This window comes from Saccopteryx bilineata, chromosome 1 (genome assembly GCF_036850765.1).
Source record: "Saccopteryx bilineata isolate mSacBil1 chromosome 1, mSacBil1_pri_phased_curated, whole genome shotgun sequence".
NCBI lineage: Eukaryota > Metazoa > Chordata > Mammalia > Chiroptera > Emballonuridae > Saccopteryx > Saccopteryx bilineata.
Window position 1 is genome coordinate 364,297,400 of NC_089490.1, and position 140,230 is coordinate 364,437,629.

General features: G+C 50.2%; 2 protein-coding genes across 5 annotated transcripts; both read right to left on the reverse strand.

The window, feature by feature from the left end:
• Positions 1 to 368: 368 nt before the first annotated feature.
• Positions 369 to 71,981, reverse strand: ABCC8 (ATP binding cassette subfamily C member 8). Of its 3 annotated transcripts, none has more exons than XM_066251058.1 (39): positions 71,775 to 71,981; positions 70,379 to 70,520; positions 67,695 to 67,816; positions 62,542 to 62,708; positions 60,729 to 60,971; positions 59,644 to 59,832; positions 52,215 to 52,379; positions 48,549 to 48,704; positions 44,251 to 44,385; positions 43,755 to 43,917; positions 34,389 to 34,429; positions 33,110 to 33,255; positions 30,391 to 30,496; positions 30,140 to 30,256; positions 29,665 to 29,740; positions 28,839 to 28,944; positions 22,968 to 23,000; positions 20,931 to 20,966; positions 19,786 to 19,884; positions 18,673 to 18,757; positions 17,892 to 17,972; positions 15,713 to 15,850; positions 14,142 to 14,267; positions 13,130 to 13,229; positions 12,663 to 12,904; positions 12,405 to 12,571; positions 11,297 to 11,366; positions 10,684 to 10,841; positions 8,873 to 8,965; positions 5,751 to 5,853; positions 5,080 to 5,193; positions 4,586 to 4,706; positions 4,341 to 4,471; positions 3,360 to 3,438; positions 3,057 to 3,165; positions 2,577 to 2,680; positions 1,681 to 1,814; positions 1,173 to 1,235; positions 369 to 610 (listed from the first exon to the last, which is right to left on the reverse strand). In XM_066251058.1, exons 1-39 carry the CDS (start codon positions 71,920 to 71,922, stop codon positions 473 to 475), a joined length of 4,746 nt encoding a protein of 1,581 aa, XP_066107155.1. In that variant the 5' UTR covers positions 71,923 to 71,981; the 3' UTR covers positions 369 to 472. The 3 variants fall into 3 exon arrangements, with proteins under 3 accessions (XP_066107155.1, XP_066107152.1, XP_066107153.1); XM_066251055.1 differs by having other exon boundaries at positions 22,968 to 23,003; XM_066251056.1 differs by having other exon boundaries at positions 369 to 683; positions 22,968 to 23,003.
• A 16,524-nt stretch (positions 71,982 to 88,505) lies between these two features.
• On the reverse strand, positions 88,506 to 140,019 carry USH1C (USH1 protein network component harmonin). 2 transcript variants are annotated; one of them, XM_066251059.1, is made up of 21 exons: positions 139,896 to 140,019; positions 127,892 to 127,959; positions 126,411 to 126,554; positions 126,138 to 126,276; positions 121,413 to 121,521; positions 121,259 to 121,283; positions 120,996 to 121,053; positions 120,602 to 120,696; positions 118,937 to 119,021; positions 117,184 to 117,243; positions 116,968 to 117,024; positions 116,515 to 116,657; positions 115,369 to 115,434; positions 114,866 to 114,990; positions 111,337 to 111,410; positions 96,578 to 96,619; positions 96,020 to 96,073; positions 95,586 to 95,685; positions 92,735 to 92,841; positions 91,300 to 91,355; positions 88,506 to 88,973 (listed from the first exon to the last, which is right to left on the reverse strand). In XM_066251059.1, the coding sequence occupies exons 1-21, from the start codon at positions 139,929 to 139,931 to the stop codon at positions 88,961 to 88,963; spliced, it is 1,656 nt and encodes a 551-aa protein (XP_066107156.1). In that variant the 5' UTR covers positions 139,932 to 140,019; the 3' UTR covers positions 88,506 to 88,960. The 2 variants fall into 2 exon arrangements, with proteins under 2 accessions (XP_066107156.1, XP_066107157.1); XM_066251060.1 differs by having other exon boundaries at positions 96,002 to 96,073; positions 139,896 to 139,993.
• Between the last annotated feature and the right edge of the window lie 211 nt (positions 140,020 to 140,230).

Here is a 140,230-nt window from a genome sequence, read left to right on the forward strand (position 1 = left end):
AAAAGAAAAGACAGAGACACCACAGATGTGCATACAGAGGAAAGGCCATGAGGACATAGCTAGACAGTAGCTGCCTGCAACCCTGGAGAGAGGCCTCAGGAGAAACCACATCTGCAGCATCTTGATCTTGGCCTTCCAGCCTCCAGAACTGTGAGAAATAACTTCCTGTTGTTTAAGCCATGCAGTCTTTGGTGTTTTGTTATGGCAGTCCTAGGACACTAATACAACCCCCATTTCACAGGTAAGAAAACCTGCTTTTGCTCATGCTCACACAATCTCTTCAGATCTGCCCGATGCCAAGGTCAGGCTGGCCCCACTGAGACCCCCTGTCCATCCCAACCCCTGCCCACCAGAACCAAGGCCTCTGGTAGGAAATAGCCAATTTCTTTATTTACAAGTGATTTACAGTTAGAAAACCCAGGCAGGAGGTGGGGCCAGGAGGAGCATGGGATGGCACTTGAGCTCCAGCAGGTCACTTGTCTGCACGGACGAAGGAGGCAAAGACGCTGTCCTTCCGGCTGAGCAGCTTCTCTGGTGTGTCAAACTCAAGGATGGCACCACGCTTCAGGACAATCACCAGGTCTGCACTCAGGATGGTGTGTACACGGTGCTGAACGGAGCAGGAGGGGGCTGGTCAGGATGGCGGGGGAAAGGGTTGGCAGCTGAGGGCATCCTTCCTGCAGCTTGGAGGAGGAGGCATATGACCAGAATGTCCTATCTCTATGGTGACGGGCCTTTCGTGGGGTGGCTATAATTCCAAGCCTTCTACCCACTAATGACACCCTCTCCACTCATCAAGTCTCAGCTCTGCCCAAACCTTCAGGCTTCAAGTCTCAGAGGCCCCCACCCACCCCTCATTTCCTATGGAGATGTAACCCCGGCCTAGCTCACAGGGCCTTGGGACAGGGAAGGTATGGGAACTCAGAGAATGAGAGGGTGGTCTGATGGACAGGCAAGTGCAAATTTTCCCCACTCCATACCCTGCAATCCAAGGTCCCTGCAAGCCCTCCAGACTCCTTGTCCTTCCCTGCTCCAAGGTCTCCTCTCGATTACCAGGCCCCAGGGAGCCCAAGGGATGCTTTATGGGCCCAGCCCACTTCCGCTGCGCCACTCTGCTGCCTCAAGGGATGCTTTATGAGTGTTCCCCCTGAACCCCAGCAACGGCCCCTTACCGCAATGGTGACCACGGTACGGTCTGCGAAGGCTGTCATCACCACCTTCTGGAGGATGTTTTCCTGCCAGGTTGGAGCAGCAGCTATTGGCTCACATGCCTAGTGGATGTGGTCTGGCCCAGCTTTGGGGATCTGGAGCTCAGGGTTGTGGTCCAACTCCCATTTGACCCTAATCCCAACCCCACCTCCTCCTTCTGTCTGGCCTTAGTCCACATAGGACTGACCAGGTTCTTAGCATTCAAGTAGCTCAGCTCCTGTGCCTGTGTGTGTGTGTGTGTGCTGTGAGCATGCCTTGGGGGTGCGGCGTGGTGGGTGACAGGTGTGAAGTCCGTGGATCCGTGTGCCCGGGGACTAGCTAGAGTCAGGGTCCTCAGCTCTTTGCCTTTTCTGCCACAAATGGCCTTGATGTTCAAGACAACTTGAACTTCAGGACCACTTTGTGTGAATTTCCCCCTAACACCCACACCCTCTCCATGACCCCCATGCCGTGGCTGTGCCCAGCACCGACCGTGGCCATGTCGATGGAAGCTGTGGCCTCGTCCATGATGAAGATGCTGGTCTTCCTCACGAAGGCCCGCGCCAGGCAGAACAGCTGCCTCTGGCCCTGGCTGAAATTCTCCCCGCCTTCTGTGATGATGGCATCTGAAAGCAGCCCCAGGGAGAGGAGCAGGGCTCAGTGACTCCTGTGTTGTGAGTAGAGTAGACAGTGTGGCTTGGGGCGTGTGGGGAAATGTCTGTATGGGAGCAAATGTGTGGGTGTGTGTCATGAGTACAGGTGTGTAGGGTTGTCGTGCCTTACACAACAACACGGATGCCACCTGCATGGCTTATGATGGGAAGAGCACCCCCTGGAGTTGTGTGCTGCTGGGGCCCTGGGCAGCTCTGGGAGGGGTGTGTGCACTTAGTATGTATGTCCTTCCCATGTGGGGGCCTTGGTGGTACGATTCCCGAAGCAAGGCTTGGCCAGCCTCTGCTGTCAAAGGGGCTGCAGCAAACACACTAAGTGGGGTGGGGGCAGAGTCTTCCCAGCAACCTCGATGAGTGCGTTGGGCTTGTGATTTCCTGTCTGTTCTCTTTTCTCCTCTGGCAGAACTGGGCAGGCAGGTAAGCAGGGAAGGACAGGTATATACTGAACATACTGCCATGGTATTGGGGACTTGCAAGCTCCGTCTCACAGTCACCCTACTGTCCCCTCTGGGCCAGACCTTGAGCTGATCAGTTGTGTGACCTGGGGCAAGTCGCCTGACCTCTCTGAGCTCCTGTATGGTGAGAGGTAGGACGAAATGGTCTGTGGGGTCTTGCCAGACCTCCAAACTCTGGACAAACCTAAGAGGTGAGTTTTCCCTCCCCAGCCCGTGCAAATGCCCTTTAGGCCCATCCAGCTGCTCAGCCAGCAGTAGTTACCGAGGCCTCCAGGAAGCGCCTTCACCACCAGCTTCAACTGGGCTATCTCCAGGGCCTCCCACAGAGTGCTGTCAGAGCACTTCTTCTCGGGGTCCAGGTTAAATCTGCAGGGTGGCACACAAAGCCCCCTTAGGGAGGGAATCAGGGTCCTGGCTCCATCCCCAGAGGACTCACAGAGGGTGAGGCTAGTGAAGGGAGCAGTGAGTGAAAACTGATTGACTTGGAGGTCTGGCTGGGAGGTGGGCACTAAGGGTTGGCATACCCTGACTAGCGCCTGCTTAGGCCTAATGGGAAAGAGAAGGGCATGAGAGTAAAATGCCTCTGACCCAGCACCGGCCAGCCCCCTTGTTCCCAGAGCCTGAGTAGGGCTGCTTGCCCAGGGAGCTGGGTGCCCAGCTAAGTACTCCTGGCCTTGTCCGCCTCTTCCTCTTTGTGCTCCAGAGTCGATGGGTGGAGCCTGGGCGGGGTGAGGGGGCTCACCGGATGGTGCCACTGAAGAGAACAGGGTCCTGCAGGATGATGGAGAGGCGCGAGCGCAGGGTGTGCAGCGGCAGTTTGGCGATGTCAATGCCATCGATGATGATGCGCCCTGTGTGGAGACTGTGTCACAGGTGGGGCACCATGGAAGGGAATGGAGGTGCTGGGCACAGGTTCAGCTTGGGACATGTGTCCCAGTGAGGATGCAGTGATTGCTGGGTCTGCTGTGACATCTGACCATCCACCAGGACTGAGGTTCCATCTGGCGGCTGTGGGTACTCGTGGGGTACCCACCATACCACTCACCTTCAAACATGTCTACCATGCGGAAGAAGGCGAGAGAGAAGGAGGACTTCCCACTGCCTGTGCGACCACAAATTCCAATCTGGAAAGAGAGGAGCAGGTACGCTGTGGGGGTTTTGGGGGTACTGGGAGCTTCTGGTGCTAGCTAGGGGGGTACACAGGTCTAGGAGGTCACAGCATATCTTCTTGTCCTGGCCTTCTGATTGGCCAGAGCTGGGCCCTTGGTTTTGGACTTGTTTCCTAACGTGTGGGTCCAGAAGGGGCTCCTATTGGGACCTGTAAGCAAATGCAGGGTGTAGATGTCCCTTTGCCTGGGCCTGAGGGTGGGCCTGGCTGTGCCTGGCACTTAGTTGCAGGGGAGTTGGGGGCACTAGTCTGTCTCTATATGCATGGGCGTGGCGGGAGGGCATAGGGTGGCTGAGTGAGGTCTGCAGGGATGTGCCCGTGTGTCCCACCTTAAACTGGAGCCATCTCTGGCTGCATCGCTTCCTGGACTTGGAAACCAACAGAAATGGCAATAAAGAATGAATATAGAAAGAGATAGTGACAGAGAAAAGGAAGGGGAGGGGCAGTAGCAGAAAGAGCAGAGTGGGAGTGAGAAAGAGGGAGTCAGTGAGAGAGGGGGGTCAGAGTGCCAGACAGGGGCTCCCTCCCCAGGACGAGGGCCTCCCACACCACCCCTAAGGCCCTGCTCCAGAGCTCACAGGGAAGTCCCTGAGAAAGTCTTGACCATTTGCCCTCAGCTTAGGGGTGCTGAAAAGCTCTTTTAACCAGGGAAGTCTGGGGTGTCCTCCTTGGTGGGTGGCTGAGGGCAGCAGGAGGAGAAGGGAAGAGGGCGTGAGGGCAGAGGTGGGCTGAGCCATGGCGGGTGAGGGGCCCAGGGCCAGGAGACTGGGTGCTCAGAAAGGCTGTGGGACCTGGAGAGCCCGGGAGGGCCCCGAGGTGATGCTGTGAAGCCGCCAGCCCTGTGCCCTCCCGCCCAACCTTCTGTCCTGGGGAGATGAGGGCGTTGACATGCTTCAGCACGGGCTTCAGGGAGCTGTCGTAGCGCACGCTCAGGTTCTGGATCTGGATCTTCCCTTGGTCCGGCCAGTTCTTCGGGATCAGCGATGGGGCTGGGGGCCAGGCTGGGGGTCAGCCACCAGGTGTGGGCCACAGCTGGTGCAGGAGTTCCACCTTACTCCCAGGCTCCCTCATGGCCCCCATCAACCCAAACACGGCACCCTCACCCAGCAGCCCCTCGTAGTTCTCCGCCTCGGTTGTCAGAAGCCCATGGATGCGTTTCACGGCGCCCAGCTGGATCTCCATGTCCGCCAGGTTCCTCACCATCCAGTTGAGGTAGTTGGAGACCTGTGGAGAGTGAGCCGGCCACAGTCAGTGACCATGTGGACCTATCTATCCCTGGCTCCCGGACGCTCTCCTTATCGCTGAGGAAGGGCTGGGTCCCCAATATCTTTTGCTGCCCGCTGGCTGGCTGTTCAGGGTGGCCTTTCCTAGAGGCACAGGGAGGGTTACCATAAATGTGGTTTCCTACCCACTGCCCGTGTGGGCCCTGGGTGAAGAGGCTGGGCCCTGTAGTTGGCTTTTCTGCCTGCATGCTCCCTCTGGCATCAGACTCAAGCAGCTGGGGTAAGGCTTGGGGGTGTCTCATTTGGTAAAAGTGCCTGGGATTTTCTGAGGGGGTTTCTGACCCCACCCCTCGACCTAGCCTGCTGCCACTCACCATGAGGGCGTAGGTGAGGCCCAGGCCCACCAGGCCAGCAGAGAGCTCCCTGTGCAGGGAGTTGGAGATGGAGGTCACAGCTGCGATGAGGACCACACATGCACCAATGTATTCCTGTGGAGGGACGGGGGCTGGCTGGGCCCTCGGAGGTTAAAACCACAGTGTCCTCCCCGCCTGCCCTTTAGGGCAGAGAGTAGCTCAGCTGAGGCTCAGCCCCAGCCCCCAAACTCAAGTAAACATCAACAGATGCACAGAAGGCCTGGCCTGTGAAGGCTGGAGCTCCAGGGGACAAGGTGTACACACTGTTTGTGCTCCCCCTGCTCCTGTCACCTGCACACTTGCCTTACCAGCTGACCTACACGTGTACCCAACGTGTCATATGATCCACTTCAGACATACTTGTCACAGTTAAACACACACCCGTTTTCACATACCTCAGACACACAGTCCCCAGGCAATAATATGGAGAAAAGAGGGCTCAGGTCAGACACCGGGACCAGCAGGGCTGGGCAGAGGCCTCGGTGCCCACCCTGCATGCACACGTGGGCTGGTGGTGTTTCACACCTCTTCCCACCCTCTGGTCCATGTTGGTTTGGCCCTTGCTCTGCAGAGCTCCACACCCCTATGGGAACTGTGTCCTGGGGGCTGGGCTGGGGGTGGGTGGCACTTGCCATGCGGACTTCTAGCCATCTGTTGGCCGCCGTGAGGAAAAGAGAGGCAATGTTGTTAGAGTCTGTGTACTCGAGTAGTTTCTGCTGGAACCGGGCTTCGTACCTGGAGGGAGGAGGAAAGTCTGAGGGAATCATCTTGGTCCACATAGCCTCTGGGAACCTTCCCCGACCCTCTGGGGCAGCTGAGATCTTTCTGTACAAGGAACTCTGGAGGCTTCTTTCCTGCCCTGTGCCTTCATCGCGGTCTCTCCTGAGGTTACTGCATATAGGTCGGCCTCTCCCTGACTGGCCTGGGCTCCTGGCATTGCCCTCCTTGGCCACCCCCTCAGACCTGGCTGCTTGGGCCAGGCCCAGAGGAAGGGCAGGGGCACTTGTTTGATGATGAGTTATGGAATGAAAGAAAGCCACCTCAGCACTGGTCTCAGGGGCACAACTGACGGGACTCAGAGGGACTCAAGACAAGGCTTGGTGGGCACTTGCTTCTCACTCCTGGAAGGTGTGGGTTCTGCTTTGATTATTTCTGGGTAGAGGGCCTGTGACTACGCTCTATGTGTGAGGAGAGTAAAGTGAGTCTCTGAGGTGTGAGATAGCGTGTGTGCACAGCCACAGGGTGGATGTGTGTGGGGGGTGAGGTGTCCGAGGTGAGTGTGAAACCACACATCTGAAGGGCTTAAGTATGTGTTGAAGACGTTGAGTGCATACGTGCATGTATGTGACTGATCTGAGGGCGAATGTGATGAGGATATGTGTGAGCTTTTGTGATACGTGTGTGATGGCGGAAAAGAGCCCCATCTTTGGGGACATGTGAGCCCAGGTTGGCATCCAGTCTATTACTGGCTCTGTGACAAGACTGAGACTAAGTTTCCTCATTGGATAGTAGTAAATTCCCATAGGGACAGCAAGAGCTTCTGAGCCCAACACGGAGCCCAGTGCTAGGTACTCTTGAAAGATTTTTTGGGAAAAGCAGGAACTAGAAAAACCAGAAGTTCAGACAGGCCTGGGTCCAAGCCCAGCCCCAGCTCTCACTGGCTGCGTAGCCTTGCATTGGTTCCTCAGCCTCTTTGAATCTTTTATTTATTTATTTAATTTTAAATTTATTAATTTTAGAGAGACAGAGGAAGGAAGAGAGAGAGAGAGAGAGAGAGAGAGAGAGAGAGAGAAACATCAATCTGTTCCTGTATGTGCTCTGCCCAGGGAATGAACCCACAATCTTTGTGTATCAGGATGATGCTCTAACCAATGGAGCTATCTGGCCAGGGCTCATCTCTTCATTTTAGCATGGGCTACAGTAACTGTGATGAAGATTAAACTCCTGTGAGGATGAAACACAACAGTACACGTGCAATGCTTAACTCAGTCAGGGCCTGGTACTTGGCAAGTGTGCAATCAGTAAAAGCTACTCATCTCTCAACAGGGCAGGCTGCTGGGCAAAAGCCAATGAATTAAACACATCAAGGGATGATTATAAAGTTCTCCATGCATTTAAAAACCATCCACAGCATTAGTGTAGTGTGTGGGAGGCCTCACTAAGCAACCGTTCCTCTGGCTGACCACAGGCTTGGTCTGGGGCTGGTGACAGAATGCTGGGAGTCACACGGATCCTCCCGACAGGGTCCAGCCCATGCTAGGAGAGTCACAATCTCTCTGCCCCAAGCCCAGCCTGGAGGCCTCCAGGCCACCAGTTATAAGAGGAACATCAAACAGAGTAGAGGCTAGGTCCAGGGGTGTCAAGGGGCCTGGACATTGAAGCAACTTGGGAAGTTCAGGCTTGAGAAGGGGGCTGGGAGGAGACCCTAGAGTCACATGCTTGGCTCCAGGGAGCTTCTGTGTGAAAGACAGCACAGGCTGGCCGGGGGAGGGGCTGCCCAGTGAGCAGAGCCAAGGCCAGGGTAGAGCTCTGCTTTCCTTTGCTTTACTCAGACAAGACCCCTAAGAGGATTGCACCAGGGGCCTGGATATCTCTACCGGAGCTGCAGCTGGACTTTGGGGATTGTGGGGGAAAAGATGTAATCCTCCCTGGACCCTTTCAGCTGGTCCTTGGACACAGGGCTTGGTGTTGCTTGGTTCCTGTCACACCCTGCACAGCTGTGCCATCCTAAAAATAACCTGGAATCACTCTCTGGTTAAGGCTTAGATACCAGAGCTCAACTATCTGGGTCAGGGGTTTCTGACCTGTCTGGCTGGAGGAGAGACGCCCTGATACATCAGACGAAGACGAGGGAGGGGAGCACCAGCCCCCTCCACTCCCCAGGCAGCCTCAGATGCTCCAGTCCAGCCAACATCATAACTCAGGGTAGAAAAGGGATGGCAGGGGCAAGGAAATATTTGGGGTATTCCTCCATTCTGTTTAACTCTTATCTACCCTTTGAGTCCTAGCTCCATTGCTACCTCCTCTATGAAGCCTTCCATGACAGCCCTTCCCTTGTATGCTCCCACAGCTCGTGTCTCCCTTCCTTTCAGAGTACTTATCACATGGTTTGTCCTAGTCTGCTCAAAGCCTGGACTGAAAATGCCTCCAGGGCAGGTGCTCATCTGACTCATCTCTTTTTAGTGCCTGGCATGGAGCTTAGCACATGGTAAATGCTCAGTCAAGTTGAATGAATGAGCAGGTTCAGTCTGGGCTTTATGGGGCCTTACACAGAGCAGCTCTATTAGCTCTCTGAGCCCCAATTTCCTTATCTGAGAAATGGGAATAATCATTGTCACCACCTCAGATTTTAGGGCAGAAAGAATGGAAATGGCATGGAAAGAACTGAGCATAGTGTTTGGCTTACAGGATGTTCTTAATCAAACATGGCCTCATGCTTGCCCAGATGATCTAAGGGCCTTTTTAGCGTTGATATGTGAGTGCTTGTCCCAGCCTTGTTTCTTTTGAAATTCTGCTTTAGTCCACAAAGGGCCTGGGCTTGGCTGCAGGGCTGAGACTTTCCTCTCTGGAGCACACAGTGGAGCCCACCTGGCCTGACCCCTCTGGTAGACATCATCTTGGCCTTGGGGTTTGAGGAGGGGCTGAGAGATGTATGTCCTGGGCCTTCCTAAGTGGAGCCCTGAGAATCGAATCTCATGACCTGTGACCCTGGCCCCAACCGCAGCCCACGCCCACCCCAGGGTGAATCTGGTACCTGAAGGCTCGGATGGTGATGAGGCCTTCCACAGTTTCAGCAAAGTGTGACAGCAGCGGGAGCTGGGTGCTGTCATCCAGCTGCTGCAGGTCCCTGGGCCAGGGGAGCAGAGGGGACTGGTTAGGGGGGCAGGCTCAGGGCTCAGCCTGGGTCTGAATCCTAGCTCCATCTCTTTGACCATGTGTGCAAATGGCTGTACCTCTCTAGGCCTCACTCTCTCACCCTGTAAAGAGGGAAGTCAGTGGTACTATCCCCATCAAGCAGTTGTGAGGACAGGACAGCTCGTCTAGTAAAGTGCTTAACCAGCACACTGGCACAGTGACTGCTGTCCTGGGCATCACCTACCTCTCGCCTATATTTCTGTCCCTGCACTTCTGCCGCACAGCCTCGCTCTGCAGTAAGGCTGGGCCGGCCATGATGGTTAGTTCCCTTCACAGGCGAACAACCTGAGCCTTGAGTCAGGTAGTCAAAGGAACAGAAAGGCTAACTCAAAGCTTCCAGTCATCTCTCCAATAACCACAATAGCTTTCAGCACATTGTGGGTCAGAATCTAAAGGGCCCCTTGCAAAAAGCCAGAAGTTTCCATGGAAACAGAATTGCTGCTGCTCTCCACAGCTGCACAAGTGCACTGGTGCCCAGGAGGCCAGGCTGGGGTGCAGGAGGCGGCGTTCCTGGACGAGCCGTCTCCACAGCGGGTGCCAGGGCGACAGGCAGTTTCCCTGGCAGGAGAAGCGAACTTTGTAGAACAGTTTTCACAGTGTTTAAAATGCACTGTAATTTTGTGAATGTCAATGTACTATGTTCCTTGTAGGTACCAGGGGATTCTGGATCATTTAGGCAAAAGGCCATTTATATAGATCTTGGTCCTTGTGGTCAAAGTAATTAATTGTACAAGGCCAAGATGTATCTAAATTTAATTGTTATTATTGCTAATTGGCATTTTGACTCTAGTTTTTAACCAACTTTGTGCACTTGGAAAAGGTACTTAGCCTTTCTGACCACAACTTGTAGTAAGAAACACATTTTATATTACAAATAAGTACACACACACACACACACACACACACACCTATACCACCTAAACAAAGCTTCCATGAAGCAAAGCTTACTGTTACTATGTGAATATAGTCTGATATTTTCTGTTCTATTTCATTTAAAAATAAGCTAGTTGTGATCTATGATACTAATTTCGTAACCCACAGCTCAGTTGTAATAGGCAGTTTGAGAAATGGTGGCCTCTTAGAGGTTCTTCAAAATTCTTCGAATCTATGAATTTAACAGAATCACTCCCAGAAACATTTCCTGAAGAATGTTCTTAGAAAATTTTGAGCAGGAAAGAGGCATGTGTGGCTCCCAGCTTGTGAGGGTGAATGTGACAATGAGAATGGTGAGAGACTCCCTCGGGAAAGGCTTCCAGCTGAACCCCTGATCCACGTGGCTGGGAGGTGTGGCTGCCCTCTGACTTCCGGCATCAGCAGTCAGCCTGGTCACTGGACTCATACAACCCTCCTGAGAAGCATTTTGGCATGCATACACCATACACCCTGACCTAGTAGTTGCATTCCTGACCATGGCTCCCAAGGAAATAGTCCAGACATTAAGTGCAGCATGTGTGCTGACACGTGGTTACATTAGTGCAGTGGAATATGAATATTTCATTTCCTTCATGTCTGTTTTCCTCTTCATGGGGAACAAGACTCTACTACTTTTAGGATAAGGACTCTAACAAGAGTACCAAACTGCCCATTGCAAAGCACCTCCCACCCCCAACCCCACGCCCAACCTCAGGGGCTAGCAAATGATACCATCACCTGGATGCCACCCGGAAGTACTTCTGGATAAAGTAGCACACAATGGCCAGGGGCAAAAGGGCCACGAGGAACACGGGTGTGACATAGGAGATGACGGCCAGGGCGGAGACACAGAGCAAGGTGGAGCGGCTCAGGCACTCCAGTGTGGACGGGATGTGCTGAGGAAGGGGAGGGGGCAGAGGAAGGTGAGTTTCAATATTTGATGATTGTCAGTGTTTCCTGCACCAGGCTTTGCTCTCTCACATTATTACAGGCACACGTCTAATCACAGTCACCAGCTACACTGTAGGCTCCCTGAGGGCAGGAGTCCGGACTTGGTTTTCTCACTGTCTAGTACTATGGTAGATGAAAAACATAGGCTAAATCAAAATAAATATTCTCCACAAAATCAGTTGCCTCGGTTCACAATATCTTGGTACCTTACCGGAGTGAGAGCCAAGGGCTGTGGCTCCCCTCAGCTTTATCATAAGGGCCTCACAGGGGGCATTATAATCAGATTGGGGCCCACTGGGTGCCTCCTCCAGGGCCCAGGTCACCAGATCTGGGGAGGCCAGCAACAGACAGGGGCCTGGCCTCTCTCTGAACTGGAGAAATGGTCTGCCGTCCTGTGTACCTGGTCGATGGTGTTACAATCAGATGAAAATCTATTCAGGATGCTTCCAAGGGGCGTGGTCTCAAAAAACCTAAAAAGCAACAGAAGAAGTTCTTCATTTGTTTATTTCCTCCCCGTTTCTGGAGTCATTTCTAGGTCTAACATCCCAGGCGTGGTGGCCTTTGTAGGTCCGTAGACATCTGGTTTGAGTCCCTGAGAATTTCCACAGCAGCCCAGAGAGGTGCTGGCCTCTCACTAGTCTCTCTTACTACCAAGCCCATGTGTGACCACTGCCACCTTTCTCAGCTGCTTGCTAAGCCTGACTCACTCAGCAGCTGTCCTCCTCAGGACATAGCGTCCTCTCCAAGGGACAACCAGTCAGGGGAACAGAGCCCTGGGGACAGCCTGTTGGTTGGCTGACCCTGCAAGGCCACTCTGGCTGTCATCACTCTAGCTGTGACAGAGAGCCAGCCTAACCCCAACGAGAGTATTTCAGAACCACAGATCTGGGACAATTAGAGGGTAAGTAAACTTTGAGACCGTGTCTTTGGGCCACAGAGAGCTGAAAGGTTGACAAGTAAATAATGTAGTCAGACGGTGAGGTCTGGCATTGACAGGGGTGGGGCCGGATAACCTGTTTGCCAGTTGTGTTTTTAAGCTGAATTGGCCAGCCAGTTGGACAATGGCTTCTTTCACACCAAGTGGTCTCTGGGATTTTTATCCATATCATTGTAGAAGATTAGAACAGCTAATGTCCCCAGTGTCAGAACCTACAGGCTGGCTGAGGGAGGAGGGAGAGAGCTGAACTTGTAGGTGGAGACAGACAGATGGTACCTGCCTAGGGAAGGGAAACTAACATTCACATAGAGCCTGCAGATGCTCACTTTGAAAGACTGCTGACAATTAGATGAGTTAACTATGTAAAATGCCTACCACTGTCTGGCTGATTAAACACCAGGTTGCCTCTGCTTTCTGCACCTAAGAGGGCACTTTTACACACACTTGGGGCTCCTTGAATCTCAACAGCTTGTGACAGAGATTGCTTGTCCCCATTTTATACCTGGGATAACTGAAGCCCAGATAACAGTGACGTGCCCATAGCCCCAGCATGGCAGGGACAAAGGGGTACCTCATGGGAGCCAGGATGATCTGGTTCAGCAGGCTGCGGTGCAGCTTCTTGGCCACTTTCAGCCCCGTCCACTCCACTGTGACAGACGTGACCAGGCAGAGCACGATGCCCAGGCTGCAGAGCACCGTGAACACCATGGCGTAGATGGTCTGGTCGAGGGAGCATTCCTGGGCCAGGCAGAGAGTGAGGCGAGCTCCTGGGGGTGTCCATGGCTCAGCCCTCTCCCCCCAGCCCCTGCCCTGGGGCTGCTGGCCCCACCTGGCTGAGGGAGCAGTTCCTGGCCATGGGACTAAGAGTCAGGGCGCTGTCGGTCCACTTGGCCAGCCAGTAGTCAATGGCCACCAAGACCATGTGCTTAAGCAGCTGGGAGAAGACAAGCAGCGACAAGAGCAGGATGCCAGCGGACGACAGATACTTGGCGCAGGCTCGCCATGGTATCTTGGCGCGCTGGTGCAGCACCGACGACAGGTTGTCCTCCTCCTCACTCTCAGCTGCCTCCTCTGCAGGCCGAAGGAACCCACCCTGTGGCTTCCCATTTCATATCCTTCTGAGGTAAACCAGGGGTATGTTATCCCCACTTACAGAGGGGAAGACTGAGGCACACAGAGGGGAAAGGGTATAATCAAAGGCATTCTATCTTACCACCCTCAGAGCCCAAACCTAAGTCTCCCAGTGAATGATTCAACCTCAAGCCATGGTTTCGCTCCCAGGCCCACTGTCTGTACCTTCATCCTCTTCCTCATCCAGTAGGAGGCCATCCCTCGAGGACATGGCCCTGGGAAGGCCCTGGGGTGGCTCTGGGACTTTTCTCTCCATGATGGTCTCCTGAAAGACAAATGAGGCCTGGGTAATGTCCTCAGATACGCAGAGGGGAAAAGGGAGGACAGGGGGCAACCACCCCTGGTAACAAACAGTGTGAATGTCCAGGTTGCCCCTGCATAGGAGAGGGTCAAGAAGGACACATGTTTGTACTACCTTCCCTTTCATCAGCCGACAGCACCCCAATGTCCCTGTGGAAGACCACCTCTCCCCTATTCTTAGTTTCTGTGATTCAAATGGACTGGTCATTCTTCCTGGCTCCAGGGGTGGGCATATGGCACAGGACTGGCCATTACTCACATTCCATATCCCTGGCCACAATGATTTGTTCAGAGGTGGGCACTTGACCAAATTGGACCAATGAGAATCAGCCCTGAGATTTTTGCTAAACAACTCTGAAAGAGGCACTCTCTTTCCGGCAGTTGTTGATCTGAGAGAAAGTAAACCTGAGACGGCCAATGGCCCTCACAGCTACCATGGGAATGAAGCCAGTTTGAGGGGAGCAAAGTCAACGGATGGAGAAAAACAGATCTCTGATGACATTGTTTAACTGCCTGGATCCAGACCTACCTGAAGCTATGACATCCCTGGACTTTCTGTTTCATGAGTCAATAAATCTTTAACTCCTCTCCCCCTTTTTTTCCTTTGTCTAGCGACTTTGAGTGGATTTTATGAAACTTTGCAAACTCAATGGTATCTGATTATCTCAGGATAAGGGGAAGGCATCCCCCTGATTCTGCCTTGGGCAGCAGGAATAGGTCCTAGTTTTCCTCTGATAGGAGCAAGTTCATACTTAGCTCTCACATCTGCCCTTTGGGGGTGTCCTGGGCCAGTGAGGGCAGGATATGCCGTTATGAGGTTAGTTCTACCAGAACCTTCCTCTCAGGGGGTGGCTGTTGGCTCCTAGGATACACCCACCTTTTCCAGCTCTTGATCCTGCCGGTTCATGAGGGTCTTCCAGTGCTCAAAGAGCTGGCACTCAGACCTCTGGAAGTCCTTGAGAGTGCCCTCCCTCTGGATGGTGCCGTCCTTCATAGCGATGATCTGGAAAGGCAGACAAACCCTGCTAAGGGCTGCCTGGGAATGGGAAGTGGAAGTCACACCCCCGCCTGACCAAGGAGTCGGAGGTGGACACACACACATCCTTTCTCCACCACAAGTGGCCTCTGGCTCACCCACTGCAGTGAGCTGGTAGTGATAACCTACCCTCATCAACACACTCCCAGGATTTAGAGTTTGGTACATCTGGGGGTGATTCTCAATGGTTGCCCATGGTTGACAGGAGGATATGCAGAGCAACTTAATGCATCCTGGTCAAACTGTCTGGTTATCTGCAAGGCAGCTGTGGCAGCTGTCTTTACACACTTAATGGGCTGACTGCATACTGTCTTTAGCTCCTCCTGATTCAGGTCTGAGAGTTCCACCAGTTTTGGCAAAGCACCTGTTGGTCTAAGTATGTGTGGCCATGTCTCTTTGAAATCAATAAAACTTATTTTATTTGAAAGACTCAGTGTTTCACACTCTTGTAGACTTGTGATTAATTCAGACACCTTCTCCTGCTTCTCTTGCCCCTCCCACACCCCATGTTTAGGGAGGGGTGCTGGGAGTCTTATCCACTGATAGTTTAGGAAACCAGGCACCTCCATGTTTACTTTCTTTGGATTCAGAATTGTCCTGCACTGTCTTGCCAGGGTCACCATGGAGACTCAGATATGAACCTGCACCTGTTTCAGTTTTTTTTTTTCAATCTATATCACTCCCCACCCACCTTTTTCATAGTGGAGGGAGGGTCTCACTGCATGTAGATGGGAGACTTATTTGGGGGAAATTAGAAGGACACTTAGCACAGGCCTGAGGCTCAGGGAAGACCTAAGTTTTCAGGGGCAAATTTATATAGGGGTCAGGCAAGGCCCAGATTTCAAGCCACATAGTTCTCATCTTAAAAACTAAGTGATTTCTAATGAACTGAGAAGGAACCATGTGTCCATGTTGAGGGGTACGGGGACTTAGTTAATATGGGGTTTCACAACATTGCATTCCACTGATAACACGGAAGTTCCCATTACCACTGCTATTATTTGTTTCCATCTTTCCTATCCTGTCCCAACTTGAATATGGCCCACTGGAAGACAGAAAGCTGGTTTTCCCATCCAATGGTCATTCCCCAAGGACAGGGGGATGAGACATCCAACTGAGCAGGAAACAGAAGGTAGGAACTGAATGTCTGCTTCTTTCTGAGATGTCTCAGTGCCAGCCCTTGTGGTGCCCAGGCCAGGATGGGGACCGTCTGCAGCTGTAGGTGACTCCAAATGCTGGGGCTATGCAGGTCTCTCTGATCTGCCCGGTCAGCACAAAGCCACCTGGTGTTGATCTCTTCTGCTTGGTAGCCCTCAGCCCTTACTCTGAGACATATGCTGAACTCTTCTGACGATGTCAGACCGCCTCTCCCACTTCAGCCCTCTGCAGCGTGGCCTCTTTGGGGCCCTCACCCAGTCTGCGTGCGGCAGGTACTGCAGCTTATGGGTCACTAGGACCACTGTCCTTTTATCGTCTCTGAGGAGCTCGAGGATCCCAGCCTGCATCAGGTGGTCACTCAGATGGACATCCAGAGCTGAGAAGGGGTCATCCTGGATAGAGGGGAGAAGGCAGGGGCAAATGTAAAGGGAGGGGGTGACAGTGAGTACCAAACCCAGCAGAGTAGTATCAGCTCTGGTCTATGAACTGACACTAATTAGTATGGTGACCAATCATCCTCCTTTAGGGAAAACAGTCCTTCTTTTGTAAGTTCTGTCTTCCCTCAAAAAGTGTCCTCCAACATGTCCTCCTTTTTGATATTGGAAGACTATATTAGATCGATGCAGAGTCGATCCATTGTGTGTAATGTGATGTATCTGTATCTAAATGAGTACTTTTTTCTTAAAATTATTATTAAAAATTAACAGGCATGTAAGCCTAATTATAATACAAAATATTACAAATGTTTTTATTATGCATCGATCAGATTCTAGTGTATTATTGTTGCAACGAATAAAATGTTTCTTTTCTTTATGATATTGTTTTCTTCAATTTATTTTTGTCTTTCTTTTCATTGTAAAAAAATTGGCCACCTTATTAGCTGTGTGGCCTTGGACCTAAGCTCTCTGGGCCTCAGCTGCCTCATCTTAAAATGGGGCTGTTATCAGCTATCATTCTCAAACAGATCCAATCACAATCATTTCCCGACTCCGGATCCTCCAGTGGCTCCCCATAGTCTACAAGGCTTGAATTCGTTAGCATGGGAATCCAGGCCCTTTACAAATGGCTCAGTCTTCCTTTCCAGTCTCCCTGCTCATCTGTATTTCCCAAGGTTAGGTTTCCAGGGAACCTGCCATTCTAGACCTTCATCTAAACTGTTGCCTCTGCCTGGAGTGCAGTGTGTCTTCTGTCTGCCTGCTGAACTCCTACTCATCCCTAGTGTTCCACCCAAGCACTGTCTCTTCCTGTGTCCTTTCCTGACCCTCATACCTAGCCTCCCCCCCTCTCTCTTTCAGCAGTAACTTTCACAGAGTCAGATCTGATAGTTATTTACACGAGGCTTCTAAGAACTGAGAACCCCTTTCCCCCCAAAATGAACCGAGAACCCCTTGTGCCTGTGCCTGGTACAGGGTAGGAGCTTAATGAAAGTTTGCTGAGGTAAACTAAAATATTCACTTTACCTCTCTTTAAACAAGGTTGTTTAAAGTTCACATGGGATCATGAATGAGCTAGTACTTTGTAAAGTGCTGTGCATGAGTCAGATAGTTACAGACTATGAATCTTACATAATGAAGTATATTTAGTAGGGAGTATTTATGTGTGTTGTGGGGAAGAGAGGATCAAGCTGGGATCAGAGACCTGAGCTTCCTTCTTCCAATTCTCTCTCTAAATGGCCTCTCTCTTTCATTCTATTTGAGTGACACTTCAAGGCCCTCTTCCAGGAAGCCCTCCTTGATTACTCTAGTGCTCACAGTTGTCTTCTTAGACAAGGCTCCTCATGGTCTGTGCCACTCAATTTGACTTTCAGCTGGGTGTGGCTCTTGAGTTTAGGTGAGCTTTGTCTCCTTAATGACTCTAAACCTTTGAGGCTGAGGCTGGGTCTTAGAAGGGTCTTAGAATTCTTCATTATCAACCAAGACCTGACACAGAACTTGGCATGAAGTAGGACAGGGATAGCTAATAAGTTTTATCTCATGTTTGATTGCTAGTGATTACCTGCTGTGCTGTGTCAAGAATAATTCTGAGGCCAAATTAAGTTTCCATGAGAAAAAATTCTGTGATCAATTAGCAATGCCTGCTGTGGGCATGAGCTGGGAAGGGGCAGCACACATTCCATGCACTGGCTATTCTTATAGTCAGACTAAACACGTAAAATAGGTTGGGGATGTACTACAGAGAGGTGGCCTATAACTACTACTTGCCTTCCCTCAGGGCTACTGCAGAGCTCAGTGTGAAGTCCACAGTGGGTTAATTGCCCTATCCTTGACTCAGTTTCCCCATCAATAAGACGTACAAGTAGTATCTCTGGCAAGAGAAGTTTTCTCCTGAAGAGGGAGGTAGCTGGGAGATGGTGTGTGTGTGTGTGTAGGCAATGAGTCATGGAGACAAGCCAGATAAAGGGACCCCTAGGGAGGTGCTGGCTGGGGCACTCACCAAGAAGACGACATTGGTGTGCTGGTAGAGGGCTCGGGCCACGCTGATTCGCTGACGCTGACCACCAGACAGATTGATTCCCTGTCACCAAACGGGAGGAAAGGTCATGCCCTCATAGCCCTGCAGGAGAGACTGCCCTTGCACCCACTCGACTGTGAGCTCTTCGGGATAGAGGGCTGGCTGTGTCTGTCTCTTTGTCCTCCTTCCCCCTCACCCCCACTTTGCAGAAAGAAGGAACTTGTACATGTTTACTGAACTCACTGGGAAGTAGGAAATATAATCTCCAAGTCTCTGAAGAGTCATCATATAGGTGCTAGGGACCATCTGACCAGTGAAAACCAAGAAGAGGATGTAGGGGTTTCATCATACACAAGGAGGACAGCCATGGGAGAATCCTATTGTTTAAGCTTGTGGAGGAGGGGCCCCGCCTCGAGAGCAAACAGGAAGAGCATCACCCTAAGCTTAGCACAGTGCTGTGGGAGCTCCCAGTATGTATTTGAGGCATGTATGAAGGAGATATCAGTGATGTCCAGCCTGGGAAGGTGCTAAACTCACCTCTGCACCAAGCAGGGCTGAAAACTTGTCAAGAACAGCCTCTAGCCTAGGGCATGAGGAGATCATTTTGACCCACTGCAGGAAGCTCTGTAGGCTTCACCCTTTCATTTCCCAGGCACCTGCTCTCCCTGAGAAGTATCTTGGGGCCTGGTGGTGATGATGGGTGGGAAGCAGGGGAGGTTGAGGTCCCCAGTTTTGAAAAAAAACCCTTGGAAGCTCTACTAACCCGTTCCCCAATCTGGGTCTGGTCTCCATGGGGCAGGATGTCGATGTCTGGCTGCAGGGAGCAGGCTTCGATGACCACCTTGTACCTGGAGTGGGGTGGGGACACAGCTGATCAGCCAGGCCAGAGCAGAGCATGAGCACCTGCAGAGGGTCATTAGCTTCCGGGCAGCTGTACCCAGAGCGAGCAATGGCTTTAATGGGTCTCGTGCTTGGGTGCAAACAAACACCAGGTAAGCTTAAAAAAAGCTGAGAGCAGCACCTTACATGGTCTTGCAGCAAGTTAAATATTTGAAGGATGGAATTAGATGGCAGAAAATATGCCACATAGTGACAAGAGAGGGCCCACGGCCCCTGTGCAGTAGGAAAAGTGACAGTCAGAGCTGATGCTTGGGGCATTGCCAGGGAAAATCACTGCTAGTTGGTTTAGGCAGTAATGATAATGGCTGATCAAATATTTGCCCAGCCTGCTCCTCTCATACTTCCCTGGCCAGGTCTTCGCCTGGCAGGTGCCCACCAGGATGCACAGAGGAGGCATCGGAGTGTCTTGGTAACATGTACTTGGGTATCAGACAACCTTGGATTTGAGATCCATTTCTGTCACTCAGTGGCTGGGTAGCCTTGGACAAGTTACTTAATCTTTCTGAGCCTTGGTTTCCTCATCTGTAAAATGAGAATGATAATAGTACCTGCCTACTGGGACTGTCATAAGCATTAGGAAATCATGCGTACAAAGAACTTGGCACTGCGTCTGGCACCTAGTAAGAGCTCAGTCAGTGTTAGTGGTTATGATTCACTGGAGGGTAAATCATGCACAGGCCTGGGGAGCTGGGTCATTCTTCCCCCAGCCACAAGAGAGGGCAGCAGCAGGGCTCCCTCACCTCCCTCGCCTCCTGCCCTCTCACACAGGAGTTGGGCTGCTCGGAGGCTCAGGCACATCTGGATGGTTTCCAAATGGACCACACGGAACAGGCTGGAATCCAGATAAGCGAGCTGGAGAGAGTATGGCTGGATGTGGGCAACTGATGAGGGGACTGGGGACTGGGGCAGGTAGCTAATGCTGCTCATGGTCAATTTCTCCCCTCCCCCGGCCTGCCTCCTTCTGAGAGGCTTTTACCGTTGTTTGTTGAAGGGACTCTCAAAGGTGATGTTCTCCTCCACAGTGGCGTTTAGCAGCCATGGTTTCTGAGAGGCATAGGCCACAGGGCCTCTCTTCCTAGGAAAAGCAGAGTGGGAATAGGGAGGCATTTTCAGGGGCTCATTCTCAGAGGCAATTGTTAAGGCAGTGGCTTAGACCAGAGCAAGGGGGTGGGGCAGCACTAAATGGGAGGTGCTATTGGCAGAAATCTGCTGTGTGGCCTCTGGTAGCCTGTCTGTCCCTAGGGTCTGAGGCAGGCTTGGGTGTTAGGTCTTAGCTGATTGGGTGGGCCTTGATGCTTCCCTGCCCCATATCCCATGTACCCCAACCCTGCAGTCTTACTCCTTTCTGAGTCTCTACCCAGAGCCCAGGAGGAAACCAAGTAAACTGGTCTCCTCCTTCTTTGAGTAGCTCTCAAACCGTTCAACTCTGATGTTAGAAGAAAGCTCTCCAAACAAAACTTTTTGTTTTGGGGGTGAGAGGAGGGGAAATAGTGAGACAGACTCTTGCATGCCTCCTGATTGGGATTCAACTGGTAACCCTGTCTATGGCCAATGCTCGAGTACCAAGCTATTTTTAGCACCTGAGACTGACACACTCAGACCAACTGAGCTATCCTCAGCACCCAGGGCCATGCTAGGACCAATTGAGCCACTGGCTGTGGGAGGAGAAGAGGGATAGAAGGGAGAGAGGTAGGGGGATAGAAGCAGATGGTCACTTCTCCTGTGTCCCCTGACCAGGAATCAAAACTGGGATGTCCATATACTAGGCCAATGCTCTATCCACTGAGCCAATGACCAGGGCCAAAAGTTTTAAAAGAAGTGGAGCCAAAGAAACCACATTTAGTATGATGCAATCTTGAAGGACCCCCCCCCATTAAAAAAGAAAAGGAAAAGATGACCAGTAGATAAAAATGACCCGATGTGAAGTTGAAGGCCTGACGTACAGAAAGAAGCACAGTGGCTTCCAAACTGCCCCCCTGGAGCACAGAGCCTTCCAAGGCCTCCTTCCTGCAGCTGGGGTGGTGCGCCTGGGGGCTGCTCTCCAGCGCTCTGTGGCTCTCTTGGCCTGACAACCCACTGAGGAAGCCTGCCCTGAGGGCAAGTGCTCCCAGGACACTGTACCTGATGTCTGTGTTGGCTGCGGGCTCCCGGTCTGGGCTGCAGCAGGGGAAGAAAGATGCACATTCAGGGTTCAACGAGTGGACTGAATTCTCCATAGACATTTTGAGCTCCCTCAAAACCCAGCATGAGTGTCTTTGTCATCATCCCTGTGACCAAGTCTGCAGCCACAGATGCTGCATGGAGAGGTGTAGGAGTGGGTAGTGGCCATCCTGGGGTAGCCTTCATTGTGTGAGCCTCAATACTATCAAGAACCCACGTGAGGTGTGTGAGGAGGGCCCTGGGGACCCAGGTCAGGTACGAGGGAGAAGTGGGGAAAGGCACCATTGGTGTAGGCTCATGGCGAGGGACACTTTCTTTGTCAGAGAAGTAAGGGACCAACGTGTGCCTCCTTCAGACCCAGCCTCTGCGTCAGGGCTTAGGTGCACTGGCCGGGGACTCAGGCTGACACAGCTGCACAAACAGCTGAGACAGGGAGTGCTGTCTGGCAGGAGCCAGGCCTGGCTGCGCAGGCACCAGCATTGCCTACAGTTTGTGGGTGGGAAAGTACAGCCGATGGAACTTGGGTGGCACCTAGAGAGCTGAGAGGGGCTCCAGGTGTGATTTGCAGCCCCATGTGGCCCTCTGGACAACCAAGGAACCTGGGGATCTGCTCGGAGAGACACGATCAGCTGCAGTGCCACGCGCCCTCGACTGACCTGACTTGCTCCAGTAGCAACTATTTGGTCCCGTTAGTGTCATGCACACAAGCATACTTGTCACATACCATGGAGCCTGATTTTTGGCTTAAAAACTATGATCACTATGGCAAGAGAGGCTGGGCCTGTCATCACACCCTGGCACTTGGGGACAAGGTGAGAGAAAGGGCAGACAAAGACAGGAAAACGAAACCTCTGTGATACTAGAGAGAAGGCCAGGGCTTAAACTTACAACACTGAGTCAACCTTTCCAGTCCCAACTTCCCATCGCCTGCAGTGTGTTGAATGTTCTTGAGGGAGGTGAGGTCACAGAGGGTTTTGAGGGTCTCAGGACCTCATTAATCTTTTTCACTTTGACTTTTCAACAAGAACATAAAGCAACAAGACCCAATTTTTGTCTGGCCTGGGAGAGAGCCACCCCCTCTTCTTACAGCCCTGTTTTCTCAGTGTTGTTTTCATGATCACCCATTGGGACCTTTTAGACAGATTGTTTTCTAATTGTCCTTCATTTGATACATTTTTTCCAATTCAGTGTTTTGTTTTGTTTTTTAATATTCACAAGGTTGTGTAACCATTACCTCTATCTAATTCCAGAACATTTTCATAACCCCCAAAGTAAACCCATACATATTAGTAATCACTTCCTGCCTGCCTGCCCACCACCTGTGGCAACTGCAAATCTATTTTCTGACTCTATCCACTGTGAATTTTTTTTTTTTTTTTACACAGGGACAGAGAAAGAGTCAGAGAGAGGGATAGACAGGGACAGACAGACAGGAACGGAGAGAGATGAGAAGCATCAATCATCAGTTTTTCATTATGGCACTTTAGTTGTTCATTGATTGCTTTCTCATATGTGCCTTGACCGCAGGCCTTCAGCAGACCGAGTAACCCCTTGCTCGAGCCAGCAACCTTGGGTTCAAGCTGGTGAGCTTTGCTCAAACCAGATGAGCCCATGCTCAAGCTGGTGACCTCGGGGTCTCGAACCTGGGTCCTCTGCATCCCAGTCTGACGCTCTATCCATTGTGCCACCACCGGGTCAGGCCACCATGAAATTTTAATACTGCAGATATACTGTATATCTGTGTATATACTATGGCCTTTTGGAGGGCCACAAATCATTGTAATGCCTTAGTTTTTTTCTCTCCTCAAGGACCAGGTTTTGGCCTCATTGAGAAGGCATGCCTTATTATAAGAAGGCCTCATGCTTCTGAAATTATGTAGGCTGCACACCCTTGAATTCATACTCAGTATCCCCATCACCATAACCCCCCCACCTTGCCCCACACCCAGAACCTTCCCTTTATTGGGACCCACTTCTAACCCAGTTCCAAGGCTGTACCTGGGGTCCTCTCCCGTCTCGCTGTCAGGAAGGCTGCTGGGGCACAGATGAGGGGAAAAAAATAGCACCAGTTACTTCTCACTCCATTGTTTTTCTCTCCATTTTACCGGGTCTATAGGGAGAAGCAATCCTCCAATCCCCACCCCCGCCCACCCCCACTGGCCCCAAGTGGCTTCCTTGGGGCAGAAAATGGGATGGACACCCTCCAAGTAGCAAGGGCCACATCAGTGTTCCTGGCATGACTCAGAGTGGCAGTGAAGCTGGCTGGCACCAGGGCTGTTTTATAATATAGTTGGGAAAACTAAAGCTCATTGAAGGAAAGTGACTTTTCTGAGGTCATGATCATTTCATACAGAGTTTTCAAACTGTGGCATGGGAACCAATCAATGGATCTGAAATAAGTGAATTGCAACTGCATTGAAAAAAAAAAATCAGTATGCACTGCATGTGGTCAAGATGTGTTTTGTTTTTTTTTTCAAAATTGCTTCTCTTATTTATCAAAGAATACATGAATGTAGTGGGCTGTGATGTGAAATGCATTTCATACTGTGGATTATAGTAGAAGTTTTTGGGAAAACGCTGAGTGAGGTGACCTGAATTTTGGTGCTAGTTTTTTGCCAGTGCTCTTTCTTCTGCCTCCAGCCACCTCTCAACCTTTTGGAAGCAGCCTCCTGACAGTGAAATGTGTACTTCTTTTTTTTTTTTTTTCATTTTTCCGATGCTGGAAACGGGGAGGCAGTCAGACAGACTCCTGCATGCGCCCGACCGGGATCCACCCGGCACGCCCACCAGGGGGCGATGTTCCGCCCCTCTGGGGCATCGCTCTGTTGCATCCAGAGCCATTCTAGCGCCTGAAGCAGAGGCTACGGAGCCATCCCTAGCGCCCGGGCCATCTTTGCTCCAATGGAGCCTCGGCTGCGGGAGGGGAAGACAGAGACAGAGAGGAAGGAGAGGGGGAGGGGTGGAGAAGCAGATGGGCGCTTCTCCTGTGTGCCCTGGCCGGGAATCGAACCCGGGACTCCTGCACGCTAGTCCGATGCTCTACCGCTGAGCCAACCGGCCAGGGCCAAAATGTGTACTTCTGACATTAACATTTAGAGAAAGTGATCTGCTCTGTTTTCAAATAGATCTTACAGTAACAGTACTAAAATCAGCTAACATTTATTGAACTTTTATAAACACAGTAATATTATTTATTTTAAAAGTTCAAAATAGTGATAGGAAGTTTATTTTGATTGTCCCCACTTTACAAAGAACGTGAAGCTTAGACAGGCTAAGTAACTTGCCCAAAGTCACATAGACAGCAAGTAGTAGAGAAAATAGATTTCTTTGACTTCAAAGCTTTGTATTCTTAATGACTATGTTACATAACTTCACTGGGATTCTGCATGCCATAACTTAGCTCTGATACTGCCGTCTTGTCAGGAAGACCAGATGGACAAAGGCAGAGATGGAGAGAAGCTTGAGGAAATTCGTCTTCCTCATCAGCTGAGGGGCAGAACTGAATGGAGACCTTGACGGATATATAATCACTAATCTCTAACCTTCATGGTCTCATCTCCTCTCAACCCCACCCAACTTTGCATCCCCTAAACCATCAGATAGCTTTATTTTATGGACACGCTGGTAATGTGAGACAGATTGAAAAACCCAAGCTTACAAATTCCAACTCTGTAGCCACCGCCCAGATAAGCTTATCTGTGGATTCTGCTGCCTTGGCTGCTTCCAGGGCAGCAAAGGCTGCTATTTATCTGGAGAAAAGCGCATCCGTGGCCTCCCTGAGGACTGAGGTGCACAGTGAGCTCTCCCGCCTTAATTCAGTTTGTATCATTGTCTGGGCTGCTCAATTAGCCCTCATAATAGACTGGGTCGCTCTCTAATCAGCTCCTGTGTAAGTCTTTTATCCCCAGTGGGATCTGATGGCAGGAAGAGCATCTTTTTCAGCCCCCACAGTGCTGAGCACATGACAGATCTGTAATAAACGGAGGTTGTTAACTGACATGTTAATCACTAGGGAAGAAGGGAGGGGACTAGCGCATAATAAAGCTGTCTTCATGCCAGGCATTGTGTGAAGTTGTTTGTATTCACCGCTTCATCCTCACAACAGCCCTATAAAGAGATGTTAGTATCCCCGTTTTATAGAGACATTGAGGCTTAAAGTTTGTATGATGTGCCCAGCGGTACAAAGCTGGGAAGAGGTGGGGCACTGGGGGTGAATTCAGGTTCACCTTCTCTTTCTAGTGTAGTCCCAGCTCCCTAGAGTGAGCCTCCCAAGACGTGTGTGTCTGTGCTTTAACCTGAAAAGTAACCTGCAAAGAATGGTACACATGGCACTCACTTTCTCTCACTGATTGCTGGGCTCTTCAATGAGTGTTGGGGACATTTAATTCCCCTCATGCCTGCACTTTGGGGACCAAGCACTGGGCTGAAAGGACAATTTCCCCCAGTTTTCCAATCCCACTTCCTTCCGTGAGCCAGCCATGAGCTGGGCACATGTGAGTCCATCAACCCGAATCAAGGCACAGAACCTGCTCTGCAGGGGCTCACGGTCTGGCAAAGTGAATCAGACAGGAACAGGAAGTTAGAGTGGCCAGAGGAAAAGTAGGAGCAAGAAAGTACTATAGAAAAATTGAGGAGAAAATACTCACAAAAACATGCGAATGCAGAGAGAAAAGACTGGAAACTCCTGGGTGATAGGATGTTAGGCGGGTTTTACCTTCTTTATACTTGTGTATCTTATGTAATGTGCATTCTTTTAAACTCAGGAAAAAAATGTAATTTTTAAAGGTAGTTTGGTGAAGGAAGCAATCTGAGAAAGTGAGGAAGGGCTAGAAGTTACAACTGAGCTGCTCCTTCGTACAGGGGAGCCCTGAGACAGTGGAGGTGGAGGGAGGCACTCAGCAGAGAGCGCGGGCAGCCCTGAGAAGTGGAAAGGACACGGGCTTTAAAGTTCGTATCCAAGGGGCTTCTCTACTCACTAGTTGTGAAATCTTAGGCAAGTCCTTTTACTTAGGGGAGCCTCTGTTTCATTATCTATAAAATGGGGGTAATGGCACAAACCTCACAGTGACACTGAGAGACTATATTATAAATATAGTTTGTAGCCTGACAGGTGGGGGCATGGTGGATAGAGCATTGACCTGGGACACTGATGTCCCCAGGTTCAAAACCCTGAGGTAGCCGGTTTGAGTATGGAATCATCGAAATGATCCCATGGCCACTGGCTTGAACCCAAGGTCACTGGCTTGAGCAAGGGGTCACTGGCTTGGCTGAAGCCCCCTTGGTCAAGGCAGGTATGAGAAGGAATCAATGAATAACTAAAGTGCCACAACTACAAGTTGATGCTTCTTATCGCTCTCCCTTCCTGTCTCTTACTCCCTCACTAATATAATATATATATATATATATATACACACACACACACACACATATATGTATATATATATGTATACATATACGATATAGCTTGTCGCTGGTTGGAAGGAAAGACATGGGGTTGGAGAACTACCTGGGGGTGGGGGAGGGGTGGATTGTCTTTTCAGCTCAGTGTGTGGTCTCAAAGGTGCAGGCGGAGGAACTGAATAATCCCAACACTCATTTAAGACCACAGTAATAAATAAAAAGGGTAGAAGTGGACATTGAGGTTGGAAGGAGAAGTTAAGACTTAAAGGTCTCTACTTCCCTTCATCCTGCCCCAGGAAGGACTGTTGTTGCCCTGGAATGTTACCTTTTTCACCTACAGTGCCCTTTCCAAATGATGTCAATGGGTCCTAATGCCAGTCTCTGAGAGAGGAAAGGGTTTTCTCATCATCCAGATGAGGAAACGAAGCTTCAAGAGGTAAAGTAACTTGCCCAAGGTTACACCTCTAGTGAGTGGCACAGTCAGGTCTACATCCAGAGACCATCTGGTTTCCAAGCTTGGCTCCACATAGGGCCCCTTATCCTGTCTGCCCACCATCTCACCACACCTGTCTCCTCAAGAAAACCTGGGGTGCATCTGAGCTCCTGGGCCCAACTTCCCAAAGGCTGCAGGAACTATATCAGCAAATGGGACTATAGTCCTGAGAGGGGCCTATTCCACATCCCTGGGGACTCAGGGGTCTCAGGAGACAGCCTCCCCACCAACCACCACAAAGCAATGATGCTCTGAGGCAGGCCCCGGGCAAGCAGGGCCCAGGTCTCCGGAGTGGACACAGACGACAGATGTAATGTCTAGTTGACATGTGGAAGCCTCTGCAGGAGGTGGGGGCAGGGCAGCAGGGAGCGGCAGCAGCAAGGCTGACTTGCAGCTCCTCACAGGGAGGTGGGGCCTTCTAACCCACCCCATGCTTTCCTCAGAAGCCCAGCTTCCTGCTGGTTCCCTGGGGACATTTAAACTCATTCTACTGCAGACATTAATGGCCCTATTCTTTATTTTCAGGAAAAAGATTTCACTTGAGTATATCTGCTAATATTGACTTTTTTTTATCAAAATGTTTTCTTTTCAAAGATTAAGGAGAGAGTTTGCAAATTCCCAGGCTGAGAGTACACTGAAGCAGAGAGCCGGGCAGGGGCAGGTGGTCCGCAGCAGATGCCCAATCAGTACCGGTTGCTTCCTTCAATTCACACTTCACTAGGGGTTCCTGTCTTCCTGTCACAGACATACATTGTCGGCCAACAGGCAAGGCTGAGGAGTCATTCCAATATCCTTAGGGGAAGTTTGTTCAAGAGGCTGGCAGAGTGATCTCAAACCCAATGCCTGGACCTTCCTAGTCAGGCTGTGTTAAAAACCATCCAAAGAAGACTCCTCTGTCTGCTCCCAAACACAGAACAAACAGTACACGATGGAATTAAGGCTACAGAGACTGGGGTCACAAGAAACCCAGTGGGCACATTGACAGCCCACAGCCCCACTGTGGAGGGAAGCTTGTCATCTGTTGGATGTGTTCTTCAGGGACATTTTGGAAAGGCAGCAAATGGGGGTGCATGCAGGTGTTCAGACTTTGGCCACAAGGTCTTTCTGCTCAGTTCTACACTCTCACTTATGAAAAACCTGACATACTGAATGATACCATCCCCTAGAAGTGATTGCTGGGGAAAGCTTGCCCTCTGCAAACGGCAACGGTCCCTATTCCCGCCTCCTCCCCTGGGCTGCGGGGGAGCTCTAGCCTGGTTGTGTGTTGACTGCAGAAGTCAACTTCTGCCCAGGTTTCTGAACATCTTTTCCAACCTCTTCACGTATTGGTTCCTTTTTTCTTAGTTTATAAAAAGCTCCTATTTAGATGTATCTTTTACCAACTAGTTTCAAGTGCTTTCGGGAAATAGGTGGGTATAGACAATAGATTCCTGATTGACTTAGCCTTGGGTTCTGGCTCTTTAATTAAGATAGTGATCTTTCCCCAGAAACCCACATTTGTCTGGGTTATTTTTGGCCAGAAACCACTGTTTGTGTTGCACTTTCCCACACTGGGAGGCAGTGCCACTGAGTGAGCATGGGCTATGGAGTCAAACAGAACTGAGTTCGAATTCCAGCTCTGCCTCTTAATTGGGGTGTGGGGGGTGAATTAGGGCAAATAGTTCAACCTTCATCTATAAAATGAGAACTGTTAACTGTACTCACTTTGCTGGTTGTCATAAGGATTCAGTGGAATAATGCATGCAGAGGACTTAGCAAAGTACCTGAGGCCTAGTAAGGGTTTAATAAGCCCTATTGAGGATGATGAGAATAACAATTCACAGCATTTATTGAGTACTTACTGAACACACAGTGGGTATTCCACAAACGCACAATGAATGCCCCCTCAGCTAAGCAGGACGGTTGAAAGGAGGGCTGCCCGCCTGCCCACTGTTAGTCCCTCCCCACTAACTGAGCCTAGAGGATGTGTTTACTACCTGTTCCAGAAGATGGCCCCTGAGACCTTCTGCATCTCCCCCAGGGTGGCGAGGAGGAGTGAGGACTTGCCGCAGCCCACTTGCCCCACAATCATGGTCAGCTGGCCTGCAGGGAGGGAGGGCAACGCAGGGGGTTAGGGATAGGAGCCAGTCTGATCCACCACCACCCAGAGAGACAGACAGCTAGACACAGCCAACCCTGGAGCCTCCATTTGCTTTCCTCCTAGCTAGAATTCCCAGGGAGTCCTTCCCTGCTCTGAACCCTTCCTTCTGGAAACTACATCCTCCTTTTGGCTCCCCAGGTCCTTCTTCACCAGTGATTTCCCGCACCCCTAACAAAGCTCCTGCTTCTCCCTTGCTCCTTGTGGCCCCACTAATACCACCCTGGGTCCCACCTCCATCCCCCTTTCTTGCTTTGCTGCAGCTGCTGCCCCTGCCAGAAAGACCACTCTGCCTCATGGCCGAGGACCTGTTCATTCTGAGAAACCCACCTCCTCCATAACGCCTTTCCTGGCTACTTGGGTCTGACCTTTTTGCGAAGTGCCCATAATGTCTGCCACCAATGGTTCGACATCAGACCCGTCTTGCCTTGTCCTTGCTGCTGCACTCCCACGTGGCACATGAACTCCCCAAGGATGAAGCCCACCCCCTTTCTAGAGTTCATGCCCCAGAGTACCCACCATGAATGTGCATAGAACAGATACTCAATAAATGCTAGATATTCTTTATTTTCTCCGTGTCACTCCATGGGACATGGGGAAGGTCACTTCAGACATGACTCTAAGGGGCAACCCCGACCTTGATGGAGGTGTGAGCAGGGCCATACCTTGGGGGATGCGGATGGAGATGTTGGACAGTGTGGGAACTCCATCGGGCGTCCACGTGAAGAAGCCTCCGATGATCTTCATTGGTCACACCCCACCGCCCACAAGAGAACAGAAAGACAGTCGGGTTCTCACTGTTAAAGTCTCTTGCTTCCCCTCCCCCATGAAAGCCAAGAAAACACTGGTTTTAGTCCCTGGAACACTTCCAGGACAGAGGAATGAGGAAATGATTTTCTCATGCCCAACCTGCCTGAGGCACCCTCCCTAAGAGGGCAGCCACGGGTGCCCTCACCCACTGGGGGAGATAAAAGACTTGCTCCTGGTCTTGGTACTCCTATGGACCCTATAGGCAGGTAAAGTGACCTTGGGGCAGAGGACTCAGCGCAGAAGTCTCTGGCCCTGCAGGTGCTGAGCTCCCTCTTGGCGATGATGCGGGGGGGGGGGGGGCGGGCGTGGGGTGCAGGGTCTCGGCCTCACCTGGACACAGCAGTTGTCAGTATCCCCATCTGCACTAGGGGCCAGCCTCTGCAGCGGGCCCGTGAGGCCCCGACAGTCCTCCCGGGTGGGACGCTTTCGGTTCACGACCTTGAGGGGCTGGGGATAGTTAGGAAAAGGTGAGGGCCCATGGGGCTGGGAGCTGGGCAAGGAAGGGATCCCCCCCTTCCTGGAAGGAAAGGCTGAAGCAGGATGCAGCAAGACCAAGTGGCAAAGCGAGGCCAGGCACTCACCACTGCCTGGTAATTGCTGGCGTGGCCCTGGGGCGCCGGCTCCCGGGGCGCGCACTGCTCTTCTCGAATCTCTGCACTGGACAGGAACTCACTCAACTTTTGCACGCTACAGAGGAAGCACAGAGACACCTGTCACCCCTGCCAGGGGCAGAGAGAGGGGCGAGGGTGAGGCTTGAGAGAGCAGCTCTGAGGAGATCCTGGGTCCTGAGGTGCAGCCCCTACAAGGCCCCCACTGGAGGGGGACAAGGCAGCGGGCATCAGTGGGGGAGCAACAGGGGTCACCAGGATTTGTTAGGGTTGACTGATCCTCTGGAGTAGGTCAGGGTCTGGATTAGGGTGGATTTAGTTAGTTTTAGGAACAGTTCAATGTTAAGGATGGTTAGACTAAAAGATGGTTGGTGTTGGACTATATTAGCTACTATTAGAATTAAGGTTGGTTCGTGTTATGGTTAGTTAGGATTAGAATTGGTTATTAACAGTAGCTAATATTTATTGAGTGCATATTATATGCCAGACACTATATGTTTTATAAATACATTAATAATATAATTTAATTCTTCTAGGGGAGAGGTATTATTTTCAACTCATAAAGAAGTCTCTCCCCCCACCAGGAATTTTCCTATGGACCCAGAGGAGGCTCTAAAAGTTTTGGTTCATTCTCTCTCCTCTCTGGGGGTATGGAAGCTGTCTGGGGAAGCTTGAACATTGTTTGTATATCTCTTTTCCTCCCTTTTGCTAAATGCCCAATAAGCCTGGGCCCAGACAAGCCCTCTAATTCTTAAGGCAAGAACAGTCTGAAGCTCTAAATGAACTGTGGTCCTTGGTTTCTGCTCTGTGCACGACCCCCACTCCCTGACCAGGAGTAGCCTGCCAGCCTCTGCCCGTTCGCCTCTGTCTCGCCTCCACCCAGCACCCTCTCAACCGTCGGTGATGGGAAGAGTGGAGCTGGCCTTGTGTCCTGTTCCCACTTTCAACTTAGAGTCTCATCTCCCTCTTTAAAAAGACCTGAGCGACCCTGATGACAATGAGTTAGGAGTGTCGGCACATGGAAATGCGTTTGAACCAGCACAAGGGATTTTTAACAGGTGCAGCACCCTCCAATCTGTGGTTTCTACATAGGACCTGGGCTGGGGTGGGTGTGGGGGAGGAGGAGTGATTGTTTGAAGTCACAGTGCCACGGCAATAAAACAGCCAGCACAGCCAACCCTGGATATGGGAGCTGGTTTTTTCCAGCCTGCTCCTCCCTGGTTAACTATTTGACCACAGTTCTGCTGGGTTATACCCCTTCCATCCTCGAACCCCTGCCAGAGCTTCCTTATGTAAGTTGTTCCTTCTATCGGCTGTTTCAATCCAATAGCTACTTCTCCCTGCCAGCTGCCTAGGACCTGCGAGGGCCCCGCCCCATGAGATAGGGATGTCATTTTCCTCAAAGCTGGAGGGGCTCAGGAACAGGGGACGTTTGTTACTGTTTGGTCCCATTGAAGATGAAAAAGGACACAGCCAGCTTTCCCCAGAGGCATGTTTTCAAGGGGCTATTTCTGAGGCCCAAGGAGATCTTCACAGTCAAAGCCTCGGCCTCTACCTTCAGGCTCTCATTCCCAAGAGGTGATGCCTTCGGGAGAGTGGCAGAGTCACCAATGGGCTTGAGCCTGGAAGTGGGGCCTCCCAGAGCTGCGGGCCAGCCAGGGACAGGACATGCAGGCTTGTGGGGGACGCTGCTCCATGACCAGGCTGGGAAGGCTCTGGGACCCGCGGGAAGAACAGGGGTGCTCAGACTGGGGAAGACAAAGATTCAGTGGACTTCTGAAACCTGATGGCTATCCTTTGGGGAAGAAATGGTGCTCATTCTGGAGTCTCTAGAGGGTGGAACTAGGACCAGTGGGTAGAATTTATGAAGATATACCAATTCTGGCTCAATGTTGAAAAATAAAATTTTTTTTTTTACAGAGTTATCTTGGAGGTGACATTTTTAAATTCCCCCTCTTTGGAGGTGTGTAAGCAAGTTGGCTAGTCCTGTCTCAGGGATGGTGCAGAGGGGAGCCACACAGGGCCTGTGTCCAGTGGTGGGATTCAAATAATTTAACAACCGGTTCTCTGCCCTAATGACTGTTTCAAGTATAAAAAAGCAATATACTGAAAGGTAGTTTATTATTTCATGCTTAAGAACAATAAAAAAAGTACAGAAAGCTAGATTATAAGAGTTTTAAAGTATTAATGAAAAAATATTAAATAATACCTGACAAAAAACAATAAAACTGTTATTTAAGATATTTCCATATTGCTTCTTGATTGGTATCATCACTTGTCATTTATTTTACCTATGGACAGAACGAATATCACTACGGGCACTTAGAATACTCTGTTGCTCAGATGAACATTAAAAAAGAGGAAGAAATGTAAATTTGTGATTTCCACATTAGGCAGCTGCCCAGGCATCCACCTTAGAGAGAACCCTGATTACAAGTGCCATTTTAACAACTGGTTTGCCGAACTCAACAAAAAATTAGGTATCGGCCCTGCCAAAACAATGCAACTGGCTGAATCCCACCACTGCCTATGTCCCTCTGACCAAGCACAACCAGCTCAGTGAGGCCCGGATCAATGGGTAAATGTGTCCTGGTACCAAATAACTATGGTGGCAATCGTCAGTCACCTCAGCAGTTACTGGGGCTGCCACATGGACTGCCTGTCCAGTGTCCTTGCTGGACCCTTCTCTCACCTGACTAGAGCTTTGACCGTAGAGCGGACCACACTGGACAGCAGAAACAGTGGCGTGACCAGGATGTGGAAGAGGGACAGGGAAGCAAAGGCCACTGAGGGTGAGAAGTCAGCCTTTTTGAAGAAGCTGGCATGGCCCACGAAGGTCTGTGGACAGAGGTAGACATGTGAGACGGGGACTCAGAGCATGGGCCCCTTCCAAAGTGAAGCACTCAGCCCGAGGGAAGGAAACAACAGGGGATCTTTCAGTTAGAGACACCTTCATCGTCCTCATAGTCATCTCACGGCAAGGTCCCCTGAACCCTGCAAGTTCAGGACTTCAGGCCAGAGGGTTGAGGCTGCTCCTTCCCTGTCCTGCCCCCTCCCTGCCAGGTCAGCTCTGCCCCCTCTCAGACAGCAGTTTCCGGTCAAGAAAATGAAATCAGGAGAATTATAACCCCCTGGTCACAGTGCTTGTCCCAGGCTACCTGGCTGGCTCAGCCGCCTCTGTTACCCAGAATTCCCTGAAGAGCCAGGCCGGAACCAACCCAATAAATCATGTTGAAAGTGAATTCCCAAGCATGCCTGACAGGCTGTGAACTCACCACAGCTCAGGGACACTGGCCCCTGGGGAAATAAATGCATCTTTTTAAAGAATTGCAGCCATCAGAAAAGCCAGGGATGGGAGTCCTGGTTGAAGGGGCTGCAGGCTCGTGGGGTCCAGGCCTTTCTGGAGGGGTCACTGCTGGCCTCCACTGTGGGCCTCCACTGCACAGCTCATACATAGCTTTGGTGAAAATGCTTTAGAAAAACCTCCACCAGAGTATTTAATGATATGGAAATTATTCATGCCATATTCTTACATTTCGAAGGGCAGGTTACAAACTGCCTGTGCAGCACAGGCCTATTTTTGTAAAATGGTCATATTCTATATCTTCAGAAAACATTGGAAAGAAGCACATTAAAGGTGCTTATGGGTGATTTAAATTCTCACTGCCCTTTCCATTCTGAATTTCCCAACATTTCTACGACGACCATGTTTGATAGCTATTTTTAAAAGCAAGTTTAATTTCTTTGAAGCCTAAGTGTCAGTTTCTCCAGGCCAGAGGCCCCTGTCTTCCTGGACGGGGAGGGCCCGCCCGTGTAAGGACTTGCAGTCCACTGCCCTGTTCTCAGGGCCGCTGCTGAGTCATCTTCTGAAGTCCCTGCATGGAACGGCCAAACCCTGGGTGTCCACTCATTCCAGACATTCTGCCCCCCACACCCCACCCCACCAGGAGATGGAGGAAGAGGCCACTTACGATGAGGACAGCTGCAATGGGGATGGCCGTGTTCATGAAAACTGTGGAGGAAGCACAAGTTTAGTGGGAGAGATGAGACCGCTAACAGCGAAGTTCCCCAGGCTGGTGGAGGCAGTGCCGCCTGTGGGGCCCTTTCTCCAGCCACGGGCTGCAGCTGGGGCAGGGCAGGGGCAGAAGTCTAGCCCTGTGGCACCTACAGCTCCTTACCTGTTTCCCTTTGGACTCCTGTCCCACGTCTCTGAATCTTAAGCCTTTAAATAAAGGCTTACATGTTCTTATTCCACTCCACATGGACAGTATGAAGGGAGCCCCAGGAAAAAGTGGTGGGAGATGAGACTGAAGGGTTGGCCACCTGGGGTCAACTCTGAGGTCAGCAGCATGGGTTCTGGAGTCAACAAGTTGCTACTCCTTCCTGTGCCCTTGGTCCCTGCATTCCCCCAAGCCAGGCTCTCTGTGAGGCTTAGAGGCTTCCTGATCTCCCATGGCTCTTGGGAAACATTTTAAACTCATGCACACTGAGGTATCGGTGACTAAGGACAGCTAAAAACAGGGTCTCCCTGAGGTCTAAGCCTGAGAGTCCATGCCCAGGTTGGGCAGTTGGTTTGTTTAAAGTGTGGTCTTCAGACCCTTCATAGAGATTCCAGAGAGCAAGGAGAGCTAGACTTCAAGTCAGAGAATGGTGGAGTCCTTGTTACACGCAAGCTGTGTGACCTTGGGCAGGTCATTTCCCTACCCTGTGCCTCAGTTTCTGCACCTGATCTTTGTACACTTGCTCACACATTCTGGCTTTCTCCAGGGTGAGAGGAGATAATGTAGGGACCAAGTTCTGTGAGCTCTAAGTGCTAACTATCACACCGACCAGCCTCTAGCTCAGCCCTGCTCCACAGGTCACAGCTCCTCTGGCCTCCCAATGTGTAAGATGCCCAAAGTCTGGGCATGGAGTCCTGAACTTGCAAAGAGAGCAACCTTCCTAGAGTAAGGATGACTACCTAGCTGCCACCTTCTTATCTCATCTTTCATCCTTCCAGGAGCCTCTTCCAGGCTAGCCCAGAAAGGAGTCTGGTTCCGTAATTAGCCAAATGAAAGCAGAACAAGCCAAGAGCCAGAAGTCAAAGGCCAAGGGCTCAGCCTGTGCCTATAGCTCCTGTCTAGTGAATGGTGAGGTCTCTGACACTCTGAAGAAGTCCAGATGGTCAATACCAATCCAAGAAGCTGGCTGTTTACTTACTCCAAGAGTTCTGCATCGATTAGTACATAAACAAGTGTATATCAGAGGTCTGGACTTCCAAGTGGGAGGGAAAACATGGCCCCTGCCCACAGGGGTTCCTAGTTTGAGGAAGGAGACAGAACTACGCTCCCAGAAAGGCCCCGATATGCCCAGGAGAAAGGAAACATGGCTCTAGGGAGTTGCCAAGCAGATAGGAAAGACATTTGTGCTCATCTTGGGGGGTTTCTAGTCTGCTGAGAGAGACACAGCCCCTGTAGAGATCCCAGTCTCATGAAGGAGATATGGCTTGGGTTCTTGGGACACTCCTAGTCTGTCTGACCACACGGCTTCCTGTCAGTCAACACAATATCCTCCATGACTGCACTTTAACTGTCCTTCCTGAAGAGGACTCCATGTCTCCAGGCGCCCACAGCCCTCCCCCATAGTCTTTGGCAGGGGCAGTATAAGAATTATTGATTTTCTTACAGCTGGAACCTAGCACACAGCACAGCCGACACCGGTTGGGGAGAAGGAGCAGGAGAAGGACTCCCGTGAGGCCTGGGCCCTTGACCATCACCAACCGTATAGCTCTAAACACAAGGTAGCCTTGTCCCTCCCCTCCAGTTCTTCCAGGGAGCTCGCTTAAGACAGGGGCCTCCTTCTATTTCTCTCCTGCCCACCCCAGCAATTACCAAAGAGGAGGGGTTCAAGCTATAAGGCACCTGTGTACCACCCCCTTGGTCCCTTGCTCCAGGCTGAGACCCCTCCCACACATTCTGGGGCTCAACTCTCAGCTCAAGAATAGGTTCAGAGTTAGATTGTAAATCAGCACAACTCTGTTTGGAAAGCAATCTGGTGCTCTGCAGCTAGAGCCACATAGAAGTTTAGACCTTCTAATCCTATAATCCCTCTCCTGGAAATTTATCTTGAATATGTAATCACTGGAGACAACACAAAGCCCTCAGTAAAACGTCGTTAGCTAGATAGAGCACTGTCAAGGGGAAACAAAACCACAACCACAGCAACAAACCACCGGAAATGAAACCAACTGGCAACATCCCAGGCGAGGGGCTGTTTTAGTTCATGTGGTCTGTCAACTCTCAAGGGAATTCAGCAGTCACAAGACATGTCATAATCTTGTTCTACTGCATGTTTTCCCTTGTGATTTTTCTCAATTTATATGGCTTTTTTTCTATTTTGTTGTCTTTATTCTTGTAACTGCTTCAGTTACTTTGAGGAATGAGACAAGCTATACATAAATTTAAAAATGACCTGATTTCTCTTAAAAGAGAATCTATAGGTAATTTCCACCCTGTTCTGGCTGTTGTATGGAGACACTAGAGAATCCAAATATAATTTTCCATTTCCCTCACTCTGTCTTGCGAGGATGGCTTTTGTGCAAGGAATGCTGAGTGCCCTGTGGGGTGGGGAATGGGGGATGGCATTACCAGCTGCTTGCATTAAAAGGCCTCTCTGGCTCTGGCCGGTTGGCTCAGCGGTAGAGCGTTGGCCTAGCGTGCGGAGGACCCGGGTTCGATTCCCGGCCAGGGCACACAGGAGAAGCGCCCATTTGCTTCTCCACCCCTCCGCCACACTTTCCTCTCTGTCTCTCTCTTCCCCTCCCGCAGCCAAGGCTCCATTGGAGCAAAGATGGCCCGGACGCTGGGGATGGCTCTGTGGCCTCTGCCTCAGGCGCTAGAGTGGCTCTGGTCGCAACATGGCGACGCCCAGGATGGGCAGAGCATCGCCCCCTTGTGGGCAGAGCGTCGCCCCATGGTGGGCGTGCCGGGTGAATCCTGGTCAGGCGCATGCGGGAGTCTGTCTGACTGTCTCTCCCTATTTCCAGCTTTAGAAAAATGAAAAAAAAAAAAAAAAGGCCTCTCTGGAGATCAACCCACTGGGCCCTGGGGTGGACAAGGTTGGAAGGAGAAATGTCAGTGCCAAAGGCTGGGAGGCTGGGAGGCTCTGGCATCACTCTGAGCTCAATGGACACCTCTGAACCCTGGTGGCGTTGGGAGGGCGGGGAGCTGGGGATCCCAGCTATCATGGGTTGAAGACCTGTGAACCGCGTAAAGCCCCGTAAGACGTTAAAGATTATGGAAGGGTAAAAACATATGACCAAGAATAGGTTTTTCTCCAATGTTGGCATGGAGTGAGCTGACTCATTTTGATTTGATGTCAGACAGAAAAAAAAAAAAAAAAAAAAAAAAAGGAGAACATGATAGTGCTTAAATCTTGCATGTTAGGGAGCAAGAAATCCTGTTAAGGGACACTAAGTGAGAGCAGATTACAAAGTGATGTGTAAGCGTGAGGCCATGATGCAGAAGTTTAGCTGCACATAGGCGGGCCTGAAAGGCATCCTTTGAAAGCAAAAGCCTTTGTAGAGATGTGCATAGATGTCATTTTAATCCTTTCCCACAGATTTCCTTTAAGAAGTATTTATCAGAGATTAGTTTTGAGGGTGTCCTCTGTCTAGACACAATGCTGGGTTCCGGGGCTCCAGCAATGAACAATGTGTAGGCTTTTCCTAATCTCCCCAAATGAAACAAACCAGCGGGAACCAAAGCCGGGCCCCCCCCGGGCTTGGCCCAGGAGCGCTGCCCAGCCCCGCGCTGCCACCTGCACCACGATGCCGCAGCTTCTCACTTGCAAAGACAAACATTTCAGAAGCCATGTGTCAGGGAGGCAGAGTCCGCCATTTGTGCCTTCGATTAACTCAGCTTGGTCCCGGGGATGGGGCTGAGGGGCGAGGGGGTGGTCACGGGGGAGCTGCAGGCTCACAGCCTGGGCCTAACTGCAGGCTGCACCGCAGGACAGGGTCCTACGGTTTGAAGCACACAGGGCTATTTCCCATTCAGTCCAACGGTCATTCTGAAGTCAGCAGAGGGGGAAGGAAAGCAGGTTAATGGTGTATCTGCTGCTGGCAGTGGTGGGAACAGAGCAGAAGGCCCCACAAGTCACACCAGTTCCTGCCTCCTGACTGCTGGACCTCCCCAGCTCCCCCCCAGCCACCGCCCGGCCAGCAGGCCGGCATATGCATCAGCAACCCACTGTGGCTGCACCAGCCGGTGGCAGGAAGAGCAGATATTGAAAAGAATCTCAGAGAAGCTGGAGAAAGAAGAGGCCCGGGGTCTGGAGGTCCCCTTGTCCCCTGACATTGGCTGTTCTGAGTCAGGGCCTCCACTGAGGACAGAAGGAGCCCAAGTCTTGGGCTGTGGCTGGGGACAGGTGCTGGGTGCCTCATCCTGCCCACCCTACCCCATCCATGGCATAGTTAGGCTTCAGGGTTTGTTTTTTGTTTTTCGGGACATGGTATGAGGTCAGTCATATTTATCCAAGGAGGCCCCACCTGACTGTGGTTCATACCCGACTGGGAAGATGGAAGACCGTGACCCCAGAACACAAGAATAGATGGCAAACACATCTTCCCTGCACTGACATTCCTTTAACAGCTCCCCTGCCTCAGGAGAAAACCCAGAGGCCTGAACACAGGTCCAGCATGATCTGGGTTTGTTTTCCTCTCCTTACCGAATTATGTTTGAGTCTTGAGCACACTATCACCCTTCCCAGCTTTAGCTTTGTGCCTGGAACATTCTTCCCCTCATCTGGTTAACTTACAGTTATTCTTTGGGAATCAGCAATGAGCTTCACCTCCGACAAAGCTTCTTTGACACACCACCCCTAAGACTAGGTTGGGTGCAACTCATGGCCGCCTAGAATACCCCTTTCTATTCCTGTCACTCATGACAGTTTCATGACTGGCTTCCCTACTAGACTGTGCACAGGGACCGGTATTTCTTCTCCCCAGCAGATCCCCCATGCTTAGCACAGGGCCTGGCACATAGCAGATGTCCAGTGAAAACTTGTTAGGTAAGTGAATAAAAATAACAAAGAGGCCAGGGCCCGGTGAGTACCACAAAAGAGAAAGTGGGGCATTTGGAACTGACCCCATGGCTCTGACCACACGAATGGCCACTGTTCACAGCATGGTCACTCACAAGACTGTGAGGATGAGGACCATGCCAGCCTCCCCTTTAACCTACAGGGTCTTAATAGAGTCTGGCACAGAGAGAAAACTCTGGGATGGGTGCTGTACAAAGGACAAACTGGCAGCATGTTGGCTGGCTGACTAGTAGGGCCTAGGACCCCTCTGTCACACTTGCAAAGCTTGTCTTCAAATACACGGCGGGGTTGAACAACTAGAGTAACGCTGCTTCGGCAGGGAAATACAGACTGAACTGACTTCTAAGGGGAGTGGCCACAGCATTTATCCCCAACTTTTCCTCACTTTATCTTCTGCTCATTGAAGCCCTGCCCATCTTGCAAGGTGCTGCCCGAACCTCATTTTGCACGAAGCACTGTGTGCACTCCTGGTCCACATGGGCTTCCTTTTTCTCTGTTCTCTGCCATTTACTGGCTGAGGACCTCAGTGAGTCGTTTCACTTCATCAAGCCCCTGTCTTCTCTGCTGTAAAATGGGATAATAGAGCCACACACCTCTCCAAGTTGATATGAGGGTGAAGAGCAATCGGGCTTGCTAGGCAGCTGGCACAGAGCAGGCCCACATCGTGTAGAGCTTCCTGTTACACTGTTCTAGGTCACTTAGCTCTCACTTCTCAGCAGACGATCAACTCCTTGAGAATGGGGACACATCTTACTCTTTCCTGCATCTCTCCCCACACCTAGCATAGGGCCAACCACGCAGGGTCCGGCTCACTCAGCCTCCCTGAGTAACTCACGTCTGGTTTCCTTTGATTCTGGATTTTGATGGTGGAGAAACTGCACCCATTTCCCTTTTGTCCCCCTGTGCGTCCTGCCCTGCTCTGCACCAAGGTTCCATACACAGGAGCTCTCAGTGATGCCGAAGTGGAGACCATCAGATAGTGTCAGGGGTAACCTTGTTTGCCCAACGGTCTGACGGACTGGTGTAGGATGACAGGCTGAAAGCCCAGTAGGCAGCACCAGATGGGCCCCGTCAGGAAACGTGACCCCATGGTTGGCGCCAGGGGCGAGAGAGAAAGATGCCCCATTACCTCAAGCCTAATGACCTGTATCCTGATCCCTGGTGTCAGAGAGCAGAAGGCAGGAAGTCTGGGAGGAGATAAATGAAAATATACTCAAAGCATACACCTGCAGCCAGGAGGTGCCCCACCCTGCCGTCCCGTCCCTCCCCCTTCCACTGACCAACACAAAACAAACCTGTCCCAGGAAGGGCGGACGCTGAGTAAACAGTGTCTGGCTTTCAGCTCTCCTAGGGCCCTTCCCTTTCTGTCCGTCTCTTACAGAGATAGCCTGGGCTGCAATGTCTATCCTCCTAAGTTGCTGAGTCCTAGACAAGTGAGGGGCCCTGGGAAGACCCCTTCTTGGTTCCAGAGCCCCTTACTGCTTCCAAAGTCATCTCAGCTCTTGACAACATAGAGTCTCCTTTCCCCAGGTCCTCTTGCTCTGGGCCCTTCACAAAGCTCTGGCTTGTCTTCTCAGGGCCCCTTGGGACAAAGAACAACTACTACACAGGCTTCAGGGGGCTAGCCTGGGAATCCAGGCATGTCGTGATGTTGTTTACATAGAAAAATACATCCCAGGTTGCAGTTTGGAATGCAGAAAATGAGCCTACATCTCCTAGAAGCAAAGTGGCTGCCACCTGCCCCCATCGCTATGACCTGAGGCTGCCTCTACTTTGTTGTCAGGAATCTTGGGGACCCAGTGCCCCAATTTCCTTGCTGCATCCCCCCACTGAAGTGACAATGAGCCTACCTTACCCTACCCTGCCATGTTGTTGCTGGGAGAGGCAGTCCCCTGTCTGCTGGAGGGAGCCCTCTCCTACCTCAGCGGCTATTTGCCCTGATGGGAGCCTGGAAGCCAGCTGTGTGTAGCTGTACAGTGTGGTGTTACTGTTAACACAAGGAGACCCAGGGCAAGCAGAGCTGGCAGAGAGAAGGATACAGAAAGCCTGGGTTTGTGGATAGTAATTTCTGAGCTCCCTAGAGAGTCCTTTCCAATTTCTTCTGTCCTATGGAGTGCTCAGCCTGAGGGTCGGAGGCACAAGGTCAGGGGGAGGATAAAGGGGCGAGACTAGTAACCTGTGGTGTCTTGGTGAGGAACCCAGGAAGCAATGGCTGCCTGCCATGTTCGCAGCTCCAGTCTAAGAATATCTTGTTCTAGCAGGACTTTGTGCAGAAAGATGCCATGACTGCTGCATCCATATGGTGGATGGCCTGGCCACTGCTGGCTGGACAAGGGTCCTTGCCTGAGACACAGGGCACCATGGTCTGGCTGGATACAGGGCGGCAGCACACCTGGGTGCTCAGTGTGTGCCCCGCCCTGTGAGAGCCTTCAGGTTGGATGATGGCCATCTGTCCCCACCAGACCTTCTCCAGGCAATGCGAACACCAAGAATACAGAGATGACCTGAGGGACCGTCTTATTCTCCACGAGCTTATTAGGGAGATACATCACGTGCACCTTCCACTACTGCCCCCCAGCCACTGTCACCCACAACCACACACACCAGGTGTGTCTCTTCCTTGCACACCGAAAGACCAGTCTCAGCTGGGGGAGGTGATCAGCTTTGTTCCTCTCCTCTCATTTCCTCCCCTACTTCTCACCTCCATCTGAGTCCACTCTAGGTTCTCTTCTAATAGAGAAAACAGACCGACAATGGTGCCCCACTGTGTTCTAAGTCTTCTTCAGCTCCCAGGTTCCCAGCTCTGTAACTGCTTAAGGCTGGGAGTTAGAGACTCCAGAGGATCTAGTCTGAGTCATGCTATTAACCTGGGGAGTGACCTCAGGAAGACGCCCCTCTGGGCCTCAGTATCCCATCTGTCAACGGTTCTCCCCACTTGCAGAAAATATTTTCACTTACCCCCCTTGCCACACATTTCATGTAATTTCTACAGGTCTACCTTTTAATTCACATATTCTCTCTGTAGCTATGTTTTTTCATTGAACCTGTAACACTGATTTTTGTTTGTTTCCATTTTGTTTTTTCTCTCGGAGGACTTCCTCTTGGCTTTTTCTACCATAATGGCTCTTAAACAGGATAGGTCACAGAACCAGAGTGTGGTCTGCTAGCTGTTAATTATCAACGTCCCATTTATGCACCAGGGCCTGGCTGGATACACCAACCACCACCAGGTGGGTACACGGAGCCACTAGACCAACTGAGATGAACTTGAGCCAGGACTCCGTCAATCAGCTGACCTCCATACACCCTGACTCTGACCTGGGAACTACTGTCTGCCAAATTAATTTCAGTAACTAAAATTTTAATTTCTAAAAGGTCCTTTGGCTTTCTTTTCCCCTGACATTTTCTTGTTTTGTCCTGTAGGTTTTTCACCTTCTGGAGCTCTTTAATTATTATTTTTTACATACTTATTTTATTATGCCTCTTAGTCTATTCTAACATTCCAGGTATCAAGAGAGTAATTCTCCTATATTTTGCATTTGCTGACTCACTGTGGTGGATTTTTATTTCTTTATTATTAGCACCTTGTTCGACAGAATGTTTGCTACAAGAGCTCCCTGTTCTCTGGAAAGTGGTTTTATTATTTATGTCTGCTGGGATCCTAGGAGTTTTACCAGTTTTGGTCTTTTTTTCCTCTATTTCGGGGCTTGGGGTTCCCAAACCAGTTGGTTGGTTAATGTAAATTCGGTTAGTGCAGCTCCACCAGTGGGGACCTCAAACTCAAGCTTCTGTTTGGAGACAATGTTTCCTCCTCAGGGCCCCAGATAAATGAAAACTTTCTCGCAGCTTCCCCAGGGCAGTGGCCGTTTGGTCTGACTTATTGAAAAGAAGCCCTCACACTTCCAAGAACTCAAACTGTTATTTATCCCTTTACTGCTGCCTCTCAGGAAAGGATCAGCTCAGTAGCATATCAAAGACCTCATCTCTCTTTCTCATCGCTGCATCTTGAGGGCCAGCACAGTGCCCCACGCAGGGCAGGCTTTTAACACATGTTTTCTGAATAAATGACTGAAGAGCACTGTGATTTCGGGGCGGGGGGGGGGCGGGCTCTGCTGCATGAGATAGTTTGAGGCTCACCTGGATTGGATGACCCCAAAGCCTGCCGTTTCTGCCAGTGTCCCCTCCCCCGCGCCCTGGTACCTCAGCCTAGCACGCAGGCAGCAGCACGCAGGGCTGGCCGGTTGGGGCGGACTCACTGGAGATGGAGGTGTAGATGGCAAAGGCTCTGAGGCTGGTCATCTCCTTCCTGCGGGTCATCTCCACCCGCGCGCGGAAGATGTTCTCCCAGGCGTACAGCTTGAGCAGCTTGATGCCACGGAGCATCTCGTTGGTCTGCTTCAGCCTCTCGTTAGAGTACTCCTGCCAGGGGTCACCGCGTCAGGGGCCAGTCCACCCCGGAGGAAGGGGCCCGAGCCAGTGTCCTCGCCATTTCACAGACAATGCCCCGCTCCGGCGCCCATGGGGCTGCTCCCTGCCTTCTCCATTAATCCCATTGCATTGGTTAACTGAGGCTTGGACGGGTGGACTGACCTGTTTAAGGTCGATGGTAGTGTGCAGGTAGGTGGGGGAGCTGTTTGGTGGCAACTGGGGGGAGAGTGAGGAGACCCAACGATGACAGGGGAACAGGAGCAGGCAGATACATGGGGGAAAGATGGGGGAAAGGAGTAGGTGCACAAAATGGGGGACACTCACCAGGGTGCTCCGCTGGGCCTGGGAGAGCTTGGTGGCCACGAAGTACTGGACAGGGGCCAGTAGAATGATGACAGCTGCTCCTATTAAGGCACTGACTCCGAGGATGTAGTAAAGGAGAATCACACCCACGATGATCTGAGGGAGGGGCACGGGCATGAGTTCCTTCTGACCTGGTGGCTGCCCTGCCAGGGGGTGTTGGCAAAATTCCCCCTTCCTCAGTCCCCTAAAGTGGGACATGCCTTGGTGTCTGGGTTTCCAAACTGTCTTGGGGGGAGGCAGAGGAAAAGGTGTGACAAAGCAATTTCAGGAGGAGGGATTAACCTGATGGGCTCTCACACCAGCAGAGTTTCTGGGCTGGGAACTAACTGCATTTATCTGCAAGGCTGGCTGAAGCATTCTATCCCCGAGTCTACAGGAGGAGGTCTCAGAGCTGAGGTCGCTCAACCAGTGTGACAGCACCTTTTGTGCAAGGCTGACGTTTTACTCTCATTGGGAAAAGGGAACAGATGAGCAGAGAGGGGCACAACTGCTGCGTCCACACCAGACACAACCGGTCCACGGTCTGAGGATTTCCTTTTCATTTTTATGTTCCTGGCTTCTTTAATTTTTTAGTGAATCTCACAGATATTCTCTGAAAAGAGAATTTATTCTGTTTCTAGCTTTATGCAAATGACTGCCTGCTTCTGAATATTTATGGGAAGTGTAAGTTACTCTTGCCAGCCCCCAAAGCATCAAGATGACAGTTTCTCAGGTTGCCTTCGAAAGCAGGCACCTCTGAATTCAGGGCTATTGCTAGAGGAACAGCTGTGCTGCCTTCCTTAATTGAACATTAAAATCAAGTCTGCTTGGGCTGCCTCTGCACTCCCTGGGCCCACACCAAAGTGGCACTAAGCTCCTGCACCACCTCCAGGACAGAAGAGTGGGTGGGTGGCTCTGTAATTCCCATTAATTACAGAACGCCTCCTGCACTCGCAGGTTCCTACAGGGCTGCTAAGTGGTCCCTCAGCACCTGCCTCCCAGTACTTAGCTGATGTTAAATGCAGCACGGATGGGCAGGGGGCGCATTAGGAGATGAAGAACACTTCTACTCCTGCTGGGCCCGGCTGCTGTCACCCTCCAGGAAAATTATCCTTGGCATCCAGTCCTTTCATGAGCTGTTCTCATATGGAAGCGATCAGGGTGTCTGTCATTCAGCAGCTCAGGTAGAGCCGGACACTAAGGAAGTTCCCAGAGCGCGTCCAGAACCACCCCCAGTGCACTGGCTGGGGGTCGGTGCCTCACCCCCACCCCTCCAGGCGCTGGCAGCTGCTGGGGCAGGAGCTGGGCATGCTGCTGCCAAGCCCAGGCTCCCTACACTCCACTTGTCCCTCCTCGTGCCCCTCACACAGCTCTGTTCACTCCTCTCTTCTGCAGGGTCTGAATGGACCCCATGGGAGAACATACCAGAAGTCAGGGATTCTACGTGTGCAAAGCAAGTATGGGGGGAAAAGGGCTACTTTAGCTCCTATTCACGAGTTAGAAAAACAATCTAGGGGAGTAGTGGGGCAATCACAGTTCCTGGAACCTACATCCCTGAGTTTGAATGCAGTCCCAGCACTGACTGGCTGTGCAATCTTGGGCAACTTACTTAACCTCTCTGACTCTCAGCTTCTTCATTTTTAAAACATTGATTTTAATATCCACTTAGCGGGAGTGTTGTGGAGATATGTGATAAACAGCTAGAATAGTGTCTGGCACATAGTTGGTCATCAATGCACGATGGCTGACCCCCTTCTTAAAAACAAACGAACAAGCAAACAAACAGGCCTTCTGGGAACTTTGTCACTAGGGAACCACAGAAAGGAGATACTTGGGTGTGGTCCTGCTACCTCGCTATGTGGCCCAGAGTGAGACCCTGCTCTCCCTGAGCTCCTGATTTCCAGACATGGGAGAGGAAACACAGAGGTCCACACAATGGCTGAGTTCCTTAACAAGGTATCTGCAGGCTTCAGGGGCCCAGAAAGCCCCTGACATTGTAGGCAAAATGTGTGAACACACATTGTTTCTATGAGAGGTTTCATTAGATTTTTAAAAAATATTTTATTTTTATTCATTTTAGAGAAGATGGTAAAAGAGAGAGAAAAAAGGGGGGAGGAGCAGAAAGCATCAACTCCCATATGTTCCTTGTCCAGGCAAGCCCAGAGTTTCGAACCAGCGACCTCAGCATTCCAGGTTGAAGCTTTATCCACTGCGCCATCACAGGGCAGGCTCATTAGATTATTAAAAGTATGTGTAGATTAGCGGTTGCTTATGGCTGGGGTGGGAATGAGGAGTGGCTGCCAATGGGTATGGGCATCTTTAGGGGTGCAAAAACTGTTCTGATATTGTGATATGCTTGCACAAGCCTGTGACTCATAAAATTGTACACTTTAAATGGATAAATTATATCTCAATAAAGTTGTTATCTAAAAAGGTATATGTGACCAGAAAAAAAAAAGATTACAACCCAGGGAGAGCCTTGGGAATAAAGGAATGGGGTTCCTGAACTAATTTCAATATTATCAAAATCCTCATGTGCCCTGTGGCCAACCAGGCTGCACACAGAATCCTGACCAGGTCAAAGGGATTGCATCAACTCCAGATGGTAAGACTGGGCCTTGAGGGCTGGTCACAGCTATAAGTGGCAAAGGGAAAGTCTATAAGCAATTAAAAATGGAAAGCCAAATAACATTTCATGATAGGTAAGCAAAGGCAAGTAACTGGTGGAAATAAAAATCCCTACCTCCCCAGTTGTTGTGAGGGTTATTTACACAAGTGCGAGAGGCTGGGGCAGGGCTAGGCACTGGGCAGGGGTGATTAGTATTAATTAGTATTATTAGCAATGTCGCATGCACAGTAAACATAAATAACAGTAACAACAACAATGCAGCAGGTTCCTTAGACAAAACCTTTTGAAACAGGTTGCTCAAGGAGGCACGACAGGAAGAACAAAAGGTTGGTGACTGTATCAGCTGAGCTCTCCAGGCCCTCTATAGCTTTCGTTGCCAGTGATCCATCTTGGCAGAGCAGAGGGAGACCCAGGGATCTGTTGTGGGTAAGTGGTAATGGGGGTGGCTTACAGGGATATTCTGGTAAAAAGAACCACCAGATCCTCTGCCCTACTTGTCTTTTGTCTAGCTGCCTCCCATATGAGCCTCTCATCAAATATAAGCTTTACAGGTAAGGAGGACCAATCAAAATCACTTGAGATTGTTTATGGAATGTGCATAAAGTCCTCTTCACTCACACAAAGTGTGCAGATTAGAGGGACTTGATATTTACTTAGTGACTACTCTGAGCAGGGCACTCTGCTTGGTGCTTTCCTTACATCATCTAATTGAATTGTCATAGCAACTCCAGAGGGAGGGAAGCACCCCTATTTCACAGATGAGGACAGTGAGGCTCACAGAGATTATTTCGATCAGCCTGTCTCATCCAAGTACAGACACTTTCCTTTATATACCAGGCAAGCCCCAGGAGCTGGCAGGCCCTCTGAGAATGGGTCTGGGATTTCTACTTCTGGCCTGAGCATCCAAGAGATGATTTATTTCCAGCTACAGGACAGGATCATAGACTCCCTGGTGGAAGGTGGGAGTCAGGGTGGATGAGGCCAAGAGTCAGGTAAACCATGTCCAAGGTTTTTCAGCTATAACTGGGGGAGAATGCACCCCCTTCAGAGCTAGTCTCAAAGATTGTTTGGTTTTAAAAACAATCATGTTTTTTATTTTCAAAAACAATAAGTGCTTCTTGGAGAATTTAGAAATGAGTAAAGAAAATAGAAATCACTTGCAGTCCTACCACGTGACCTTTCAGTTCTTTTTTTCCATGTGAATCTGTGCAAATGCACACACACACACACACACACATATTCCAATTTAGTGGGGAGTGTACTGCATATACTATTTTGTAATTTACTCTTTTTGCTTAAACAAATCAGGATACTTTTCAGCGTAATCAAGCCCTTTGCTACAATATAACTTTTCATGTCTGCAAGTGTTCTACATATGATTATTCCATAGTATTTTTTTAAGGTTTTTAAGGTTTAAGCTGCATTTTAAGTCTTAATGGCACTACCTTCTCTGAACATCAAGAGAGATGGTTAGATGCTGGCAGAGTGTGAGACAGTAGAGGGACCCTGTAGACCCCAGTGGGGTAGAAGGCACAGGCAAGCATGGAAAGGAAGATGGTGAACTCTTAGTGACCAAGCACATACCAGCAGATTCTGGTTTTGTGTCCCCTCTTCTACTTCCCACCTTCCCACCAAAGCCCACATCCGTTACCTGTACTGGCATAGCCCAGAGGTTTGGGCACAAGAAGAAAAACCACATGAGCTGGTTGGTGTCGATGGCAACCAAGTTACAGATCTGCCCGGCAGTCATTTCCCCCATGGATAGGTTGGAGGTGGACAGGTGCATAATTTTATTGTAAATCTTGGTCTGGAAATGAGAGCAGAATGTTTCGCATTTGTCATCATCATCATCCTAATCACCATCCCAGATGCCACATGTCTATAGTGTGCCAGGTCCTTTCCAGGTATCCCCCCCTACGAAGCGTAGAGCAGCTCTGTAAGGGGGTCCTGCATTATTATTCCAATTTCATAAATAATGTGACTAAGGCACAGAGAGGTAAGGGGTTTTGATGACAGATCAAGCAAGCCAGAGAGGCAGCATTCAAACAAAGGATCCAGGCCAGCATGAAAAGCTACTTCCCCAGCAAGCAAGACCTCTCCCTTGGGGACAGAACTTAATTAGCTCTTAAATCTTAAAAGCAGATCATCATGTCCAGTTGTTGTCTTGATTTACCAGAGGCCAGTGCAGAACATACTTCAGAGCCATAAAAATGACAAAGTGGGGCAGCCATCTGGTTTGATGCAGCCATCTCAAACCAGGCAGTGTGGTGTGCTCTGGGGCCAAGTCCCATCTTAACTGAGCCTTGAAACAAAACCAGGGTTCAGCCTGAATAGTCTTCTGTGAGACATAATCTATGAGTGTCGATCAGCCCCTGGCAGCACGGTCCTGGGGTCCAGCCACCCTGGGGACCTCACTCTGCCTCCTCCAGGCAATGGGAACAGCTATGGTAATGGCTCCCCATGAGCTCTGACCCTGAAAGCTCTATAGGCAGTGATGTGTCACCCAGGAAGATAGCAAATTTCATGTTTTGTGCTCTTGAAAAAAGAAAAACACATTCCTGTCTTAAATATCCTGGGGGTGCCTGCTCTTGAGTGAAATTCTACTGTGCATTCTGTTGTCAGGCGGATTCCTGGCCCTTAATTCATCTTTTGTGTAAACCCAGGCTTTTTGGTGGCTCAGGGGTGCTTAAAGTATAAACCTATTCTGTGTCTCTTTTTTTGGTGAATTTATATACCATGGGAAAGGTTTAAAATAATGGCAGTCACATTTTCTACATCTATGCACATCCTAGGTTATTTGAAATTGGTCTTTAAAGATGAATAATAAACCTTGTTTCAGGGAAGTAGAAACATAGGCTAGTCTATCAATGAAAGAATTATTAACATCAGGATACACAGAAATATCCAACCGACTGATAGCTAGCATGTCAAAAAAATTATATATAATACAGAAATTTTGCTTAATAACTTTTCATGTGAGAAATGTGATTACTCTCAAACTCATGAAGACACAGACTCTTGCCTTTAATTTTCTGTAAATCTCTGAAAGAAAGAAGTTTTTTTCTAATTTGTTTCCAGTGTTAATGCTAGCATTTTCTTTTTGTGACATGAATCAATTTCTCTTTATTGCAAAAGATTCAGTTTGATAAAAACAGTTACATGCTAATACATTAAAAAACCATTTTGCCTCTTTTGTATAATTGGAAAATACTGGGCCACAGCGTGAGTTATGACATGCACATAGAAAGTAGATTTAATTACGAAACTGTTTGACTACAAAATTGGCTGTCATTTGTGGTGGTGCAAGTCTGCCTGTCACTGGAGGGGTTTGAGCAGAGACTGGGATTTTCAGAGAGGTTTTCTGAGCTGGGCAATAGCTTGGTTCTTCCTAGCTCTGTGATTGAGTCTTACAGGGTCTTGGATTGTCCTGGGCTCTTTTCACCCTTCTCACATGATGACATTCCTGAGGAAATGGTTCTGTTTCCTCAATGAAAAACCACTGGGGATGGGCAGGGTTGTCATGGACAGGTTGTGCATTACATGATTTCAGAGGGAACAAGGACCACACCAAGATCACCAGTGTCCAAACCCTGACACTGTCCCCAACCCAGGCTATATATACCTTTCTCCTTTTCTACAAAGCCTCTGATCACGGCTCCCAGGGGACCAGTCAATGTTAATTATTCTGAGGCACATTTCTGAAGAATGAGGTGGCTTTGGGGTTTAAGCACAACTTCTTAGTGTTTTACTGACTTCATGGGAATTGCTGGATATGGCAGATTTTGTAGTTGCTCCCCCACATCCATTCTCTCCTTTTTATCCAAAGAATTTCTAGCAGGGCATATAAGGTAGTCAAGATGAAAGACCCCACTTTTTATCTTTCTAGGTACAGCCAGGTGGGCAATCCCTCACTAATGGGATGGAAGAGAATATGTGCAACTTCTGCATTATGATTTTAAAAGGAGGCAGCATTCCCTGCTATTGCCCCATCTCTCTGCTGGTTTCAATGTAGACGTGATAGCGGCAATTTCAATAGTCATCTTAAACCATAAGATAAAAGCAATTGTGAGAAGGCAGGCAGAGCAACATTATAGAAAGAACCAAGGTCATTGATGATTGTGTAGCTAGCATATTGGCTTTGATTTACTGTGAAAAATAAACTTCTATCCTATGTAAACCACTACCATCCTGGGTCTTTCATTCCAACCGCTAGACCAAAATTCTCATCAAAACACTGGGGCTTAGCCCTGGCCGGTTGGCTCAGCGGTAGAGCGTCAGCCTAGCGTGCGGAGGACCCGGGATCGATTCCCAGCCAGGGCACACAGGAGAAGCGCTCATTTGCTTCTCCACCCCTCCGCCGCGCTTTCCTCTCTGTCTCTCCCTTCCCCTCCTGCAGCCAAGGCTCCATTGGAGCAAAAATGGCCCGGGCGCTGGGGATGGCTCTGTGGCCTCTGCCTCAGGCGCTAGAGTGGCTCTGGTCGCAACATGGCGATGCCCAGGATGGGCAGAGCATCGCCCCCTGGTGGGCAGAGCGTCGCCCCATGGTGGGCGTGCCGGGTGGATCCCGGTCGGGCGCATGCGGGAGTCTGTCTGACTGTCTCTCCCTGTTTCCAGCTTCAGAAAAATGAAAAAATGAAAAAAAATAAAAATTAAAAAACAAACAAACACTGGGGCTTAGACAACTCTCATTGCCAGCTTGCCTAAAGGGCCCTGAATCCTTCGTGACATTGATCATCCTTCCAATGGATTCCAAAAAGGACTCCACAGAAGGCAAGCAAGGAGCTAGTCCTAAGGGACCCATCAGGCTGATAAGTCTCTCTTACTATGACCCAAGATTTAAGATTTCCAATGCAGCTCAGAGGCTCTCTAATCTTGGTATGTCAAATATGTTTCCCCTTTTGTCCCCAAAGAAGACTGTCTGGTATTGGAACTCTAGAATAGAATCTAGAGAAGGATTCTGAGGCTGCATTTGCATTCAGCAGAAAACAGTCTGTGGTGGATTAGTGATGCTGGTTCCATTCAAGTCTGGAAAACATGGAGGCCCCGGGGCTGAGCGGGGGGGCCTAGTCCAAGATTTAGAACTACTATCTTTCCTAAGTCCAGCCCAAGGCACTTTTCACTTACCCGACATCATTTTGTCAGTGATCATTGTTTCAAAACATTGTTAAAGACACACACACACACACACACACACACACACATTAAAATAAATTAAAAAATAAATAAGATAAATTCACAGCAGAATTATCCTTGAGTGCCCATGAAGACAAGTAATGTGGTTCTTACTATGAAGTGAAAAACATAATCATCCAAGTACCTGTATTGCTCCTCTCAAGTTAATACCAGTTTCAATGGCGACATAGTAGGATGCTTGCAGAAATGTCCTTTGCAGCAGGAGGGCAAGGAACAGAAGCACGGCTAAGACGTAGGCGTTAGCAAGAAACTCTTGGGATGAGACAAAATAAACGCCGAGAAATTGAGTCTGTTGGAAAGAGAAGTTCAGAGGTGGCTGTCACTGCCAGCAGAGAGACTGCCATGAGTACCTGCTACTGCGTCATACTGATCATTCTAGGACCCTCCGTGCTTGCAGAACCTTGTGCAATTGTTTACAAAAGAAAAATCAGATTGATAAATCCCAGTAAACATTCTAAGTACAGGGAGGGCTGCCTATATCCTCTTCAATATCCTGCTTAGGGGAACAGAATGAGGCCCAGTTCTAACCTCACGCCCCTGAATATGACTTGCTGCATTGTGGCCACCAGGCCTAGGGGAGCTCACTCTGAATGGAACAAGAATAAATGGAGCAAATCACAGAATCGCCAAAACCGGAAGAGCTAGGACAAATCCCATGATCTGTGCTCTCTGCAACAAAAACGGAATCAGAGGAGGCCTTGTCCCATACTCACCACCAGGCTGCTCTGTAGTAATTTCTGGGCAGAAAAGACCAGAGAAAATATAGCATGGCAGTGCTCCCAGGCGAGAGATGGGAATGCATTGCCTATAATAGACTGCAAAGATTTCAGGCCCATGCCCTCCCCCACCCCTGCCTTGTGGGCTCTCAGGACCTCCTCTCAAATTTAAGGTTCTCATGCTGCACCTTCAGCGAGATCTCAGGTGATAAGCAGTGGAGAAAAAAACCGGTCTGATTTTGTTGCTAAAGATACCAGGGTACTGCCGCATGGCTGCTTCCAAATTCAGCATCAAGAGCTCCCAGAGAAACTCGGATCTTGGTTCAGTTCATTGCTCCCCAGCAGAGCCACATCCATCTGTCCATGAAGACAGAAATCTCCCCTTTCCGAGGCTCTGCCCTGAACTCTGCAAGCTATTGGGAATAGCGTGGGAGCTGCTGCAGGGGCAAGAGTGCCGGGAACAAAGCGATGAGAAGGAGCCGCAGGCATGTCCCCGACCGCGGTCAGGCAGATAGGGGCAGGGCAGGGCAGCGCTCAGAGTGCAGTCCTTTCTCTAGTCAGAAATTCCTGGGTCCTGGGTACCGGGCTTCCTGATGGGAGGAAGGAGACTGCTTTAGGTTCAACAGGGCTGTCTAAACAGCTCTCACTGTTTCTTCCTTGTTCTGTGGGACAGGGGTCTCTCCCTTTTGGAGACAGCAGGAAGGAGACATAGGGAGACCACTGAGGGATAGATGCAGGACTCAGAGAAAGGCCAACTGAGGTCTGAAGCCTCCGATTTTCTTTCTCATTTGTCAAAGTACCAAAGGGAGAAGGTAGTGGGTGGGGGTAGGCAGGAAATAGCAAATGGACCTTAAAATTAGGCTGCAGGGTGGGGTGGGCGTGAAACTGACCTTACAGAGAGCAGAATTCCACCCTCATAAAATCCTAGTGAGAAGGGTAGATTTATTAGCCCAGTTTTGTACACGAGGAGATGGAGTTTCAGCACAGTTAAGGGGCTGGCCTCATGTTTCATGTTGTAAAGGAGAACATGTGAACATGAACCTGTGTGATGGCAAAAAACACTTCCCCGACCTAATGCTTAGGTCCTCTAGCCTTTTGACCTTGAGTCTTTTATTGTCAGCTATCGTTTGTGACTTGTAGGGGAGGGAAACATGCCCGTTTAGCTGGTTTTGAGTCAAAAATGAAGAGTTGCAGGGAATTCTTCTGTTCTACTGTTCTCCTCAGAGACCCAGCTCTGGAGAATGAAGTCCATGATTTTAAAGCAACAAAGCACATCATAGGAATTCATCCCAAAGGAAATAATTTAACATAAGAAAATGGCTATGTGTGCAAAAATGGCTATCTCTGGATTAGAGCAGGGGGAGAGTGCAAAAATCCTTGTAAATGTCTAGCCACAGGGAATTGTCAGGGATAGTATGATACTCATGGGACTGCTATGTACTCAAGAACACTGATCGTCAGGAAAGCCCTTGAGCAGTTCATAATGCCACAGTGTGCTGTTGTCATATTGATCAGAAAACACATGGGGCGGAGAATGCAGGCTGGAAAAATAAATGGATCCTAAATGTTGGTTAGACTATGGGCAGTATTTGTTAAATGCACTCATCCATATTTTTCTATGTTTAGCAAGGCAACAGATGATCTTTTTGCAGCTATAAAGGCAAAGCTTTTACCATTCCCCCTGCAACACATACACTCTGGGGTTAGAAACTGTATGTCTTTGAATCAACAGTTTTGTGACCTGTTAAAGTAAAAATCTTCCTGCAGGTGTAATTCATGAGGTCATCATTTCATCTCTCTTCAAAGAGACAGTTTAAAAAGGATGGAGTGCCCTGGCCGGTTGGCTCAGCGGTAGAGCATCGGCCTGGCGTGTAGGGGACCTGGGTTCGATTCCCGGCCAGGGCACATAGGAGAAGCGCCCATTTGCTTATCCACCCCCCCACCCCCTCCTTCCTCTCTGTCTCTCTCTTCCCCTCCTGCAGCCAAGGCTCCATTGGAGCAAAGATGGCCCGGGCGCTGGGGATGGCTCCTTGGCCTCTGCCCCAGGCGCTAGAGTGGCTCTGGTCGTGGCAGAGCGACGCCCCGGAGGGGCAGAGCATCGCCCCCTGGTGGACAGAGCATCGCTCCATGGTGGGCGTGCCGGGTGGATCCCGGTCGGGCGCATGCGGGAGTCTGTCTGACTGTCTCTCCCCGTTTCCAGCTTCAGAAAAATATAAAAAAAATAAAATAAAAAAATAAAAAGGATGGAGTGTAGAACAGCAAAATTTTGATTCAGAAGTGAATTCTAGATCCGCCAAAGAGACCTGGAGTGCTGCCCAAAAAGGTAGGCCCTGCTGAAGTCTAGTGAGGAAAGGGTCCCGGGAGGCTGTGCATGGGTATGAGGGCCTGGCCACTGCCCAGCTCCCTAAAGGCATCATGGCAGGAGAGAAAAGGCCAAGGACCTACAACCTAACTTTTGTTGGAAGGTAAATGCTTTGGAAGATCCAATGCCCTAGTCTGACATTTTTACAAGGGAAGAAATTCTGCTTGTTTCTAGGGATTTCCCTAATAAATATTTAAAAAATTAATCAATGTATATGGTCTTCACTCACTATCAAATTTCTACAGAAGTTATTACACCTTTCCCCAATTTGCAGTTAAGCCAACAAGGGCTGCAGAATATACGTGACTGATGAAGAGCACAAGGAGAGTTCATTGCAGAGGTCGGACTAGAACCCAGGACTCGTGACTCTACAGTTATGGCCCCTCAGTGCCCCTGCCTGGCCAGAGGTATAACTAGAAAGGCCTCCTCCCCTTGTTCTCTGGAGCTCAAAGGAGAGGAGTCACCTGCGCCTTTGCTTCCGATTGTGATAGGACTCAAAAGGTGAAGTGCCCACAGGTCCCAGCCCTGGGAGGCCACGGTTAAAAACAGTAAGAACTATCTTTGACTACTCATGGACTAACATATACACCCATCTGTCCATGACCATTTGACATGATGGTTTAGAGCCTGGACTTTGAGGCAGCCATATCTGAATTACAGTCCTGACTCATTATATACTAGCCATATGTCCTTAGGCTAAGTTTCTCATCGTTTCTGAGCCTCAGTTTCCTCACCTGTAAAATGAGGCCATTAACAGTTTTTACTTCAGAGCATTGTTGTGAGGATTCAATATAGCTATGCAGGTTAAAAATAAGTTAGTATGTGTATGCACTCAATATATGGTAACTTCTGTACTATTTATTGAAGAATCATTTGTCCTGTGCCTCTTGGGTGCCAGGTCTGGAGCTGGGAGCTGAGCACACAGAGGTCAGACAATGTAGTTTCTGTCTTAAGGCACTCAGGGTCAAGTTGAGGAAGGAGTCGGGGTGCTTTGATGGCGTACAAAAGAGGGGCCTTTAATTCAACCAGAGGAAGGCTTCCTGGAAAAAGTGACATCTGAGTTGAGTCTTGGCAGCTGAATGGGGGCTAGTGAGGTGAACGACAAAAGGCACCCCAGGCCAGAGCAGAGGCGTGGGCACTGTCATGAAGAGATCAGCCCACACACTGATTTCACAAAGTCACAGAAATGCCCGTAAGTTCACAGTCACCCACAGTGATGGCCACAAATATGGGCACTCAAATGGGGCCACAGACACACATGGTAAAAAAGACATACCAACAGATACAGGGACAAAACAAAGGACACAGAGATAGAATCATAAACAGTTCCCAGGAGAACTCATTCAGAAACATGCACATATACAGTCAAACCTACACGTTTTCCACTGAGATTCAGAGGCCATTCAAAGCTTTGGCCCTTAGCTCGTACCCAGACTGCTCCTTCCTCCTCTGTTCAGTGACATCCTAGAGCAGTGCTGGCAAGTTTCAGATGCCAGCAGTTCCTTTGAATCCAATTTCCTCACCCTCCAGCCAGATCAGCGGCATTCATGGCAGGTGACAGATTGTGGGTGGGGGTTGGGCAGGAAAGGGGATGGAAAGAGATACATGGTATAATGGGCCCTGCCCAGTGGGTCCCAGCTTTTGCAGAAGTGTCAAAGATTTGGCAAGCTATCGGACACTTTGAGTAATTAAAGAAGAAACAAGAAATGTTTGTCCTTGTAGATGCCAAGGGCAGTATGATCCTTGCCAACAGTGAGAGTCCTGGAAAGGGAAGAGAGGACAGGGCAGCCACTGCTAAGGAAGTAAACAGTGCTGCCCACTGTGCAGGCTGCAGCAGGGTAGATACAGGCTAAGCAGAAAGAAGGGCTTTCTCACTTAGAGGCTTGTTAAACACCACACCGTGTGCTAGAGAGCTTCCCTCTCTGTACATTCAAGAAGACCAGAATAGCACCTGTCTCTCTAGGTTAGAGCTTCTGGGAGGAGGAGGATGAACCAAATGACCTCAATAAGTGGCCCCTTCCCCCATTTTCTGGGCCAGAAGCCCAAATGAGAATTAAGTCATATCCCAGGCAACCACATAATTGAGGAGTGTTTGTTGCTGACATTAGAGACTGTATTTACTGTCAACTCGCCTTTCTCTGTCTGTAATGTGCTGATTGTATTTGGGCCACAGGGAACTAATAATAAATCTGATAAGGCTGGCTACCACTGAGGCAGGGCCATCAGTCTCAGGGATTTACACGCTGTCAGGTAACTGGGACAAGAGCATTCCAATGAGAGGGCAGGTAAGCCCAGGGTTTGTGTAGAAGAGGAAGGAGAAGGCACAGCTAGTGTTCGGATGAACTAATATTGAATATTACCATCTCTTTGGCACATCCTGCCTCAGCGCTCTCTCCTTAGGAGAGCTCCACAAGATTTTGAGGAGACCCAGGAAGAAGGAGAGAGCATGGATGAGCAGATAAAGGCTCTGGCCTGTGTCATTTCCTCCTAATAGTAACAACTGGCTCCGTGTTTGCAGGATTACCAATGTAGAGTATTCTAGGGTCACCTATGGTCAGACTTAAGCTAAAGGGTGACACTCCTGTGGACAAGAGAAGCAGTCTCTTCCCCTCTTTTTACCCGGGCCAAGTCAAGTTCAGAGGCTCAAAACCCAGAAAAGGCCTCAAAAGCCACTGAAGCCTAACTAAGCAAAAGAGTCCTCATATTCTTGGTTGAATAAGAAATCTGCCCATGTCAGCCTGACCAACTCCTATTCATCTGTCAAGGCTCCATTCAAATACCCCTTTCTCTACGAAGCTGTCATGACTACTGGCTAACTTAGTCACTCCATCTTCTCATAGTTCCCTGTATATATCTCTTAAGAGTAGTGTTTAACATATTTTATTATTAAAATATTTTATTTAGATTTTTCTCTCCTCCATTGAATTTTACAATTCTTGGACCCAGAGGTGATGGCTTTATAATAATAATTATAATAGTCAATTTGGCACCATAATTGTAAGTGCCCAGACTATAAAGTGAAAGAGGCTTTGGTTCAAATCCTGACTGTCACTAACTAGTTGAAAGGCCCTCGTGAAAGTTCCTTAACCTCTCTGAGCTTCAAGTGACTCATCTGTAAAATGGAGATAAAAATACCTACCTCATAAATTATATGGTGTGTGAATTATATCTCAATAAAGCTGTTACAAAAGAATACCCTAAAGGGTTGTTTTGAGGATTAAATGGGATAACTCCTGCACACAGATAGGCAGGTAGTAAGCAGTCAGTAAGTGGTTGTTATTGTTACTCGTCCTCATCACAACCATTGCCTCTGTATTCCCACAGCCTGGCACACAGTAGGCCTGGCACATAAACATTTGCGAATAAATCAGACAAATGGACTTGGGGTGTCTCATATTCCTGACCAAAAGTGCTCAGCTGATTAATTATAGCTCAAAAAAAATTAATATAAACCTCCTGAGAGTTAAATGCTATCTGCGATTTTGGTGCCCATGAGATGAATAACATTGCACAAGGGAGTGTCATAAATTATTAAGATCCCTAATTAGTAATTCTCTGCATCATTTTTGGACTGTCTGTGGTTAAAAGATTATAACAATGTTCTTTCTGGGAAGATAAAATTCTGATCTTATTAGAGGTGAAAAGCTTTCCATTTCATGACCATCTACACCTCAGTGGCTGCAAAGAAACATGAAGAAATTAGGTACCGTGTCCTCCACCCCTCATAGTGAATGCTATTGATGCAAGCAGGGAAAATAACCCCCCAGAAAGACTTTCTGTCTCTTTGGTCCATCAAATTTCAGTTTGTAGCATCTTTAGAGCTAGAAAGGCCAGTGGCTATCATCTATCTAGTCCAACAGGTTTCAAATATTTTTAAGATATGGAACACTTTTTTAAAAAGAAAGTTCAATGGGAGAAAGACCAACATATTAATAAAAGTGGGGCAACTTTTGAATGAACTTTGGAAATGAGGGCGAAAAAGCCCTGTGCATGGGGGTTTCCCACTCCCCTCCCCCAACAGCAGCCCCCAAGTTGCTCCTGCAGAACCTTGAGTGCTATGGGTATACAGACCCGAGGAAGGCAGAGCCCCGAAAAGGTAGGTAGAGTTTATTAAGATGACACAAACTAAAGGCCAATGAACCATAAACACTCTTGACAGTGAGTAAACAAATGCACTTCCTTGCAACTTTCTCAATGATTAAATAACCAGGAGAGGTATTATGGTGGTGACCGTGTGGTGAGATGAGCAGGGTGCCAGAAATCCTCCGGGGCACAAGCTTGCCTCCTGGCATTTCTGTTGACCGATGCAGAGCATCTTCTGGATGGGGGCTATTGCCAAGTGAGGAGGAATACTGAGCATGTGTGAGGAGCTGCCTTCCTGCAGACACAGCTCACACACATCGGACTCTGGCACATTCTCACCCACCAGTGAAAACCTTCCAAAAGGTTCCATGCTCTACCCCTGGGTGGCCTACCTTGGGCTGGAAGACACGGTTCTCCTTCCCAAGATGGTCCACAATTCCAAAGATGCACAGGGGCCCGGCGAAGCCCAGGAGGTCAGCCAAGATGCGGAAAGTGCTGCTGAGGACCAGGCGTCTCCCGAAGGCATGGCAGAGTGCCTGCCAGATGGCCCGGGCACCCTGTGGGCTCTGCGTGTTCTTACGCTGCCCAGAGAGACCCATGGCCAGGTCAGAGTGGCTGAGGCCCGTTCACAGCAGGGCCTGGCATCCCAGGAAGCCCCTGGCCCCTGCTGCCTGGAGAAACCCAGTGGCCACGTCTGCTGCAAATAAGTGAACTACAGGAGAAATCACAGAACCACCAAGTGCACAGTTGGGTGGGCCCTACCAATGCCAACATGTCCCAAATGGGAAAACTGAGGCCAGAATATCGATCAAGATCACACCGCTGGTCAGGGACTATGTGATGAGAACTGTAACGAGGAAGTGGCATATACCACACTCATTTGTGGCCACCTGCCACCACATCTGCCTCAGTGTTTCCCCAACATGCTAGGGCAGACGCAGTGAAGGAGCACTGAAATGGGAGTTAGGAGACTGGTTGTTACCTATCGGTTGTGGGCCAGCCCTTGGGAGGCCATGGCCTTCCTCGGGGCCTCAGTTCCCTCCTCGGTGACAGGGGGAGATCCTGAGCTGGCCCAACTCATAGAGTTATTGTAAGGATCAGGCCACTAACGCTCCTGGTCTCAAAATGGGTGAAAATCCCCACCTTCAAACTGAGCTCCAGGAGAAAGCACAAGCCATATGGGAATCCAGTGGGGTCACTTCCCTTCTCAGGGCCTCAGTTTCCCCACCTGGACAATGAAGGTGTTAGACCAGATGACTTAAACTATAGCGCTATCTTAGCTGTGACTACCCTATGAATCTTTGATCCTCAACTTGTTGCTGGCTCACTGTGTGACTTAGGACCAGCCTCTTCCTTTTCCTGGGCCCATTTCCCCACCTGTCCCAACAGGGGTTTGACTTGATGCTTTCTGAGGTTCCCATCTGTGAGTCTAAACTGGAGGGCAGGGAATGGATGGTGTGGCCATGCCCCTACTGACCGCCTGGGCATCGAAGGCTTCACGGAGCCGCTGGTAGTTGGTCAGAGCTCTCATGGCGATGGGCAGCTTCCCGATAACTCGGAGATCAATGGGCTTCTTGTGGGCAGTCTTGATGAAGGCGTTCATCCACCAATAGGTGCCTTTGGACAGCAGGTTCACAAAGGGCTGCAGGAAGCGCACCCCCAGGTCCTGCAGGTCCTCGGGGGGCTTCACCTCCCTTGGTGTCTTGAAGAAGATGTATCTCTGTGGGGCACATAGGCCACTGGGATGGGTAAGTGCAACTTCACACCATTCTACTCTTTGCCCTAGGAGCAAAGATCTGGGGTTATGACATCCCACCCTCAACCTCTAATAGACGAGGCCACTGTTTGCCTATTTCTAGGAAAAGGAACACCCAATCCTCTTGGCCACCATCACCAGGACCTCCTGACCCTCTGCTGAGGCCTACTCTGAATTCCCTGGGCTGGTTTGGGTTCATTTCAAGTTAGACTGGGGAAGAGCAGAGCTCTCCCATATGTTGTCTTCTTCATAAATCTGATGATACCACTGTGTAGGGTTTCCAGGACATGGAGCCATGCAGGCCTGGGTTCAAATCCTGCCTCCTCTACTTACTAGATTTTTGGACAAATCTTATCTAAAATGGTTCCTATTCTAGGAAGGGGGTATTTCTTGCATCATAGGGGCTGCTGGAAGGGTCAGTTGAGCCAGGGGATGCAGAAAACCTTTGTACCCTGCAAATCACCTAAAAGCAGAGGAGTCAGAGAAATGCACATTAAAGTAGCACTTCATATGCATCAGACTGGCCCAAATCAGAGAAGGCTATAACCCCACTGCTGGCCGGAGGAAGGGAAAGTGTTTTCTTATTCACTGCTAGTACATTACAGCTTTTCTGGAAGGTGATCTGCAACATCAATTAAAATTTAAAATACACAGAGCTTTTGAACCAGTAACTCCACTTCTTGGACTCTCTCCCATAGAAATAAAAGCAGCAATACATAAAGATATAGCAAGAATGCTTAATACACCATTATTTACAGAGGCAAAATCTTGGCATCAAAGTGTATGCCCATTAATATGGTAATGGCTGATAAATTATGGCTTATCCACATGCTAGAATATTATGCAGCCATTAAGAAAACTAAATTAGTTAAACCATACTTGGAAGGAGTCCTAAAAGATATCTGTTGAATGAGAAAAGCAAGATGCAGAAAACTGTACAATATGATGCCATTTTTATAAAGTAAATGTTGAGGAAATAAAAGTGTATACATATATGTGGAGAAAAATACCCTGAATAGATAGAAGTTTATGGATTACATTAATAAAAACAAAGAATGGAAAGACATATAAGGTTGTTAATCTGCGCTACCCAGGAAAGGAAAAGTCAGGGAGGGGAGAGGATGAATCTGAGAGAGAAAAGGGGGCAAGCAAAAATTTTAACAAAAATGCATGTATTTGTGTAACTATATGAACATATTAAAATAAAAACAACTATCTCACCCCTTGGCCCCCAAATTGAATAAACTTGGAGAAGCCAGTACCTGAAGCTTTTATTTATTCTCTGTGAGGCTAAACTCAGAATCCTAGAACCTTGCTAACATTCTGTCACGGCTCCCTCTGGGCAGCTAGGCCAGATGGAATGTTGCTTTCAAAACTCCGCCCACTGGCCTCAACTCCCCTTTCTGAGGCAGGTGAAACAAGCTGACTTCTAGGACTGGGGTAAGAAGCAGGATGGGGCAGAACACCGGTCAGAAGCCCCGCCCTAGCCCAGGTGAGTCCTCACGAGGGTGGCAGCCAGGAGAGGCCTGCTTACCCTCACCCTGATGACGTTGACCTCCACGAGCAGCAGCATCCCGTAGAGGATGACCAGCAGCCCCGTGAGGCAGAATCGCAGCTGCGAGAAGCCAATGTTGTGGTCGTAGAACTTGACAAACTTGATGGTCTTGGTGATGAAGGCCAGGGTCCAGTAGATGAGCAGGGCTGTGGAGGAAAGACAGAGAGCGCTGAGGACACATGTGCACAATTCGTGTGTGTACGTAGAAGTGTGTGGGAGAGGATGGAAATGAGAGTGTCAGAGGAGATTGTGTGAACAAGTAGATGTTAAGAGATGTGAGTGTGCATACTTCTGAGTACAAGATGTGCAAGTGTAAATACATGAGTGTGTAATTTTGAATGACGTACATACATTAAAACACTCATGAGAGTCATGTTCAAAAACAATAACCTTGGAAGTCGTGCTGGTCACCCTTCACAATAAATAATAAGAAGAAAAATAGAAAATTTATTTATTAATTTAACTAAGTTGTAGGTGCTGTGTCAAATAAGCACTTTAAAAATACGGTTTTATTTATTCCTTGTAATAACTTTGTGACAGAAGTATTAACAAAGGAATTGAGGCTCAGAATGATTAGGTTACTGATCCAAGATCATGTTGTCGTTAAGTGGCAGGGATGTCCATAGGCTCCACCCTATAATGGCTTTCTTATAGCCAGGGGAGTTCCCAGGCTGAGATCTGAACTGCCCTTTATCCCAGCCCTTTCATTTTACAGATAAGGAAACTGAGGCCCAGAGAGAGGAGGTGACCTGCCCAAGCTCACTGCAAGCTAATAATGGAGAGAGAATGAGTGTGTAGGTCCCTGGCTCTCCAGGGCAGAGCCCACTACAGCATGGTGGCGCTCCTCAGGGGCCCTGGGAAAGTGAGGGAGACAAATCGTGAGTCACAGATCTGGGAGGCAGCGCATACAGAGATTAGAGCTGGGTCCTATAGCCAGATACACCTGGGCTCAGATCCTGTGACTTAATAGCTACGTGAATGTAGGTATGTCATTTAACCCATCTAGGTGTCAGTGTCCTCATCTATAAAATGGGGACAATAATAGTACTACCTCAGAGGCTGTTGTGGGCAATGTATGAAAAGCATTGAGCACAGTGAGCCTGGCATCAGCTGTTAATATTTTTATTATCTTCATATTCCAGACCTGAGGCCATAAACATCAGAAGCTATTAGTGAATTCTATTCCAATTTTCACCACCTCCACCCACCAATAAACCACTATCAGTTGGCAAGAACAACAACAAAAGCCCAGGTATCTACCCCCTCACCCCACCCCATATTCCCTAGAGCCATTTGCAGATAGTCAACCTAAATCTCCTAGAGCTCTTCTGTAGAAGAACCACAGAGAGAGAAGGAACCTTCACCCTGCTCTCCATCCGTTGGTGGGTCTGGACATGAATGTCAGGGCATCTCTTGGGGACAAAAACTGGGGTCTGCCCCAGCTTGACTCTGAGCTGGGTGTTAGGTTGAGACATTGAACTTGCCTGAGGAGGGGCAAATGCCCTTAATCTCAGGTCCCAAGGCGAGAGCATTAGGACAGAAGGCAGAAGCATCCTGGGACTGGGATGATGCCCTCACCTCTCAGTCTGGTCTCCAGGTCACAAGGAATCCCATAGCTGGAGGCCATCTCCCTGCTTCCACATCTACACACCCCAAGACAGACTATCCCAGGCATCAGTACCTCTTTGCCCTTAGTGAAGGTCACCTACTGGGGGTCACCTACTGGGGCCAAGACTTGACAATATGCCTCACACTGGTTTTGCCTCTAACACTTGGCAGACATGGTCTGATTTGATTTTCATAATAACCTTATGACTTAGTCAGGGACTTACTATTCTTGCCCCAATGAGAAAATGAGGCTCCGAGAGACTAAGTGCCTTGATCAAGGTCACAGGAAGTTTGCAGCAGACTCTGAACTAGGCCCAGGTGTTATTTCCACAATCCCACAGTCCTCATCCTACAGTGCTGAGCCCTCAGCCTGTTTCCAGACACGGCAGCACCCAGCAAAAGCTTAGTGCTTGACTGAGAAAAGGGAAAAGAATGGTATAAAACAGAGGCTGCTAGGGAGGTTTAAGCTCAGAATGCTGATTTCTCCTGTTTTCTTTCCTCCCCTTCCTCTCCCTCAGCCCACATTCTACCCATTAGCAAGTTCTGTCGATTTTACACTCCCCCCAAATATCTTAAATCCATTCACTTCTTTCCATCTGGGTGGCTACCTGGGTCCCGGCTGCCCTCATTCTCCCTTGGACTATCTTGAGAGCATTCTCATGGCTTCCTCATTGCCCCTCGTCCAATCTAGCCTCCATAAAGCAATAAATATCAAATATGATCTCAATGCACCATGTTCATTGCAGCATTATTCACAATATACAAGGGTGGGAGCAACCCAAGTGTCCATGGACTGATGAGTGGATATAAACAAAATGCGGTATACACATAAAATGGAAGAACATTGTGACACATGCTACTGCATGGGTGAACTTTGAGGATATTATGCTGTTAAATGACTCAGCCATGAAAGAACAAAATAGTGTATAAGTCTAATTAGATGATGTATCTAGAGTTGTCAGATTTATAGAGACAGAAAGAATAGTGTTTATGAGGGGTTGGGGGGGCAGGAAAATAGGAGTTTTTGTTTAATGGGTAGAGTTTCAGTTTGGGAAGATGACAAATTTTGGAGATGGATGATAATGGTAACACAACAATAGAAATGTACTTAATGCTTTTAACACTGAAAAGTGGTTAAAAAGGTAAATATTATGTCACATACATTACACACACCACACACACTCATACACACACACACACACCAATCGTCAATGGTTTCCCATTGCCTTTGGGATAACAGCCAATACCTGTGGTTTGGCCTTCAAGGCCCTGTTTATTGCATGCCCCAGCTGCCACGCCAGTCTTCAAAATTTAGCTTCCTTCTTCTCTGCACCCCAGTCACTATTCTTCCAAATTTCCTAGTGTATTTTGCTTCTCCTGCCTCAGGGCCTTTGCATGTGCTAGTCCTTCACCCAAAGTACTGCCTTCTCATTTCTTCTAGTTAGTTCCTACCTATCCTTCAGTTTTCAGTCCAACTATGACTTTCTCATAGAATATTTCCTTGACCTCACCTGGGGCCCCAGAATCAAGGTTATTTTGTGGGACAATGTAAACTGCATCGCGGTTCTCTTTTCTGTGGGACTCCAGCCCTGTGAGCAGAGGATAGCCTCTTCAGAGAGCCAGCTATTTCCCCAAGACCTATTGCCCTCTATCATCTCCTGTTTTCCCTGTCCTAGAATTTCTGGCTCTGCGGAGGGTAAAACTCTAACAAAGGGGAATGGATGGAGTTGGTCCTTATTCCTTGGAAAAAGGTCCATCCATGGGGGTAATTTGGGCTTTAAGAAGAGAACATGATGTGCTTCCTGGAGAATGAGAAAATGAACTCGTCAGATGCCCAGACAGGATGTTTCTGGGGGCACCAGTCAGCCAGGCCCTTGTGGTTAATGAGGGATTCTCTATGCATGAGAAGCTGCTTTGGAACCTGGAGGGGGCTCTCCGAAGCCTGTATCTAACATCTCTCCACCTGCTTTCACCTCATCCTCTAGCTACACTCACATGGGGCCCCTGGGGTGGTGGAATTACCTGGATGACCCCAATGGAGCTCACTTCCCACCTTACATGGGAAGGCAGGCCTGTGATTAGCTTGGGAAACACTATCTGCCCCCTCATGACACTGTGCTACCTCTGGCTCAGTACAGAGAGTTCCGGACTCCAGATGTCAATTAGATGCTATAACTCCTAAAAATCACAGTCAGGCTTAAAACACACAGTCTGACCACAGCCTAACAGCCAAGTGAACAGCCTGGTGTTAGACATGCAGACTGAGCCCAAACACAGAGGCAGATCTGTGATTTATCCCTCTGGCCCACGCACAGCCTGAGGACCCTTAGGTACGCATTCTCGAGACAGTTAAGAGCCTGCTGGGGTACCAGCTCCTGGCGCCCTGCTGGGAAAACTAGTGCAAGTAAGTCACAAGTCCTCTGAGCCTCCATTTCTGATCTGTGGAGGGGAAATGAGAGTGTGCTTACCTCACAGTGTTGATACAAGGATTAAGTGAGTTAATACATATAAAATGCTCAGGATAGTGTCTGACACATAGTAAGTGCTGAGTGTCCACTGCTAGTATTTTTAACCTCCGAATTTCAGTGTCCACATCTGTAAAATGGGGATAGTAATAGTAGTAAGAGGGAGATTGTGCGGATTAAGTGAGATAATGCATGTAAGAAGCTTAGCACTGAGCCTGGCATGCAGCACATGCTCAATAAATGTCAACAGTTATAGCTTTTGCTTCTGCCTGGGACCCCAGCCACATGGTGTCAGAAACTCTAAGCTGGCCCTCCTTCCTGAGGCAAACCACAGGCTCTGGCCCTAGGCCTTTCTCTTCTCTCCCCAAGTGACCTCATCGGGGCTCAAGCTGTAGATGCTACCTGTAAGCCTGTAACTGCAGAAGTCTCCATTTACCTCATTCTAACTCATTTATCTAATTGCCTATTTGACACTTGAGTTGGCATGTCTGCAACATTTTAAGCTTAACATGCAGAACAAAGAATGGATCCCTACTCCACCCCAGTTCCTGCTCCTTTGCCATGTCAGTTATTAATACCAGTATTTGCCTAGGTACTGGGCCCCAAAGCCTAGGAGTCTTCCTTGCTTGTTCCCATCCCTGACCTTATCATCTACCGATCCCCTCCCCCTTTTCCTTTGATTCATCTACACTGGCCCTTTGCCAAGTTTTTTTCCATCAGAAGGCCTTTGCATTTGCTGTTCCATCTGCGTGGAACATTCCTCCCCCAGATATCTGCAAGCTCACTCTTCTCTTCTCTATACAGACAGCAATACTGCCATCACTCTCTACCACTTACCCAGCTTTATTTTCTTCATAACATCATCACTACTTGTTTGTTTGTTTATTTACTGTCTTTGCCTGTCTGTAAGCTCCATGAGATGGCAGGATTCTTTTCTTCTCCACTTCTGAACCTCTAGCACCTAAAAGGGTGCCTGGCACATAGGAAGTCCTCAGTAAGCACTGTCTGAAGGAATGAATGGAGGTACCTCTCTCTCCCCAGCCTCTTTACCTCCCTTACCGATCAGCAGCTTAGGGAAGTTGGAGGTCTCAATGTTGTGATAGTAGACCACAGAGGTGACAGCAGCCATGAATGCCATCCCAGCTGGCATGTACAGGTGAAGATGGCGGGATTCAGTCACCCTGAGATGGGGGTAAGAGAGAGACAGAGAGAGAGAGACAGATAGGATGTGGATATGCTGAATACCCCAACAGAGTAGTCCAGGCCTCGGGCTCAGGGCTCAGCACACAGTGGGGCTTCCAGGACACATGGCCAGCTCCACACCATATGTTGGCCGCTCTGCCCAGCCCACACTTCAAACATGCCTGTTAACTAAGGGGCCCAGAGGCCACACAGACATGCTGGAAAGGCTTGGTGTTAAGGCTTTGGAATTCATGGCCTCTTTCCCTGGGTTCATGCTCAGAGAACCTGGCATAGGAAAGCCAGCCTTGGCAGTCGCAGCTGCAAAGCCTCTGTCCTGGAACCACTTTTCTGGGAGTGAGCACAGCTGGGCCCCTGTCCTTGGGGCTCTCTCGGCAGTACAGGGCCCATACACCACAGCTCTCTTAGTGACAGCCCCATTTAACATAAACAGCACAAGTCAGCATTGGTATTCCTCCCAGGTGGTGCAATAGTATTGACCGAGAGTCAATATTTATTGAGCGTTTACCCATGTACCAGGCACTGTTCTAAGCACTTGATGTATGTCAACTCACTTCGTCTTCATAAAATCCCATGTAGTCTGTACTCTCAGTCTCCTCATTTTACAGTTGAGGAAACTGAGGCATAGAAAGGTTAAGTAACAAGCCCAAGGCCACTGTGTTTGTTTCCTCCCTTGGGCTGGGGATGGAGGCAGCTAATACCGGCTCATCCTCTTCCCACTTTAACCCACAGAGGCCTCAGTGGGTGGGCTCTGGTTGGGGAATAAGACCCATAGGGAGCCAGAGCTCTCTCCCAGATCTCAGGCTTCCCCATGACTCAGCTTACCTGGTCTTGATTATGCCCCTCCAAGGCTCCCTTCTATAGACAGCAAAACCCACAGCTAGCACCGCAGGGTCAGAGATGCGGCCTCAAACCATCTTTCGAGCACTGCCCACAGATGGAGCCAGCAGCTGACCTGTCTGCTGGGGAGGAGATGGCAGTGTGCACTGAGCTAGAGAAACTTGGGATCAGGAGCAGCCCACACAGGAGGGGCTGCTGGACAGCCAAAGAAAGAAGTCCTCAACCTGACTCATTCCAGCCTCCCACATTCTGGGGATTTGCTGTCTGCCCAGGGCTCTGCCACTCCTTGCTTGACATCCCATTTGTGCTCTGATTTCCTCCTCCATGGCCTTGTGAAGCAGGCAAGGCAGGACTACGGTGCTCGTTTCACAGGTAGAGAAAGAGAGGCTGGGTGGCTGGTCCAAAGTCCCACAGCTGGTATGAACATAGCAGAAGAGCTAGCAGAAGACCCAGGCCTACCTTCTCCACGGCAGAGTGCCTTCCTCTCTGCCACCTGCTAATTATAACCCAGTGAGTATTTCTGGCCTAAAGGCTCACAAGGCATCCCTCCCCTATCTAGCATTTGTGTGCTTTGAAAGGGATGTTGGGGACTCGTCACATGCTAGTTACAGGGTAGTATGCATTCTGGTCTTCTTGCTGGTCTGGAGACATGGAGAGTCAGAAGCAGCCCCAAGGCAAGCAGTCATCACAAAGATTATCAATGAAGCCAGGATGCAGGGACATTGCAGGTGGGAAGATGAAGGAGTGTGTGTGGAGGTGGGGAATCCCATCCTCCTGCCATCCAGCTGCAGGAGCCAGGACTGGCAGGAGTGTAGTCTGGGCCTAGTCTGAGTTCCCCTCAGAGGGGTTGGACCTGAGATATTTAAGCCAAATGCCCCCACTCTTTACCACCACCCCCACCCAGGCAGTTGCTGAGTCTTCCTGATTCTTCCATTCTTCCTTAGTGACAAGGCTGCTTCACCTCCTCCTCTTCTGCACCCAGGAATGCTGACACACCATTTCCAGCTGCTGTTATTTCTCATCTAGGCTGCTGCAATCATTTCCAAAGTGCTGTTTCTACCTCCAGGCTTTCTCTGACTCTAAACCTGGCCAGGACCCCCCCCCACCCGTTCTCAGCGAAAAGTGCTGCGCTGATTACCCAGCCTCCATTGCACCCCTCACTCACTTGCTGTTTCATGCTTCAGCTCCATGGACTAGTCCTACCCCACCCGCTTCTCTAGGTGGTGCCTTTGTTCCTACAGGCAGGGAGAACGAACTGTGATGACGCTGGATGCCAGGCTGAGGACTTGGGACCTAATACCTTTATATTTCCTTGGAAATCAAGGAAAGATCTTAAGCAGGAGTGATTTGTTGTCCCCCACCTCCACCACCAAGGGTAACTCCAGCAGCTTGTAGAAGAGGCTGGGAATCTTCCACAATAGTCAGGGCACCTTAATAGGCTCTAGGATTGTTTCACCGGGTGTGGCATGCAGATCTGTGTTCCCTCCACAACACTGCTGCCCAGAGAGCAGGCCTGGGTCTCACTTGTGTCCAGTGCCTGGCACAGATAGTCTGGCACACAGGAGATGCTGGGTAAACAGTCACTGGATTTATTATCAAGTGACACTGGCTCATGGAATGCAGGGGCGCTGGGCTCTCCCTGAACCTTTCAGGAAGCACCCTGGAGCAGATCCATTCTCCTGAGTTCTCAGAGAGTCACTCACCCATCAGACAGGATGCCCTCGGCGATCTCACACACCAACACGAAGAGCAGCATGAAGGTCAGGATCCAGCGTAGGTTGTGCCCAGGGAAGTGGAGCCATGTGCTGTGGTGGATGTGGACCTTGGAGCTCTGACTGCCCCAACCTGCAAGGAGAGACAGGCAGAGTCGGGAAGCCGAGTGGACCGGGAGGAGGGTGCCTGAACCCCAAGAAGGTGTTTAAGCCTTGAGTCCACAGTGGGGGTGAGGAGTGTACCCCTTTGTACACCTGTGAGTGAGAATGCCAGCGTCTGGTACACAGGAACTAAATGCCCAAGCCTGAATCCTGGACCTGCCCAGGCCCACCTATGCAGGTACCATTTTGTATGCTAATCTCTCATGTGACAAGTTATCACATAAATAAACTATTTGGTTGAGAACAGAAGTGTAGATGCTGGTATAATTTTTAATACACATATATGCATATGTTGCACAGGCTTCCTTCTTATTTCTGTTCTGTCGACAACTAGCAACTCTACTTCTGCAGCTTCGGGCTTTTTAATTTTGTGACAATATTTTGTTTCTTCCTCAAAGCTATATATAAATTTTAAGATTTGCTCCCCCCCCCCCCCGTTAATTAGAGTGAATTAACACCTTTCCGGGAGACAGGGAGCACACCCTATGAATTGACAGAGCTAGCCAGCTTGAGAAAATCAAGGTCTTGAAGAGATGAAGGGGACCCTGTGAAGAGGTAGGCATGATTGTCAGGGCAGTGGCAATCAACTTTGCAGAGGGCTTTCAAGTAGGGGCGCTGGGGGCCTCTGGCGTCCAAAGTCAGGGGCTGCTCAGCGCGGAGCCTGACAAGTTGCGCTCCAGTGACACGCGCCCAGGCGGGTCTCAGGGAAGGGGAGCCAGTCCTTAGCTCCCGCCTCTCACCAGGCCGAGTAGGACCTTGGGACTATAAGAGACTACGCAGGGGTTTGCAGGGCCTCCGTCCCCGTCTTCGAGGCGCAGGCTGCACTTCTCCTGGGCCCGGCTGCGGTTGACAAGGAGGGTGCGTTGGGGGAGGGGTGATCCGACTCCCTGCTCGGCACCACCGACCTTTCCAGCGCGTACGGAAACCTCTGCTTTCCCCTTTCTCCATCCCAGCTCCACCCTGAGGTTGCAAAACTTGGGGTTCCCCTCGGTCAGAAGCGTCCGCCGTGTTTGATGCCGGCTCGGGGACACCCCGGGGAGTAAGGGGATGTGCAGGTGTGCGAGTGCAGGGACCGCGGGGTAGTACACAGAGCAGGGGCTCCGGCAGCGGGACGAGCCGCGGTCGCGGGGCCGGAAAAGGACGCCGAGCAGTGCAGCGCGCAGCGCCTTCGCGTCCCCCTTCCCCGCCTCTGCCCTCCCCTCCTCCGCTGCCCGCGCGCGCTCACCGATAAAGAGGATGGGAAAGGTGATGAAGAGCAGGAAGACGTGCGGCACCACGTTGAGCGCGTCCACGAAGCAGCCGTTGTTGAGGACACCCTGGTCCACCCGGTAGGCGGCCGAGTGGTTCTCGCTGCCGCAGAAGGCCAGGGGCATGGCGGCGCGGGGCGGGCGCGGGCTCGGCTTCGGCTGCGGCTGCAGCTGGCTCCACGCGCCTCCGCGCCTCTGGCCCCGGCCGCTCAGCTGCCCGGCCCGGCAGTCAGGCCCCCGCCCCCCACCCCGCCGGCCCCGCCCAGCCGGCTCTTCGCTCCCCCCAACCTGGCTTTGCTCCGCTCTCTGCGGGGCCCGGGGGACGGTCGGGGGCCCGACCGGCCGGGCCAAGCTTGGCCCGGGTCCCAGCTGGAGCAGCCTGCGCGCCCAGGTGTGCTCGGGGACGCCTCTGCGCGCGTGCGCTTGGAAAGAGGGAGAAGACAGGCCGGGTGGGTGGGCACGCCCAAGTCTGGGTGGAAGAGTAGGGGGTGCAGAAAAGAGGAGGAAAGTCCTCGTGGGTCTGGAGTGGAAGCGTTCGGGGTCTCGAATGTGAGGTCGGTCATTGTCGGGGGTCTGAGATGTGGGCTCACCTGCGCAGGGAATTAGTAGATGTAGTTAGATCGGAGTGTCCCGGTGGGGGCAGAGTGGTTTAAGTCCTTACCCCATACGGATAAGAAAAGCAGTGAAGAACATTACCTTGAGCGGGGGCGCTTGGAATATTTTCAAAAGTGGTCCCAGTCGTGGGACGCTCAGGAGTGTTTTAAGGTGTATCCAGCGCTTTCACAAATGGAATCTCCCAACACTGTGGCCAAGTATAAGTTGTGATTTCTCCCTTTTTTTTTTTTCTGATGAGAAAACTGAGGCTCAGACAGGTTACATGAGTGACCCAAGGTTTCACCACTACCCAAAAGTAGGGAAGTAGAACTTGAACTCAGCTTTTCAGATCCTCACTCCCTCTCTCCATCTTTCTAATGCATGCATCTAATACATTGAAACCTCCCAGCGACTGGCAAGTGAATGGGTAGAATATTCCTGGCCCACAGCTAAAAGGAGGCTGCTTGTGGAGTCGTCTCTAGCAAAAGCAACTGGAGGCAGTCAGGAAGGATGGAAAGAGAGAATGTCACCCTACGTAATCCGACACAGACAGGTTTGAGAAGGTCAAGGACCTGGTGAAATTGTAGACCAGGGGTCCCCAAACTTTTTACACAGGGGCCAGTTCACTGTCCCTCAGACCGTTGGAGGGCCGGACTATAAAAAAAACTATGAACAAATCCCTATGCACACTGCACATATCTTATTTTAAAGTAAAAAAACAAAACGGGAACAAATACAATATTTAAAATAAAAAACAAGTAAATTTGAATCAAGAAACTGACCAGTATTTCAATGGGAACTATGGGCCTGCTTTTGGCTAATGAGATGGTCAATGTGCTCCTTTCATTGCACCAATGAAAGAGGTGCCCCTTCCGGAAGTGCAGCGGGAGGGGGGGAGGCAGATAAATGGCCTCAGGGGGCCGCATGTGGCCCGGGGGCCGTAGTTTGGGGACCCCTGTTGTAGACAATGTTATGCATTCCCACACTTTTTGAAGAGATTCTCACAGGTCCATGGCCAAAGAAGCTTATGAAGAAAAAAGAGCAAATGGGAATTTAGTTTAGCTTTTAGAAGAATTTCCTGAGTTAGGGCTGTGGTGCAAAAAGTTCTTTTCAGCCTTTTCCCTCTGAGCTTCTCTGAACCTGTTCTGAGGCTGCTTTGAGGCTCAGAGCCTTTTTGAGACATAATCAGGCGAGGCGTCATCTCTGCCTCAGGCCCTGGTAGCCCAGGGAAGGCTGGTGGGGTTGGGGAACAGCCTGGGGAGAGCAGGCGCGCAGGGTCCTAAGGCCTCATAGTCTCTGACGTTTGGCAAAGCTCTCTGAAGTTGAAAGATGTTTCCTGCAGCGTCAGCCAAAATAGTGAAAACTTGGTGGCCATAAATATTTAGTACTAGCTGCAGGAGTTAATTAATGTGGGGCGAATGTAGGCTCTGAAAAGGCAATTGCTATATCCATGTAGCCAAGTGAGAAAAGCTTGTGAGATAACGTCAGGGGAAAAGGAGGAAACAAAATTGTGTGTTGCCTATGATTATAGCCATATTTAAAAATATGGATGTTTGAATGCAAGCCTGCAGGGGAAGGAAGCTCAGAGTTGCAAATGGCTATTGCATTACGGCGGTGTGCAGTTATCTGTTGCCTACCATGCTGTGCTTGTGTTTGTTAGTACCATTTTCTTTCTGTACAAATGAGACAACTCAGGTTCAGATTGATGAGATGGTTGGTCACCTAACAAGATTTTTTGTTTGTTTGTTTGTTCCAAAAAAAACCCACTTCAAACTTTTTGAAATGTTGCCATTTTGTAGTTACAGTTTCACTATTTCACACTTTCAGTAATGCTATTTTTCCTTTTAGTACTAACAACATATGTATTTTTAAATAACACGTCCCCAATATCCATCACTACTAGGTTGTATGATGTTGGACAAGTAACAGTTCTGTACTTCATTTTCTTCCTTTCTAAATGGGGAAGATGGTAATACTGATCCCAGAAAATTAAAATGAGATCACAAGTTTTAAATATGCTTTGTAAATCAGGCTACCTCATCCCCTGGGACCCACTTACCATTGAAGTTTATCTAGTGATTCTTCCTTTCCTTGGTACTCAGCATGCAGTGCCTAGCACAACCTAGACACTTGCCTCTTCCAGGCTATTTGAAATAAACAAAAAGCCTGGTCCAACCCTAGTTGGACTCAAGAATAATGGATTACTAAGGGATCCTCAACTGGGACTAAGAGAGTGTTAGGTCTGGAGGCTAGAGTGGGGCACCGGGTTAGTCCTCTCTAGCACAAGCCCACTGTGTGACTGTGGGCAAATTTCACCCTTTCCTACACCTAGCTTTATAGTAAAAATGCCCATCACACTGCCCACCATGTGGTTGCAGAGTCATTTGAGAAGTGCAGAGTCAGGTGCACGAAGGGGCGTGGAAGGACTTCTGTAGCATGGATTAGAGTCTTGGAAACAACCCTAATGCTCATCAATAGAGGGCTGGTTAAAACAAAACAAACAAAAAAATTATGGTATTATTCATACTGGGGAAATACTATGAAGCAAGTACAGAGAATAAAGTAGAGTTATAGATACAGACATGGAAAGATGTTCAAGGCTTAGATGTGGAGCAGCCTGTGCTGCAGGAAGCTACTATTTCTACAACAGAAGTAAACAGACACAGAGCTACAACTGTCTCTGTGGGGAGGCTCTGGGTCGCACGTTTTCTCACCTCCAGCCTCGCCTTCTAGCTTCTGATGTGGGGTGCTGGAAGAAGGGCAGCTCAAGGAGCTAGCTCAGAGCGGGGGAATTCATTCTCCTTTGAGAATTCTCAGCCTTCTTCCCTGCATGATAGACAACCTGGCATGGATTTTTGGGACCTGGATTCTCCTCACTCACTGGCCCACTGGGTGGGCGTAGCCTAAGACAGGGCCCCTCCTCTTCTTTGTCAGGCAAGGGTGTGGTGCAGAGCTTCATGGAAGTCTCTTCCAGCTCTGATACGCAGGCTTTAGTACCCTGTCTCTATGTGGCTGATCAGGTGTGTCAGTGATTATGGCAGAGAAGGTCATCAGGATGATAATGATGACAGATTAGAGTGAAGTGATATTTCAAGAAAGTAACTCTTTCAATAACCCCAATCAATAGTGGGCTGGTTAAAAACAGAGATCATGGTATTAGCCATACCATGACACTGCGCAACAAATACAGAGAATAAAGTAGGGCCATCTGTACTGACGTAGAAAGATGTCTCCTACCCCACCTCCATCCCCCTTTCAGGCAGATGATTAAAGAAAGCTGTGACCAGGTGGAAAGCAGGCAATTGTTTCAAAGCCTGTGACCATGGGGGGACTTAGAAGACTATAAAATCACTAAAAGGGAAGATTGAGTTATAGACAAAATATCATGGCTGGAATTGGGAGGGAAAAGCCATTCTCCCTTCATCTCCATCCCACCCGACATCAGTAGGAAGAAAGAGGAGAGAAAAAAGGTCTTTTGAGCAGGAACCCTTGCCCAGCCTCCCCGCCTGCCTGCTGTGTGTGTGTGTGTGTGTGTGTGTGTGTGTGTGTGGTGGGACTCGGTCACCCAGCAAGCAAAAGACCATACACTGTGCTAGAAAATCCACAAACAATCTATTTTGAGAAAGGTTTCCTTACCCCAAGGCAGGGCCACCCAACTGACAGAGGCAAGGGACCCTCAGCCATACTTGCATGGTGGATGATGCAGGAGCAAGATGCACCCTTTGCAGTGTCTTGGCCCCATATAACTGGGGAGATGGGAAAGAACCCCAAGGAAGCCCAATATTAGCATTTTCTGCCAGCTGGGTGGAATGGAGGCTTGAAATAGAAATTAAATAAAGTTCTTCTTCTTGCCCATTTAAGTTTTGGTCCAAGATCATCCTTACTACAAGAACATAACTCAGAAGGGCGATTCCATGCATGACCTGAGTGCTCTATGTACTTGAGGCCTCTTGAGGTCACACTCAGCCTCCCATTGTATCCCTAAAAGTTTCTGATTCCCAGTCCATCAATTAAAAATGAAGGCCTTGCTAAACTCTTCAAGGGGAGGTGGAAAGTTGTACTTTTCACACCTCTCAGCAGAAACTTAGTAAGATTCTCCTATTTCTCTGTCTTCTTCATGTGTTATCTTGTATCTCCTCTTCCTTTCCTCCATACAGCCTCTTTTAAAAAACATGCCTCTTACTCCCCAGAGCAATTCAGCACTTGCATCTAGTTTGCATACTCACTCTGAGTTTCTCACACGTGCCTGTTTCCTTTCCCAAGCTGCTGACCATCCTCAAACCTGTTCTCTTCCTGGATGGCTAAATGGGGGGGGGGGGGGCAAGAGAATAAGGATTTCCCCTTTTGTTTCATCAATATTCGTTGAATACATAGTGTGTAGTTTCCTTGCCTTAAACCTCAGAGTACCTCCTTTTAGTAGTTATATTGTCAGAGAAAGCTGAGGCTCAGAGGAGTTAAGCCTTTCCCCAAGGTCACACAGCTGGGAATTGGTAAAGAAAGCATTCAATGCCGGTTAGACCTGGTTCCCAAGCCTGTGCGGTTAACTACTTTTCCCAAGGGGATGCTGGACCTGCTAAGGATTTTCCCGCCTCTGAGATTGTCTCGTAAGGAAGAAGTGCAGGCTTGAGAGAAGAAGCCTTTGGGGAAACCTGCATATCTGTGCATTTTGCCTTTTCTCTGTGTTAGAGACTCAAGGGAAGTCCCTGGCACAGCATCTGTTGCTGGCAGCAGTCAGGACGCCTGACAGGAGGACTTGAGCAAGGGCCGGGGCCTCACCCTGTAAGTAAAGCAACCACACAAATGACCCCCATGGTGATTTGTTTTGGAGACAAACTCCCATTAGTGACAGAGGGAAATGACTGCATGTGAACTGTACAGGGATAGCTCATGATCTGACCTAGCTAGCATGCGGGTCGGATCTCATTAAGTGTGCTGACCCGCCCCTCTCTCTACCTGGGGGCCAAATGATTTATGGCTGAATAATATTCCGTTCCATAGCACGTTTTCCTTATCCATCCATGCATCAAGGAACACTTAGATTGTTTCCATGTCTTGACTACTATAAATAATGTGGCAACACTTACTGATTTTTAATAATTAATTGAGCTCCTACCTAAAACGTAAGTGGACAAGGACAAAGTACCAGGACATTTATTGCATTATCTGGCTTGATCGTCATCTTCCTTTAAGGCAGGCGGCAAAAGGCAGAGAGGAAAACTTACTTACCCAAGGTCCCCCCAACAAAGCAAGTAGGAGAGCCTGGGCTCCTCCTGCTGAGAAACGGGTTGGCTTGGTAGGGGTGGGGTACACGAGGAGAGTGGGAGCTATCCATCGTAGGGAGCGTAAGGTGGGTGGACTTGTCTGGAAGTGGAGTCTGCAGAGCAAGCCCACATCCTTATTTAGACTTGCTGCTTGAGTATGTGCCTCTCCATAATGTATATACTGTAGCTGACTTCCTTATGCCCTGGTGGAAACTCGGTGCATAAATGGAAATAAGTTGCGGGCAGCCTGCGACTGTGATCTGTGGGGGAGGAGGGCGGGACCCTTGGTGCCTGGGCAAAGAAAGACCTCTTCACTCAGGCAAGCTGAGATCTGGAAGGGAGGGAGGGAGGCCTGGAGGTGAGAGAGACAGAGACATTAAGACAGACTCACAGCCATTACCTAACGTTTACCTATTTGAAGGAAACATTGCTCAAGTACTCTCCTAATGCCCCATGTAGATTCAAAATCAATTTTTAGCTACAATGAGTATAAAGCTCAAATTGTTGTGATTATGTTCAATTTCAAGCTCATGAGAAGATAATCACTTTAATGATGTTGGTGCTTGGGGGCTTGAGCAAAGGACACAGCTTGGAGAAGTTTTGTTAAGAGTGAGCCTGGTGGTTTAGAGAAAAATATCACCTTTGCCATTGGGGTTTGAGAAACCAAATCAAATTCCTCTGCGGGTCCAGCCCCTTGGTGGGAGAAGGGGGGGGGAGGGTGTTGAGGTGTTGCTTGCTCCCCTAATTGGGAAAAATAACCGGCCTCAGCCAATGAGTGCCCAGATCTATAATCGAGGCAATTAGCCAAACAGTGAGCAGGCATTTACTGGGTATCTACCATGTGCCAGTTGGGTTCCCCTGTAACCCTGCAACATGAGTATTATTGTGTCCGTAGAAAACTGAAGCCCAGAGAGGCTAAGGGACTTATCCTAGCTCACACAGCCAGTGAGGTGCATCGTTTAGACTGAAACCCAGATTAAGCTGGGATTAAGACCCCTGTACTTCCCACACCACTGGTTCTCAACGTGTGGATTTGGGACAAGCAGCATAACCTGAGAAGTTGTACAAATGCAAATTCTCTGGCCCACCCCGGATTTTCTAAATTTGAAGTGCTGGAGGTAAAGGTTCCTAACCTGTATTACCAAGTCTTCCAGGTGATTCTGATGCACGCAAAATTTGCGAACCACTGCTCTCTGCCACATTCTCTCTCTCTCTCTCTCTCTCTCTCTCTCTCTCTCTCTCTCTCTGACAGAGACAGAGAGAGGGACAGACAGACAGGAAGGGAGAGAGATAAGATGCATCAATTCTTCATTGTGGCTCCTTAGTTGTTCATTGATTGTTTTCTCATATATGCCTTGACCGGGGGGCTACAGCAGAGTGAGTGACCCCTTGCTCAAACCAGCAACCTTGGGCTCAAGACAGCGACCTTGGGCTTTAATCCAGCAACCAGGGGGTCATGTCTATGAGCCTATGCTCAAGCCAGCGACACTGAGCTCAAGCCAGAGATCGTGCTCAAGCCGGATGAGCCCTCGCTCAAGCCTGCGACCTCGGGGTTTGGAACTTGGGTCCTCTGCATCCCAGTCCGATGCTCTATCCATTGCACCACTGCCTGGTCTGGCCACATTGTCTCTTGTTAAGAAAGAATAACAAATTGTCCCTGCCCTCTGGAGCTTACAGTCTGGTTGGAAAAACAAGATTAAACACATTTATTTAAAAAAAAAAAAAAAGATGATCGGGCTTGGAGAGGTAGCCCGTTGGATGTTTAGGGGAAAAGGTGGCCTGGAGGGATGGCCTGGCCCGTGCAGGTGGAGAAGCGGGAAGACCTTACGGCTAGGGAGGAATAGAGTGTATGTAAAGATGGGGAAGCCGGAAGAAGGCTTTTCAGATGCAGTGAGGGAACCATAGGTCTTGCTGGGCTGGGGCACATTGAGCAGAAAAAGTAATGGGGGGGCTGGATTGCTCATGCTCTGGGGTTTCCAGCTAAGGAACTGGCCCAACAGATGGTCGCTGCTCACCCGACAATCCACATTTAGGAAGCACCTGTTGTGTGTGCTCAGCACTGGGTGATGGAAGCTAAAAACAGGTTCTCTCACCCACTGGCTACCTGCTTCTCAGCTTTCAGCACTGGCTTCAAATGTCCCTTCCTCTGTGAAGCCTTCCCTGACCTCCCACAAGGCAGTCCCTGGCTTGGGTCTCCCAGTCTTGGGTATAGTCCCTGCCACTACCCTTACCACCCAGTATCAGGATGATTCATTTGTGGGTATGTCTGTCCCACCGGACTGGGAGCTGCGTGAGGGCTGAGACTGTCTTGTGCATTTTTGGTTCTGAGCACAGAGTAGGTGCTCAGTTTCAATAAGTATTTGTGAAATGAATGATTAATGGGCAAAAGAACAAACGAATCGATCAATGATACTGTTTACCAATGGGCGTAACAGCTGTGTGCTTCCTCAGCTAAGTGAAAAATTGATGTTTATAAACTGAATTCAACTTTCTCACTGACTTGCATTATCTCATTGAGTTGCATTTCTTTTTGTCTGGTTTTGACAGATTCTTCTTCCTTTATCTGTGGGCATATCTTTGCTAAAAGCTAAAGTGGTGAATACAAGGCCTACACTGAAGGAGCTCACTGTTTAATTTTTGGGGAGTTCCCAGTACCTCACTATCAACGTTTTTGTTTTAATTGTCATCCTTTTATGAGAGTGGATTTAACCCCCCTTTTTTGTTAAAGATACTTTTGAACATCAGATAAAAGCTTTGGATCATTTTTCTTAAAGAAGACTCAAACACTGGGGTTTGTAACCCACCCCTGAATCCACCTGTGGATCCTGCATTAGGAACCGTTGGTCTGAGGTCACTGCCAGGTGTCTTTTGAATTGTGCTGAGGGTTTGGAGCCCCGTCAGATGGAATTTTGCTTTATGGTACCTGTCAAGTGAGTGATGGGGCCTGAACTGCAGAGTCTGAGCTGACTTATAGGTTTCAGGATTGCCTTTGACTATTGAAAAGTCTGTGGCCAGAGTGGCTGGTTGTGCAGCAGACAGGCAGAGAGGGAGAAGCTATTCTTCCTCTGAGCTGGTTGTCTTCATTGCTTGCCTGCAGTGCTTGCTGGGAACCTCCGTTGCCTGCCCATCTGTAAGCAGCACATGGACTGTGGGGAAATAAAACATCTTTGGATTTATCGGTGTTCCTGTAAAAAGCCCTAGCCTCCTGAGACTTGGAAAATATATGATATAAGATAAGGCATTTTTGCTTTCACTGTCCTTGGAAGTGTTTTGCCCTTCATATACTATGAGAATTGGATCTATGTCTATTTGTCTAGATAATGGCTCTGACCCAAATGGTTAATAAAACATATCTAGCAACCCTACTTGTGGGCACATGCCCCAAATAATTGAAAGCAGAATTTTAAAGAGATATCTGTACACCCATGTTCATAACAGCTTTTCTCACAATAGCCAAAAGTGGAAGCCATCCAAGTGTCCACTGACAGATGAATGGATAAACAAAATGCGGTGTATACATACAATGGACTATCATTCAGCCTTAAAAAGGAAGGAAATTCTAACACTTGCCACACCATGGATAAACCTTGAGGACATTACACTAAGTGAAATAAGCCAGTCACAAAAAGAGAAATACTATGTGATTCCACTTATACGAGGCACCTAGAGTAGTCATAACCATAGGGACAGAAAGTAGAATGGTGGTTACCGGGGTGGGGGCAGGGGAGTGGCAGATTAGTGGGCAGAGTTTCAGCTCTGCACGATAAAGAATTCTGGAGACGGATGGCAGTGATGGTTGCACAACAATGTGAACGTACTGAACGTCGCTGAACTGTGCACTTAAAATGATTAAGATGGTACATTTTATGTTATGTGTATTTTACCACAATTTTAAAAAAGATAATGAAACTTCTTTTATCTCTCCAAGAAAGCCAAAGTGTCATAGCCAGGACCAGGTTTCTAGGGGAAGCCTCAGATTCCATGGAGACTGGAATACTCACTCTCTCCCTAGGTGTGTAAATCCCCAGAGTCTAGGGTAAGAATCCACAATCCTTTCCATCCCTTCTGAAAGAAGCAAAGGTGTTTCGTTTTCCTTCCCTTTCTGTCTCTCTCCTGTATACAAATAAAGAAAATCTACTGTTTTTCATTCTTTGCCTATGGAGTATCTCACCACTCATGTAGGAGATTTTTCCATTTGGCTTTCACTGCATCACCCCAGGGGTAAGGTCTGGGGCATTTGAGAAGGGGGAGGGGGCTGACATGCTTATCATTTATTGTAATTGATAAGAACTCTGTCTTTCTAGAAGACCTTGTGTACATTTCAGGATATAATTAATAAAGATGACTACTAAAACTCCACCTGTATGCACATGTGCGTATGCTCTCAGCTGATGACCTGTCGGGGGAGCAAGTGCTCCCTACACAGGGAAGGTGCATGGAGGATTTTCTGCACTTAGCACGTGGAGAAGGGTGACAGCTTCCCCAGTTGCTGGAGGTTTAAGTCTGGGTGGCACAGAGGCAGGGTAGGGAACAGCTTCTTGCCCTAGAGCCTATTTTTGGGGAAGCTCCATTCGGAGGGTTGGGGTTCCAAGCTACTCTTTCAATGGCACCTATTCCAGATTAAAAAAAAAAAGTTAACATTCACTTGAGATCCAAGAACTATTTCTAAAGACTTTATCTATATTCTTTGAGATTCCCATCATTCTGTGACACAGGTACTATTTATAGCCTTTGGTATAGTTGGGGAAACGGAGACGGAGATTAAGTAGTGTGCCCACATCAGATGTCAGTTCTTACTTCACAGGATGCTTGGAAAGCAAGGGTGGGGACTCCTGTATCTCAGCCCTGGGAGTTCTGTGGTCATAGCAGACCCCCCATTTCCCCATTTCTTGTCCCCTGGCAGCTGGGCGTTGGTGAGGGTTTTACACCCAAGGCTATTAACCCCTGGCCTCCTGAGCCTCAGGTTCCTCCCAGAGTAGGTTGCAGGGTGAGGAAAAACGAAGAACAGAAGGAAAGGAGGAAGGGAAGGGACTTTTGGAGGCTGAGATCCTAGTGGACCCTGCTTTTGCCTGTTAAGATCTATTTTCCTTCCTCGGTAACAGCGCCCCGTTTTCCTTTTAGAACCCACCCTTTTCCTTCACTCAGTCCATGGAGTGCTGCTGGAGCTACGTGGGTGAGTGTGACTCAGGCCATACCCCCAAGTCAAGCTAATCAGGGTAAATCCTTGAGATTTAGCTGATGCTCTTAAGATAGAGACGTGCTTTTCCCGTTGGGGTTGCACTACCTGATAGCCTATGTTTTGAATACTGGAGGGCTACCTTGGCATCACATGGGAAGAGCCTGTATGAGAACAAAGCCAACCAGAGGGGAGTAGAGCCAAGAGATGGTATCAGTGGTGGGATTCAGCTGGTTTGCACCGGTTTAGCAAAACTGATACCTAATTTTTGGTTGAGTTCGGGGAACGTGTTGTTAAAATGGCACTTGTAATCAGGGTTCTGTCTAAGGTAGGCGGCTGCCCAGCCTTTGTAGAAATTATAAATTTCCACAATGTGGAAATCACAAATTTACATTCCTTAGTCTTTTTTTATTTTTATTATTTTTTCTTAATTTTTTAAAAGATTTTATTTATTCATTTTAGAGAGGGGAGAGAGAGAGAGACAGAGAGAGAAGGGAGGGAGTAGCAGAAAGCATCAACTCCCATATGTGCCTTGACCAGGGAAGCCTGGGGTTTCGAACCGGCGACCTCAGTGTTCCAGGTCGATGCTTTTACCCACTGCGCCACCGCAGGTCAGGCTCCTTAGCCTTTTTTTTAATGTTCATCTGCACAACAGTATATTCTAAGCACCCGTAGTAATGTTCATTCCGTCCATAGGTGAAAAAAATTAAATGAAACTATGCTTGTAATATTTATTTACTCATTTCATAAAACTCATTATACCTCTGATGAAATACTACACTTTAATTCTCTTGCATTTGTTACTTCAGTAAACAAACATATAACGGAAAGAAAAAAAGTCCCAAACAACCATGGGGGTGACAAGCTGTCACTGGAAATATCTTAAATAACAGTTTTACTGGGTTTTTTTTTGTCAGGTATTACTTAATATTTTAAAACTCTTTCTTATAACATAATCTAATTTTGAGTACCTCTTTTACTGTTCTTATTTAAGTATTAAATGCATGAAATAATAAACTACCTTTCAGTGTATCTTTTTTTATATACTTAAAATGGTTATTAGGGCAGAGAACCAGTTGTTAAATTATTTGAATCCCACCAATAGATGGTGTGATGGAGAATTTTATGTATCAACTTGGCTAAATAAAATTAACATTTAAATTAGTAAACTTTAAGTAGAGATTATCTTCTATAATGTGGGTGAGTTTCATCCAATCAGTTGAAGAACTTAAAGAAGAGGGAGTTCTGTCTCCAGTACTTTTCACATTTTTTTTCTTACTTTTTTTCTTTAATCAAGTGAGAGGCAGGGAGGTGGAGAGACAGACTCCCACATGTACCCCTACTGGGATCCACCCAGCAACCCCAGTCTGGAGCTGATGCTATGCCCATCTGGGGCTGCTGCTCCGTTGCTTGGCAAATGAGCTATTTTAGTGCCTGAGGCGGAGGCCATGAAGCCATCCTCAGTGCCCAGGGCCAACTTGCTCATTTGAGCCTTGGCTGCAGAGGGAAAGAGAGAGAGAAAGAGAAAGAGAGAGAAGGGAAAGGGGGAGGGGTGGAGAAGCAGATGGGCACTTCTCTTGTGTGCCCTGACTGGGAATTAAACCCAGGACTTCTGCATACTGGGCAATGCTCTACCACTGAGCCAACCAGCCAGGGACTCCAGTACTTTTCAATACATGCCTTCAGACTTGCACTGCAATGTTAGCTCTTCTCTGGGCCTCCAATCTGCTCTCCTGCCCTGTAGATTTTGGACTTGATAAAGTTCACAATTGTGTGAGTCAATTCCTTAAAATGTCTCCTCTCTCTCCCTGCTCCTCTTCCTTTTTCTTTCTCCCCCAACCCCCTGACATGTACAGATGGCCAGGACAGAATCCTGATGTCTTGTTTTAATACTTGGATCTCACCAGACCTGGTGTCAGATACCCCTGGATATTTTACTTTAGCAGTCATCTTGACTGGGGTTTCTGTCACTAACAAACCAAAGGGTCCATCTCAGGTGAAAGCATTAGCTCTCACTCTATGCCAGGCCCAGCATTGCCCTTCTACAAGTGACCTGGGCCTTGAAGGATGCATAGATCACACGGGCAGGAAGAGGTAGGCAGAGTGAACATGAATATGTACAAAGACACAGACAAGTGAGAGAGCATGGCAAGCCCAGGAATCAGAGTTCAGTGAGGCTGAGATAAAAGAATGGATTGGCAAGAGACCAGCTGGAGAAACTGTCAGGGGCCAGGCGATGGAGGACTTTATGTGCCAGGTTGAAGAGTGTGGACTTTGTCCTGAGGACAGCACGGGAGGCGTTGAAGAGTTTTAGGGAGAGCCAGGCTTTGGCTGCTTTGCTCTGCAGGGGGAAGGGCCAAATAAGCAGAGAGGAGATAGGTGCAGAGAGAAGTTATTGTATGGCTGGAGTTTTCCCTGGTGCTCCTGGAATCACATTCTGTCCGTCATTTGTTTCTCATCTACTCAGAGTAGTATAGCATGCTGGTTAATGATATGGACTCTTGGAGCCATCCCGCCTGGGTCTACATCCTGGCCCTTCCACTTACTGTCTATTTAACTCAGGCATGTGACTTAAAGTCTTGGTGCCTTGGTTTCCTCAATGAAGGTAACATCATCGTCTATCTCTTAGTAATGCCTTATAATGATTAAATGTCACTACATGTTAAGGGCTCAGCACCATGCTTGACATAGTAAATAGCCACTAGTTAGCAGCATTCTAACTCTGGGCCACGGTCAATGGGTGGGTTCCTAGGCTGCAGCCTTCAGGCCTCAGGAGGACAACTGTGGCAGGGCCTCTGGCCCTCTGCCCTCTCCCTGTACCAGCCCCCACCTGCCTTTCCCAGGAGGCTGTGGCTGAGCCCTCCAGTTCTCACTGAGCATGGCCAGCCTGGGCCCCAGGGACCTAGGAAGGGTCACTGCAGGGACAGGAGGAGAAAAGGGCTTTTAGCTCTGAAAACAGATTTTTTTAATCCAAATCTCAGGGTTGGGAATTTGGTTGGAACCAGGTGAAAACCAGCTTCCCAGCCCTGCATGGGCCCAAAGGGGGTGTCTCAGAAGCACACAGCCCTTGCACTCTGACTTCCAGAGTGCAGCGGGAAAGGCAGGCCAGGTCTGCAAACCCAGGGACTAGCTGTGGGAAGCAAGTTCAATGAGATAAATAAAACACTAGGAGTTCAGAGTCAAAGGGCACCTTGAATTCCCAGCCTTTTTCGGGTTTGTTTCCACAGTGCAATAGAAGTGGTAGCTCTGCCACCAAGTTAGGGGCATACTGGACAAGCCATTCCTTCCTTGGCATCAATTTTCCTGAATCCTCAAGGATGGGAGTTTGATTCAAAGTGGCAATTAGGGCTCATTTTGTTGGTCAGATTGAATCAGTTGTTAGTGTCTACCTGTTTGGCTGGTTAGAGAGGGCTGTGGGATTAAGGCTGGTTAGAGAGGGCTGTGGGATTAAAGTAGTGATGTCTGCATGCATGTGGGCGCCCATGGGTGGTGCGTGGACATTCTTTGCCTGGATGAGTTTTAGTCCTAAATACTCAGTCTTGGCACTGTGGTGGATTCCCAGGTCTGGCCCAGGGCCCCTAGGGGACTCTCGCCCCAGAAGTGCCTCTCACGGCCCCCATAGAAGGTCAAGAACTGCTTTAGATCCCACTCTACACACGTTCTCTGGGCTGTTCAACTTCTTACCTGGTTATCGCCAATGTCTTCTGGGGAGAGCTGTGTACTTCGAGTTCAATATGGGACAACTTCCCAATACATGAGAATTGATTTCCTGGATAGTGAAGAGGAACTCAGGCCTCATAAAAAGGAAGCTGTAGTCCATGGTAGCTCATACACCCCGCCAGTCCTAGGGGACCTCATGGCTCAGGACCCATGTCACCCATGTCCTCAGCCTCCCCTATTCCCTCTTCCCACCCTGCCCAGGGGCACACCTTCCCTTGCCACTCTCCTCTACCCAGGGGCTCAAAGCTGTCTTTACTGTCTCACTCGTCAAGTGCTGATAAGCAGAGATAAACTCATTCACTCTGAGGTTCCAAGAATTAAGAATAGCTGAAGATAAACTTCGAATGGTGAGGTTCCAAGCATCAACAAACAGGAGGCCTCAGCAGCAGTATTTGTGAGTCACAACAGGAGGCAACCATCACAGAACAGCAGAACATTGGTTGTTCTTCTGTTGTGGGGAGAATTGTTCTGCCAGAGGTCTGGAACCTGACAGTCCAGTGAGGCCTGCCCTGCCCTATGCAGCAGGGAGTGGAGAAGGGTGCAGTCTCTGGAGCCAGATAGCCTGGGCTTCAAATGCCAGCTCAGCTACTTTCTCTCAAGTGACCTCATGTAAGTCACTTAGCCTCTTTGTACCTCAATCTTCTCTTAATGTAATGGAGTTGATGATGGTCCTACCTACCTTGTAGAGTTGTAAGGGGAGCAGATGAGCTGAGTGCTTAGAACAGTATCCTGGCATGTAGTCAATGCTATCTAAGTCTTGGCTGCTATCACGTGGCTCCTTGGGGAACCCTGCCCCAATCCCAGTCATTGCAGTTTCTGATGGTAGACACCAGGGTCCAGCCCAGGCCTAGCACACAGTAGTTGGCAGCAAATATGAACCCCTTCCTATTACCTTTATTTTGGAATTGTCTTCCGAGCCAAGTTAGGAGCTAGCTAAGAAAACACAGAGAAGTTCTCAGCATGGTTGCTGTCTCTGGGAGCCAACTATTAGAAGCTCACTGTGGCTTTGTCTCCGCTGAGATCAGAAAGTCCACAGATCCTCTTTCTTTCTCTGCCCTCTCAATGATTATGACTTGCTGCCTAGTTTCTACTGCCTCAACCGCCATGTTGGGTGGGATGTGACCCCGCCTCTTTGCCATAGCTAATTGAACTTGGGAATGGTCCTTGACCCCAGCACTGCCCACTTAGGTGACTGACCCGATCAGATTCTGCCTTGATAATTTGGAATTGGGAAATGGAAACTGAGCCAGGAGGTGGTGATGGATCTATAGCTGAAAGATCACCTAGAGTTAGGCAGAAGTTTATAATGACCGTGTTCAAGCTGAGCCCTGGAGAAGCCAGGGAAGCTGGTGGCAGAGCCAGGAGGCCTAACAGAGGAAGCCACCCCTCTAAGACATCGTAAGTCAGAACTACTTTCCCCTTCTAACTCTCGGGAAGCCTGGGGACATCATGTCTCCTTGGTTTGGAGGTCCATGAGATGCCTGCGCTCTGTAACCAGGAGGGCCTCAACTCACCCCCCTGGCAACCCCTTGGCTCAAACCCTTGCCTCCTTCCATGAGGTTCTGCTAGATGTAATTTCTTGGACAGAGTGAATCCCTGTACCTCCCTCACTCACACCCTGCCTTGGTGACCTCAGGGGAAGCAGCTATGGCTATGACGTTCCTGAGAGGAGTTGGGGCACCCCACACCCTGAGGTGACCTTCAGCTATACTTTCTGGAATTCAGCAAAGTCCCTACCACATGGGCTTCATTTCCTTCTATCTTTCTGCTGAGAAGACACTGAAGTCCCGCTCAGCCCGTTTCCTGCTCCCCAGCCTTGGCTCCAAGCCAGCGCCTGGCCATTGGATCGTGTCCTTCATGTCAGAACCAAATCCCAGCACTGGGTTCTGTTTCGAATTCTTGAATAGGAGCCAGAACCTTATGGTTTTTTATTCGACAGTCTTCCACACTCTCTCCTGTAAGCTGGAAATACGTTTATTTTATTGATAGTTCAGAGTGAGTTTTGTGGCAGCAATCTTAGCAGCAATGACAGCAGGAGCAAGAAGGGTGGAGAGAGAAAGAGACTCAAGAGTCAAGTCCTATTAGATTTCAAGGGAGGAGTCTTTCAGGGCTGGGAGAGACCAAATTCACAGGGCCAGAGAGAAGACATGAGCGTCTGGTTCCCAGGGGCCCTCTCCAGAACAGTTGGCTACAGTCTCCTGCACATTGGCCGTCCGAGGAGTGGCCAGAGATGCTCCCCAGGCAGCTCTTCTGCAGGGCCCATGGGAGTCTGAACCCTCTGCGTGCTGGCTGTGGGTTCCCAGTGTGCCTGCAGACTGGCATCTCTCAAAGCTGGTTCCAGGCTTTGTGTTCAGAAGGGTGGGTCCAGGGCTCACTGGCTTCTAGTGGTGAATTTGGTTTTTCCTTCTAGACTTCAGAAGAAGGTCCTGTGGGGAAGACGAAGCAGACCAGGAAGGTGCAGGCCTTGTGGGTGCACACTCAGCCCAGGGAAGGGCCTGACAGCAGGGCCGACCCCCCAGTGGTACCAGGCGCTGACAGCCCCTCTGGGTGCAGGCCCCTAGCAGCTATGCACCAGCCATAGCCACAGCACACAGGGGGCCACAGAGAAAGCATAGGAACACTTGGGATGAGGTAGGAGGGGACCAGGAGTCAGAGGGGCTGGGGTGCCCCACAAAGAGCAGATGACCGATGGCAGGAAACATAGGGCCCCTGAAGCTCTCCCAGAAACCACGGCACAGCAGGCACACTGTCTTGGGAGCACGAGGCCCTATGTTTTGAGAAACACGTAACAGAAGAGCCAGCAAGTCCAGGCTTGGGTCTGCCCTAGATGCTGCCAGACCACACGAACACCAGTTCACAGCCACCTGTCAGCTCTGTCCATGGTCACAACCCAGTCGCAGGGTGGGAAACATCCCAGAGCTGGCTCCCCAGTGTCCCACAGGTAAGAATCCCAAGCCGAGGGAGCAAGAAGGCACAGAGGACAGTTTGGTCTGAGCAGGGCTCAGGCCACGACAGATCACCACAGTACATGAACACCCCAATAGGCCAACCCTGGTTCTTTGGACTAGCCTTAATTGCCTCAATTGCCCTGGCTCTGCCCAAGCCCGGGGTGGAGAGGAGCAGAGCTCCCAGAATGTGGCACCCCCAGGAAAGGGGAACTCCAGGTTGTGTTTCCCTAGGTCCCCTGGCCTCATGCCCGGTCTGCAGCACTCCTGTGCCCAGCAGAGAAAGGTGCTCACTGCTCCATCCTGCGCATTGGGGTGCTGCGTGGGATCCGTGGCAGGTCCCAAAGGCTTCGGTCTGTCAGGATGCCCAGGTCGCAAGCATGCTACAAAGTGGGCTCTGCTCAGCTGCCCTGAGTAAGAAGGCCTTTGAGTCTGAGAGAATCCCAACAACAGGCCTGGGCGGCACCTCAGGAATGGTGCCTCGTGTGCCCCTCCAGACACCAGTCCAAAGAACCTGCCGACGGCACGGCAGCCGACGGCCACTACATGCAGCGTGGACAGACGGGGCCCTGCAGCCCGCCTGCCTATTCACCGTGGGGGGCTGCCAGGCTCCAGCTGCAGGAAGAACCCGTGTCTAAGCACGGGAGCACGGTCTTCAAGGAGCTTTGGGACCGGCTGGGGGCTTTCGGCTGCAGAGGAGGGAAGAGAAGAGCTACATACGCAGAGCAGAGCAGGAAACACAAAACAGGGCTCCGTTATTGCCAGGCAGAGCTCCACCGGACCTCTCCCTTCACGCGGCTGCTGTCTAGGCCCTGGGTTCCAGAGTGAATTGCTACGAGACCTTGATTTCTCCATGACAGGCACAGAACTCAGCCTCTGCTGGGAAGGGAGAGCAAGCAGGGACAGCCATGACAGGCAAGCAGAGCGCTAGGGAGGTGATGTGATAAGACAAGGATGGAAGTCAGGCATCACAGAGGCAGATAGAGACAAAGAGACAGAGAAAGGCAAAGAGATAAAAATGGATTCAGAGACTCAGAGCCAGAGACAGAGAGAAGCAATCAAAGGAGAGGGTAAGAAAAAAGAGGGGGAGGATGAAGGGAAGAAGGATGATGGGGAAAGAAGGGCAGATGGGAAAGAGAGATTGACAGGAAGGATGGGGAGAGGGAAAGAGGAGAAGGAGCAGAGAGAGAGAGATGGGGATACACAAAGAATGAGACAGACACTCACACAGATACAGCGACAGGAACGAAACAGAGAAATGGACATATCGGGAATCACAGAGGAAACCGAGACCGGGCCAGGGCCCTTTGGAGATCCCGCAAGTGAGGCCAAAGCCTGTGGGCCTGCAGCTCAGAGACTTAGCAAGAAGGAGTGCAGTTACCTATCAGGGAGGCTTTCCAGAGAGAGAAAGACAGAAATCTTTAAAGTAGCTGATGACAGTGCAGGGGATGCAGTTGTGAGTGAGGAATCAGAAGTCCTGAAGTTTTGTATCAACTTCTTCATTTACTTGGTCTGAGACCTTAACCTCTCCGGGCCTCAGTTTTCTGTATGTAACGAATTTGACAAGATAGTCTTGGAGGCTGACAATGAGAGTCTTTGAGCTCTGACAATGCTCGAAGACAGTGTCTTAGTTCCAGGCTTTCTCCAGCCCAGGCTTTCTAGGAATGCTTACTACTAGAAGCTGTATGCTTGGGCCATTCCTTCAGGTTGAATAGAGGCTGGGAGTGGGCTGACGGAAGGCAGGCAAGAGTCTGGAAGAGGAGGAGGAGGCAGAGGAGCGGTGGGCCAGGCTCCTGCACACACTTACAGCTCATCATCATAGTCCTTCGCGGGAGAGACGGCAATGACAAGGTCGATCCAGTCCTGTAGGGAGAACGTATATGGACTCTGGGGCATGCTCAAGGATTGATGGCCTAGAGTGTCTGGCCCTGACACTCCATTCCCATTCCTGGGTCCCATAGCCCAGGATCAGCTGGCTAGGACCTTCTTCCCATGGGAAGGTAGGTCCAGACGGGGCTGGAGGGCTTTCTGGTGGGGAAGGGCCTCACTGTGCAGTCCCACAGTCTGGGGAAGCTTCTAGTCTCTGTGGTGTCAGAACCACAGAGGCCAGGATTGCCAGGCTCTTGATTGACATTAAGTTCCCAAATGCTGGTCTGTGGACCAGAGCCAGGCAGCAACCTCGAGATCATGGGGGCAATTTCTTAAAACTCTAGACTCATGGACTTGGCCCCTGGAAATCTGGGGTAGGTCCTGGGAAACAGTATTTTTAACAAGGTCCTTGGGTCATTCTGATGCACAGCCAATTAGGGAATTTCAGGCCTAGCTCTCTGATCCTAACACACGATCCCCTCGGTGGATCACTTCCATCCTTGGTTTATTCTTCATTGTCCATCCTTGACTTGGATGTATCCAATAAAAGGTATGTGAGCTATCACTGGGCCCCTCTACCATGCAGTAGCTCCTAATAGTGAACTGATATCTCTTCCCAGGACCTCCCTCCATCCAGTCCAGTTCTGTTCTCAAGAATCACAAAGAACACTCTGGTCCCTCTACCCTAATGCAGCCCTTCAGATAATCAAAGACAGTCATCATGTTACCCGTAAGTCTTCTCTTCTCCACATCCCTTCATGGGGGTCCCAGTCCCATCTGGTCAGCTTCCTCGGCTCTGAACTTAATACCCCAGGCTCGGCTGCCTGCATACAGTTGCACAGGTTGTGCATTGCACAACATGAGCGGGCACCATTCACACTGTAGTCGGCAGGAGGGCGCCCCCTCGGACTGTGCAGTGCACAGCCTGGGAGATCTGAAGTGTTGGCCCTGACCCAGGTGGGTGTCTAATGAGCACAGAGCAGACTACCATTAGCCCCTCCTCCATTCTGGGCCCTCTACTTCCGTTAATGCTTTCTAATAGCCCCAAGCACTCTCTCCATTCCTGGTCAGTGTGCTCTTAGAGAAGACCTTAAGTTTTTTTTCTTGGGTAAGTTGCCACACCTGGTCTTCTGGAGTCTGTATTTGTATCACTTGCTTTTTGGATTCAAGATCGGGAACTGACATTCATTTTTCTGAACCCCACATTGTCAGATTGAGACCATTGGCTGTATGGTGTATGTGGGTTGCATGCGTTGCCTGGACCCTGGACACCTGCCCTGGAATGGTGCACCCTCACTGTAAGGCCTGGCTGCAGAGGCCAGGTTTGAGGCAAGCAGGCGAGGGAGGGAGGCAGGGAGGAGCTTCATTCTTACCCCCTGATTCCAGGCCTTCTGCAGGGTAGCCTCAGCCTCAGCCAGGGTGTAGTCCGTCACGATTTTGCCATTGATTGCCATGACCTCGTCCCCTTTCACAATACCACCTGCAGGGAAGATGAGTTTGATTGACAACCGGGCTGTATGGGAGATATGCCTGGTCCAGGGCTTGGCTAATGGGGTCAATGCAGAAGGAGCCCGACTCCTGGATTCTGAAGCTCACACAGGCTCGGAAAGCACGAGGGAGACAATCCAGCAGCTCCTCAGGGGGCGCCTCCTTCCCACACCACCCCCATGCCGCTACCCTGCTCAGCAGAATAGGGGTGCCAGGGGTGAATCTTTGTCACCACGGCTTTTTCAGGGGTCTCTGCCATTTCAGAGGGAGGGAGACCTGCATTGCCAATGAGGTTGCTAGAAACACAAGCTATCTCTGCAGGCTGTCCCGCTCTGTGCTCCAGCCCTGGTCTGCTTCCGGTCCCGGAGTGGTCCGAGCTCTTTCCGGCCGCACGTGCTGCTCCTCCTTCAGGTCCCGGAGTGGTCCGAGCTCTTTCCGGCCGCACGTGCTGCTCCTCCTTCAGGTCCCGGAGTGGTCCGAGCTCTTTCCGGCCGCACGTGCTGCTCCTCCTTCCGGTCCCGGAGTGGTCCGAGCTCTTTCCGGCCGCACGTGCTGCTCCTCCTTCCGGTCCCGGAGTGGTCCGAGCTCTTTCCGGCCGCACGTGCTGCTCCACCTGGCCCTTCTCTTTCTTCTCAACTATGTGAGAGATGAAACGTCTCCTCCTCAAAGGTGTCTGCTCTGACCCCGCTCGCTAAAGCCGACCTCTCTTTTTATTCTATCACAGTAGCCTGGTCTTTTGCACAGCACATTTCACAATCTGTAACCATGTATGTAGTAGTTGACTGATGGTCTCTTCCACAAGACTGTCAGCTCCATGAAGGCAGGAATTACCTTTTTGGTTCAACATCCCCAGCACAAAATAGGACTTCAATAGATATTTCTTGAATAAATGTCTAATGTTGAAGGTGTTCCTGGATAAGATGACCTGTGATTTAATAAATCTGGGAAAAGCAGAGTTGTAAGCTAACCAGTTATTCACGGCAGGACTTGTCAGAACGTTGAATATGCTAATATGTATGTGGCTTTCCAAGAAGAGAATAGATTGTGAATGATTTTCCATGCATCTTCAATTTCAGAACTTTCTTTTCTCTTCTCCCAGTCCCGGGGTTCCCAGAACACTCTCTGGCTTTGTTGAAATAGATCACCGACAAGAAGCCTTGTGGGGATGAAGGCCCATAGGAATGTGGCGTCTGTTACTAAAGAAGGCAGTTGTGGAGCCTTCACCAGCTGCTGGTATGTCCAAAGCAGTGTGGGACCGAACTGCACACAGCAGTTCCTATGGATAGTGGCCTGGGGAGAAATGACTCTCACTTTTTCATTTTTGTACAAACCCGCAATGGAGCCTAAGGGGCAGTAAGGCACTGCTTGGGCTGGGGCTCTGTAAGGTGAGGAAGGACCCAGGAAAAGTCAGCCACCCACCTCGGTCCTCTTTCCCTGCTAGACATGGCAGACAGGAGGTCTCTCTTGGCCAAGCATCGACCCGCCCCTCAAATGGCACAGAAATAAGACAGGGGAGGTGGGCGTGGCCAGGGCAGGCAGTGGCAGGCAAGGCAGCTCCCTAACTGAGTAAGCCTCCCTCCTATAGCTGAAATGGAGGTTCAGAGTGTGGCAGTGAGGGGCCTGAGGTCACCAAGGCCATGAGTGGCAGAACTGGACTTGCTTTAGTTCCTCACAAAAGCCTGGCTGCCAGCAACGAGGTAACTTTGCCATCACGTCACGCCACTCCCACCTCAGGCCCTCACCCACCCTCCCTCTGCCACCTCGGGCTTGTGGGAGAGCCTGACCCCAGCCTAGACTACCCGGGAGGGATCTGATCAAATGATTCCCTGCTCTGGACCAGCAAGGCCCAGGCTCTTCCTCTGAAGACATTTATGCCTCCACAGAAAACTTAGGAGCACTGAAAAATCTCTTGGACTTGGAAGAAGAAATCACTAATGGTGAAGGTTCAGACACTGTCGGACAGGTGAACGGGTGGCAACCGGAGGCAAGCATCTGTGCCTGGGGTCCACAAAGGCTTTTACTGGCTGTAGGCTCTCGAACAAGCACTTTAGCCTTTCCATGCCTCAGTTTCCTAAGCTGTAAAATGAGAATAAGAGCGCCCACTTTGGGGATTGTTGTAAGGATTACATGAGTTAATACACACAAATGACTTAGACACAGGGTAACGCGCCAGGTGCTCAGAATAGCATCTGGCACACGGTTAGTTCTCATCGTTATTAAAAGGATGGGCCGGGCTCTGATGGGTTGTCTCCTGCTTTTACATGTACTGTTCTCTTTCCCTGGAAAGTTCTTTTCCACCTTCCCCGGGGCAACACTGATACATTTTAAGGCTCAGCTTAGGCATCACCTTTCCAGAGAGCCTTGCCACCGTCCCCCTTTCCCTTGGTGGGTTAGGGGCCCCTCAGAGCTCCTACAGCTTCCCTCCACCCTCTAGGTCCCTTGTCAGCCCTTGGCAGACCACGTTGTTATCATCAGTACTTGGCAATTCTGAGCATGCTTTCACCACCAGATGAGGAGCCCTGAGGCACGGTGGTATACGGTTTGGCTGTATACCCACAGGCCCTGGCACCACTGCATGCCCACAGGCAACCTGTAGGACTGAGTGGATGGGTGAACTAGAGGGGCCATTCTTGAGCAACTGTCAACCCACTCCAAGGGGCAGCTGTTGGCTTTCCCGCAGAGCCCTGTATAACCATCATACCATCCCCAAACTGGGACACGGCTGGTCCCACTCACCATGCCGCTCAGCGGCGCCCCCTTCATAAACAGCCGAGACGACCACCTTGCCGATCGGGGAGTCCACACCACCTTCCAAGGCCAGGTCTAAGGATCCCTCCTGGTTAAAGAGAAACAAGCCTTAGGAAGCCAAACAGACAGCAGCCTACGGGCACCTGGGCACCAATGAGCCTCTTGACGGGGCCACATAGAGGACAAAGAAGCCATGGGCCGATGGCAGGGCCATAGGGAGAAAATGAGACATGGACACCAAGCAGGGCTTGGGCATGGGGCCCCATCACAGGAGGGGACCCCTCAGGGGCAGAGAGGAGAGTAGTGGGGATCTGGGGAGTCACCCAGGAGTCTCTTGAGAATGGGAGAAGCAGGGAGCTAAGATGGGAGGAGGAAGAGTCAGGGAAGGGTGGTGGCTACCCGACCTCCATGTGCCCAGGTACCTTCTTAATGCGCAGGAGCCGGACGTCCTTCCCTATGATCTGTTCCGGGGTGAACTGGAGGGACAGGGGGAAGGTTTTAGTCTGCCTGGAGGATGAGGGTGGGGCAAGGGTGGCAGGTGCGGGACTTTGGGCTCCACAGAGAACATGGACCCGGGGACCTTTCCCAGCCCCACTGCCATCAGTCTTCAACTGCGAGGTCCCAGACTCCACGGGGGACACATGGGCACACACACAAATCCCAGATACGGTCTTCCTGGGAATACTGTGAGACTGGTGAGAGCATGCCTTGTAAACACACAGCACAGTGCCTGGCACACAGTTAGTGCTCAGTAAGTGTAACTTGTTATAAAATAAAACACACACACACTCCCTACTGGAACACTGTTTGAAAGGAGCCTTCACAGGAAAGAGTAGCTGGGGCTTCCTTGGCGCTCCTCACATGCTCCATCTCATCCCCAGAACCCCCAGACTCCAGAATGTGCCACCACCAAACCCATTATAACCCCCAGCTCCCATTCCTGGGGTCATTCCCTGAAGGGGGTGGGAATTCTCTCTCACCATGGAGTAGGGGTCAAAACCTTCTTCATATTTCCGGAAATCCTGGAAGCAACGGAGGGTATTAGGGCAATAGATCAGAGGCCCCCGGGGGTCACTGTAGGAAACAAACTTAGGGCAGAGGAAGGTGAATGGGTCAGAGGTAGGGGAGAGGCGGCCAGATGTGCCCTGGATGGGGGATGCAGTGAGGAGGTTGGCAGCCCCAACAGCCAGCGTACCGCTGCCCGGGAGAAGCAGAAGGCTCTGGAAAGCACTGGAAGAAGCTAGCCCTGGCCCCTGCACTGTCCCAGGAGGGTGAGCCTCTGCAGCTGGCAGGGGTACCAGCTGACGTCTAGGTGGCCCAGGCAGCAGCGCCAGCCTTGCTGAAGGTCTTGTCTTCCCACAGGCACAGCTTCTTTGGGCCCCGCCTCAGTTCTTCCAGGAGCACCGTGAGGCCAGGGCCCGGCTCGGGGCGATGAAGCCCAGCTTTTCTCTATACAGGGCCCTGATCCCGAAGGGAGACCAATGCTGCTCAAGAGACTGCTCTTCCTGAGGACTACAAAGCCACAAGGTGAGGGGGCAGGGGACAAAGGGACGTCAGGCACCAAGAGGAAAAGTGGGCAGTCTGCGCTTGCCCATGCCCAGTGCTGTTCTAAACGTAATGCTTCTCTAGAAGGCGATAGTGTGAGGCCGGGGAGAGGAGAGCGGAAGCGCAGCCCTGGGGACCTGGCGGGTGCAGGTTGTGGGAACAAGAGCCCTATGATGTAGAAGCAAGCTGGTGAGAAGGGAGAAGGGGGCAGAGCCAGAACACACCCCTTTCTCAGGAGTCACACAAGCAGTGGGAACCCGAGGTCCACAGACTGAGGGGTCAGCCGCACCAAGCCTGAGAGCAGCAAAGCCTCCGTGAGTCCCATGGGAAGGTGGGAGCGAAGATAAGGCATTGTGGGACTGAGCAGAGCCCCCCTCCCCAACACACAGATCCCTTGGCCACACCAGGTGTTCCCTGGGGCCTGTGGTCAGCAACATGGCGAGGCCACAGCCACCTCTATGCCCAGCATGCAGCAGCCAAGCTCTGGGTGGGCACAAGCTGGGGGCCAAATATCAGCAGGTGGATCCCTGGGCATCTGCCTGTCCTCCCTCCTCACTAGTCTTCATCGCCTGGCTCAACCCCAAAAAGCCAGAGTCTCAAGCCTGGCCCAGCTTTGAGGCCACCCCCAGGTCGGTCTGTGGGTGTCAAGGCAGCAGACAGAAAGGATGCAGCAAATCTATAAGCAAGAGAGATTACTGGGCAGGATATGGAGTCAATGCTCTTTCACCGAGGGCCGGCCTACCCAGGCTGTTTCTTTTGCAAAACTTGGGGGTGGGTGCTGGCATTGGGCCTGAGAATCTGCTCTCAGGGGTGGGCCGCATGGCAAGTCCTGTCTTGTGTACAATTAGATCAGTGACTTATAAGCCACTACAGCTGGTCAGCCCTTGAAGAGAAAGCTCAACCCTTCACCCAACAGATGAAGGAACTGAGGCCCAGAGAGGTGACACTCATGCCCAAGGACACTTAGTCAATGGGTAGTAGAGCAAGGGTTCGGGCCCTCGGGCTTCTCACCTTCCTGCCTCTCTCCCTTGGAGACCTGTGTGTGCTCTAAACAACAAAGTCTTTAAATGTCTATTTTATAACCCTGGTACTTGGAGAAGCGGGATGGCGAAGCACGTAGGAGCCCAACCTCCTGGGTTAAAACCTGGGGTCTGACACTTGCTGCAGCATCACAGGCGTGTTTCCTAATCTGTCCGCTCCAGTTTCTCATCTACAAAGTGGGGCTAATAATAGCACTTAACTCCTAATTTGTTGTAAAGATTAAATGAGTTAATATACACAAAGTATTTAGAAACTCTGCTTGGTGTAGCACACCTTCCATTCGCCACCGCCTGTCACTGCCGTCTCGGGCTAGGAACAGCCTTCTTTGCAGACACCCCCATGTCTCACTATGGCTGACACCTCCCATTAGCTTCCTGCCTGGAGTCAAACTCTTCAGTGAGGAGGTTGGCTCCAAGGGCTGGCTTGATCTTGCCCCATCTGGGGGTCGCTCTCATTGGTGGTGAGGCAGCCAATCCAATGGCTGGTTCTGTGGATGTGAGCCCCAGGAGATGGGGAGGACAAGTGGCTGGCTGCCTGACACCACTCACGGGTCAGGTAGGACTTCTGCGGCCCATGCACAGGAGCGTGCTGGGCAGGCAGAGGACCTGGGCCACCACTTTCTCCCTGATGCTGTCTCAGTGCCAGGTGGGGTTGGATTGAAGCTGTATCTGCTTTGAGGGGTCAAGACAGGGGAAGGGGTAGAGCGAAACCTCAGGCACCGAGGACTGGAACAAGAGTCCATCTCAGCCTCTGTGACCCTTTGAAGGTTCCCTCTATTCTGTCCCTCTTTGAACAAACAGCCACAACAGAGCCGGGGCAGAGGGACCCTGCATGGGGTCTAACAAGCCTAATGTTCTCTCCTGATATGAGACCCTCCCCAATCCTTGGAGGTGGCCATGGGAACAGAGCTCTGACCTGAGGCTCCTGGCAGATGGCTCTTGGGGCCACCTGAGAGACTGACCAGAACTCCCACAGAGAGAAGTCAGAATGGGAGGCATGGGGGGGGGGTGGCAGAGAGGACCACAGACACACGACGGGTATCATTTTACTTGTCTGAATGCTGTCTGATAAACCACCATCCTCTTCAACATCTCCTGGGGCTGCCAGGGGAAAAAAAAGTTCCATGCTGGATGTTACCAATAGGTCTCGTCCGCCCCCTGGTGCCAGACCCTGGGCCTGCCAGCCTGGGACTGCCCTGCCAACATCCTCCCTTCACAGACACAGCCTGGTTTATGTTTCAGCCTGCACGGTGTCGTCCCAGACCCAGCAGCTACCCAGTTCTAGTCGAGCAGACACCGCCCTTTGCCGGCAGCCAGAGAACGCGACACAGATGCACCAGCAGGCTGTCACAGGAGCATGAACTTAGCTCTTTGGGGAGCTGACAGGGCAGCTAAAGCTCAAAATAAGTTCCCGCCCCACCCTGCCCTGACATTTGGATAGGGTTTCCCAGAAAGGAGAAGCAGGATTCTGGCATGACTTCTCTCCTATGGGTGGGAGGCCCCGCAGTGGCCAGGGCCCCTGGAGCAGAGTACACATGAGTCCCAGCTCTCTCAGTTGTAGGTGACTGAGTGCAGGCAGACCTTCTCCATTGCCCCAGGACCACACCTCGCACTCCCAGTCCCAGGGAAAAATGAGACTGAAAATGGAGAAAGAGAGTGAATCTGCTTTGGTTACTTCCCCATCTGAAGGGGTCCCATGCCAGGCTATGCCATGACGGGCCTCAGGGGCAGGGGGCAGAGGCCAGGGCAACTGGAATCACTGTAAGTTTTGGAAAGATGGAAATATAGGGAAGTGCTTGCGCTTTGGAGTCTGAGTGACTGTGGAGTAAGTAGTCAGCCCTGGCTTTGTTTTGGGCACCTGACTTAACCTCTGTAAGCCTCAGGCTCCTCAACTGTGAAACAGGGATAGTGACAGGTGCCATCCGCTGGAGTGCTGTGAGGATTAAATGAGACCATGCAGAGCCCGACACATGGTAGCTCATAATAAGTCTGAGCTGTTGTTTTTATTACTTCTAGATGGAGCTCCAGCCTGTTTGGTCAAGTGGGGAACAGGAAAGGCATTGGTCATGTCAATAAACTCTTAAATCCATGAGGATTCATCTTTTGACCAATGAGGAGATGGCACCTGATATGAGTTTGTACCCTACCTCACTCCCTCTCCAACAACACCTGGGGGAGATAGCCCTGGCCTGCTCCTCGGGAGATGCCCTGGAGGGGCCCTGAGAGGCTTACCAGGACCTCGGATTTCACGGCTGGCCTGTAGATGAAGTTGGGCTCCTGGTGGACCATGACAGGCTTGGAGATTGTGGACACGCCAGGGCCTCGTGGAGGCTGTGGGCTTGGGCAAAATGTCTACAGGGGTTAGTTTAAGAGAGATCCATGTGAGGCCATGGTGGGTGTGGGCCAGGCCAGCCGTAGCTCTCTAACACATGCAGATTCACACCATGCCCATGCTGAGCCAGCCTGGTCCGTTCACCCTGCCAGAGGTCCTGGCGTAGGATCTTCAGCAGAGCGATGAGAACGCACTGGCCACAGTGTGCCCGAAGTCAAAGAAACTACGTGGCTCTAGGGAATCAGGGACTTGAGCCAGAGTCTGGTTATGGGGTCGCCAGCAGCCACTGCCACTCAGAGGACAGACTTTCAAGGCTCTCTCAGTGGCCTTGGATGCCAATCAACCTCCTCTCCCCCTAAAGGCTCTCTTCTGGCCGTGGTTCCAGTCCCAGCATCTTCTGTTCCTGGTGGGTGGGCAGTCTCCGGAGGCTGGGGGAGGGCCAGGAGAGCTGATGTGCCCTGTCTGCTTTGCTCTAACCCCCTTGATCCTCCTGGCTAAGACAAAACTAACTGGGTCACAACACTGCCCCGGACCCTTGATGGCTCCCCACTGACTACTGAGTTCCTTGACTTGACCCCAAGGTCTTTCATGAGCTTCTCCACCTTCCTTTACAGATTTGTCCCTCACTCCTTCCCACCCTCCTCACACTGCTAACGTTAGCCTCCAAAACGCCAGGTTTCCTTGTCTCAAGGTTTTTGCACATGTCCTTTCTTCCTGCTTTATCTGCCCAGGGGTTGTGTTGGGGGAGCTTTCAACTTTCCCTGTGCTCTGATTGGTAACGGACAGTGGGAGCTTCAGGGTTCCTGAAGCAATCTGAGAAAGCTGGATCCTGTTTTGAATCTTGATCTTGACTCAAAGGTTGGCAGAAGTTACCTCCAATCTCATTATTGCAGCTTCACCCAAATTTTCTTGTACTCTGATTTGTCACTCATCACAGTTAATGTCTACTGAGCACCTACGATGTGCCTGTATTAATATTCCTCAGCATTAACTTGGAATAAGTTCATGTGTTAACTCATTTGATTCTCATAATAGGTAGGTGCCATTAGCATTTCCATTTTATGAATAAGGATACCCAGATTGATGGGTAACAGATACTCAGTCATTCAGTGATTGAGCCAGGGTTTAAACACAGCCAGTTCCTCCTTGCCACCTTTATGATCCCTGTACCTGAAATGCCCTTCCTCCTGTCTTCCCTGTATCACCCTCCCTGAAGGCTCAACTCTAAAAGCATTTTACTCCACAGAGGTGCCTGCAACCTCCCATTAGAAGGAGTCTCTCCCACAACACCTGACCTGTGCTGATTTTGTAGCTGAATCCTGCCTGGGCAGCTGCTCATCCTTCAGATGGCAAAGTTCTGGACAGCACAGGTGGCCCAATCTCCCCTAAGTCCTTTTCAGCACTGCTCCCCTCTCCCCTTCACACAGAGATGCACAAAGCAGTAGCTCTGTCAATCAATGAGTTTTGAATCAAATTTGTTAAGGAAAAGCTGTCGCCTATCTCGGTAGAGATCACTCACAAGAAGGATGTGGTTCTCTGTGCCAGGCTAATTTAACCCCCTGCAAATCTAGTCCTGGCTGGACTCTGGGGGGAGACATCCCTGAAACAGACAGACTTCCTTTTGAGAGCTGCAGGGCTCAGGACTCCACCAGACGTTCTGAGGGTCCCCTGCTAAAAGCTGTAGTCTTGTCTGTATCTGGTACTTTCTTCACTCCCACTTTTGTTCCCCCAAGTGCTCCTGGATGCTCTGAAATGCTTATCCTGTCCTTCATGCAGAATCTCAAGTCCATGCAGGGAAGGTTAGTAAAAACCACTGATCAGGTACTACTGTCTATGCTCCCCCCACCACCCCTCCCCCAGCTGGCCTGGGCCGCATCGGGTCTGACTCAAGCCTGGCCCCACAGCTAACCGGGGCAGAGGAATGTTTTGTCTCTCCTTCCAGAGAGTCAAAGCTCCATGTCTTCCTCAAGGATTGCCTCTTCTGATACAGTCTTTGGATTATGAACAATTAATAAGAAATACGCCTTTTTGAGAAAGATTACAGTTCTGCCTCCTGTCATCCAAGAAAAAGATCCCCAGTCTTTTAATAGTAAATTTGGAGATTTCTAGGAATCCTCCATCTTCATCATTTCTATAGCTGGAAGATAGCCAGACATTTCTGGGAATTATACTTCCAGCCAATGTAGTTGGTTAGTGCCATAGAGAATGATACCACAGTGTCCTAATACCACATTGGACAGTGTTATTATTTCATTTACAGAACTTCAAGTTGCTCCCCTGCAACCCCTTTTTCCCTATTAAATTGGGAACTCATTGCCCACAGTCAAGTCTTTCTAGGTTAATATCAAGAAATGACTAGCTGTGACACAGAGCCCTGGCTATTCAACACAGCAATACAAGTACTACATTGAATGTCACCAGCCCATCCTAGCCTAAAGGAAGAGAGGGCAATAAACATCGATACACTATTGCTCATCCCAGGTATCATAGACAATTCGGCAAACAGCACAGCACTTCAAAATCAACAGAAACCACACACATGCAGGATGTCCACAACATGCAGTTTAGGGAGCTCATTCCTGGAAAATGGGGTGGGGTGATGTTTCCTCCCGTTTCCACTCACAGCAGTGGAGGACATGGGAAACAGCAGCCCTGCCCACTCCTCCTGCTTTGCTGAGTAGCATGCGGACAGGGCTAGTACCTTTGGGGTGGGTGGGAAGCTCCGCTCAGGGACAGGGGAACTGGCGGGCATCCCGCTGTGGTTCTTTGCCTCCCAGTCCTCCGTAGGGTTGCCTGTGTCCCCAGGGCGGATGGGGTGGTTGCCCAGGGCCTCTTCCAGTGCAGTGGGCAGTGGGCGGACAGGAGTGAGATCTTGGGTGGGAATAGATGGTGGGGGAGGGATTGGAATGGGGGGTGGAGTGCGTTGCACCCAGGGTGAGGAGGAGGCACTCACACGGCCTGAGGACGGAAGGACAGGGGGTGCGGGAAGCTTGGCAGGTGGGTTGGAGGGCGGAGGGTGGGGCATCACAGGCAAGGCAGAAGGGATCTTGGGGGGATAGTAGAACATGTCCAAAGGGATGTCATCCAGGTCCGTGGTATGGAGGTGCAGCCCGCCTGCGAAGCGCCTCAGGGGTGGGGCCAGGGGAGACATAGAAGACGGGGGAGGTGGAGGCCCCGTGGTCATCTGGGGGGTTGCAAGGAAGCTCTGTAATCGTCTGGCCAGTGTTTCACTTCACAATACATTGAGTACAAGGCTCTCCTAATCTATTTCTTTTACTGTGGGAGACCCACCACCCTCAGACCAGAGCCTGGGGGTGTCACCTCTCTGCCACCTAAGCTCACACCAGGCAGCTGGTAGAGTTAAGCCATATGTGGGTGACAAATAAGGTGACCATATAACTTATCATCTAAATTGGAACACATTTGACAATGGACATGATACTACACTCTTAGTAATCACACCAGGACAATGGGCCTAACTGGAACCATCTCAGATAAACTAGGACTTAGTGGTCACTCTAAGGTGCCCAGAAAAAAGGTTATGTTCCCTTTCTTCAAGAAAGGAAGGGAGAGTGAGCTGGTAGGGCTGGCCCTGGACAGGGGGCATCCTGCTTCCCGCTGTCCTGAGGACGGGTCATTCTGAAGGCGGCAGAAGGGTTAGCGGGAAGAAAAAGCTCCGTTACCTCTGGAAGCTCATTATCAGCAGAAGAAATCTGCTCAAGGCGCGTCTGACAGAGCCTTTCCACCCAATATTGAATCTTTTCTGATTCCTCCAGGTCTTCCCGCTCTGTCTCGGACACCTGGGACCCAAGGCCGACGCAAAAAAGAGGGGAGAAAGGGCACACTAGAGTCACGCGTGGACGGCACACTTGAAATGGTAGCGAAAAAGCATTTAAAAAAAAACCCAGAGTACTGCTGGGTGTGTCAGCTGTCTACAAGAAGACCCAAGCTCGCATCACCCGGGCCCAGAGCAGGAGGAAGCGGAGCCGGGGAGGGTGCTGAGGTGTTGGGTGACTAACACCACTTGTAGGAAAATCAGAGAAGGGGCTCATGCATCCTCTGGGATTAGCTGGCCCCCAGGATCCCCGTGGACCCTGCGACTCCTATGATTCTCTGAGAATGGCCCTTTTATAGGCTCCTAGCACATTCTGAGAGTTTATCTTTACTTTTTTCTTTCCCCTTTCCAGGCTGCCTTGTCCTCAGAAGTACAAGTTTAGTTTTTTGTTTTTGTTTTTTTAATTCGGTAGCTAATTTGTTCCTAATGCCAGACCTAATGCACTTTACATTTTCCAGGACAGCTCTGGTTCTATAATGTAATCAGCCTGGCGATCTGATTCATGGCGGCATTAAAGAGCAGCAGAACCAATCAGATCATGAACAGCTAGGGAGTTAAGGTCACCAGCTCACCGAGGAAATAGGGATTACTCATGCCGGAAGACAGTTTTTGGCATGTCTTAAAGGAGGCAGCCTAGGGACAGTGCCAGCCTGAAGCGGTCTAGCCTCAGCACACCCTCTGCTGACAGGAGCGGCCTCGGACTCATAGCTTGATTCACTGAGGGATAGCCGGAGACACTCTGCCTGGACAACGAGGTTACCCTCAGATCCATGCCCTCAGAGCCAGGCACTCTGGCAAAACCCGGTCTTGAACTGAAAACCTGGGTAAGGGGCCAAACTGACTCAGATTTAATGGCAGGTGGGTGGAAGGCTAACTTCAGATCTACACCTAGGCAGAGGGTTGAGACCCAGACTCATAGCCACACCCAGGGGGCAGAGGCCTAGTCTCGGACTCATCCTCTGATAGCATAGGGGTGGAGGGCACTGACTCAAACCTCCGGCCAGCTGTGTGGAGGGCTAAGCCCTACAGTTTGGGCAAGAAGTTAACCTCAGACCTGCACCTGAGCAAGGTCAGTTTCAATCTCACACATACAGCTAAGCCGGAAGCGAGTCTCAGATGACCCTGAGCAGGGAGGGCCGTCTCCTTTTCCAGACTAAGGAGGGTGGTGGGGCTCAGGCCACCTTCGGACTCCATCTGGGGAGAACCACTCCAGCTGGTTCCCCGGGAGGCTGAGGGACACACCCAGAGCGCATGCCAGGGGCGCTCACCTGCCCGTGAGCGGGACACGTACCTCCTGGGCCAGCCGGTTGATCTTCAGTTGCTTTTCCTTTTCCAGCATCTCCTCTTTCTCTTTGTAAAGCTTTTGCTCAAACTCCAGTTCCTTCTTATTCTTTCTCAACTCCTGCAGGCTGTCGTCATACTTGGCTTTCTTATCCTTTCCTCTCTGAGCAGATGTGGCATTTTTTACACAAGTGTTACAAGGTAGTGATGGCACTGGCACAGCACCACAAATAGGGCATTCAGTCCTCGCACCACAGCAGGCAACCGCCCCTTGGAGAGCCCCTTCCCCAGCTCTGCCCCTGGGCATGAACCTCAGGTTTAGGACAAGCCAATCGCTGCTACCTATCACAGAGTAGGAGAGATATTCCTTTGCCAGCCAGATGAAGGGGGCTTACTACTTCACTAATTAGCTATGTGACTTTGGCTAAGTTTCTTAACCTCTCTGAGCCTGATCCACCTTATCTCCCAAATGGAAGAAATAACTGCCCCATACACTTGCTATCCAGAGGCAATGAAATAACATCTATAAAAGAGCATTAAAGTATTGTATAAATAAAAGGCATTGTATATATTTCCTAGTATCTGGGCACATGCCTTCTCCATTATTTGGAGAGAAAGGTGTCTCGTGTTCAGATACCAGAGGTGTATTCTGGGAGAGTCTACAGAAAATCAGGGAGATTGACAAGCATTTGTAGAAATCCTCTGTTCTGAGCTAGAGGAGGTGGGAGCTAGACTTGACCTGGAATCCCAGAGCCAAGGACATCAGATTTTGCCCTGATGCTTAGGCTCTAGACCAGGGGTCCCCAAACTACGGCCCGCGGGCCACATGTGGCCCCCTGAGGCCATTTACCCGGCCCCCGCCGCACTTCCGAAGGGGCACCTCTTTCATTGGTGGTCAGTGAGAGGAGCATAGTTCCCATTGAAATACGGGTCAGTTTGTTGATTTAAATTTACTTGTTCTTTATTTTAAATATTGTATTTGTTCCCGTTTTGTTTTTTTTACTTTAACATAAGATATGTGCATTGTGCACAGGGATTTGTTCATAGTTTTTTTTTATAGTCCGGCCCTCCAACGGTCTGAGGGACAGTGAACTGGTCCCCTGTGTAAAAAGTTTGGGGACCCCTGCTCTAGACTATGTCATCTTCAAGAGCCTATCAGTCTCTCTGAACCAGCCCCCTGAAATGAGGGTTAGTCAGAAACTACAGGACTGGGGCTTGGGGATGGGGAGAATAGCCCAGCTGCTTTTCACTGCTGTCAGGGCTCAAGGGGACTTGGGGAGGGAGGTGCAGGGCTCAAGGCCTCTTTACTGTGCCTGTTGGAATTGGGCCCATAAAGCCTACTTTTCTGGCTGCTTCTCCCAAAGAGTTGCAGGGAAGCCAAGAAGTGAGGAAGGAAGAGAACTGACATTGGTAGACTGCCTATATGTCAGAGAAATTACATCGATTTTCTCATCTGTAGTTACTACCCCACTCTCTTGCTGAAGGAGCCAAGGCTCTGAGAGGTCAAGTTTCTAGTCCAACATCAAACTCCTAGTAAGTGGTGGTGCCAGGATTGGGACCTGAGTCTTCTAGTTCCCACAAATTCTTTATTGTGTCCAGATGAGCTGAGGGCAATGGGAGTGTGCAGAAAGGGAGTGTCCGCTCCATCACACACAACATGGAGGGCAGAGCTAGCACTCTGGAGACAGGACATCAGAGTCAACATTTTGGGGAACGTCTGGGGCAAGAAGGAAACCCATCTGTGAGCTCACCCCTACTCCAACAAGCCTTCCTGGGGTCTGCTTTCAGAATTCCTGAATCATCCCAGCATCAAAGGCCAGGAATAAAAAACTGAGTTTACCAGCAACAGACATAGAACTTTGCCCACAGAAGGACTTTGGGGGTCATTATGGGCCTATGATTAAGCCATACTATACTGCCTCCTAAAGATTACCCCTACCTCTGTGAATGTAATGTGATTTGGAGACAACATTCCCCTTCCCTCTATCTGAGGGTTGGGACCAACCCCCAGAGCAGTCTGAACATGGCTCTCTTTGCTTCAGAGTCCTGTTCGGTTCCTTGCCTGCCCTGTTGACTAGACTCTTAGCTCAGTTGTTAGATGAATCTCTGTTATCATGTTATAGATTCAGACAGCAATTCCCCAAGAGGAGCCAGAAACTTTCTGCCTGATGGCAGCTTGCTAGAATAAGGGCATGACTTCCCACAGGGATCACTATGATAGGAATGGCCATTCTGTTGGTTTAAAAAAAACCCCACCAGTGGGGTTTTTTAGAGTTAGGGCTCCTAGGTGGGGCAGGCATATATGACAGTTTCTGTCCCATCTCCAAGAAAGCAGCACCTGCTTACTGCTGCAGAAGGGCCAGCTGCTCCCATAGCATTGTCTCCTGATCTCATAACAACCCACTCCATACAGGTACTTAGTTGTGTGTGAATCTGCCTCCCTGCCAGACGGTGGGCTCCTGCAAGTAGGGTTGGCCTGCGTGATTTATTCATGCAATTCTGGTGAAAGGGTTATTCAGAACCATGAATCCTCAGGCCCTGGCATAGACTTTGTGGGACCTCAGGCCTGAGGGCTTTGAGCCCCAAAGGCACTACTGCCAGGTTAAGAATCAAAGACACTGAGTCTTTAGCTTTATAAATATGGGGAATGTTGTGCATTGATGGTCATGGCCATCTTGTATCACCTGGGCACCGAGTGTTCCAGCTCCTGGGAGACAGAGCATCTCACATGGTGCTAGAGAAAATGATGACAGGTCTTCAGAGCCAGCATGAGGAACACAATTCTGTTGTCCTTTTAGCTTGTCAATTAAATTCATGGCAAATATGCCTTTCAGTCTGGACTAAGAAGAGAGGCAGATGGGATGGATGTGTTCTTGCTGCTACTTAGAAGCAATTTTCCTCTCTTTTGGAAATGAAATGAAAACCATAATACCAGCTGTTTCTGGAATGACTGAACTAATGAATAACGGAAACAGGTCAGCTTCTTTACCAACAGCACCTTTCAAGTGGCATGATCTCTGAGAGGAAGTGTATGTGTGTGTGGGTGTAGGAGACACACAGACTTTTTTTTTTTACATTTATCTAGTTATCAGTTCCTGGGAAAGATTGAACCTATCCATCTCCTTTAATTGGTTTTTCAAGTAAAATCCTGTGTGTGTGTGTGTGTGTCTCTAGTTAAATTCCAGAAGAGACAGTAGAGAGGGAAGAATTCAGAGTTTAACCCAATGAGGCATCCTAAGCCAGAGTGGCCTGTAAACTGAAAGGGACAGTTTGACAAGACCCAGTTCTCTCTGAGATGGTGGGGTGTGGAAAGGGCTGCCTGCCCGGAGGGGCCCACCCTGGTTTAATCAGTGTCGCACAAACATGGTCTGTGCTTCTGGGTGAAGATGCTCCCCTCTGTCAGCAATACCAGTGCTGTCTATTACCTCACCAGGACTGTGTTGGAGGAAGGAAGGGGGTAGATGTTTCTAGCACATCAGACATTCCTATTTCACAGGAGGCAGAAGTTACACATCATCAAGTGCGCTCTGCTGCCAGGGCTTTGCTCTCTGGAGGCCAGGCATCCTGCCAGAAAGAGCCAGTTGAGTGATAACGCCTAAATTGGTTCACCCAGATTTATGCTGATGCCGGAATTCCAAATACCAAGTCATCTTGAATGTCTAATCTATAGATATTAACAGCGGCCTTTTCATAATCAAATGCCAAAGTAATTTAGAAGAAAAAAAAAAGACGAGAAAGGTTTATGGGGCCTGGAGATCTAGTAATAAGATTTAGAGAGAAACTCCAAGGCCCCAGAGACCTGAAAATTGCATCAACGTGGGCACATGCAGAGATATTTCTGTGGAGAGTTATGATTGGCGTGGCTCTTGGTCCCAGTCTGGGGCAGCAAACTCTCGCCTCGGCAGCCAGTCTGCTTCTGGCACATTTGGTCTGATAATCTGCATTGTGTACACCCAACCTGACACTTCACTCTGCCTGACTTCACCTACTGTCTTGGCCTCTGATTCTGCTTGACAGAGAAACAAAGTGGCGGCTTCCTGCTGTGCCTCCCCCCTCTAAGCCCTGTGCCCACTGGGGCTGCTGCTGACCCAGGTGGTGCCTGATGGTGCTTAGGCAGGTATCACCCGTGAACGCTCCCCCCCTCCCCATGCTGCCTCTGGGACAGTGCCCCGCCATTTGATGCCAGCCTGACAGAGAGGCACAGACAGTTGAGGTTAGCCCCTCAAGTGAAGGGGCAGAGCCACACTTCTGAGAGTTGACAAGAAAAGAGACAATGTTTCGAAAAGGCCAAAAACCCACAGCAAACTCAGTGGCACACGGCACAGCACCCAGCCCTGTCCTACCTTCCGGAAGCTTGGAAATTTGCCATCATAACGATAAAACCACCCAAAGGCTGTAACAACACAGAACAAACAAGGTAGTGAGTGAGACTCGGTTCCGCTCAGTGGATGTGTCTCGCGAGGGCAGAGGCCAGGAGCTGGGTTCTCGAGGAACGCATGGCTTTGCGAGACACGGAGAACAGAACAGCAGATCCAACGGCAAAACTGCACCCTCTGCCTGACTCTCCACTTACCTGGCCTCACCGGGGATGCAAAGCGGGCCCAAAACCACCTGAGAAAGGCCCTGGTTGCCAGGCCCTGGGTCCCTGAAAACTGCTTCTGGCTTTAAAGTCAGTGCCAGAAAAATCAAAGAGAAAGCCCCTTGTGGAAGGATGAGCTTTTCCAAACCAAAGCCAGAGCCTGCAAAACACAAAGCCCCCACGAAAAAGAATGAGGCTTTTCCTGACGGGCGTCTAGTCCCTTTATCCAAGAAATGGTTCGAGACAAAAGGGAGCCTGGGTCTCTGCCTAGAACTGCTGTCAGACAGAACAAAACAATCTTGTCTCGTGGTTCGGGCCATATTCTCCACCTTCAACGTTTAAAGAGAAAGCAATGATCGGGGTCAGCTCTGGGAAGGACGGCTCAGGCAGCAATGCGCCGGAGATCGGCCTCCAAGAAAGCACATCCCCGTTCAGGCCAGATAACCAGGCACCAGCCTCCTGCCCTCCTCAGGCAGCAGCATGACAGGGTAATACTTCAAACCCGAAGCTCTCTGGGCCAGCGGTGAAGGCTTAAATACCAACTCTTGACCAGACAGGGTTCTAGAACAGATTCTTGAAAGTCCCTTGCTGGACCAAGCACTAGCCCCTAGTTCCTGGATCTTGGGGAGATGTAAGGAGTCCTAGGGAGAGGCTAGCAGGGGTCTCAAACTCGCGGCCCGCGGGCCGCATGTGGCCCGCCGAACAATTTTGTGCGGCCCGCAGACTGTTTTCAACTGCAGTGAGAAAAGTGTTGCGTAACAGTTGCTTTTTGTAGACCTAGTGCGGTCGAACAGCTGTGATCTTGCTCTGCAGCCCACATGCTGAGTTGAGTTTGAGACCCCTGGGCTAGAGGAAGAACCTGACCTTGGGTAGTATTTAAATATTTGAGCCAGTAGTTCAATTGTAGTGGTGTATACCAGCGGACATTTCAGCCTGGCCTTGAGTCCTGTTCTCAAGGTTTTGTGTGCAGTGCCTGGACCACGCTGGGGCTTGAAGGAGCTTCACAAACTCCAGTGGCCCCCACCATGTGCTGGCCCCTGAGAGTTGGGTGTCTGCAGGGCTGGCAGGGGGAGGTGGGCAGGACAAGCAGAGCAGCAAGACCAGAGAGCGAAGCGGGGGCTGCAAACCTGCTCTCCCTGCTCCTCCGTGCCTCTGTCCAGGTCGTCGGCAGGCTCAAGCTCGGGCTCCACTCCCTGATCATCTACCCAGGAAAACAGGAGGAAGCTGGTGAACCAAGAGGGGTTCAGGAGGCCAAGAGGCCAGAGGTGCTTCCCAGGAGCCTGGGGACCTGGGACAGCTTGCTCTGTGGGAGCTGTGAGGGCAGGCACAGGAACCGGGCTCAGGAATCCAGTGCAAAGCTTTCTTGTTCTGGAATGGTGCATGTGGTGTTTTCATCCTTGGTAGCTTCCGTTTCCTTATTTGTAAAATGGGCTACTAACAACAGGGGCTTCTGATCTGACACCAGAGTGAGAAGCATCTTGCAAGGTGTTCAGCTGCAACTTGGGAGGTGTGCCACAGAGGATGGGAATTTCTGAGTATTATCCACGTTTGGCGCCAGGACTTACAATAGGAGAACAGATCCTCCTGGATTCTTACCACCTTTGTAGCTCTGGGTCCTTGGGGGATATCAGAGCTGTGTGGGCGGATTGAGGATCTTGAGGGAGTGAGGAGATTCCCAAGGGTCAAGGGGCACATGTGGTCAAGAAGACATGAGTTTTGACATAATGTGGAGAAGAGCAAAACATCCATTCTAGTGGTTTCCAACCTGGACTCTGGCTCCCTGGGATGGTGGCAGGTAGTGTATAAGTCTGTTGTGAGCTGTTCGTTAATATTACAAAATATTAATCAGTGGAACTTGCTCAATTACCTACAAAAAGGTTAACGTTAAGAGCCTGTGCTTTTGGCTCAATTTATGATTACTCAACAGGGGTACACTGATGCTTTCTTGCTAATAAGAACGACTACTTAATCAAACAGTGGGGGCACAAGTGATTACTGTACTTAAAAGTTTGGTAGTGAAAAAACTCAACTTCCAAACCACTGTTGGGTGTAGCATCCTTAATGGTGAGAGAAGGCTAGAAATCTCTTGTTTCAATCTCTTCATCTCTTCAGGCTTTTTCTAGCTCTGAGATCCTTAATATAACCCCGCACCCCCATTGGTTTAGCTAAGGAAGTTCCTCTGGGGCCTCTGTGACAGCGTGTCCTGGACTTGAGGACCTGGCAGAATGTTGGGGTTCTACTGGGGCGGCCATGGATAGGCAGGGTGTAGCCCCTGGAACAGGTGGTGAGAGGAACAGTCAGTCCCGCCCACATCATTAGGATGAGTGGCTTCATTTTCTGGGCAAGACTTCTCTACACTCTTTACTGACTGTTCAAAAATGTAGGGTCCACCCCTCATCAGGCACAGACACCTGAGTCAGGTATAGCCTGTCAGCTAATTGGGCCCGAGTTGAAGAGTAATCAGGGACGAACTGAATACGCCTGGGCCTGCTGGCTCAACATGGCTGAGACCATTCCAGCCTCCCAGGAATGTGGGGAGAGGTAAAAATCGAGATGGTTCAGACTTCCTGCACTTCCTGGCTTATCTCCAAACGAGAATTAAATTGCCGGCACATATGGAGATGGATGGAGGCAGCCGCTGGCCAGCTCGGGCCACAGACTCCTGTCATCCATCTCATGCTTCGAGACGTTCCTTTAGAAAACATTTATATCTTGTACAAAGGGAAAGTCCTCAGGTCTTTTATTCAAAAAGCTTGATTTGTTTTAAAAGCACTAAATAAATAGCTAGTTAGAGAAAGGGTTTTTATTTTCTATAGTTCTAGACAGAGTGTGTTTGCTCTGAAGCCAAGACCGAATTTCAAGGAAGGTACTAAATTGACCAGGGTTATTTTCATGAGAAGCAATTAAAATCGATTTCTCTCCTTCTGAAGCTCCTATTTCACGCATAAGAGCAAATGAACTCCCAGTCTAAAACACAGATTATTCACTGGGAATTTAGCTCTGGCTGCATCCTCAACTAACACTGAATGTCACAGGAAAAGCTGATGAGAGCATGCTTTGTCCTTCGGAGAGGACCCTGAGATGATACTGTGCCCGCTGCCAGGAAGCAATGTGCTGGTTGCCCTGCACTGGGAGAGCTGAGAGGTAACCATTCAGATGCTCTGAACCTTTCATTGCCTCAAGTTGATGTCCCTCTAGGGCTTGGGTATGATTCAAAGTTGGAGCTGGAGCTATCCAGAGCCCATCACAGGATCCCAAATGGCTGCCACACAGCAGTCATGGGGAACCTTGGTTCTTGGGTACAGATTTGCCCATCTGGAGGGTCCCAGGTCAGCTGAGCACAGTAAGCTGGAGTAGAACTGCCCCATGTCAAGAATGACGGAAACAGCTATAAAGAGTAAAGGCCTGCCCTGGCCAGTTGGCTCAGTGGTAGAGCGTCGGCCTGGCGTGCAGGAGTCCTGGGTTTGATTCCTGGCTAGGGCACACAGGAGAAGTGCCCATCTGCTTCTCCACCCCTCCTCCTCTCCTTCCTCTCTGTCTCTCTCTTCCCCTCCCACAGCCAAGGCTCCATTGGAGCAAAAAGTTGGCCCAGGCGCTGAGGATGGCTCTGTGGCCTTTGCCTCAGGCGCTAGAATGGCTCTGGTTGCAACAAAGCGATGCCCCAGATGGGCAGAGCATTGCCCCCTGGTGGGCATGCCGGTTGGATCCTGGTCGGGCGCATGCGGGAGTCTGTCTGACTGCCTCCCCATTTCCAACTTCAGAAAAATACAAAAAAAAAAAAAAAAGAGTAAAGGCCCAACCAGGCATCTTGGGCTTGTGATTGCCATGGCCCTGAGCTGCCTTGCTCCTGGCTTCCCACCATGAGCTGACTTAAGAGGCACTGAAATTGAGCCCCCCACTTTGCCCTGGTGCTCCCCTTGAAAAGGCATGCTGGGAGTTGGGCTGAGAGCAGGTGGAAAGAAAATCAGCTGGTGGAGGCCTGGACCGAAACTGGAGAGGAAAATGCAGTACAAATGAAGAAAGGAGGTAAGGGCAGAGGGAGCCGAGGCCACAGGTTGGCCATCGCTTGGTGCCTGGGAGTCCTGACTGCATCCTTGGAGGGGAGGGACCTCGCAGGGTCCATGCACAGGGATGCAGGTGGTAGGGGCACTTCAGGCAAGCTCCTCCCACAGTTGCCCATCAACCGTGGACCACCAGAATCTTCTCTAATGTGTGTCCCTTGCTTTCTATCCTGCTGCAGTTTCACCCCAGCCCCAATTCAGAACCAGGCAGGAAGAAGATACAACACCCAGCAAACTAAGATAATCCCACGAGGAGCTCACCTTTGCTACAGCTCTCCATTCTCTCTTCAGTAGCCCAAGGGTATGGGGAGGGTCCACCCGCCTGTGTCTGTGTTGTAGGGGAGAGCCTGGCAGCATGCCTCCAGGATAAGGAGGGTGGACAGATCCTGCCCACCCCAATGCCCTGGCAGACAGCCTCTGGCACATGGCTGCCCTTCCATGAAGGGAACACAGCCCGGAGAGCCGTGGGCTATTTGCCTGGGGGGCTGGTGGTGAGTGGAGGGTGACCAGCATCTCTGTCTGGGCTCCTCAGCCCCCTGGCCCCAGAAGGAAGACCTCTTCTCTGCCCACAAGCACGCAGTACATCAATACATACACTTTGGCTTGCGAAGGGACACAGGATGCACCTCGGCGGTGATGGTCTTAGGTGAGAGCAGCCGTTCCTTTGAGCCCCAGTCTTCTTCCCACTGCTTCTTAAACTTCTCTTCTTCCTCTACGATCCTGAAATAAGACCCCCACGTCTGTGAGTGGAGTCAGAACCTTCACAGGCCCACTTTCTTCCTATAGGGAAACCCCAGACAGCCTGGGAAAGGCCACCTTGTTCTAGCTGTAGTGCAGACAACAAAGTCCTTAGTGCTTGTATTCTAAATTGAGAGCAAATGCCACCCTGGAAATTATGTAAGACTATGTTCCAGTTATCTCAAACAGGATGGGCTTTACTAGGATTATGGAAACACTAAAAATAAACGAGTGTTCACCAGGGGACAAGAGGGTCAGGCAAACTGGGCCTGGAGCTGGCCTCTGGCTGGCCACACTCACAGAGGACACTCAAGTCTACACACGGACACGTGTGCAAACGCATGGAGCTGAGACACTCACTGTTCCATCTCCTTCCGGTATCTCTCATTCTCCTCTGCTGCCTTCTGGGCAATTTCCTTTTTCCTTCTGAAACACAAATGCAGATTGGTGTGCTGGAGTCTACACAAGAGAATTTAACTCTTCCTTATAGCGAACCCCTGATTTGAATAAAGTTTTAAGTATTTCTTTCGGGTTCCCTCTCAAGGATGCCAGACCAAATTTGGATGCTGTGAAAGCAGGTCCAACAAAGTCTGGGTCGTGTGCTCTTGTGTGGTTTTGTTTGGCACCATAAGCAGAGATTCTGGGCTGCTGGAGCTGGAGCACAGGTCAGTGTGGGCCACACTCCACCCACCCACCTCCAAACACTGTGGTGAAGTGACTGATGATAGGCAGGGCCTGGCCTGAGGAAGGTCTTCCCAGAAGAGGACTCCAGACCTTAGGGGAAAAGCTGCAGCCACTACCCAAGGCCCAGGGCTGTGGGTGGGGGGTACCCGCAGGGGTGGTTCTCTAGGCTAATTCTGTGATGAGAGTGATTGGAAAATCCTGTCCACCTTTCTTTGTCAAGTTCTTATGAATTCAGGTACTCCTATAGTACCTGAATTTAGATGTTGACAATAGTTTTTGATTTATGAATTGCTCACCCATTTATTTTCTCAATCTATCATGTCGAGCACCCTACATGGGGGTGGAGGGTGTACCACCGTAGCTGGAGCAGCCAGACTATGTGGTATGAATCCCTTCTTGGCCATGTGTGACTTTGTACACAAGTGGCTTACCCTCTCTGGGTCTCAGTTCTCCTCACCTGTAAAATGGGCTATTATTACCACCTGTCTCACAGGGCTATTGTGGGAATGAAATCAAGTAACATACACAAAGCCAGCTACAGAGTTGGTACTCAATAGAAGTTAGCTATTGCTAGTAGGATCCCCATATTCCTGGGTCTTAGAAATTGGGAGTCCTCTTTGGCAAGGAGGGAGGATCCCGGTAGTCTGGAGGCAGGGGATGCTTGCTTATGCTGACCACCGTCAGCCCCATCTGGTCTGAGGACAGGCCTCAGGGGGAGGGGATGAGGTTGGCTCAGGATGCAAAGGGCAGGAAGCAAGGCAGGTGGGGTCAAGCGGTGGTTGGGTAGGGTGGGGAAGGGGCATTCTAACTGGCCACACTCACTGCCTCTCCATCTCCTGATGCTCCTGGAGGATCTTGTTGGACTCCATCGCCAGCCGCTTCTGCATGAGAAGCTCCTGCCGCTGCAGCTCACGCTCCCTCACCTCTGCCAGCCGCTCCCGCTCTGTCATGAACAGCTCCCGGCCCTCGTGGGGAGAAAGAGGCCCCTTGCTCAGGCCCCTGGAGAACCTGGGCTTCCACTGCCACAGCCTTGGGGGCCAAGATGAGGGTGGTTTTCTCATCATCGTGACCCCAGTGTTAGGCACTGTGGTTCCTGCTGTCTCTGACCAAACGTTTCCCGGCTGGGCAGGGATCCTCTCCCTCTGCTCTGTCAGAGCTTCCAGGAAGAGGCCCCCGTGGCCCTTCTCAGGAGTGTGTGGCAGAGATCAGGGCTCTGAGAGGCTGAGCCTGGAGGTCAGGGATCATGGAGCTCCCGCCAGCTCATTCCAAACTTACAGCTCCAGCTACGATGGAGATGGTCAGGCTGCGGCTACTCTTCAGCACGTTCACGGCCTGTGAGGACAGGTGGACAGTCAGCTGAGGCCTGACAGATCAGAGCAGCCGAGGCCTCTAGAGAGCTAGAAGGTTTCAGACACCCTGGTGGGGGGTGGGGGGGTGAGAAGTGGAGGGCAGAGGTGATAACAGCTAGCAGGTGAAGATCCCAAATCTCACCTCCTTGTGGTCCAGGTTGGAGAAGTCGATGCCATTGACTTCTACAATCTGGTCACCTGTCTGGTGGAGAAATAGAGAGAGATTAGTGTGTTTGCACCATCTGTATACTCACTTATCGGCAGGAAAGGTTCACTCTGGGGGCTGAGGGCAGACGCTGGGTCTGCAAGTGGCTGCATCTGAGCTATCTCTGATGAGCAGAGCAATTAGAAAGCTCTGATGGGGTCCTCCCAAGGCCCCTCTACCTCATATCTTTCATCAGCTGCCAAATATGTCATTAAAGGTTCATTCCTTTGGTTGAATTTATGACATTTGCTTTTAAAACTTAGTATGTAGACATAGAAGTTTTCGCGGTTCTCATATAGCAGAGGCTGTGTTGAGTCATCATAATAACAATTTGGGAGCTAACATTCACGGATCCCTTACTCTAAGGCAGGGGTCTCAAACTCGCGGCCCGCCGAACAATTTGGTGCGGCCCGCAGACTAATCCACGAAGTTCAAAATATTTTGGATAAAATTAAGTAAGCCTAGGGGCCTACTTGTATTTTTCATTTCTCTAGCATCCTAGCTAGATATTAGCTTAACAGCAGTTGTGATGCGAACTACAGTTTCTGGTCATTTTGTGACACTGAGTAAACTGCACGTACGATTGTGCTTGTTGTACTGATTTTTTTTTGTTTTCAATTGCAGTGAGAAAAGTGTTGCATAACAGTTGCCTTTTGTAGACCTAGTGCGGCCCGCCAAACGGCTGTGATCTTGCTCTGCGGCCCACATGCTGAGTTGAGTTTGAGACCCCTGCTCTCTAAGGGATCCATATGCCAGCTCTAAGTTTGTGCATTAATCCATTTAATCCACATAATGACCCTAGAAGGAAAGCTACTACCGCATTTTATAGGAGAGGAATCTGATGCATAAAAAAGAGAAAGTAATTTGTCCAAAGTAGAGGTTAAAAGTTCTGGCTCTGGGCCCTGGCTGGTTGGCTCAGTGGTAGAGCATCAGCCTGGTGTGCAGGAGTCCCGGGTTCGATTCTCGGCCAGGGTACACAGGAGAAGCGCCCATCTGCTTCTCCACCCCTCCCCCTCTCCTTCCTCTCTGTCTCTCTCTTCCCCTCCCACAGCCAAGGTTCCACTGGAGCAAAGTTGGCCAAGGGTGCTGAGGATGGCTCTATGGCCTCTGCCTCAGGTGCTAGAATGGCTCTGGTTGCAACAGAGCGACGCCCCAGATGGGCAGAGCATCGCCCCCGGTGGGCATGCCGGGTGGACCCCAGTTGGGCACATGCGGGAGTCTGTCTGACTGCCTCCCCGTTTCCAACTCCAGAAAAAAAAAAAAGTTCTGGCTCTGGCATCAGATCACTGAGGTTTGAATCCCAGCCCTACCATTCTAGGTACATGATCTTGGAAAAATTACATATTTTCTCTGAGTCTTAGTTTCCTCCTCTGTAAAATGGGGTATAATGATGGTATCTAATTTTCAGAGTTCTCATAAATTTTAGGGCTTAGAACAATGTCTGATCCAGTAAACACTCGATGAACGCCAACTTTTTGATTATTATTAGTATACTCCAAAGCTCAAGAAGAAAGGCTCTTAGAGCTGGAAAAGACTGTAGGGAGGGTCAAATGCCTCCCCTTCTGTGACACTTTCCCTTGGGGGTGGGAAGGAATCACCAGCCAGTGACTGCCGAGAGAAGGCTGTGTGGGAAGATTTGTGCCTCCATCGCCATGTGATCGCAGTCTGACCCTGGCCCAGGGTCACTCACCTCCAACCCCACCTCGGCAGACAGGGAGCCAGGCTTCACGTTGCTGATGAAGATGCCGGGTTTCTGGATGGGGCCGCTGGAAATGCTGTGGAAGAGATGGGAATGGAGTGAGCCTCTGCCTTCACGCTTGCTCATTCTCAATGCTGCTCTGCCTGTGTGTCCAGGGCTCCGGCCCTTCAGGATATGGGTCCCCCACGAGCTCAGCAGCCAAGGCTCTCCACTGTCTAGTTGTAGCAATAACCACCAAAAACTACTATAATACCCCCTGCCCAACCCCTCACCCAATATATTTCACATGTTGCTTTTTTTTTTCTAGCATTTTCCTATTCATTCCTTAAGACTCAAATGGTAGCTTCTTTACAAAGTTTTAACCAAACTCCTTTTCTATCTTAAGACTAAGCTAGTTGCTCCCTTCTAAGTGATCTTAAAACACCTATAGCTAAGGTAGCATTTTTACTGTTAATCTTCTCTCCCTGGTCTGTGGCAGACATCACTAATGGATCACAGCACTCTTCCCACCAAGCCTAGAAGAAACCTTAGCGTTCTTTTCAAAATAGTACTCCAGGCAGCCACTACTAATTGGTTAGAGATAGCACAGGATTGGAAACCTATTTGCCATCCCTGACGTAGCATGCAGCTCCATTTAACATCCTTGTCACTCTATACTGTAACTATTTATGTGTCGGGTTTTGATATTAGGCTGTAATTTCTTAGAAAGGAGGGACCTTTTATCACTTATATTAGCAGAAAATATTGAGTAAATATGAATGAATGGAAAAAAATAAGAATAATTTAAATAATAACGGTAACATTTACCAACTGCTTATTACTCGCCAGGCACTAAGCTTGGTCTTTACTTCTGTCACCTCATTCCTCCCCACAATGTGGATATTATTTTCCCTAATTTATAGAGGGAGAAACTGAGGCTCCGAGTGGTTAAGTAACTAGTCCAAGGTTCTGGAGCTCACAGGTGGGAGAGCAGGGGCTGGCCCCTAGGTCTATGACTGTAGCACCTGTGTGCTGAACTACAACATGTCGAATGATCTAATGCAGCGGTTCTCAACCTGTGGGTCGCAACCCCGGCGGGGGTTGTACGACCAAAACACAGGGGTCGCCTAAAGCCATCAGAAATACATATTTTATTTAAAAATGTATTGTATAATAAATATGTATTTTCCGATGGCTTTAGGCAACCCCTGTGTTTTGGTCGTGTATTTCCGATGGCTTTAGCCGACCCCTGTGTTTTGGTCGTTCGACCCCGCCGGGGTCGTGACCCACAGGTTGAGAACCGCTGATCTAATGCCTGTTTGCAGTTCCCACCTGGCTGCCTCTTAAGGAAGCCCACAAGGTAATAAGTGACAAAGGAACAGTGACAGAGATGACCAGCAGGACAGGCTCCCTTTACAGTGACTCGAGGGCTCACCAAAGAACATGGCTCTTTCTTTTGGGCCTCAGTTTTCTCATCTGTATAATGGCCCTGTTAGAGCTGTCCCCCTGGCCTTACAGGACTGTTGTGAAGCTCAGAAGGGAAACCAGGTACCAGGAAGTAGCATCACCAGTGGATAAAAGCTTTCACAGAAGCAGCAGTGAGAGAGGGGAGAGGTTTTAGGGGCCTACTGGGGTCTGTTTGCCACGAGTAAACCCCAGGGCATGCCTGCCACTCACCTGCAGCCAAGGCCCCGGGAGCCCACCAGGCTGATGAAGACCTTCTTCTCCTTGTTTTCCCGACTCCCTGGGGAGCCCAGGATGCTCCGCCCACCCTGGAGGAAGGACAGAATAAGGGTCACTAGGTGTCACTTGTGTGCCAGTGGCCTCTTGAGAGTTCATAAGCACTGCTGTCCCCATGTGAGCCTGAGGGCCATTCTGCCCTTGGTTGGGGGGTGTCCATACCTGCCTGGCTTGGCTGAGGGCTCACCCCCTACATGGGCTTCTGAATGCATTGGGGGCTTGTGTGAAGGCCCTGAGGGGGCATCTTTAAAGCAAGCCCTTCTTCAGGACCGGCTTCCTTCCTTGAAGACCATTCCATCCAAACCCCATCACTGGAGGTCCTGGCCCTTACCTCAGTCTCGGACACAAACTGGTCCACATACTGCCATTTGAGGGGCTCATCAGGAGCGCTGATGGGAAGGGAAGAGAGAAGGAGGGTCATTAGAGAGAGATGTTTGAGAGACCAGGCCCCAAATCCATATCTGCCCCATTTGGAGCCTCCAGCCACCACTGGCCCAGGGCAGTGCTGGCCTGCAGAAAGCCAAACCCCAGGCCTGACCCCAGGTCCCTGAGCCCACAGGGAAGAGTCTGGTTGCAGAGGAGGGTCCTGCTCACCTCTTCACGGGGATCAGGCCAATGTCTGTGGGAGAAAGGCATGGGGGTTAGGATGGCTTTCCTGCCCTCCCTTCCTCCCCCAGGAGCTGAGTCCCCGCTGCCTACTCACCTTGCCATCAGTACCACCCCGCCCCTGCCCTCGGGCCTCACTCACGTCTCACTTTGATGGACACAGTCTTCTTGGTGCGGATGAGGTTGATGACTTCCTCATGGGTGCACGAGGAGATGGAATACCCGTTGATCCGGACGATCTCGTCCCCTACCTTGGCCACACGGAGGAAACAGCACCAGGTTGAGGGAGTATCGGACACTGGGCAGGCTCACTGCCAGATGCCCTGGGCCTGCTCCCCGGGAGAAAGGATGATGGCCATGCCTGTCCTCAGAAGGAACCTTGATATGTGCCCTCGTGCCTTGCCACAACCAACCCACTCTCCACCAGCCTGAGGGGTCCCAGGACCATGCACTTTCAAGCAGTCTTTCTGCCACGTCATTTTACAGATGGGGAGGCCGAGATGGTGGGGAAGGGGCACAGGGAATGGGAAGCAGAGCTGGAAGTAGAACTCCGGACTCTGTACCCTCCTTTACTCTGTACCCTCCTTTCACTCTATTGGGGCACCAACAGGTTCCGGAATCCATGCAGAGGATGAGCTTTTACCCAGATTTAAGCAGCTCTCCCCTGGCCTGTGTCCCGCCCCCTCCCCAGGAGCAGGCTGCCCTGCAGCACCACAGGGAGTCGGGCGGGGAGCTTGCATGACTCCCGACTCAAGCTCACATCACTGACACACACACACGATCACTGACATACACACGATCACTGACACACACACACACACACGATCACTGACATACACACGATCACTGACACACACACACGATCACTGACACACACACACAGGCTCACTGACACACACACACGATCACTGACATACAAACATGATCACTGACACACACACACGATCACTGACACACACACGATCACTGACACACACACAAACGATCACCGACACACACACACGATCACTGACATACACACACGATCACTGACACACACACACACGATCACTGACACACACACATGATCACTGACACACACACACACGATCACCGACACACACACACACACACGATCACTGACACATACACATGATCACTGACATACACACACGATCACTGACACACACACACGATCACTGACACACACACGATCACTGACACACACACGATCACCGACACACACACACAATCACTGACACACACGATCACTGACACACACACACACGATCACTGACACACACACACATGATCACTGACACACACACGCTCACTGACACACACACACACATGATCACTGACACACACACGATCTCTTCTTTTTTGCTCTAGGAGAACTTGGACATTTAACCTGCCAGAGCCCTGACCTCTGAATTTCCACTCTGGGATGAGCAAATGAACATAAGGTTTTGGCATCAGATGTCCTGGGTTCAAATCCCTGCTCTTATTCCTTTTATTTTATTTTATTTTTTTATAGAGAGATGGAGAGGAAGGGATAGAGAGGGTGGAGAGAGATGAGAAGCATCAATTCGTAGCTGAGTCACTTTAGTTGTTAATTAATTGGTTTCTCGTATGTGCCATGACTTGGGTGGGGGGAGGGGCTCAAGCTGAGCCAGTGACCCCTTGCTCAAGTGAGTCACCTTGGGCTCAAGCCAGCAATCTGGGCTTCAAACTAGCAATGTTTGGGCTCAAGCCAGCAACCATGGGATCATGTCAACGATTCCATGCTCATGCTGGTAACCTCAGGTTTCAAACCTGGGACCTCAGCATCCCAAGTCAACGCTCTATCCACTGTACTACCACTGGTCAGGCCCCGAGCTTTTATTGTTATTAGCTATGTGACCTTGGGAAAATCTATTGAACTTTCTGAACCTCAATTTCCCTCATCTACAAAATGGGGAAATGCCATAGTTGCTGTAAAAACTGGTTGTGTACACATAAAGCCGGGCAGTGCTGGCACCCCCACAAATAATAAATACGTGGTTGTTATTATTATTAGTTGAGCCTGAGCTCCAAATATTCTGACCAGATCCCTCTTCTCAGGACTTAGCCCTCATTAGGTTGGGAGAGAGGGGGGTAGAGGGGTGCTCAGGGGCCTGCGGAGCCAGCCTTGGATACAGACACATGTTGAGACTGCCCCCCCACTTGACACTGCCTGGGGCTCCTTCAAGTATCTTGGCCCTGGGGATCAGGCCTGAAGCTCCTCATTTAATCACTGCAGGGCTGGAAGGAACCTCAGATATCGGCTGAAACTGGGGTTCAGGGAAGTGCTGTTTTGTTAATGGTCACATAGCTATTAGGTATAAAACAGGGACTGGATCTTGGATGCTGTTCTCCAGCCTGAGGCCAACACAAATCAGCTGGGGGTATAGCTCACATCACATGCACGCGGGACCATTGGAGACTTCTTGGTAGATGTTGGGGGCACAGTTTTACTCTCTGTGGGGTCTGGGGCTGGGCAGCCAGAAAGCCTCTGAGTGTCAACTACTACCTTCTATAGCACTGCCACAGAACGACCTTCTCCCTGTTGCCACCTGGACACTTCCCTTCCTCACCTGGACACAGACTCTAATCTTCTCAGGGGCCTGACAGGAGTGACAAGGGGCTCAAAAAAGGTGCCACGAAAAGGGACTCAGTGAAGAACTCTCTAGGTTTCTGGGATCATCTCCTGTAAGAACTAGCTCCTTGCACCTACTTTTCACAACTTTGCACTTCTGTTAATCAGATGAGGAAACTGAGGCTTAGACAGGTGAAGTCACTTGCTTAAGGTCACCCAGCTAGTAAACAGTGCTGCTGGGATCTGAAGTCAGGTTTCCCTGACAGACAACAAGTGTTGTCCCTTGGGCGTTTGGAAACAGAAAAGAAGGGCATGTGGCCAAGCGTGGCTGCAGTTCCCTGTGTCCTGCCCTTTCTGGAAACCTGCCACCTGTCAGAACCCTCAAGTCCCGCAGAAAAGGCAGGGATTACTCTGTCCATTTCACAGCTGGGACAGCCGAGGTGCGCAGAATCACTCTATAGCTTCTGATCACACTGCAGGTTGTGCAGCGCAGACCGCCTTGTGTGGGACAAAGGATGTAGGTTCAAACAAGGTACACTTGAAAAAAATATCTAAAATATTCCCAGTAGGGGGATAAAAGCAGAGAGATGGAGTTCCAGGGCTGGGTCCTATTGGTGGGTCCAAGCCCTCCAACCTGGGGGCCCACCCTCACAGGTCAGATCAGGGCCTCAGTCCAGCCAGGGTGGTTCTGAACAGGCCCTTTTCCCCTGCCTTCCAGAATCTTCCTCCAGCCGCACTCCGGCATGACATCGCCCCAGAAACATGAACACGGACAGGTGACTGACTGTATGCAGATGTTTCCCCCTGTCTGGTTCCTAAAGGGAGCCGGCCCGGGACCCCAGTCAAAATGATTCCCACGCAGCCCCTGGCTCAGGTTGCTGGATCAGCTTTCCTCTCCTCTCGCTCCCATGTGGAGCCCTGCAAAAGGCCCTTTGTGCAAGGGCCACAATGAAAGGACAGGCTGAGGGACAGCAGCACAAAGGAGAGATGAGCCCGTCAGTCCAAGAAAGAGTTGATAATTTATAAGCCTGAGAAACGGGTGGAAAGATAAAACTCCGTTTCATTAAAATGCCCCACTGCCCCCGATCACGGAGGCATCGCTGAGAAATGCTTGTCCTGGAAGGAGAGCTCCGCTGGAGAAAAGAGGGCCTCGCTGACGCCAGGAGGGGAGCTCATTATGTTTTCCTCTCTGGCTGCATTTCTGGGCTGGAAAATGTGCCGCACAGGAGAGGAATAATGAAGCGGCTGAAATTTCAGATGCCCCGGCGAGCCGTGAGACAGGGATTTAGAACAAAGCGATGTCTGTCAGCTCCCAGTTTCCACCTCCCACTCCGCAGTGTCTTGTACCCTCTGCCTTCGGGCCCCTGAAGCCCCCCGCTTGGCAGCTCAGATTAGGATGTTGATAACAAACCTGCTGGAAGCTCTGGCAGGGGGTGGGAGGGCCTCTTTTATTGAGACATACAAAAACACAGCTCTGGGCCCTGGCAGGAGTGAGACCTGGAGGTCTGCCCATCTCTGCTCAGACACTGAGGTGTGCGGACCCTAGGGGTGGGGCACTTGGGGTGCTGAAGAGAGATCCCTGGGCTTGGCAGTCAGGAGACCTGGGTTCAAATCCTGGCTCTGCTACTTACTGGCTGTGACTCTAGTCCAGGCTCTGAGCCTCTAAAGGCTCTGTAAACTGGGGGTGACACCGCCAAGGTATATAACGAGGACTAGTTGTGAGCATGTGACCTGGAACATTCTAGGTGTTTATCAACCTCCCTCTCTGCTTACCTAACAAACACAGAGCACTTACATTCCAGGCACCTTTTTAAGTATTTAATAATATGAATTCATTTACTCCTTATAACAATCTGATGAGGTAGACAGTATCATCAACACCTCCATTTTACAGATGAGGAGATTGAGGCACGGGGTTTTAAGTGTTTTCACCAAAGTCACATAGCTAATGAAGAACAAAGTCAGGACAGTCAGGATACTACACCAGGATTTCCTTTTACCTTCTAGGAAAAGGCTACTTGTCAAAACTTCAGGTGTCAGGACATAACTAGGAGGTAGGGGAGGTGGGGTGCATGCAGCAGCAAGTGGGCACGTGCTCCCAGCATGACTAAAGAAAACAGGCAGCTGCCCGCAGCCACACTTCTATGGGCCCGAGGAAGACCTACGAGGATGTGTCAGCCTCCTCCTTTCCCAAAGTCTCAGAAAGGTGTCTCGCTCACCCAGCAAGGGCGCAAGGGGAAGGCAGGAGGCCTGAGGACTCTGCTCACTCACCTGGAGCCCGACGCTGTCTGCCTGACCACCTTTGATGAGGTGGGAGATGAAGAGACCACAGCCGAACTCGAGGCCGCCACGCACGCTGAGGCCGAGGCCTTCGGGGTGCAGACGGTCCAGACGCACCTCTTTCAGCTTCCTGTCAGAGGAGAGGTCAATGATGGCCCAGGTCTGGCCTGGCCACCAGTGCTGCCCCGTCCACTAGGGAGTGACTGTCCATCCCAGGGTGACCTCTCCCATCCCCTGCTTATAGTTTGGGGGCTCCCCCCGCACCTGGATCTCCGGGGGGTCAGTTGGTCGTATTCCACCTGGTGCTTCAGTGGGATCAGGGGTCTGATGGCATCAAACAGTGGCAGGCGGCTGGGCTCATTGATGACCAGCTTCAGGTCGCCCACAAGCACAGCCACGTCCATGGTCCTGCAGAGACATGGGGGACACCTGGAGGATCACTCATGACCATGACCTTGGAGACCCAAGGATTCCCAGAGAAAGCAGTCCTTGGCTGGGTCGGTCCTCACCTACCGGGCCCAGCCTGGGAACTGAGGACTCTCCTGACAAGCCTGGAGGCCCTAACTGTGCGCCAGGCATCTCAGAACAGCTCTATTCCCTCATGTAAGTATCACTAGGAAACTGATGAGGTAGGGATTATTAACCCATTTTGCAAATGAAATCAAGTCAGGATTCAAACTTCAGTCTGCCTAGTTCTGAAGTCCAGGATCTCTCCAGACAGGAAATCTCATGGGGGATGATGGTGACCTTTATCATCCCCTGGGCTGACACTTCTGATCCGACTACCTGCCAACTTGTTCACTCTCACCTACTCTTTCTAAACTGAGTCACTCCTCTTCTTAGAACGCTCCGAGGGCTGCCCACTGTCCAGAGGACCCCACCCATCCCCCCAGGCAGGCTCCATGGACCTGCTCAGGCCCATGGCTGTTTATGATCTCCACTGAGTCCCCAGCTCTGCTCCCCCGGACGACTGGTCACCTCCCAGTCACGCCTGCGCTTTCACGTCTTTGTCTCGTGTCTGCCAATGCTGATCTTTCGTCCTACAATGGCCTTCCCTGATATTTACACCTATCAAAATCCTCTCATCCTTCAAATCCTAGCTCAAGCTCTTTTGGTCCTTTCTCCCATGGTTAGAAAAGAAAACTCCTTTCTTCACATCCTGCTTTTACTTATACTTAAAAGTTATTGCACTATGACTTATATTAGAGATTTTGTGTTTGTATTGTCTGTCTATCTCCTCTCTCTAAGCCGTGAGTCAGTTGACAAAAGAAAGTAGATCTTATTCATGACCAGATTCTGCATGGCACCCAGCAAGTGGCAGGAGCTTATAAGTGTATGCTGAATGAATCAAAAAGCAGGTGGGTGACAAGAGACATCTGACGCTGGTGCTGGCTGCGGCTGGCATTTACTGTCTTATCCCAGCAGTCACACTACATTGAACCTATCTGGCTATTTGACAGCATCCCCATCAGATTGTGAGCAAACTGAGGGCAGCAACATGCCTGTCATGCTCGCACGCGTGCACCAGCCCCTAGTACAGAGCTGCGTGCAGAGTGTGCACATATTTGCTGAGACAAGTGAATGGTGTGGCCATTCAGTTTCCAGAAGCCTTGAGCATCTGCCCGCCCTCTGGGCTGCCCAGGATGGGCGGGGGAGGTCCTCCTGTCTCAGAACAACCCATCCCAGGGCTCTCTGCCGGCAGAGGTATCCAGGTGGTCCACAGGAGCTAGACTCAGCACACTTACTGGTGGTACATCCGCAGCACGTCATAGAGATAGTCCTTCTCTGCATCATTTTCAATCAGAAAATCCACCTGGAAAACCCAAGAGCAGAATTACAGCTCCAGGCCCAGCAGCCCCATAGCAGATCCCAAGGTGGAGGAGACCATCGCTGGGGACCTCAGCATCTCCTAAGAGCTGGGGTTGTGAGGAGAGGAGGAAAACCACAGGCCAAGCTGGCCCTCTGACCCCAACACATTGCAGCCCTGCGGACCACTGATGTGTGGCCACAGGCGTTATCTCTGCTCGTCCAGATGTGGCAGACCAAGCCTCTCCCCAGGTGGGTGCACAAGCATAGGCACACAGATGATGGCGACACACCCCATGATAGTAGTGCTGCCGCTCAGTGTCCAGGGTGACAACAACAGTGTCAGCTCCCTGGTCTTACCTGATGGTGGCTGTAATGCCGGATAACCGCTTTCAGAAAGGATTTGGGCCACTCGCTCAGATAGCACATCCCACCCGCCTGAAGCACCCCATCAATGAGTTCTTCTGCGTTACTAATGCCAGGGGCCACTCCACCCTGTCCCCTCCTGGCCTAAGCTTGGTTGGTCCTGACTTCTGGCCACTCCTTCCCCTCCCCAGGTCCCTGAATGTGCACCCCCCTACACTGGGGGCGGGGGAGGAAGAGTCAGGTTACTTTGTTTCATCTTTGCTGACGTCAATGGCTGGGACTCCCAGGTCAGGGTCAGGAGCTGCTTCATTAGCACCTGAGTCCCAGGGGAAATGGTGGACCAGGAGCCTCGAATTCCACTCCCTGGGACAGCTTGGTGCAAATCTCTATGCACTGTATCCTTGGATCCTCTTCAGCCCAAGACTGAGGAAGAGGGCAAGGTCAGAGACTAGGCAGATGTCCCCAAACTTTTTACACAGGGGCCAGTTCACTGTCCCTCAGACCGCTGGAGGGCCGCCACATACAGTGCTCCTCTCACTGACCACCAATGAAAGAGGTGCCCCTTCCGGGAGTGCAGCAGGGGGCCGGATAAATGGCCTCAGGGGGCCACATGCGGCCTGTGGGCCGTAGTTTGGGGACGCCTGGACTAGAGGGATCCCTGGGTCCCTCCCTCCTGCGGTCTCCAGGCCCAACAGCATGGTCCAGGGTCTCAGCTACTCACAGGGAGAAGCTGCTTCTGGAGGCTGCAAATTCCCACTTGACTGGTCCTCAGAGGAGGGCCAGAGCACCTTTGTCTCTTTCCATGGGTATTTCAGAGGTTCTGGGGTAGCCTGTGTGCCCCAGTACACTGGGCCCAGCCCTGGGGATTTCTGGCCTGAGCAGAGGGTGCAGAATGCAGTTATCTGGTCTCTGGCAGTACCCACCCTTTTCTCTAAAGTGAGACAGAGCACTTCAATGAAGATGAAAATGTGATGTTTGCCCTCCCCTGACTCATAGTTGAGCTTCAACTGCTGCAGAATTCACCCCACCTGCCCAATGAGAACGCTTCTGCCTTCTCCTATTTCACTGTCCCCTCCTCCAGGCCAGGGGCTCCAGAGAGCTGGAAGGTGGGGGAAGGAAGCATCTGCTTGAGTGGGTGGTACTGAATGGCAGGGTGATAGGCCAGGCTCTTGTATACACCACATCAGTGGGCACCTCCCAAAGCCCATCTCTGTAAAGTCTGACTCTCTCCTTTTCGGTCTGGGCCTGTATGAGGGGGTGGGAGACTTCCTGAGACGGGCCTGCACTGCCCACACTTCACTGTGGTGGAGAAGTCTGAGCAGAGAAAAATTCTGAACTCCCCCAGGGTCAGGGCCAGAATTATCTTTATAAATTGGATCATATCACTTGCTTGCTTAATAGAGTCCCATTGTACTTAAAATAAAATCCAAATCCAAATTCTTTACCTTGATTTATCAAAGCTCAACTTCATCTCCTGCCATTCTTGGCTACAAGGGCCTCCAGTCAGTTCCTCCTACAGGCCACAGTTGCTCCAGCCTCAGGGCCTTGGTATATGCTATTTCTTCTGTTTGATTGCTTCCCCTTTCCCTGTATGGCTAGCCTCCTTCCCAGGAAGGTCTTTCTGTTCATATACCCAAAAAGGACCGATTCCAGCCCCCAGAGATGTTCCAATTCCTTCATTGCAACAGTCTTAATTTGTAATTCAAGGCTTGCTATCTTTTTTTTTTTTTTGTATTTTTCTGAAGTTGGAAACGGGGAGGCAGTCAGACAGACTCCCGCATGCGCCCGACCGGGGTCCACCTGGCATGCCCACCAGGGGGCGATGCTCTGCCCATCTGGGGCATTGCTCTGTTGCAACCAGGGCCATTCTAGCACCTGAGGCAGAGGCCATGGAGCCATCCTCAGCGCCCGGGCCAACTTTGCTCCAATGGAGCCTTGGCTGTGGGAGGGGAAGAGAGAGACAGAGAGGAAGGAGAGGGGGAGGGGTGGAGAAGCAGATGGGCGCTTCTCCTGTGTGCCCTGGCCGGGAATCGAACCCGGGACTCCTGCACGCCAGGCTGACACTCTACCACTGAGCCAACCGGCCAGGGCAAGGCTTGCTATTTTTTTGTATGTGAATTAGTTTGTTTCCTTCATCAGACAGAAAACCCCATGAGGGCAGGAATGAGGTCCATTTGTCCTAATTTCTGTGCCTAACACATAGTAAGTAGTCAATGAATAAGTGTCAAATGGATTAGTCCATCTCCCTGCCTCCTGGTATGCTCACACAAGCAGACGGGAGGAAGGCAACCAGTGAAACAGAAGGGGAAGGGAAATGATGTTTGCAGAGTCTCCAAGGAAGTCATCCAGAGCTTTTCTTGCCTTTCCTCCATTTGTTTATCTCACCAACTTATGAGGCCAATATTCTCATACCATTTTGCAGTTGAGGAAACTGGAGTTAGAGAAGTTAAGTCAACACACCTAAGGCCCCAAAATTAATAAGATATAGAGCTAAGATTTGAACCCCAGTCTATCTGATTCCAAAGCCCATACTCTTCCTGCTGTTGCACTGTGGGTGTGAGTCAGGCCTTCCAGGGAAAAACTCCAGGGTCTCTTTAGGCCAAGAGTGCAAATGCTTTGCTCTCAAGAACTTCTCCCTCCTCTCAGATTCCCATCTATTTCCTCTGTTCTGTTGAGAAAAACCTTTTTGGCTTGGTCCATAAAAAGTGAGAGAATAGAAATCTTTGGAATGACTCTGACCCATGAATGTTCTGCTCTCCAAGAGGAGCATAAAAATCCTTTCTTCTCTGGCTGGAGTGACACTTTGACCAAAGGGCTTCTAGCCCAACTCCAGCCGTGGGGGTGCATGAGGAAAAGGATAGGAGAGAGAGTCACTTGTTGGCTAAGGCCTTAGGATTGATGCTGTCTCCCAGCCCTCCTTGCAGAAGTGCCTTCACTGTCCTCAGTAGGCAGCGCTTATGCACTGGGTGGAAAGTGAGAGTAGAAGACAAAAGCAATTTCCAACATTCCAGTCTAGGATTCTGTTTTCCTACCTCCCTGGCCAAGCATAGATCCCCTGGAGATGGCTTCTGTGGACAAGCACCTGTTCCTTGGGGTCTCAGGGTCCTGGTCCTTGTAGATACCCTTCCAATGCTGACCACTGCATCCTGAGTCCCCCCACCCCCATCACATCCTACCAGTCTCCTAAGGCAGCTGCAAAGTTCAGCTCTTTAGCCTGATGTCCATTCACTCTCACGTTAGGTCACTCAAATCCTGGTCTTGAGTTCTGCCCTTCCCTGATTCTCCAGGATCATCTCCATCAGTTTTTCAGTGGGACTCAGGTTGCAGTGGAACAGACCCTTCCCCAAAACACTGGAACCTGCCCATCCTTATTCATTATGGTCCATCTACCTGTATAACTTCAATGCTTTTATTTGAAAAGTCATCTATGTACCATGCAGCTGGGAAAACATATCTGGTTATGTGAAACGCCCCTGAAACACAAATCTAATGGATAGATCCAAATGGAGGTCCTGCTGCTACCCACCTGGAAACATATCTGCTTTGTTTTCAGACTACAGCCAAGTGAAAACACACACTCACACCTCACTCATTGGGCTTTAAAGGCATCGAGAAAGACAACTGAGAAAGATGGAACTTTCTCTGGAGGCCTCACCTGCAGTAATGTCACCACCATAATTCAAATTTTTCTTCTTCAGTAATTAAAAAACATATGCGGTATCTTGTCTTCCTGCAGTCTGGGTTCTAGCAAACTCACCAGGAGGATCCGCCCAGCAGCAGTCCAAAGATCAGCTTTGGAGCACCTGCTCTAGGACACTCGGTGGCTCTCTCCCGATACCTGTGCTCAGTGCTGTGCACCCAGGCGTCCATGCTCAGTGCTGTCTACTGAATGACTGATGACCTCCAGTTGCTCTAGTCTGGAGCCTTCCTTCCAGCCTCAGCCCAGTCCTGGGTGACCACCTCCCTATCACCTCTCAGCACACACCTGCCACAGCTTCCTGGCTCTTTCTCCTCTTAGCTCAGTTTCAGCTTGTCACAAAAGAGTAAGTCTCAGACTCACACAAGATGGGCTGTCTTCCCTCCTCCCCTGAACTCGCATGTAAGGGGAGTGTAAACCCCTCCTTCTAGAGTCTTCCCTGACTTTGTGCAGCCCACAGCCTCCTCACCAGCCATCCAGCCTGAGGCCCTTCTTGCCTGGCTCCCTCATTCAAGACAGACTCTATTTACTCACTGTCCACCATGTCTGAGGTATACATGTACTGTCTTTAACCTCCCAACAACCCTCTGAGGCAGATGGACAATATTATCCCCACTTCACAGATGAGTAGAGAGAGGCTCAGAGAAGAGGCAGAGTTGAGACTTCATCCGATGCCTGCTGGCTGCAAAGCCCCCACTGTTTTTTTCAAACCAATACATGGTATCCACTTACCAGATATAACTATTTTTGGTATTTATTTGTCTAATACCATGTGTGAGACATCATGTCTCCTTTCTCCAACTTGATTTAGAAAGTTTTTCCTTTTCTTAGATTCCCTCTCGATAATGGGCACAGAAATCCTAAAGGAGCCCACCTCTATAAATAACTCTTGAAAAGGGGTCTCTTTATCACATCAATCCCTCCATTCCCTCTGACCTTGTGTTTGACCTTGTGTCTGGTCCCCTCTGTCGAATGTCAGCATTCTGTAGCTGATGCTCAATTGGTTCTGTCCTATAGGCCTTTATGACAGGCAGAAGAGGGGGTTCAGGCCCCCTTTCTGGGGAACAAGGGGCAAATTTTGGGTTTGACCTTGGGCCCTCTGCAGCCTCTTCTCCCAGTATTCCTCTGTATGGTCTGGTCCTTCAGGACATACACGCAGGGGAAGCAACAACCTTCAGCTCATGCAAATTCAACTCCACATTTGCATCCCGCCAAAGAAAGAGAAAGAGAGCAAGAACAAAATAAATAATGCATATTGTTCCACTTGACCTTGGGCCATGGTGGGGATTTCTTTTTCTTTTCAGTGAGAAGCAGGGAGGCAGAAAGACAGACACCTGCATGCACCCCTACCAGGATCCACCTGGCAAGTCCCTTATGGGGTGATGCTCTGCCCATCTGGGGTCATTGCTCCATTGCTCGACAGCCAAGCTATTTTAGTGCCTGTGGCGAGGCCATGGAGCCATCCTCAGTGCCCAAGGCCAACTTGCTCCAACTGAGCCATGGCTGTGGAAAGGGAAGAGATAGATAGTGAGAGGAGGGAGAACGGTGGAGAAGCAGATGGTCGCTTCTCCTGTGTGCCCTAACTGGGAATCAAACCTGGGACATCCACATGCCGGACAGATGTTCTACCACTGAGCCAACCAGCTAGGGCCGTGGTGGAGATTAAATGAGTGAATGCATGTAGAGTACTTAGGACAGTGCCCAGGGCTCCAAAACATGTGCTGAGTCTCTTCCTCTGTGCCTCCAGACGCTCTCTCCAGCCTTCACCACCTGGCCCTGTGTCCCAGCACGCTTCGCTTGAGCTTCCTGCCCACAGCTTCCTGCTGTGTTCAGCAGGGGGGTTCTGATACCTCACTCCCACCAAACTGGATCACCTTAAGGCAGGTTCCCCCACCTGAGGCTGCAGCTCCCGTGTGGGCCATGGCTGTCCCCTGTCCGGGAGACCGCCCCTGCCTTCAGGAGCACCAGCTGCTGCTCCTCCCAGGCTGTGTTACCAAGCCTGTGGGTTCACGTGGTCCTGCCCTTCCCTCTGCATCAACGATCTTCAAGCTTTTTCATCTCATGGCACACATGAACTAATTACTGTACTAAAATTCTGTGGCACACCAAAAAATATATATTTTGCTAATCTTACACACACACAGAAAAACCAGGTATAATTTTGATTTATTCACATTGACGGCTATTGTTGTGTTGGCTGTTGTCATTTTTTTTAAATTTGACAATATAACGGAAAAGAGGTCAGTGCCCCTGAGTAAATAGTCTTGTATTGCATATTTTAAAGATTATTGCAGCACACCTGTTGAAAATTCTTGCTTTACATAGTCCCTCATAAAACTCTCTTCAGTTTCCTTTCCGGAGGAGCCAGCTGCTTCCACCTGACCCTGGCAGGTCTGAACATGGACTGTTACTGATGGTGATGCCAGCAGCATTTCCTGTCTGTGACCTCTTCTTCCATCTTTATGACTCCTCGGCTTAAACATCAGCTCTCCTTGGTCAACCCTTTCCTCAGGCTCTGTCACAAAGCTTGTCCTGTCATTCCTTTTTTTTTTTTTTTTTTTTACAAGGACAGAGAGAGAGAGTCAGAGAGAGGGACAGACAGGAACGAAGAGAGATGAGAAGCATCAATCATCAGTTTTTTTCGTTGTGACACCTTAGTTGCTCATTGATTGCCCTCTCATATATGCCCTGACCGTGGGGCTACAGCAGACTGAGTAACCCCTTGCTGGAGCCAGGGACCTTGGGTTCAAGCCGGTGAGCTTTGCTCAAACCAGATGAGCCCACACTGAAGTCGGCAACCCTGGGGTCTCGAACCTGGGTCCTCCGCATCCCAGTCTGACGCTCTATCCACTGCGCCACCGCCTGGTCAGGTTGTCCTGTCATTCTATGCACACAAGATGGCACTTTGTTCCCACCCCTGCCGTGCGACTGGCCAAGCAGTGTTGTACCTTCTCATCACCCGCCTGTCTCCCCACTAGTGTGTGTGTGGCCCAGGCCTGGGCGATGCATGGAGAGTGAGGCCAACAAGCTCCTTCCCCACCTGGGTCTGCACCTCTCTGTGCTTTGTCTGTAAAATGGGGATAAAAATATCTATTTCATAGGATTTCACCCTTTCATGAGGGATTAATAATTTTTAAATTATTCATGAGTTTTAATTAGTTGTTAATTTGCCAGTGCCTAGCAAATATTAAGTTGTAAGTATTTGTTAACACAGCTAAGTAAGAATAAGTGATACACATGCTATATTCTCAGCAGCTGGCAGAGAGTGGGCCCTCCATAAGTGTCGGTGGGACGCACAGACCCGGACACGTTCTTCCCGGGCCTTCACGGCTTGCATCCCAGATAGTACTGGGTTGTCTCTGGTTTTATTATCTTTCATCTTTTCAAAAGACTCGTATCTTGCCAACTAGCTGGTAGAGTTTGGTCCAGTGCTTTGCACAGTTGACCATGCTCCCTTCTCCTGGTTCTCCTGTCTTATTCGCTGTTCCTTCATGTCTAGAGGTTGGGGTGTCCCAAGCTCTGTCCTGGCTCTCCTCTCCCTCTACATGGTGTCCCTAGGTGCCCTCATCAGTCTCAGGGCTTGTACTACCATTTATACCCCGAGGGCTCACCGAGACTTACGTCCAGCACAGACGTCTCCCGGTCTTCCCACTGCTACGGCTACTGGCCTTCTCACTCACCTATTTGAAGGTCTAGCAGGTATCTCAAACTTAAGACATCCAAAACGGAACTCTTTGTTTCCACCACCTCCCGATCTGTCCCCACCAACTTGCTCCTTCTCCCAAAATGTAGACTCACCCTTGATGTCTCTCTTCCACACTCATGTGTGGGTCTGACCACTCCTCAGCCTCACCCAAGCCCCTGCCTCTCTGGTCTGGGCTGGCTACTCTCGAAACCTCCTAACCCGATTCCCTGCTTGACCCTGTCAGTCTGCTCTCTACCAGCAGTCAGAGCAATTCCTTTATTTTAATTTTTAAAATTTTTATTTTAAATGTCTGGTTTGATGAGCTTCAACAAATTTCCACGCTTGTGCAGCCACAACCGGGATCATCTCATCATCTCAGAAAGTTTCGTCTTTAGTCAGCTCTGCTCCTGGCCCATTGCTTTAAACGTGATCATACAGAATACACTTTTGTGTTCAGTGGTCTGCTCAGCAGAACATTTATGAGATTCATCTGTGTTGCTGCGTACAATACCGTGCTCCTTCCTAGTACTGAGTAATAGTCTACTGGGTAGTACATTGCAGTGTGTTCATCTATTTTTCACCTATGAGTCTTGTGGATGTATATTTTCATTTTCTTGAGTAAATAACTAGGAGTAAAATTAGTAGATTATATGTAAATGTATGTCTAACTTTTATTAGAAACTGCTGAGCTGCATATTTTACAATTTGGTTGTATCATTCTGAATTCACACCAGCAATGTATGAGTGCCCTAGCTGTTCCATCTTCACCAACACTTTTTATAGTCAGTTTTTTAAACTTAAGCCAGTCTAGAGGATGTAAAATATTTTCTAATTGTTTTATGATACTTTTCCTTAATGACTAATGATGTAGAACACTTATTTACATTCTTATAGACCGTTTGTGTATCTTTTGAGGAAGTTTATGGTCAAACCTTAGAGCAATTCCTTTTAAATGTAAATCAGTCATGCTAACTCCTCATCAAAACAAATCCCAAAGTCTTGACCATGGCCTACCAGGCTGCCGCCACCCTCTGATCCATCTGACACCACTCTGAATTTCTCTCAGTATTCTATAATTCCTCTCAGAAACACCATTGTACTTGGCTTTCTGAAAAAAAGACAAGCACCTGCTTGCCTCAGGGCCTTTGCACTTGCCGTTTCCTTTCCTGTAATGATCTTCCACATATATTCCCAAGGCACCTTCCCTCACTTCTTCGGGGTCTCTGATCAAATATCACCTTTTCAAGGAGGCCTTTTTGACTACTCTGTATAGAGAGCACCTCTTCATCCCCTCACCCTAGTTTATTTTTTCATAGTATTTTTCACTACTTTTATTGGTTTGCTTGTTAACTGTCTGTCTTCCCTACTAGAATGTGCTCACTAAGAGGGCAGGGACTTTGTTTTGTTCTTTAATGGTTAGAATACTGTCTGGCATATATTATAGGCTTATTCAATATTTATTGCATGCATAAATGAATGAATGAGGAGGAAAGGCCTAGAAGGCAGGGCTCTTTCTGACCTTTTTATGTATCCACTTCACCTCCAGATGTTTGGCCTGGGGCAATGTACACTACACATGCCCACAGGCAATAAACACTTTTTGAGCAAATGAGTAACCAAGTTCCTGCACCGTGCCTGTGAGTGAGCAGAGGGACAGCCTTCTTTGCAGAAGCTGGTTCCCTGGGGGAGAAGCTTTAGTCTTTGCTGCCCTCCTCCCCTCCCCTTGGTACCCTGCCCCAAGGTTGTGACTGGGAAGGCCATGCAAGTGCTGCTGGTGGCCTTGGGAGCCTGCACAAGCCCAGAGGAACAGACTCCTGTTGCTCTGAATCCATCAGTGAGAACAGTGTGGCCCTTTACCAAATGGTTACCATGTATCCAGAGTGGCCAGTACTTGAGTTCATATTTCATAAATCCTGTCCTTTAAGGTAAGCACAATGAAACTCATCTCACAACTGAGGAACTTACACATGGAGCAATTAGGTGGCTTGCTCACGGTCTCACTGGCAGTGAGTTGACAGGGTTGAGGTTTGACCCTAGTTCTGCAAAAACCCAGATAATATAGAGCAGCAGTAGCCATTTGTGAAGGAATTGCTAAGTGTCAGGGTAGACTTAAGCTTTTTACCCATGTTTAGATCTCATCCAGCACTCAAAATAACTTGACTAGTTAAATATTATTGTTATCCTTATCCTTAAATTGGAGTACTGTGGCACAGAGAGGTTAATAGCTGGCTCAAGGTCACACAGCACTTTTCATGACAACATATACTACCTTTAATGCACTATGAATTTAGATGACAAATCATTACCAAGGGGTCAATTTGCTGCAACATGCTAAAGAGGGGCTATCCAGAAAGCAATCAATGGTGAGTAGTAGATTTCCCACAATGTGCTTATATGCCCCCATCTCTATCTTCAGTTGCTTCATCTTTTCTCCCCACTTCCTAGATGATCTCCAGCCTGGGAAGGAAGGCTGCTGCCACCTCTACAGCCTCAGGGCTCAAAGTCCAGCCCTGGCCTTGCCCAGCATGGCGCCTGCCCCGCCTGCACGCACAGGGGCATTAATAGGTAATGACTTGTGATGAGGAAGAGCAGGCAGGTGTAAACACAGAGGCCTGAGGCCCTTTGGAGCCTGCAGGGCCTGTGAAGAGGAACAGGGCTGACCCAGGGGCTGAGGCAGACACTGGGACCCCAGAGATAATTCTCTCGAAAGAGGCAAAGAAGGGTACCTCACAGGAAGAAGGCAAAAGAAGACCTGACCTTACTTTCAGCCCAGGGGCAGGAACGTGAAATTCAAGCCTGAGTCTTGGGGTGGGGGACGGGAGGTTGTGCTCCTTAAAGTGGGTTGTCTGAAATCTACACTCACCAAATGTCCTCGCTGCTGAAATTTCTCCCCTCATGTCCCTTTGCAAGTCTCACCCTCCCTCAGCTAGTCATAGCCCCTCCCCCACTCCAAGCTGTCTCTCACCTCTGGATGCCCAAGGCCTCATTTTTAGGAGACTTCTGCCAGGACGAGTTGCCCCCTTTGTGTCCCAAGCAAACCTTGATCCTAACACTCAGCAGCCAGCCCTGGGTAAATGCTAGGATAGGTCTGCCTCACCCACACAACAACAATTTGAGGGCAGAGGCTGGGTTTGGCACAGAATAAGTACTCAAAACATGTTTATTAAAAGAATGTTTGGCCCCTGGCTCTTGCACTGGTTGGCTCCTTAGGCTGCCCTGGGCCTCTCTGTGAGGAGATAGGGGTTAAGTATATTGATCTTGCCTATCTGAGTTCTGCCCCACAAGCTGGGGAAGGGGGCTGACTCGGTCTAAATATATATATTGCCCCTCTGGGCTCTGGGAGATGGACAGGGCACACAGTTGCCAGTCCTTCAGGCGAGGCCCGTGGGTAGCTCCAGGCACCCCTGGCTTCACCTTTGAGCTTTGAAGCATCCTAGGGCCTGGTGGGGAGGTCCCCTGGGTCTCCTGAATGGTCCTCTCTGGTCTCAGGGCCTCAGTGGCTCTTGCACAGTTCTGGAAATTGCTCTGGAAATTCTCGGGCTGAAATCCAGCAGCTGTCAGTGATGGTCTGGATTCCCATCCACCAATGAGGCCCTCACTGGGACCCACCAGGGGAGATGTGGCTTTGAGGGAAGGGCCTGGCTGACTCTCTGGACCTCCTTCCTTCCTCCTACTGCCCCCTGGCCAAATCAAGTTCTTCAACCACTTCTTTTCTCAGGGATCTAAGAAATACCCTTACGCAGGGAAGGTAGGGTAGGGGGACTCCCTTAAAAGTTTTTGAGGTCAAAAGACAAAGAGAGACATGCAGTTCCCCTACCTCTCAGACACTGTCCCAACCCTCTCCACTTGTTCCAGCTGAGTTGGGGGCACCAGGAGCTGGGGGTGGGGGTAGGGTTGCTCACTATGGGGCATCTCAGAGAAGTGTCCTGGCTCAGGCCAAAGCTGGAAGAAATTCCAACACCAAGTAAGTCCCAGCCCCTGGAGGGCAGAAGGAGAAAGGACACTTTCAGATCAGTTCAACAGTTCCAACACCTGGAGTCCCACTGCTCCTCCCTCATTTTACTGGCAATCCTATCGGCAACCAAATAGTCATGGGGAGGGGGGGCAGGGGGGGTCCCAGCCTAGCGTGAGCCCTCCGGTCTGACTGGAAAAGGAAGGGGTCCCGAGCGCTTGGGGCGCCCTTAGCAGCTCTGACCTTGTGCCGGAATTCTCGGGCCACCTTCCGGTCCATGGCTGGGCCAGATCGCGCCGCGGTCGCAGCCCAACTCGCTCCTTCGGATGCCTGGCTGCCGGCGACAGTGACCGGCCGGGCCTGGGAGCGGTAGGGGAGGGGCCTGGCCGGGTGGAGGCGGGGGCGGGGGCAGGGCCACAGGAAGGCGGGAGACACCTGTCCTGAACCTCGTCGCCTCTCGCAGAGGCGTCCCCGGGCGCAAATGGGCTGCTGGATTTGTTTGTGGCAGTGTATGTGGGTAGCTGCCGCTATTCTAATCCGTTTGGAATGACCCTCCAAACACATGCTGTTGAAGGAGA

What these genes read in the sequence shown, in the direction of transcription:
- ABCC8 (XM_066251055.1), bottom strand. Translation starts at nt 71,922, where the DNA reads ATGCCCCTGGCCTTCTGCGGCAGCGAGAACCACTCGGCCGCCTACCGG. An exon ending in TCTGGGCTATGCCAGTACAG is followed by an intron (nt 44,386 to 48,548) that starts GTAACGGATGTG and finishes CCCCTCCCTCAG; the next exon opens with ATCATCGTGGGTGTGATTCT. An exon ending in GGGGCCATCTTCTGGAACAG is followed by an intron (nt 23,004 to 28,838) that starts GTAGTAAACACA and finishes TCTGTGCCCCAG; the next exon opens with CAGCCTTCCTGACAGCGAGA.
- USH1C (XM_066251060.1), bottom strand. Translation starts at nt 139,931, where the DNA reads ATGGACCGGAAGGTGGCCCGAGAATTCCGGCACAAG. An exon ending in GTGCTGCGGATGTACCACCA is followed by an intron (nt 126,555 to 127,891) that starts GTAAGTGTGCTG and finishes ATGTCTCTGCAG; the next exon opens with GACCATGGACGTGGCTGTGC. An exon ending in CATCAGGAGATGGAGAGGCA is followed by an intron (nt 115,435 to 116,514) that starts GTGAGTGTGGCC and finishes TTTGTGTTTCAG; the next exon opens with AAGGAAAAAGGAAATTGCCC.